At 43.4% G+C, this 144,179-nt stretch overlaps 3 protein-coding genes across 4 annotated transcripts; all 3 read right to left on the bottom strand.

The window, feature by feature from the left end:
* Nucleotides 1-47,093: 47,093 nt before the first annotated feature.
* On the bottom strand, nt 47,094-52,523 carry LOC122941964. Its single transcript, XM_044299459.1, has 4 exons — nt 52,490-52,523; nt 51,608-51,816; nt 48,862-49,186; nt 47,094-47,272 (listed from the first exon to the last, which is right to left on the bottom strand). Exons 1-4 carry the CDS (start codon nt 52,521-52,523, stop codon nt 47,094-47,096), a joined length of 747 nt encoding a protein of 248 aa, XP_044155394.1.
* A 4,766-nt stretch (nt 52,524-57,289) lies between these two features.
* On the bottom strand, nt 57,290-74,167 carry LOC122941963 (monocarboxylate transporter 4-like). Its single transcript, XM_044299458.1, has 5 exons — nt 74,129-74,167; nt 73,223-73,251; nt 72,729-73,108; nt 60,809-61,042; nt 57,290-58,165 (listed from the first exon to the last, which is right to left on the bottom strand). The coding sequence occupies exons 1-5, from the start codon at nt 74,165-74,167 to the stop codon at nt 57,297-57,299; spliced, it is 1,551 nt and encodes a 516-aa protein (XP_044155393.1). The 3' UTR covers nt 57,290-57,296.
* Nucleotides 74,168-83,526: 9,359 nt separating this feature from the next.
* LOC122940754 (monocarboxylate transporter 4-like) lies at nt 83,527-136,230 on the bottom strand. 2 transcript variants are annotated; one of them, XM_044297490.1, is made up of 5 exons: nt 136,127-136,230; nt 106,510-106,751; nt 90,450-90,593; nt 85,437-86,204; nt 83,527-84,193 (listed from the first exon to the last, which is right to left on the bottom strand). In XM_044297490.1, the coding sequence occupies exons 2-5, from the start codon at nt 106,730-106,732 to the stop codon at nt 83,907-83,909; spliced, it is 1,422 nt and encodes a 473-aa protein (XP_044153425.1). In that variant the 5' UTR covers nt 106,733-106,751; nt 136,127-136,230; the 3' UTR covers nt 83,527-83,906. The 2 variants fall into 2 exon arrangements, with proteins under 2 accessions (XP_044153425.1, XP_044153424.1); XM_044297489.1 differs by lacking the exon at nt 136,127-136,230 and adding an exon at nt 123,068-123,222.
* Nucleotides 136,231-144,179: the final 7,949 nt, after the last annotated feature.

Genomic DNA, 144,179 nt, shown 5'->3' with positions numbered 1-144,179 from the left:
GGGTACTGTAGTTGCCCCATTCCAGTTATTACTTTAGATGCCCTTCTCTGGACCTACTCCAGCTCTGCTATGTCTACCTTGTTTACAGGAGCCCAGAACTGTACACAGTACTCCATGTGTGGTCTGACTAGCGATTTGTAAAGTGGTAGGACTATGTTTTTATCACGGGAATCTATGCCCCTTCTGATGCAACCCATTATCTTATTGGCCTTGGCAGCAGTTGCCTGACACAGGTTTTTGCAGCTTAGTTTGCTATTTATTAAAATTCCTAGATCCTTTTCCATGTCAGTGTTACCGAGTGTTTTACCATTTAATATGTACGGGTGACTTACATTTTTCCTTCCCATGTGCATAACTTTACATTTATCAGTGTTAAACCTCATCTGCCACTTATCTGCCCAAGCCTCCAATCTATCCAGATCCCTCTGTAGTAGTATACTGTCCTCATCAGTGTAAATTACTTTACGCAGTTTAGTGTCATCTGCGAAAATGAATACTTTACTATGCAAGCCTTCTACAAGATCATTAATAAATATATTGAAGAGAATAGGGCCCAATACTGACCCCTGAGGTACACCACTAGTGACAGTGACCCAATCTGAGTGTGTACCGTTAATAACCACCCTCTGTTTTCTATCACTGAGCCAGTTACTTACCCACATACAGACGTTTTCTCCCAGTCCGAGCATTCTCATTTTATATACTAACCTTTTATGTGGTACAGTGTTAAATGCTTTGGAGAAGTCCAGATATACGACATCCATTGATTCGCCGCTGTCAAGTCTAGAACTTACCTCCTCATAGAAACTGATTAAATTAGTTTGACATGACCGATACCTCACGAAGCCATGCTCATATGGCGTTATTTGCTTATTTCCGTTGAGATGCTCTAACATAGCATCTCTCAGAAAACCTTCAAACAGTTTACCCACAACAGATGTTAAACTTACCGGCCTATAGTTTCCAGGCTCTGTTCTTGGACCCTTTTTGAATATTGGCACCACATTTGCCATGCGCCAATCCTGTGGGACATTCCCTGTCAGTATAGAGTCTGCAAATATCAGAAATAAGGGTCTGGCTATGACATTACTTAATTCCTTTAGGATACAGGGGTGTATGCCATCCGGTCCTGGCGATTTGTCTATTTGAATCTTTTTAAGTCGCTGATGTACTTCTTCCTTGGTTTAATGGGGAATTTATTTTTACATTCTTCATCTGACAGTTTATTTTCCTCAGTGAATACATTGGAGAAAAAAATATTTAACAGCTTTGCTTTCTCCTCATTGCTCTCTGCGACTTCCCCCTCATTACTCTTTAAAGGGCCGACATCTTCAGATTTATACTTTTTAACATTTATATAATTGAAGAACATTTTAGCGTTAGTTTTACTCTCTTTGGTCTCTAGTTTGGCCGCTTTTATTAGTTTTTTACATGTTCTATTTTTTTCCTTATAGTTTTTTAGTGCTTCCGTGCTACCTTCCTGTTTTAGTGTTTTATATGCTTTCTTTTTGTCATTTATTGCTTTCTTTACAGTTCTATTTATCCACATTGGTTTCTTTTTGTTCCTTAACCTTTTATTCCCATACGGTATGTACCTCTCAAAAATGAGATTTTAGGATGTTTTTAAAGATATCCCATTTTGTGGCTGTATTTTTATTTTTGAGGACTTTGTCCCAGTTAGTTCGGCCTATGGCCTCTCTTAGTTGGCTAAATTTAGCTTTTGTGAAGTTTGGTATTTTTGTTCCTCCCTGTAGAAACGCTCTTTTGAATGATAATTGGAAGGTTATTACTTTATGGTCACTATTTCCCAGGTGTCCCCCAACCTGCACGTCTGTTGTTCTGTCAGGCCTATTGGTTAATACTAAGTCCAGTATGGCCGTCCCTCTAGTCGGGTCCTGACCCAGTTGGGAGAGGTAATTGTCTTTGGTTATTGCCAAGAAGCTATTTCCCTTATGAGATATACAAGTTTCAGTTTCCCAGTCTATATCTAGGTAGTTGAAGTCCCCCATAATAACTACCTCATTATGATTTGCCGCCTCGTCTATCTAGTTTAGTAGCAGATTTTCTGTGGACTCTGGTATATTAGGTGGTTTATAGTAAACTCCTATTGGTAATTTATTGTTGTTTTTAGCTCCATGTATCTCTACCCACAGTGACTCCACATGTTGATGTCCCTCACTTATATCTTCGCGGAGTGTGGGCTTTAGACAAGACTTTACATAAAAAGACAAACCCCTCCCCCTCTCCGGTTTTGACGATCCTTTCTAAACAGACTGTAACCTTGTACATTAACTGCCCAGTCATAGCTATCATCCAGCCATGTCTCAGTTATTCCCACTATGTCATAGTTCTCCTCACACATCAGTAATTCCAACTCCCCAGTTTTATTAGTCAGGCTTCCTGCATTAGTATACATACATTTGTATTGTGGGGTTCCATTCCTAAGGTGGACATGGCTATTGCCAAGTTGTCCAAATGCACTCTGGTCCTAGCAGACGATGGGTCTAGTTTGCAGGATTCTCTTGACAGGAGAGTGGAGTGCACGCTGAGGAGAGGTTATACGGCAGCCGCAGCTTCCGCTTCTACTGCCATTGCTGCTACTGAGGTCTTTACGTTCCTCCGGACTCACCTGAACCAAATTCAGACGGACGTGGATCAAAAGGTGTCTCGTGACGACATTCTGGCTGCTTTCAAGACTATTAACCTGGCGACGAATTTCCTGTGTGATACCGCGCAGCTTCAGTTGAAATTGATGGCCAAATCCATGGCCCTTGTGTCTGTGGCCCGTAGGCCTTTGTGGCTTAAGCTTTGGGTCACTGACAACTCATCTAAATATAAACGATGTGCCCTTCCCTTTGAGCCCAACCGTTTGTTCGGCTTGGAGCTAGATCAAATTATGGAAGGCCTGTCGGATAAGAAGGGGAAGAGTCTTCCTCAGCAGTCCTTTCGAGGACGGGGCAGACAGAACCGTGGTGGTAGGTCTAGCCAGCAGTCACGTGCCCGAAGGCGTTCTTGTGAAGGAGCCAAGGATAAAAGATCCACCTCCTGACTACGGGCCTCCTCGAGGCTCTTGGATGACTCTCGTTACTTCTGCCGCGATGCCAGAAAATTTCCCAACTCCTCATCTTCCCGTCGAGGGTCGCCTCTCCCACTTCAAGGACATTTGGATCCGAAAAATTTCAGATCCCTGGGTCCTGAACGTCATCTCCGAGGGGTATTTCATCAATCTTATCTCTCTTCCTCCGGACAGGTTCATCAAGACCAAGCTTTTACAGGCTGCCAAGCAGTCAGTTCTGGAGGTATACATTCAGGATTACATCTGCAAGGGAGCTCTGGAGGAGGTTATGGCAGGGGAACGGGGCTTAGAGATCTAGTCACCAGTTTTTCTGGTTCCCAGATCTCCGGATGATTATCGATCTGAGATTTTTCAATCAATACATAAGGAAGGTGAAGTTTCGTATGGAAACCATTAGGTCAGTAATTCACGTTCTCAATCCTGGAGACATGATGGCAACCCTGGACATCAAGGATGCATATCTGCACATCCCGATTCATCCTGCTTCCAGGCGATATCTCAGAATCGCGGTCCAAGTTTCGGGGATCATCAGACACCTTCAGTTTGTTGCCCTTTATTTTGGCATTTCTTCTGCCCCTCACACTTTCAAGGTGGTGGTTTCTGTGGTGGCGGCTTTAAGACTTCAAGGACTGACCATCATTCCTTATCTGGATGATTGGCTTTTAAAAGCATCTTTAGCGGTCCTAACCCACCATCTTCATGTAGCAATCTCCTTTCTGTTCCACCTGGGTTGGATCATCAACTGGCAGAAGTCAAACATGAGCCCGTCAACTCCAGTAAGGTATCTAGGCTTCATAGTCGACTCCGTCGGGATGTCTCTCCAGTTGACTCCAGAAAGAAGATCCCAAATACAGAACACAGCAGAGTTCCTATCCGTTCCTCGGCGAGTCCCAATTTGGACCCTCATGAAGATGTTGGGGCTCATGTCAGCATCTGCGGAAGCAGCCTCTTGGGCTCTTTGGCACCTCCGCCCGCTACAGTCGGAGGTCCTCTCCAAATGGAATGGCAGCCCCACCGGGCTAAACTCCCTGTGCTCCCTGTCTTGGCGAACTCTGTATTTCCTCAGGTAGTGGTCCCATCTTTCAGACGGGAAGTCTATGACCCAGCCAACCTGGATCATATTGTCGACAGATGCATCCCAAGTAGGCTGGGGCGCTCACCTAAACGATTCTCCAGGCCGCGGAGTCTGGTCTCCTCAGGAGTGGCTTCTCTCATCCAATCTCCGCAAGATTCGAGCTATCCGGCTAGCCCTCCTTCACTTCACCCCTCAGATCCGGGGCAAAGCAGTGAAAGTCCAGACAGACAGTATGACTGCAGTGCTTTACATCAACAAGCAGGGAGGCACAAGATCACTTACCCTCTTATCAGAGATCGGGGTGATTCTGGATTGGGCAGAGTCAAACCTTTATCGCTATCCACAGTCGAGGCTCCCTCAATATGATAGCGGATCGGCTGAGCCATGGTCTTCCAACAGTGGAGTGATCTTTACATCCGGAGATATTCAAGCAGATATTCCTCAAGTGGGGGATGCCAGAGGTGGATCTTATAGCAACAAGGTTCAACGCCAAGGTAGAGAGTTTTTGCTCCCTTTACAGGGGAAACAACCCCCTGGCCATAGATACTCTGTCAATATCCTGGAGGTTCAGGCTGGCTTACATCTTCCCTCCGTTTTCCATGATTCCGAGGGTATTGATGAAAATCTGTCAGGATCAGGCCTCGGTGATAGCCATCATACCGTTTTGACCGAAGAGATCCTGGTTTACCCAGCTCACCGAGATGAGCCGAGGGCAGTACTGGAGGCTCCCCCCTCAGCAGACCCTGGTGTCGTGGGACACTCACCTCTTCTCAGATCTGCACAGGTTCAACCTGACAGCCTGGAGGTTGATCAGTCCCTTCCCAGAATAAAAGGGCTTTCAGAGTCGGTCCTGAGAACGCTGTCTCATTCAAGAGCGGACTTTACCAAGAGAGCCTACTCACAGATTATGAGGATATTCTTATCCTGGTGTACAGCAAAGGAGGTGGCATCTTCAGATCCGCCCCTCTCCGCTATCCTTCAGTTCCTACAAGACGGCCTTGACAAGGGCCTTGCTCCACCTACTCTGAGGGTTCAAGTTTCAGCCATCTCAGCTTGCCTCAAAAGGTCTTTTTCTCAGGACTTGCTCATCAAATGGTTCCTTAATGATGCTGAAAGGTTAAAGCCTACAGTGCTGAGACCCATTACTCAATGGGATTTATCAGTAGTTCTCAAGGAGTTAGCATCTCCCCCCTTTGAGCCTTTGGAGGAGGTGGATTTCAAGTTCATCACATGGAAACTTGTTTTTTTCCTTGCAGTGATTTCGAGGCAAGAGGGTCTATGAGCTTCAAGCTCTCTCAGCACACAATCCCTATACCAAATACCAGTGACAAAGTGTACTTTTTTCGTAGACTGTGTCTGCTGCGAACAGTTAAATTATCCTCGCCACATCTCTTGTGTAAAGTGTGCGCATCCAAAAAATATCTGTGACATCCAGTTTACACTTTCCGTAGACGTTGTCAGCTTCTGACAGACATTAGCTGCGCCACATCTACAGTGTAAAGTGTGCGCATCCAAGAAATATCTGTGACATACAATGTACTCTTACTAGGGCTACATCTGCAATGTAATGTGTTTGCTTCAAAAATTAATCTGTGACATACAGTGTACTTTGTCAATAGACGGTATCCGCTTCTGACAGTAACCTTACCAGGGCCACATCTGCAGTGTAACGTGTGCGCTTAAAAAAATATTCTGTGACATACACTGTTCTTTTTTGCGTAGATGCTGCGGACAGTGAAATTACCGGTGGTACCTCCTCTTTACAACGTTTGCTCATCCCAAACACCTGTGACAGTCCCTGTAATTTTTCATTAGCCGCTGGTGACAGCATTGACATTATCTGCGGGACATCTCCTGTGTGATGTTTCCACATCCAAAATACCTTTTTAAATTTGTTTGTGTATACACTTCTAAATCCTACGCTACTGTATATGTGACAGACTTTCAATCATATATCACATTTAATATGAAGAAGCCAAGCAGTAAGGGATGGGGCAGTGGCCGTGATGCTGACGATGCAGGTAGAGGCCGTGGCCCTGGGCGCGGTGAGACTGCGTCATTCCTTGATTTGGCCCTCTCGCCAAGCACGCTTGAAGAGGGACAGATCTTGTGCCATCTGACAACGCGGGCCAGCACCCTCACCCTGATGTGCAGCCTAGTATTACAAGGAGGGAAACATTTTGGAAGATAGTGAAGGAGTACATAGCAGACCGTGTCAGCGTCCTCAATGATCCCTCAGTGCCTTAAAACTACTGGGCGTCCAAGCTGGACATGTGGCACGAACTGGCGCTCTGCACCTTGGAGGTGCTGGCCTGCCCTGCCGCCAGCGTTTTCTCTAAGCGGGTATTTAGTGCTGCTGGTGACATTATAACAAATAAGCGTATCTGCCTGTCAACTGAAAATGCTGACAGGTTGACTAAAAATGAACAAGACCATGACTTCTCGACTCCACCAGAGGAAAGCGGCTGAACATAAAGATACTTTAAATGTGTTGTTTATAATGTACTGAATACCCTGTATTCCCATGCACTTCTTCTACCACAAACAAGGGTATATGGCTGAATCTTCCTTTTCTCATCCTCCTCCTCCTCTTCCATCATATCAACATGCTTATTCGTCGCATATAATACCCTCGCACATATGCTTTTTCGCATATAATGTTTTACAGGGCCAGCTCACAAGCAGGCCCTTGCATATAATTTTTTAGAGGGTCAGCTCACCAGCAGGCCCTCACCTACAATGTTTTACAGGGTCAGCTCAGCTGCAGGGCCTCGCATATAATGTTTACAGGGTCAGCTTACCAGCAGGGCCGCACCTAAAATCTTTTACAGGGTCAGCTCACTAGCAGGCCCTCGTATAAAATCTTTTAAAGGGTCAGCTCACCTGCAAGCCATCGCATATAATTTTTTAGAGGGTCAGATCACCAGCAAGCCTTCACCTACAAGTCCAGTCTCACTATCCAAGAGTCTGGTCACCGCCGGGGGTTGCGTAACTAGTTATCATGGAGGAGTTTTGTTCGTTATCAGAATTAACCAGACAAATTATTCCACCAACTAAGAACGTCCATGCACCACCACCCACAGAATCGAGAAAGAGCTATCAATCTGTCAATCCTTTCCGGGCCGGGTGAGGTTTCCCGTGTTAAGTCAATTAAGCTGCAGGCTCCACTCCTGGTGGTGCCCTTCTGCCAATTCCTTAAAGTTTCAGCTTTGCAACCATACTCCCCCCCCCCCCCTCCTCCCCGGAACTCAAAGACTTTGGTTTCCCGGAAGCTGCTCGGTGGCTCAGGGGAATAATGCAGCCGGATTGCAGGTCATCATTGTTTATGGTTGGAACTACGACGGTATCTGATCGTCTTCGAACCTCCGACATTCTTGGCAAATGCTTTTGCTTTGGTTAGTCAAGAATTTCACCTCTAGCTGTGCAATACGGTGCCACCTGCCGTCCCTCTTAATCATGGCCCCAGTTCCAAAAAAACAACAAAATAGAACTGGAGTCCTATTCCATCATTCCTAGCTGAAGTATTCAGGCGACCTGTCAGAACTTTTGGGTATGAATAAAGTCCATAAGTATAAGGCCTATATAAGAGTATGGTCCTTATAGCTAGATTCAGTTTTAAGACTAGAAACAAGGTACAAACTCCTCTGTCATTTTAGAATCTCTCTCAATGTAACACACAAATTAATTATTTCTTTTCCTTGAGGTTTTCCTGCATGGAGAAATGTGGACACAGGTGATCATGAACAAACCCTGTCTTTTACAAGAACAATGATTTAAGATAGTCATGTTTATCTTGATTTAATTAGGTCTGGTCAAAAGATTTAAGGATAAACAAGGTGGTTGACTAAGTATAAAAGTCATTGTCTATTCAAGATCTTCTCTAGGTTTTGTCTGAAACCTTAGATAACATTCATTGCTAGTATATGAATAAGAGAAATAAGTGAGTGGTTTGATTTTTGTATGGAATACTAGTGCCATCTAGTGTTAGGGTAAAATACTAGAGGGAGGTTCTATTGATTATAAAGTGAGGTCACTAGTTAATGATAAAACTTGGCCAAGCCCTTTCTAAGATAGGATAAAAAGAGGGTATGGGCTGACAGAAGGATCGATCTCTAGAGCTCCCTAGCTCTCTCTCTGACCATCTTCAAAAGACCAGATCCAGCCCTGACCACCTGTTCAGTCATTGGAGGCAGCCATCTTAGAACCATTGAAACTGATTTCTGCTAGCTGACATTTTGGTATAGTATAACTTTACCTATATTTTATAGGATAATTAATTAATATAATACATATCTATATATATTCAATTAACCATACTTTGTGTATAGTATCTGTTTTGGAATAAGATTGGGGTGTACCTGCAGCATCATCCTGAAAATTAATCCAATACAGGGAGATTGAAAATATACTAGTAAAAACACGGTATTATCTCCAAGGAATTGAAATCAGTTCTAGACCAGTATGGTTGATTATATATATATATATTCGTATAGATAAAAGATAAACCAGATTTGGGTTTAATCGGACATTTGTCGGCTGAGAGAAATCAAGTATTAAATTGATTTTAAATATAATTGAGGGGTATTATTATAAGAAGGCATAATTGTGTGTATATATATATATATATGTTCTCAATTATTTTTGTCTTTATCAATATTTTGCATATCATTGATAGAATTTTATTATCACCAATTTTATTATATATATTATTTTGCACTATAAATTGTATTAATAAATTACATATATATTTGGTCTGTAACTGGGTTTTGTCTTCAATTCAACGCAGATCACGAGCTTGTTTTAGCTTGATATTTATGATAATAAGTTAGAATCTCCTTTATTACCGATTTTAATTTATTCACATAAATAATATAGACTGTCAATCGGAGACGGCATAAATATTCCGACAGACCTAGCCCGCTTTAAACATTGTAAATGTTTTCAATGGTCAGCTAAGCAGCAGGCACTCTCCCATATTTTTTTAAATGGTAAGCTCAGCAGCAGGCCCTTAACCATAATGTTTTAGAGGGTCAGCTCAGCAGCAGGCCCTTAACCATAATGTTTTAGAGGGTCAGCTCAGCAGCAGGCCCTCGCATATAATTTTTTAGAGGGTCAGATCACCTGCAGGCCCTCACCTACAATATTTTACAGGGTCAGCTCACCTGCAGGCCCTCACCTACAATCTTTTACAGGGTCAGCTCACCTGCAGGCCCTCGCATGTTTTAGAGGGTCAGCTCACCAGCAGGCCCTCACCTACAATCTTTTAGAGTGTCAGCTCACCTGCAGGCCCTCACCTAATTATACCTAATCGATAATTTGCGCTGCCTTGCTTGAAAGTGGTAGCCATAGCTGTTTTTCAGGCTCCCTCTCTGGAATCAAACCCTGATTCCCCGTTACCCGTGGTTGGCGCTAAAAATAACATTGAAAGTTGACAGGACAGACATCCGAATGGATCGTCGCTGTCACGGGGACGTGCGATCGGGCACAGGTTATCTAGAGTCACCAAAGCGGCAGCAGGCCCTCACCACTAATGTTTTAGATGATCAAATCAGCAGGCCGTTGCTCAAAATGTTTTTGAGGGTCACCAGCAGGTCATCAATCATAATTTTTCAAGGCTATATATAATGCCCTCCTTTATGTGTAAAAAAGGGTGTATTGTAGTGCCGATTCCTTGTAATTTTTGGCAGCCCTTTCACTTAGTGCATAGGCTTTATGAGTGTAGGAGTCCCACTACCTGAACAATTGTACCACAATGTGAATGAGGCCCTCCTTTATGTGATCTCTTCCTTGTAATTTTTGGCAGCACTTACACTTTATATACAAGTAAATATACAGGAAAGAATGTTTCCAAACAATTTTTCCTCTAACATCGATTTTATCTTTGGTTCTGTGGCTATTATTGTCAGTCTGTAAAAGTGACGTACTACTCGGACAACATCGTTCCCAGCAGCGACCTAGGAGTCCAAGATGCATCCAGACATCTTCCCCATGTGGTTCCCGAACCATTTTGGTGGTGTTTCCATCTAATTTTTTTTTTTTTTCACATATTATTTATTAGTTTTGTAGTAATAACACAGGTGAGCAACAAAGTAGTGGGCGCAGCCACTGTGAGACATGTCCTACGGCACCCTCATAGGTGCTGCCTACATAGAACAATCAATAATAATGATAAGGTATCAAGAACAAGTAGTAAAATAAAATAACATACACTAGTGAACAATAACAGAAACAAAAAAGCGATATAAAATTTTGATGCTCTGCATTATAGACTGATAGGGTATTATGAGCTAGCATAAACAATAACATTGAGTAGCGGTATATGATAATTGGAGATCTTTTTCCCAATTAAGTAGATGAGCTTTCTTTTCAAGGAGAAGGTCTCCTGTAACGGTTTTGTAAATCATACTGGTGGGTATCTGTGAGTCACCCGGCGAGACTGATAAATAATTATAAAAGGCGACCGGAAGTAATACATCTTTTTTAGGGACTTGTCTCAAAAAATGGACTATTATAATATTTTGAAAATAACACAAGTCAGGGATATCATAAGTTGATTGCAAAGAAGGGAATGTTTTCACTACTTTGTCATCATAAAAATCACTCAGAACTCGCATTCCAGCCCTCCTCCATATTTTTATTGAGATATCTGGAATGTAGTACTGTAATACTTCCAAAGGAACTTGGACCTTTTTCATCGGGGTATTAGGACTAGTGCAATGGAGTAGCCCTTTCCACACCTGAATAGAGGCCTTCAAGGTCAAAAGGGGAGGGCAGTGGTAATCCCGGATCTATAGCATGAACTAGGAGCAGGGCGTACAGTGATTTCCCTTCATTAAGATCTTCCTCTATCATCGGCCAACTAGGGAAGTTGTCTTGCAGGCACCAATAACGCAGTTGTTTTAATATGAAAGATTCATAGTAGCCCCTCAGATACGGAACTCCCATCCCCCCATGTCTCCTATGTGTATATAATATAGAGGCCGTTAATCTATGTGCCCCTTTCTTCCAAATAAATGAGAGCATTTGTGATTTAAGTCAGTACTTTAGTAGGTATAGGAATCGGGAGAGTGCGGAAGAAGTATATAATCTTTGGGAGAATCATCATCTTATACGTCACTATAGGTCCCAGCCAAGTGAGATTTAGCTTATTATATCGATCCAAGTCATTCTGGAGAGAGATAAGTAACCTATCATAGTTGTGGGTGACTAGTTGTGAGAGGGGAAAACATAGTTGTATACCCAGGTAGGTGGTTGAAGAAGTGGCCCATTGAAAGGGGAATTCACTCTCTATTGTTGTACGTAGGGAGGACGTAATCTTAACAGCCAGAATCTGGGACTTAGATTTGTTGATTTTATACTACGAGACTTCTCTAATAATTTGTACTGTAGATCTCAAGGAGGGTAAGGGGTCTGTTAAGGTCAAGATGACATCATCTGCGAACAGACCTAATTTGTGTTGGCGATTACCGGCTGGGATACCTCTAATGCCTTCTAATATTCTTATCTGTTCAGCAAATGGTTCCATCACCATCAAGAAAAGAAAAGGAGACAGGGGGCAACCCTGTCGAGTACCGTTCGTGATTTAAAAAGGTGTGGACAAGGAGCCATTGGCTAGCACTCTAGCAGAAGGTTTAGAATATAATGCTTGAATGGCACTCTTAATTGGACCTTGAAAACCGAATTTATCTAGCACTGCCCATGCAAATCCCCAAATGGATCCGGTCAAATACCTTCTCCGCATCAAGAGTTAGAAGCAGAGAAGGCGTCCCCAGCCTCTCGGCCTTCTGCATAAGTCCCAAGATTCGGTGTGTGCCATCCGGTGCTTCTCTACCCTTTGTAAATCCTACTTGGTCCCTGTGAATCAGCTGCGGTAGGATTTTTGAAAGTCTGCGGGTAATTATTTCTGCGTACAATTTTACATCGCAAAAGAGAAATAGGGCGGAAGTTAGCTGGCGTGTCCATAGGTTTCCCTGGTTTCGGTATAGTAACTATCGTAGCTTGCAGCATTTCTGCAACGAATTGTTCTCTATTTAAAACCTGGTTGAACATCTCTACCAAGTGGGGAAGTAATAGAGGACAGAATATTTGGTAATATTCGTTGGAATATCCATAGAGGGCTGGGGGTTTGCAGTGTTTCAGAGATTTAATAGCCATTTCTACTTCTGTAGAGGATACAGAAATATTAAAATATTAAGATCTGCAATTTGTTGGTTATCTAGGGAAGGGAGTTCGACCTTTTGGAGAAAGGATGTGATTTTGTCTATTGAAGGTTGCAAGGTATTAGAGTCTCTGTTTAGGTTATATAGTTTAGCATAATATTTGCTAAAGGCTTCTGCTATCTTGTCTGGATGAGTGAGTTTGGTAGTACCATCCGGAGCTAGCATGTATGGGATAGCAGTTTTTTGGATTAGTGGTTTTATTTTCTGGGCCATTAGTTTACTAGGTTTGTTGTAAAGTTTATAGTATGACATACGGGTGTTGGTAATCTGTCTGTCATAATACATTTGTAAAGTCGAGTGAATTTCATGTCTAACGGCCATTAAAGTTCTGTGTAGATCTAGTTAAGATTCTTTCCTTAACTGTTCCTCTAGGGCGGCTGCTCTAGATAGGAGGTCTGTCAGTTTAGCCTCCCGAAGTTTTTTATAATGTAAGCTCTGTTTTAATAGTTCACCTCTAATAGTTGCTTTGTGCGCTCGCCATAGAAGGAAAGTGTTAATGCCTTCTGTATTTTTAAGAGAGAAATACTTGGCTATCCGGGCTTCGGTCTGTGGTTTGTATTTTGGATGTCTTAGGAGAAAGATATTATTTCTCCAAGACTTCTGGGAGTTAAAATTCTGGGACGGGGAGATATAACAGATTATAGAAGCATGGTCTGACCATGTTGCAACCCCTATAGATGATTTGGAGATCCTAGTCAGCAATGGCCTATCCGTGAGGAATAGGTCAATATGAGAGAATGATGTGTGTCGTGGGGAATAAAAGCTAAATTCTCTTGAGTTCGCATTTAGGCATCTAAAGGTGTCATACAGATGATTATCCCTCAGCCATTGTCCCAGGGCCGGGGATGGCAGTCTACTACAGCCTGTCGAGTCAAGAGTTCTGTCAGGGACAATGTTGAAGTCTCCACATATCAATAGATTCCCTTTTTGGATTTCATCTGCTCTCTTGAGAACTCTATTTAAAAATCGGATAGGTGATTTATTAGGGGCATAGACATTAATCAAGGTCATTGCCACTGAGTTAATCATTCCCAGTAGGATAATATATCTCCCTCCCCTATCTGTCAGTACTTTCTCTATCTGGAAGCTTAAGGAATCTTTTAACGCTATAGCAACCCCAGCTTTCTTCTTTACAGTTTGCTAGTAAAATGTTGGAGAAGCCTCGCCATGAAAGGGCTGGATGCTTATTATGCATAAAGTGTGTTTCTTGAACACATACTATGTCTACCTGGCAGGAGCAAACGTCCCTCCACAGTAAGGCTCTTTTATAAGGGGAGTTTAGCCTCTTGGCATTGATAGATAGTATTTTAGCCATCATAATTACAATTTATACCAACAAGCTGAAAATATAACAATACCCTACTATTTCGATTCTAGAGTGATGTAGACCCAATAGATGGTCTATCGGAGCAACTAGAAAAGAATAAAGAACATAAAAACCATAAAAGACACAAAAAACAAAATAAGGCGGACATGTCAACCTGTAAAACAAGTCTTAGGCTACTTTCACACTAGCGTTCGGCTGTCCGCTTGTGAGCTCCGTTTGAAGGGGCTCACAAGCGGACCCGAACGCTTCCGTCCAGCCCTAATGCATTCTGAGTAGACGCGGATCTGTTCAGAATGCATCAGTCTGGCGGCGTTCAGCCTCCGCTCCGCTCAGCAGGCGGACACCTGAACGCTGCTTGCAGCGTTCGGGTGTCCGCCTGGCCGTGCGGAGGCGTGTGGATCCGTCCAGACTTACAATGTAAGTCAATGGGGACGGATCCGTTTGAAGATGACACACTATGGCTCAATCTTCAAACGGATCCGTCCACCATTGACTTTCAATGTAAAAGTCTGGACGGATCCGCTCAGGCTACTTTCACACTTAGAAAATGTTATACAATATAATGCAGACGGATCCGTTCTGAACGGAGCCACCGTCTGCATTATATGAGCGGATCCGTTCAGAACGGATCCGCTCTGAACGTTAGTGTGAAAGTAGCCTAAGTAGAACAGAAAGTCACTGGTCACACAGGGGTCTCACTGAACCCAAACCAGTTATATGGGGATCAACAGTTCAGCCTTGCCCCGCCATCCCTCTTGGCGATTGAGAGCTTGGAAAGGTTTTAAATAGCATGTGTTTTCCTATCTTTATGAATCAGAAGCTTCAACGGAAAACCCCACTTATACGGGATTCGTAGGTCTCTCAGTACACTGGTGACTGGGGACAGATGCTTCCTGGCTTGTAATGTAGCTTGAGATACAGTACAGACCAAAAGTTTGGACACACCTTCTCATTAAAAGAGTTTTCTTTATTTTCATGACTATGAAAATTGTAGATTCACACTCAAGGCATCAAAACTATGAATTAACACATGTGGAATTCAGGGCCGTCTTTACCAAGGGGCAAAAGGGGCAGCTGCCCTGGGCCCAGTTGCTCCTGGGGGGCCCAAGGCAGCTGCCTCTTGAGCCCTGCTAGCTACTGCCCCGGGTGTCAGGCTGTCGGCTACACAGGCATCATGATCGTACTGTGTTAATGATCTTAATTCTAGGACCTTAATGAGTTTTGATCTAGGACCTTAATGACATCATTACCATGTGACCAGTAACCTAGCAATTACTGGTCACATGGCTATGAGGTCATCACAGGTCCTACTGAGTGTTGCAGAAGTTAAAGGGGTTATCCCATCATAATGATCACTGTTAAATCTGTTAATGATTTGACAGAGATCATTTTTGTAAATATACTTTATTAACAAATCCCCACCGATTAGGATAAAATTCATACCCACTTACCTGATTGTTGTGACTCGGTCTCCCCTGGTTACGACCACTGCTCTTCTCCAAAAGCCGGAAGGTCGCGCTTGCCCAGAAGACTCCTTCTTTTCTCCCGGCTGGTCCGCTCGCTGTTCTGAACGCGCACGCTGCCGCGCATGCGCGACGGTGACTTCTTCCCGGCCAGAATAGTACAGAGCTGCGAACGCGCACGCCGGCTCTGTAGGAATAAGTCACCATTGTGCATGCGCGGCGGCGTGCACATTCAGTCCAGCGCGCGGCCCGGCCAGGAGAAGACTTCAATCAAGATGAAGCCCGCCCCCAGCCAGAATCCAGGAAGTGAACGCGCGGTGGCAGCAGGTAAGTATAAAAACGCTAAGTGGGATAACCCCTTTAACTGTGGAGCTTTTTTGTGTAAAGATTACATCAGAAAAAGGTGACAGGGGCTGTTATGTTAATATACTGTAAACTACTGTATAGTGGGGTGCTGTATATTGTGTGGTGGGCTGTATATTGTGTGGTGGGCTGTATACTGGGGGGGTGGCCTGTATACTGTGTGGGGGCCTGTATACTGTGTGGTGGGCTGTATACTGTGTGGTGGGCTTTATACTGTGGGGGGCCTGTATAGTGGGGGGGAGTGCTATACTGCTGTACTGTATAGTGTGGGGGGCTGTATACTGTGGGTGCGGTATAGTGTGGAGTGCTATACTGCTGTACTGTATAGTGTGGGGGGCTGTATACTGTGGGTGCGGTATAGTGTGGAGTGCTATACCTCTGTACTGTATAGTGTGGGGGGCTGTATTGTGCATAGTTTGGGGTGCTGTATACCGTGAGGTGTTGTATACCGTGAGGTGCTGTATACTGTGGGCTGCTATACTGCTCTACTATATACTGTGGGGTACTGTATAGTGTGGGGTGCTAAACTGCATACTGTGTGGTGCTGTATACTATAGGGTGCTATACTGCATACTGTGGGGTGCTGGGGTTCACTGTAACAGTAGGGTGAGCCGAGCCCTGGTCTCCTTCCTGCAGAGCGGTGCCCACTTCCAGCCCAGAGCACCGATCCTGAGCCGCTGGAGTCTTCAGAACTGGAAGTATTTACAGTCATTCACTGGACTCTACCAGATGTGTGGATTTTTTGTGTGTGTGTTGTGGTGGAGGGCGTGATTGCCTGCTAAGGTGTGGGAAGGCGGGATCTAGGGGGCCCAAGTAAATTTTTGCCCAGGGTCCAATCAATATTAAAGACGGCCCTGGTGGAATTATATACATAACAAAAAAGTGTGAAACAACTGAAAATATGTCATATTCTAGGTTCTTCAAAGTAGCCACTTTTTGCTTTGATTACTGCTTTACACACTCTTGGCATTCTCTTGATGAGCTTCAAGAGGTAGTCACCTGAAATGGTTTTCACTTCACAAGTGTGCCCTGTCAGGTTTAATAAGTGGGATTTCTTGCCTTATAAATGGGGTTGGGACCATCAGTTGCGTTGTGGAGAAGTCAGGTGGATACACAGATGATAGTCCCACAGAATAGACTGTTAGAATTTGTATTATGGCAAGAAAAAAGCAGCTAAGTAAAGAAAAACGAGTGGCCATCATTACTTTAAGAAATTAAGGTCAGTCAGTCCGAAATATTGGGAAAACTTTGAAAGTGTCCCCAAGTGCAGTCACAAAAACCATCAAGCGCTACAAAGAAACTGGCTCACATGCGGACCGCCCCAGGAAAGGAAGACCAAGAGTCACCTCTGCTGCGGACGATAAGTTCATCCGAGCCACCAGCCTCAGAAATCGCAGGTTAACAGCAGCTACGAATAGAGACCAGGTCAATGCCACACAGAGTTCTAGCAGCAGACACATCTCTAGAACAACTGTTTAGAGGAAACTGTGTGAATCAGGCCTTCATGGTAGAATATTTGCTAGGAAACCACTGCTAAGGACAGGCAACAAGCAGAAGAGACTTGTTTGGGATAAAGATAGAACACAAGGAATGGACATTAGACCAGTGGAAAGCTGTGCTTTGGTCTGATGAGTCCAAATTTGAGATCTTTGGTTCCAACCACGGTGTCTTTGTGCGATGCAGAAAAGGTGAATGGATGGACTCTACATGCCTGGTTCCCACCGTGAAGCATGGAGGAGGAGGTGTGATGGTGTGGGGGTGCTTTGCTGGTGACACTGTTGGGGATTTATTCAAAATTGAAGGCATACTGAACCAGCATGGCTACCACAGCATCTTGCAGCGGCATGCTATTCCATCCGGTTTGCGTTTAGTTGGACCATCATTTATTGGACAATGACCCCAAACACACCTCCAGGCTGTGTAAGGGCTATTTGACCATGAAGGAGAGTGATGGGAAGGAGAGTGATGGGGTGCTGCGCCAGATGACCTGGCCTCCACAGTCACTGGACCTGAACCCAATCGAGATGGTTTGGGGTGCGCTGGACGGCAGAATGAAGGCAAAAGGGCCAACAAGTGCTAAGCATCTCTGGGAACTCCTTCAAGACTGTTGGAAGACCATTTCAGGTGACTACCTCTTGAAGCTCATCAAGAGAATGCCAAGAGTGTGCAAAGCAGTAATCAAAGCAAAAGGTGGCTACTTTGAAGAACCTAGAATATGACATATTTTCAGTTGTTTCACACTTTTTTGTTATGTATATAATTCCACATGTGTTAATTCATAGTTTTGATGCAGTCAGTGTGAATCTACAATTTTCATAGTCATGAAAATAAAGAAAACTCTTTTAATGAGAAGGTGTGTCCAAACTTTTGGTCTGTACTGTAGGTCCGCGTACACTTGAATATCCTGGAATGGATGGGGTAGGTTCCTATTTTCCCTGATATAAGCGACCAGTTCCCCTTTGATACAGTAAAAGTGGAGCCGCGCAATAACATCTTTAGGAAACGAGGCCGGGATATGCTTCGGTTTAGGCAGGTGGTGAGTCCTATCAATCAGAAGTAGTTGAGGGTCTTTATCTGGGAACACCATCTTGAGCATGTCTCCCAAATACTGTGATGGTCCCGAGGGAGGTATAGAGTCCGGGATGCCCCTGAATTTTAGGTTATTACGTCTATTCCTATCCTCCAAGTCAGCCAGTTTGGTTTTGAATACAAAAACTTCATCTTCTAGAGAGTAGTGAGCATCAATAAGCTCATTGTGAGAGCTTGTCAGTTCTCCCATTTTGTTTTCAATATGATTCACCCTCGTGCACAGGTCATCTAATGTAGGCGTGATGGATGATGCTACTTGCTGCAGCTGGGAGATGAGCGAGTGGTGGAAGGCCGACATCATGGCCTTGAGGGTTGTCTCAGACACTACTTGATCTGAGCAAGCAAAACTGCAAAGTGGATCCTCTACTGACCCCACAGGTAATGGTGTCTGGGGTGAGGGGTGAAAGCGTGTCTGAGCTAGGGGACACGAAATGTTTGCAGCGTGTGGCATATCAGAGGCACTCTCCGTTTGTGGAGTAATGGTGAAGTCCTCCTTTAATGGCCTAAAAGGGCTGTGGTGTGCGCCATCTCCCACACTTTCCATGGACCCATTGTCACCACCAGACATCTGAGAAGCTCTGACAGACGCTCTTCAGAACCTCCTCCTTGAGGTTCCTTTTGTTTTGCTTTCGTTTTCTCATCTCGTTAGCCTCTCTCAGCTGTCATGTAGTTGCACTGATTGCATCCCTTTAAATACCTTCCCATACTGCATCACTTTGCGGTTTATACAACTTCCTGGAGTGTGTGCATGCTGGATGCTACTACTGAGTCTTCTACAGATAAGTTTTGTTCATTCATTTGTGTTTTCCTGTTTGCTGGATCCCAGGTGACCCTGACTCCCTCCATATCAAGTGTAGGGAGCCGGTGGTCGTGTCCCCTCACTATTATAGGGTGTTCATGTGTTATACAGTCGAGGAACGAGGATATGTGATCATCTACCATTGAGATTTTTGCATAGGCTGAGCAGTTAGGGAGAGAGCCAGGTCTGTTACAAGGCTCTCCCTTTGGTTCCCTAGTTTTGGATCCAGTCAGTCAGATCTTCATTTTGTGTCTTCTAGTTTTCTGTACACCTTCCGTGACACTATAAACCGCCAAAACCGTCTCAAGCATGGATCCAGTTTCACTTTTGACTGAACACATGCAGGGTCTTTCATTGGAGGTAGCAGATCTCCGTAAAACTGTTTCTCAGTTTCAGGTGACCGGTTCAGCTTGCGTTCATGGAGTTTGTTCTGAGCCTAAGATCTCGCTCCCGGATACGTTCTCCGGGGGTAGTGAGAATTTTGTTCGTTTTAGAGAGGCTTGCGAACTCCATTTTCCTACTTCCCCATTCCTCTGGTGATGAGGAGCAGAGAGTGTGGATCATCATCTCGCTGCTCAGGTATAACGCTCAGTCCTGGGCCTTTTCGCTGCCGGTGGGGGTACGGCCCCTCTGTTCAGTGGATGATTTTTTTTTAGCCCTGGGTCAGATATATGATTATCCAGATCGTATTGCTCTGGCTGAGTCTAGACTACGTCTTTTATGCCAGGGTAAACAGTCCGCAGAGATATACTGTTCAGAATTTCGGAGATGGGCAGCTGATACTGGTTGGAATGATGCTGCACTCCGAAGTCAATTTTGCCATGGTCTTTCAGAGAGATTGAAAGATGCATTTGCCTTTCATGAGAGACCTACCTCCTTGGACTCTGCCATGTCTCGGGCCGTTCGTATTGACAGGCGTCTTAGAGAGAGAGGAGAGATCACTCCTTCCTGTCATACTCAGTCCAAGGACAGTGTGGCGGTCTCATTCAGTGCGCAGGGGTCTCAGTCGCTCTCAATCCCTTCTGAGCAGGGGCCCATGCAGCTGGGTTTGCTTGCCTCTGACAATAGAGGATTCAGCTCTCATAGGAAGGTTTGTTTCTGTTGTGGAGGTATAAATCATTTGGCAAATGTTTGTCCCTCTAGGAGATTCAGGCAGTTTTTTGAGAGTAATAAAGAAACAAAAAGAAAAAAATCCTCTAAAAACGTTCCATCTGTTACTATTGACAAGGTTGATGCGGAAATTGAAGGTTTTCCGTTTGCTTGTAGTTCCCGTTTTGTCCTACCTGCCAGGGTCGCGCTAGAGAGCAAGAACATTTTTTGTGAGATTTTTGTAGATAGTGGAGCAGCTGTCAATCTCATTGATAATCAATTTGCTATAACTCATGGTTTCCAGGTATGCACTTTGGGAAAGGATATACCTGTTTTTGCTATTGATTCCGTTCCACTTTCTCAGAAATCGTTAAAGGGCATAGTTCACAATATCCGTTTGATTGTGAGTGATACTCATGTTGAGGGTGTGTCATGTTTCGTCCTAAGCGGGTTGCCTACTCCTCTAGTGTTGGGGCTACCCTAGCTCACTAAACATAACCCCACCATTGATTGGCAAGCGAGGCAAATAAATGGTTGGAGTGACTTTTGCAGAGAGAATTGCCTCACAACATCTGTTTCAGAGGTTTCTACTAAGACTGTACCATCTTTTCTCTCAGAATTTTCGGATGTGTTTTCTGAGAGTGGTGTTCAGGACTTGGCCCCTCACAGGGAATACGATTGCCCTATTAATCTCACCCCAGGCGCCAAGCTGCCTAAATCTCGTTTATAAAATCTCTCCCAACCTGAAAGGGTCGCTATGCGTGCTTATATCTCTGAGAGTCTGAGAAAGGGACACATACGACCCTCGAAGACACCTGTTGCCGCTGTTTTTTTCTTTGTTAAGAAAAAAGATGGTTCTTTAAGACCATGTCTGGATTTCAGGGAGCTGAAAAGGATCACAATTCGTGACCCTTATCCGCTTCCTCTGATCCCAGACCTGTTTAACCAGATTGTTGGGGCTAAAGTTTTTTCCAAGTTGGATCTAAGGCTACTTTCACACTAGCGTTCGGAGCAGGTCCGTCTGATGTTTCATCAGACGGATCCGCTCCTATAATGCAGACGTTTGCATCCGTTCAGAACGGATCCGTCTGCCTTATAACTTAGAAAAATTTCTAAGTGTGAAAGTAGCCTGAGCGGATCCGTTCAGACTTTACATTGAAAGTCAATGGGGGACGGATCCGCTTGAAGATTGAGCCATATGGTGTCATCTTCAAGCGGATGCGTCCCCATTGACTTCCATTATAAGTCTGGACGGATCCGCTCGCCTCCGCACGGCCAAGCGGACACCCGAACGCTGCTTGCAGCGTTCAGGTGTCCGCTCACTGAGCGGAGCGGAGGCTGAGCGCTGGCAGACGGATGCATTCTCAGTGGATCCGCCTCCACTGAGAATGCATTAGGACCAGACGGCTGCGTTCAGGGCCGCTTGTGAGCCCCTTCAAACGGAGCTCACGAGCGGACACCTGAACGCAGGTGTGAAAAGAGCCTAAGAGGGGCATACAACCTGGTCAGGGTCAGAGAAGGAGACGAATGGAAGACGGCCTTCAATACCCCTGAGGGCCATTTTGAGAATTTGGTTATGCCTTTTGGTTTGATGAATGTTCCAGCTGTCTTTCAGCATTTTGTGAACAGCATTTTTTATCATTTAATGGGGAAATTTGTATTAGTGTATCTTGATGACATTTTGATTTTTTCTCCTGATTTCAAAACTCATAAGGAACACTTACGTCAGGTCTTGCTCATCCTGCGGGAGAATAAATTGTACGCTAAACTGGAAAAATGTGTGTTTGCGGTTCCAGAAATTCAATTTCTGGGGTTTCTTCTCTCCGCTTCTGGTTTTCGCAAGACCCCGAGAAGGTCTGCGCTGTGCTTGAGTGGGAGCTTCCTGAGAATCAGAAGGCGCTGATGCGTTTTTTGGGTTTTGCCAATTATTACAGGAAGTTTATTTTGAATTATTCCTCTGTTGTTAAACCACTCACTGATATGACTAGAAAGGGGGTAGATTTTTCCTCCTGGTCAGTAGAGGCGCGTAAGGCCTTTTTCTAATATCAAGGAGAGTTTTGCTTCCACTCCCATCTTGGTACAACCTGATATTTCTCTACCCTTCATAGTTGAGGTTGATGCTTCTGAGGTGGGTGTGGGTGCGGTCTTGTCTCAGGGTCCCTCTCCTGCCAAATGGCGACCGTGTGCCTTTTTCTCGAAGAAACTCTCCTCCGCAGAGAGAAATTACGATATGGGAGATAGGGAGTTGTTGGCCATCAATTTAGCTTTTGAGGAATGGCGCCATTGGCTAGAGGGAGCCAGACACCCTATTACCGTGTTTACTGACCATAAGAATCTGGCCTACTTCGAGTCAGCCAAGCGTCTGAACCCGAGACAGGCCAGATGGTCTTTGTTCTTTTCAAGGTTTAATTTTGTTGTCACGTTCCGCCCTGGGGTTAAGAATGTGAAGGCGGATGCCCTGTCACGTTGTTTTCCAGGAGGTGGGAATTTTGAAGACCCGGGTCCCATTTTGGCTGAAGGTGTGGTGGTCTCTGCTCTTTATCCTGAATTGGAGGCAGAGGTTCAGGTAGCCCAGTCAGAGGCTCCTGATCTTTGTCCTCCTGGGAGGTTGTTTGTGCCTCTCGCTTTAAGACACAAGATTTTTAAGGATCACCACGATACTGTCCTTGCTGGCCACCCGCGGGCAAGAGCCACAATGGATCTCATCGCTCGGAGATTCTGGTGGCCGGCGCTTCGTAAGTCGGTTGAGGGTTTTGTGGCAGCCTGCGAGACCTGTGCTCGTGCCAAAGTCCCTCATTCACGGCCATCAGGTCCTCTCCTTCCGTTACCCATTCCTTCCCGTCCTTGGACACATCTGTCCATGGACTTCATTATGGACCTGCCTTGTTCCTCGGGGAAGACTGTGATTCTGGTAGTGGTGGACTGTTTTAGCAAAATGGTGCATTTCATTCCTTTTCCTGGCTTGCCCAATGCTAAGACGCTGGCGCAGGCATTTATTGATGGTTCGGTTTGGGGGTTCGGTTGTCATTCTCTTCTGCTTTCCACCCGCAGTCTAATGGCCAGACAGAGCGCGTCAATCAAAATCTGGAGACATATCTGCGCTGCTTTGTGGCGGAGAATCAGGAGGATTGGTGTTCTTTTTTGTCCCTTGCTGAGTTTGCTTTAAATAACCGTCGTCAGGAGTCCTCTGATAAGTCACAATTTTTTGGTGCATATGGGTTTCATCCGCAGTTTGGGACATTCTCTGGAGAGGGGTCTTCTGGTTTACCTGATGAGGACAGATTCTCCTCGTCTTTGTCATCTATTTGGCAAAAGATTCAGGATAATCTAAAGAGCATGAGTGAGAGATATAAGCGTGTGGCGGATAAGAGACGTGTGCCTGGTCCGGACCTGAATGTTGGTGATCTGGTGTGGTTGTTTACTAAGAATATCAAATTGAAGGTTCCCTCCTGGAAGTTGGGTCCTAAGTTTATTGGGCCTTACAAAATCTTGTCCGTCATCAATCCTGTTGCCTACCGTCTTGATCTTCCTTAGACTTGGAAGATCCATAATGTTTTTCATAAGTCCTTATTAAAACCTTATGTCCAACCCATTGTACCCTCGTCTTTGCCTCCTCCTCAGATTGTGGTTGATGGTAATCTTGAATTTCAGGTCTCTAGGATTGTGGATTCTCGTGTTGTCCGCGGTTCTCTCCAGTACCTCGTTCATTGGTTATGGTCCTGAGGAGAGGATGTGGGTCCCAGTGACGGACATTAAGGCCACTCGTCTCATCAGGGCTTTCCATAGGTCCCATCCTGAGAAGGTGGTCTCCGAGTGTCCGGAGTCCACTCGTAGAAGGAGGGGTACTGTCACCACCAGACATCTGAGAAGCTCTGACAGACGCTCTTCAGAACCTCCTCCTTGCGATTCCTTTTGTTTTGCTTTCGTTTTCTCATCTCGTTAGCCTCTCTCAGCTGTCATGTAGTTGCACTGATTGCATCCCTTTAAATCCCTTCCCATACTGCATCACTTTGAGGTTTATACAACTTCCTGGAGTGTGTGCATGCTGGATGCTACTACTGAGTCTTCTACAGATAAGTTTTGTTCATTCATTTGTGTTTTCCTGTTTGCTGGATCCCAGGTGACCCTGACTCCCTCCGTATCAAGTGTAGGGAGCCAGTGGTCGTGTCCCCTTACTATTATAGGGTGTTCAGGTGTTATACAGTCGAGGAACGAGGATATGCGATCATCTACCATTGAGATTTTTGCATAGGCTGAGCAGTTAGGGAGAGAGCCAGGTCTGTTGCAGGGCTCTCCCTTTGGTTCCTTAGTTTTGGATCCAGTCAGTCGGATCTTCATTTTGTGTCTTCTAGTTTTCTGTACACCTTCCGTGACACCCATGCGGCGTGTCTTGATGATCCCCAGAGCCCTCCCGTACTTCGGGCTCCACAGCTGGGGAAGATGAATGAGAGACACCCGGCTGTCTTCTGGGCGCTGGAGGTGATCTTTTGCCTGTAGTCTGCGGCGGAGGCTGGGAGGCCGAGCGCATTGGCGGGAAGCCGCCATCTGAATCTTGCGCCGTGAAAAATTCAGTAAGGCGGTGGAGACCCGGGGCGTGAAGACTTCTTACGAGTCACCATGACTCTTGCTGGGTGGATCGAGGGCTGGAGGGATTCATTCATATTCTCCAAGACGCTGTGATAGTTGCTGTGCAGGGATGTACCGACTGAGCTCTTTCACCGAGCAGCCATCTCGGTCAGCAGCAGGCCACGCCCCCTCTTCGTAGCAGGGGTTGCCTGGTTTAATACTCGAGTTCTCCCATTGACTTCCAATATACTTGGGTACTCGGCAGAGCACCTGAGCATCCCGGTGTTCAGCCCGAGCCACCGAGCACTATGGTGCTCGATCAACACTAGTCCTGAGGAACAATTTTGGGAACCTAGGGAGAACATCAATGCCCCTCTTCTTCTAAAAAAAAAAAAAATTCTCTAGGGCCAGGCCTGAGGAGAGGGGGTGTAAGGGGAGGGGTACTGTTAGCCCAGTGCTCCGTGCCTGCACTGCTTGCCCTACACACGGGCGTCGGGCTCCCTCATTCCCTTCTGCTGCTGTGCGCCATGCTGACAAGCGTGGGCAGCCGGTAGCTTAACTGTTGTATCTGTGCTTACCCCCTAGTCAGCTGACTCAGAGACTGCTCTGGAGTAACACTTGGTAACTCCCCTTATGGCCCAAGCATATCCTTACCATCAGAGACTCTAGTGAAGACCAAGCAGTTACTTAGACACGCCCCTCCAGGGTATAGCCAGTCAGTGGTGCAGTGGGTCCACACCCACTTGCATAACATATCTCTTGTATTACTCTGCCAACGTGGAAAAATCTAGTTCATATGAGATCAACTTGCATTTTCCCAATCCCTAGATTGCAGTTCGCTGCTTGAGATGTGTAAGAAATTGTTGGCAGTATTCACATGGGTGGGACATAATGTTGTTTACAGAAGATACATCATAAAAGTAGAAGACATTAACCAGGTGCCAGGACACAAATCCAAAACATTGAAACATACCCCCTTCACTGCTAATTATTTACCTATTATGATGACCCCAATTTACATACTGTATGTACTCACCTGGACGCCTTACACATATTGTAAGATCTTTTGGAATTGTGATTACTGTATAGCGCTGCTCTTACATTAGTCAGAGTTTGTGACTTCATCAAATCTCAGAGTCCAACACCCGGCAGCCCTGCCAATGAGCTATTTGCTAAAGTTGCTGTGCCAGAACAAGGCATCAGAACAGCACAGCTCCATCCAATGGGTCGTGGCTGTCAGGGCCGTCTTTACCAAGGGGCAAAAGGGGCAGCTGCCCGGGGCCCAGTTGCTCCTGGGGGGCCCAAGGCAGCTGCCTCTTGAGCCCTGCTAGCCACTGACCCGGGTGTCAGGCTGTTAGCTACACATGGGGTGCTACCATGCCATGCCTGCCGGCACTGAGTCCAGGCATCGTACTGTGTTAGAGCTGTGAATGTGATCTAGGACCTAGCAATATTACTGGTCACATGGCTATGAGGTCATCACAGGTCCTACCAGGAGTGTTGCAGGAGAAGTTAACTGTGGAGCTTTTTTGTGTGAAGATTACATCAGAAAAAGGTGACTGGGGCTGTCATGTTAATATACTGTAAACTACTGTATAGTGGGGTGCAGTATACTGTGTGGGGGCCTGTATACTGTGGGGGGGCTGTATAATGTGGGGGGCCTGTATACTGTGTGGGACTGTATACTGTGGGGGGCCTGTATACTGTGTGAAACTGTATACTGTGGGGGGCTGTATACTGTGTGGGGGCCTGTATACTGTGTGGGGGCCTGTATAGTGTGGGGGGGGGCCTGTATAGTGTGGGGGGGCCTGTATAGTGTGGGGGGCTGTATATTGTGGAGTGCTATACTGCTGTACTGTATACTGTGGGGGGTCTGTATACTGTGGGTGCTGTATAGTGTGGAATGCTATACTGCTGTACTGTATAGTGTGGGGGCTGTATCGTGTATAGTTTGGGGTACTGTATACGGTGAGGTGCTATACTGTAAGGTGTTGTATACTGTGGGGTTCTGTATACTGTGGGCTGCTATACTGCTCTACTATATACTGTGGGGTACTGTATAGTGTGGGGTGCTATACTGCATACTGTGTGGTGCTGTATACTATAGGGTGCTGAGCCCCTGCCTCCTTCCTGCAGAGCAGTGCCCACTTCCAGCCTGAGCCCAGAGCACTGATCTTGAGCCGCTGGAGTCTTCAGAACTGGAAGTATTTATATCACTGTACTCTACCAGATGTGTGGATTTTTTGTGTGTGTGTTGTGGTGGAGGGCGTGATTGCCTGCTAAGGTGTGGGAAGGCGGGATCCAAGGGGCCCAAGTACATTTTTGCCCAGGGTCCAATCAATAGTAAAGACGGCCCTGGTGGCTGTGCCTGGTTATTGCAGTGCTGCTCCCATTCAGTTGAGCTTTTAGTTCACTCCATACTTTTTGCAACGGATGTGGCTTGTAGTACAATCCACTACGGCTTTGTCCCAGTCAAATAAGCCTCCTCATTGTACACCTTATCAAAATTAGGCGATCCTTCAGTATTCCATGCTCCTGGATCAAAAACTACTCCAGCCCCTGACTGGAGTCGTTTTTATTCCTCCTTTAGACCGAATGCACACGGCCGTGAGCGGTCCGCGGTATCCCGGCCTGGAATCCTGCTGACAGCAGGAGCGCACGGCGTCATTGGTTGCTATGACACCGTGCGCTTAATGCAGCCGCTGCACTATAGTAATACACTGGTATGATCTATACAAGTGTATTAGGCCCCTTTAACATGGGCGTTGCGGGAAAATGTGCGGTGGCGTTACGGGAACACCCGCGATTTTTCTGCGCGAGTGCAAAGCATTGTAATGCATTTTGCACTCGCGTGAAAAAAATCTGAAGTTCAGGTTTGGGATTGGTGTACTGTAGATTGTATTATTTTCCCTTATAACATGGTTATAAGGGAAAATAATAGCATTCTGAATACAGAATGCATAGTCAAATAGCGCTGGAGGGGTTAAAAAAATAAATAATTATTTAACTCACCTTAGTCCACTTGTTCGCGTAGCCCGGCATCTCCTTCTGTCTCCTTTGCTGAACAGGACCTGGGGTGAGCATTCATTACATGAACAGGACCTGTGATGACGTCACTCCGGTCATCACAAGGTTCGTCACATGATCTTTTACCATAGTGATGGATCATGTGATGGAACAGGTGACGACCGAAGTGACGTCATCACAGGTCCTGTTCATGTAATTAACCGTCTCTGGACCGCCTAACGCAGGATCGCGGTCTCAAGCAGAGTCACGCATTGGCGCGTCATCTCGCGAGATGCGAGATGGCGCTCAAAGCCGGCCTGCGCATGCGCATCGCGGGCCGGCAAAAGTTAGAGGGGGGTTACATCATCAGCCTGCCAGCCAATGATCATCGCTCAAAAAAACGAATCACAAGCCATTTAACACCTTATATTTATAAATATAAGGTGTTAAATGGCTTCTCTGCTTCTCTGCTCCTCTGCTGGTTATTTTGGTCGGTTGGTTCCAGCAGAGGAGCACAGTTCACAGTGAGTACACCAAACACCCCACTTAGCCCCCAGATCACGCCCCATCACCCCAATTAACCCCTTGATCGCCCATGTCAATCAACTAGTGAAAGGGAAAAAAGTGATCAGTGTAAACTGTCCCTTTTTTTTTCACTGGTATTGACTGTTAGGTTTTAGGATAGTTTAGGCCCCTTGGTTAGGCAGTTACCGTCGGTTAGTGCCAAGCCCACCGGAGTCACTGATTTGCTGATTAGCGTATCGCTAATCAGCATTTGTACTTTTATAGTATCTGTAAGTGATCAAAAATGATCACAGTCAGATCTATAATAGTATTAGTGTCACCTTAGCTCACCCTCCACCCAAAACGCAGTGTTTGCCAGATCAGGCCTGATCAGTCGCCCACACATGCGTTCACCCACGCCCGCCCCGCCGCAGTGACAAAAAATTCTTTTTTTTTTGATCACTGCACAATCACTTTACAAGCGCTGCGGCGATAAAAAAAATCAGTTTTGATATTTTTTATCAATCGCAGCGGCATCCGGTACTTCGCTAGCCTCCCATTTGTAAGACAGGCTTGCTTTTTTTCTTGGGTAGTCTCAGGGAATACCCCCTAAATTTAGTAGTCCAAATGTCAAACAAGGGGTATTCTTCTGAAGAGGCCTACAGGCTTCTGACCCAGTCGGATGAGGAATGGGAACCCTCATCTGACGAATCCAGCGGGTCAGAATATCAACCTGTAGAAAGCAGTGGCAGTCTGACCCAAAGTTCGGACGAGGAGGTTTAGGTTCCTGATACCACCAGGCGTACCCGGCCCCGTGTTGCTACACCACAGGTTGCGCAGGATCCGCTTCAAGGGCAGCAGAGTGGGGCTGGCGCTGTCGGATTACGTGGTGAGGCATACACCAGCAGCGCAGCCCACCCTGGGCCTAGTACCAGCACTGCCGTACAACATGGTAAAGTGGCAAGCACCAGAAGGGCAGTTGAAGCTGGTACGGTGGCACGTGCAATAGTTACCCCGTCGCAGCCACCGCACAGACAGGCCCGTAGAGTCCCTAGAGTCCCTGAGGTGCTGGCAAACCCTGATTGGCAGTCCCCAACTTCAGCCGCACCATTAGTTCCCCCTTTCACCGCCCAGTCTGGAGTTCAGGTTGAGACTGCTCAGATCAGTTCGGCACTGGGATTTTTTGAGCTGTTCTTGACTGCGGAGCTCTTGGACATAGTCGTGGCAGAAACAAATCGGTATGCCACTCAATTTATAGCCGCCAAACTGGGGAGCTATTATGCCCAGCGTTTCCAGTGGAAACCCGTCCAAGTTTCCGAATTAAAAAAATGTCTGGGCCTTCTCCTCAACATGGGTCTAACCAAAAAGCATGAATTGCGGTCATACTGGTCCACGAACCCAATTCATCACATGCCCATGTTCTCTGCTGCCATGTCCAGGGCACGATTTGAGGCCATCCTGCGTTTCCTGCACTTTAGCGACAACACCAACTCCCGTCCCAGAGGCCACCCAGCTTTTGACCGGCTCCACAAAATTCGGCCCCTCATAGATCACTTCAACAACAAATTTGCAGATTTGTATACCCCTGAGCAAAACATCTGCATAGACTAGTCCCTTATACATTTTACCGGGCGCCTTGGCTTCAAACAATACATCCCAAGCAAGCGCGCCCGGTATGGGGTCAAATTGTATAAGCTCTGTGAAAGGGCCACAGGCTATACCCACAAATTTTGGATCTATGAGGGTAAAGATCAGACCCTAGAGCCGGTCGGTTGCCCTGACTACCTGGGGAGCAGTGCGAAGACAGTCTGGGACTTGGTGTCACCCTTATTTGGCAAGGGGTACCATCTTTATGTGGACAATTTCTACACAAGTGTGCCCCTCTTCAGGCATTTGTTCCTAGAACAGATTGGCTGCTGTGGCACCGCGCGACCTAGTCGCCGGGGCTTCCTCCAATGGCTCGTTACCACCCGTCTTGCAAGGGGAAAGAGGGCTGCCTTGTGTAATGAAGAACTGCTTGCGGTGAAATGGAGTGACAAGCGTGACGTTTACATGCTCTCCTCCATTCACGCAGACACGACAATACAATTTGAACGAGCAACCAGTGTCATTGAAAAGCCCCTCTGTGTCCACGACTATAATTCGCTCATGGGAGGGGTGGACTTCAATGACCAGATGTTGGCTCTTTATTTAGTTTCCCGACACACCAGACGCTGGTATAAGAAGGTGTCTGTATATTTGATTCAATTGGCTATGTACAATAGTTTTGTTCTCTACAGTAAGGCTGGGAGAACAGGATCCTTCCTCAAATTTCAGGAAGAGATCATCGAGAACCTCCTGTATCCAGGAGGTTCCGTGGCCCCATCCACCAGTGTAGTGAGCCGTCTACACGAGCGACATTTCCCCAATGTCGTTGCTGGTACCTCAACCCAACCGTCACCCCGAAAAAGATGTTGTGTCTTTAGCAGGAGTGGAATAAGGCGTGACACTCGCTATTTCTCTCCTGACTGCCCTGACCACCGTGCCCTATGCTTAGGGGAGTGTTTCCGGAAGTACCACACACAGGTACACTTAGCATAGGGATTGCATCTCACAGGACAGGCACACAGGGCTATTAGGGCCCATTCACACAGAGCTGCTGCAAACCTCTCCTTTTACCTGGGACAAAGTGCATAATGTACTTCGCCGCATCTTTGGGCGATTTGCACTTTGCACATTGTCCCATGGGGAAGGAGAGGTTTGTCCTATAAAAAGGTAAGAAAAAAAAGAAAAAATCACCAGTAAGCAAAAAAGTTAACGTTCTGTTCAAAAAGTTAAATAAAGTTTATATGTTCCGTTCAAATGTTATTCTAAAGTTAATAAATTTATTGCGTTGCGGCCTGGTTTTTTTCATTTTTTTTTTTTTTTACCTTCCAGGTGGACCAACCGATCGACTAGCTGCAGCACTGATGTGCATTCTGACAGAAGCATTGCGCTGCTGTCAGATTACACAAAAGTCGGTGTATGCGGCGCTGCAAGACGAGATTTCTCCTCTGCAGTAAAAGATACGTTTGCCGACGCGTATGAGCTGAGGGGGCGGCGGTGTTCATATGCTTTGGCAAACACTTTGTATATATAAAAAAAAAAATCCCGGCGACGATTTATTCATCCACATCGATTGATGTGAATGGAGAAATCGGGTTTGCCAGGGCATACGAGCTAAGTGGGTATGGATGTTGGGCAGACGCCTTTCCCCTCCTTTTTTTTTTTTGCAGAGATTTTTTCACTCACATTGATCGATGTGAATGAAGAAATCTGTGCCGTTCATTTTTTTCTTTCAGCCCAGAGGCTGAACGGAAAAAAAAAATCTCATTACCTGTATGCTCAATATATGGAGAATAGCAGAAACTCCTAATGCTGGCCATACATGTAATGATTGCGGAGACCCTCAAATGCCAGGGCAGTACAAACACCCCACAAATGACCCCATTTTGGAAAGAAGACACCCCAAGGTATTCGCTGAGGGGCATATTGAGTCCATGAAAGATTGAAATTTTTGTCCCAAGTTAGTGGAAAGGGAGACTTTGTGAGAAAAAACTAAAAAAAAACTATTTCCGCTAACTTGTGCCAAAGTTTCTATGAACTCGCCATGCCCCTTATTGAATACCTTGGGGTGTCTTCTTTCCAAAATGAGGTCACATGTGGGGTATTTATACTGTCCTGGCATTTTAGGGGCCCTAAAGCGTGAGATGAAGTCTGGGATCCAAATGTCTAAAAATGCCCTCCTAAAAGGAATTTGGGCCCCTTTGCGCATCTAGGCTGCAAAAAAGTGTCACACATGTGATATCGCTGTGCTCAGGAGAAGTTGGGCAATGTGTTTTGGGGTGTCATTTTACATATACCCATGCTGGGTGAGATAAATTTCTTGGTCAAATGCCAACTTTGTATAAAAAAATGGGAAAAGTTGTCTTTTGCCAAGATATTTCCCAGCATGGGTATATGTAAAAAGACACCCCAAAACACATTGCCCTACTTCTGAGTATGGAGATACCACATGTGTGACACTTTTTTGCAGCCTAGGTGGGCAAAGGGGCCCACATTCCAAAGAGCAACTTTTGGATTTCACAGGGCATTTTTTACACATTTTGATTTCAAACTACTTCTCACGCATTAGGGCCCCTAAAATGCCAGGGCAGTATAACTACCCCACAAGTGACCTCATTTTGGAAAGAAGACACCCCAAGGTATTCCGTGAGGGGCATGGCGAGTTCCTAGAATTTTTTATTTTTTGTCACAAGTTAGTTATACTGCCCTGGCATTTTAGGGGCCCTAATGTGTGAGAAGTAGTTTGAAATCAAAATGTGTAAAAAATGCCCTGTGAAATCACAAAGGTGCTCTTTGGAATGTGGGCCCCTTTGCCCACCTAGGCTGCAGAAATGTGTCACACATGTGGTATCGCCGTACTCAGGAGAAGTTGGGCAATGTGTTTAGGTGGGCAAAGGGGCCCACATTCCAAAGAGCACCTTTGGGATTTCACAGGGCATTTTTTACACATTTTGATTTCAAACTACTTCTCACACATTAGGGCCCCTAAAATGCCAGGGCAGTATAACTACCCCACAAGTGACCCCATTTTGGAAAGAAGACACCCCAAGGTATTTCGTGATGGGCAAAGTGAGTTCATGGAAATTTTAATTTTTTGTCACAAGTTAGTGGAATATGAAACTTTGTAAGGATAAAAAAAAAAAAAAAAAAAGAAAATCATCATTTTCTGCTAACTTGTGACAAAAAATAAAAAAGTTCCATGAACTCACTATGCCCATCAGCGAATACCTTAGGGTGTCTACTTTCCGAAATGGGGTCATTTGTGGGGTTTTTCTACTGTCTGGGCATTGTAGAACCTCAGGAAACATGACAGGTGCTCAGAAAGTCAGCGCTGCTTCAAAAAGCGGAAATCCTCATTTTTGTACCATAGTTTGTAAATGCTATAACTTTTACCCAAGGCATTTTTTTTATCAAAGACATGTAGAACAATAAAGTTAGCGAAAAATGTATATATAGATGTTGGTTTTTTTGACAAATTTTACAACTGAAAGTGAAAAATGTAATTTTTTAGCAAAAATTTCAGTTAATTTCGATTAATAACAAAAAAAAGTAAAAAATGTCAGCAGCAATGAAATACCACCAAATGAAATCTCTATTAGTGAGAAGAAAAGGAGGTAAAATTCATTTGGGTGGTAAGTTGCATGACCGAGCAATAAACGGTGAAAGTAGTGTAGTGCAGAATTGTAAAAAGTGGTCTGGTCATTAAGGGTGTTTAAGCTAGGGGAGCTGAGGTGGTTAATGCTCACCCCAGGTCCCCAGAAACTTTTTTGAAGTTTCTACTCTAGGGGTGCATCAGGGAGGCTTCAAATGGGAAATGGTGTAAAAAAAACAGTACAGCAAAATCTGCCTTCGAAAAACCGTATGGCATTCCTTTCCTTCTGCGCCCTGCTGTGTGCCCGTACAGCGGTCTATGACCACATATGGGGTGTTTCTGTAAACTACAGAATCAGCCATAAATATTGAGTTTTAATTGGCTGTTAACCCTTGCTTTGTAACTGGAAAAAAATTATTAAAATGGAAAATCTGCCAAAAAAGTAAAATTTTGAAATGTTATCTCTCTTTTCCATTAATTCTTGTGGAACACCTAAAGGGTTACAAAAAGTTTGTAAAATCAGTTTTGAATACCTTGAGGGGTGTAGTTTCTAGAATGGGTCACTTTTTTGGAGTTTCTACTCTAGGGGTGCATCAGGAGGCAGTGGCATTGCGAGGGGGGTGCGGCAGGTGGGTGACACACTGGGTGACACCAGTGATGGGATGACACCAGTCTGATGGCGGCGGCAGGGCACAGGGGGATGAGCGCTTCCATTGTGAAAGCGCTCATCTCCATATAGTCATCTGTATCGCCGTCCTCGGGACAGCGTTACAGATGGCTGTGCTGCGGCGGGGCAGGGGAGGGAGAGGCATGTCCCTTCCCTGTTCCTCTTATAGGCTGCCCCACCCCCCGTTACAGCTTGGGTCGTTCGGCAGGCTCAGTGAAGGACGTGAAGGGACGTCAGCGGCGGCAGGGCGGAGCCTGATGGATGTCCCCTACGTGACTCGTCCGCACAGGTCAGAACACTATGACCACACGAAGAAGCGGTCACCAGAAGAAATTGAACAGCATTTGGTGCCTCGGTCAGCCAGCCAGCGAAAGTGGGGTGCACCTGGCCCAAGTGAGCTGCTGCCAGCAAGGGGGGGAAGGGGGTGCTGGGGCTCTAAGCTTTGAAGGGGGTCTGCTAAGCTAACAGATGCCCCCTATGGCAGTAGCACCCACATATATGGCTGAAAAATTATTGCTTTGGGGGGGTGACACCATTTTCTACCGCACCGGGTGACACCAGCCCTAGCAACGCCACTGTCAGGGGGGCTTCAAATGGGACATGGTGTCAAAAAACCAGTCCAGCAAAATCTGCCTTCCAAAAACCATATGGCATTCCTTTCCTTCTGCACCCTGCTGTGTGCCCGTACAGCGGTTTACGACCACATATGGGGTGTTTCTGTAAACTACAGAATCATAGCCATAAATATTGAGTTTTGTTTGGCTGTTAACCCTTGCTTTGTAACTGGAAAGAAATTATTAAAATGGAAAATCTTCCAAAAAAGTGAAGTTTTGAAATTGTATCTCTATTTTCCATGAATTCTTGTAGAACACCTAAAGGGTTAGCAAAGTTTGTAAAATCAGTTTTGAATACCTTGAGGGGTGTAGTTTATAGAGTGGGGTCATTTGTGGGTGGTTTCTATTATGTAAGCCTCACAAAGTGACTTCAGACCTGAACTGGTCCTTGAAAAGTGGGTTTTTGAAAAGATTTGCTTCTAAACTTCTGAGCCTTGTAACATCCGCAAAAAATAAAATGTCATTCCCAAAATGATCCAAACATGAAGTAGACATATGGGAAATGTAAAGTAATAACTATTTTTGTAGGTATTACTATGTATTATAGAAGTAGAGAAATTGAAACTTGGAAATTTGCAATTTTTTTTACAAATTTCTTGTAAATTTGGTATTTTTTATAAATAAAAATTAAAAATGTTTACTTCATTTTACCAGTGTCATGAAGTACAATATGTGACGAAAAAGTGTCTTAGAATGGCCTGGATAAGTCAAAGCGTTTTAAAGTTATGACCACTTAAAGAGACACTGGTCATATTTGCAAAAAATGGCCTGGTCCCTTAAGGTGAAATAAGGCTGTGTCCTAAAGGGATTAAAAAGTCACCTTCATAGGTGGGCTAATAGACTACCAACCTCTTTAATGACCAGCTACATTCTTTGTCAGGGAGAAATGAAAAGAAGTGTCTCTCAATGTGTTTAAGGGTACTTATCGGCGCTGCAAGTCCACCACGTGACATGGGTCAAGTTCACATAAAGTTCAAGCGAAAAATAAATGATGATCGCGCTGCCCAATTCACAGGAGTCCGTCCAACCAGAGATATATCGTGTTGTCAAGCTTCTTACAATGCAGCCACACAATGAATCCAGGGATCGATACACCAATTGGCATCCAAAATCCGCTGTAATTAAATTGTGGCGCACAATAGTGAAGTTCCGACAAAATTGGTTTCCCAAAAGTATTTATTATACTTACAAAACGCTATATGTTAAAAGGCATAAAACACATAATAGTTCCTCGTATAGCACCCGACCTAGGTTTCGCCAGTCAGTTCCATCAGGGGCTGTAATACCATTCCCTTCAGGTGTGGTATTTAAGGAAAGCACGCCCCCTTCTCGCGGTTACACCTTATTCTTTTAAAACAATCACATTCTTAAAAAAAAATTTAAACAACCATAACACATCAAGTCTTATTCAATAAAACTACAAAATCTTCTCACTAAAATTACAAAAATCGAGTCATTCCTACTTTTCATTCTAAACAGCCAACCTTTCCATTAATAAAATAGTAATATGGTTCTTACTCCGATCACCTGACCACCTTCATCCACTAAAATTCTACAACTCCTAGTAGTTGAATCCCATGATATCAAATTACACTCCTCCTTTCATTCATACGAAGATCCTTGTTCAATTCGATCATATATCAATTTTCCTCCGACTTAGTGATTAGGCTTCATGCACATGACAGTATTTTTTCACGGTCCACAAAACGTGATCCGTGTCCGTTTTTTCTTCCGTGATTTTTGGAGGATTACCAGACATGAAGGAAAGTAAAAAAAAAAAGTCGTTTTGGTGTCCGCCTGGCCGTGCGGAGCCAAATGGATCCTTTCTGACTTACAATGCAAGTCAATGGGGACGGATCCGTTTGACGTTGACACAATATTGTGCAATTGCAAACGGATCCGTACCCCATTGACTTTCAATGTAAAGTCAGGAGTCCTTATCAGAGTTTTCTCCAATCCAATGGTATATTTTAACTTGAAGCGTCCCCATCACCATGGGAACGCCTCTATGTTCGAATATACCATCAGATTTGAGTTACATCGTGAAAACTCAGATCCGACAGTATATTCTAATACAGAGGCGTTCCCATGGTGTTGGGGATGCTTCAAGTTAGAATATACTAAGAATTGTGTACATGACTGCCCCCTGCTGCCTGGCAGCACCCGATCTTTTACAGGGGGCTGTGATCCACACAATTAACCCCTCAGGTGCCGCATCTGAGGGGTTAATTGTGCATATCATAGCTTTTAAATTCATTGGTAGCCAGTGCGCCCCCCCCCTCCCTCCCCAGTATTAAATTCATTGGTGGCCAGTGCGGCCCCCTTCCCTCCCTCCCCAGTTTTAAATTCATTGGTGGTCAGTGCATCTTCCCCTTCCCTCCCTTCCCTGTATTAAATTCATTGGTGGACAGTGCGCCCCACCCCCTTCCCTGTATAAAATTAATTCCCTGTATTAAATTCATTGGTGCAGCACCTGAGGGGTTAATTGTGCGGATCACAGCCCCCTGTAAGAGATCGGATGCTGCCAGGCAGCAGTTATGTACACAGTTCTTAGTATATTCTAACTTGAAGTGTCCCCATCACTATGGGATTGCCTCTGTGTTAGAATATACTGTCGGATCTGAGTTTTCACGATGTGAAAACTCAGCTCTGAAAAAGCTGTATGCAAACGGATCTGCGGATCCGTCTGTGCTAAAGTAGCCTACGGACACGGATCAAGAACGCGGATGGCAATCTTGTGTGCCTCCGTGTTTTTTCACGGACCCATTGACTTGAATGGGTCCGTGACCATTGTCTGTCAAAAAAATAGGACAGGTCCTATTTTTTGGATGGACAGGAAACACGGATCACGGACGTGGATGACAAACGGTGCATTTTCCGAGTTTTCAACGAACCCATTGAAAGTCAATGGGTCCGCAGAAAATCACGGAAAATGGAACAACAGACACGGATGCACACAACGGTCGTGTGCATGAGGCCTAAATCCTACACTTATCCTGAAAAATAGCATATTTATTGCTGTTTCGTTGCACTGCATAAGTATTAGTTCTATCTTTGACAGAGCGAATATACAGGAGATGGTCCATAAATCACACTTATTCAACCAAGCAGGTCTTAAGATCGAAGTCGATATTCAGTCCCCTCGGTTTTAAGGTGTCCATTTTATATATCCACTCCACTTCTTTGTGATTATTTATTTTGTCCATTAATCACAAAAAAGTGGAGTTTCCATAGAAGTGGAGTTTCCATTTTTTTCCATAGGAATGTATAGTTCAAAATATCGGAGACCTTTAAAAATGAGAAAAAAATAAATACCGGATCCGTTTTGCCTGATGACACCAGAAAAACGGATCCGGTATTGCAATGCATTTTTCTGACTGACATGCACATGCAACGGAACTGCCTACCGGAATCAAACAACGCAAGTGTGAATGTACCCTAAGTGATTGAAGCGCGAATCTTCGTAAATGTGAATTTGCGCTGCTGCGAATATCGGCACTTTTCCCAGAAGAGAGAGGAAAAGAGCTTAGCATTCATATAGCACCATATTCGCAAATATGTAGAACTTAGAAATATTCGATTTATGAATATTCATATATTTTTTTTTACAGTACACATTACAATGATCTGTACTGTGTAAAGTAATGTCATCCCCCCAGTTTATCGATTGTGTCCAAAAAGTCCAAAGGCTCCAATCTTACTCACATTGACGAGTAAGTGATTGAAGCGCGAATCTTCGTAATTCGAATTTATTTGCGCTGCTGCGAATATCGGCACTTCCTGAGGACACTAATCCCTCCCTTATTTTAGCTTGTGGGCCAATGAGAAGGAATCAAACAGGTTAGCAACATCTCTAGCAACCAATCAGAAAGTTGCCCACCCCTTACTATATAAGATTTTTTCATGGCAGCCGATTTGTGCAGTTTCATGTGGTGGTGATTGAGAGAGGACCTTGAAACTGTGCAGTGCTGTTCTTTGTCAAAAGCAAACTACAAATCGATTAGTTAGTGAATCTGATAGCGTTAGATAGGGTAGGTTAGTGTAGCTGATAGTTAAGCAAATAATGTGGAGATAGGCGCTAAAACAAAATAATAATGTCTTTATTAAATGTACGGTTAAAAAAGAGGATATCACCCGTCAGTGTAGCAATCAACACTGACTATTACTAGATATGTGAGAAAGTAATGATATCTACCAAACAGCGCCACCATCTGGGATACCAGAACAGTCTCATAAACTAACCAACACGTAAGAGGGCTCAATACACCACAGGGTTCAAGGTGTGTAACCCAGGGTGAGGACTATATCCAGGGGATGTCTGGTATGGGGGATTCACCAAACACCACTCCAAACAGCGAGAGCCGGCGCGCAGACTCTCACTGCACTGATAATTGCAGGTGCAGGACTATGGCAGAGCATGTACCATCACTCCAAAGTTGATTTGCGGAGCAAGGATTGCCCTGACATACCCCTAAGTGGTAACAGCTCAACGCGTTTCCATGCATTGGGGATGCATTTCGTCAGGAGCTATGTGCACCAAACTTAGAGCGGAGCCCAAAGCCTCAGTTATGTTTTATTGACCGAGGTGGTGGACGGACAGACAGCAATAGAAGTACCTGCCTAGCGCCGCATTCCTCTAGTATGAGGTACGGAGCTGTAACAAAAAAGCTACTATCCTGCCTGAGCTAGCAGCCTCTAGGTTGAGGTGCTGCGTGCTAGTATGCATGTGAATCGGCACTGTGATGGCCGCAAAGCGGCCCACAGAACGCCGAACTTTACAGTGTGAAGACCCGCCCTGCTAGACACGCCTCCGTCACACAGCCAATCCGGCCAGGAGGCACGGTGCAAGGTAAACCAATGGCTGACAGAAGGAGGAACTCAGTGGGTCTCAGGGAAAGCGCAGAAGCGCCGCATTTATACATCAGGGAATTAACAAGGCGGCTTTAAATACAGTTACCACAGCATGGACACCTTTCTATTGGTATACAGTGGAACAGGATCACAACAGAGAGATATATATGAACGAGCAGCCGCATATGCTCATATACACACAGGGACCCATACGAATCTTTTATTTCAAATCGTGCAATGTATAAGGCTGACCTTTTTAAACACACCGCACCCTATGCCCCCGGGGACCGAAATGTGCGTTCACTCAATGGGATCCTGGAGAGGGTTATCACCCAATATCTGCTGCCCTTAAATCTTGTGGACAGCAATCCATTCCGGCAGATGTTGGAGCAGGCACAACCTAGATGGCGTGTCCCCAGCCGCCATTTCTTTGCCAGGACTGGCGTCCCTGCCCTACACCAGCACATTGTGCAGAATGTATCCCTGTCGCTGGATCACGCTGTCAGCGACAGGTTACATCTCACAATGGATGCTTGGACCAGCAGGCATAGGCAGGGACTCTATATCAGCTTTACTGCCCATTGGGTTTCCCTCCTAGGCGCCGGGGAGGGATCAGCGGCATCTGACTTTGTGGTGCCGCACTGGGGTGTCCATGGGAGAACTGCTGCTCTCCCCCTACAAGCCACTGTCTCCACGCCAGCTGAGCCCCCCAGGAAGCGTCCCCGTAGCTACGCAAGTGTGGGGAACGTACACTGTCAGGCCGTGCTCCAGCTTGTGAGCTTAGGGGAACAGAGACACACTGGACCTGATGTTCTGGCCGTACTACAGGCTCAGATCCAGAAGTGTCCGACACCCCGCAGGCTAGAGGCAAGTATGGTTATCTGTGACAACGGCAGCAAGCTACTCGCCGCCCTCCATGCTGGCAGTCTAACACACGTGCCCTGCATGGCACATGTCCTCAATCTTGTTGTACAGAAATTCCTCCGAACATACCAAGGATTGAGGGACATTGTGCCAAGGGTACGGAGGATTGCCAGACACTTCCGACGCTCCCCAACTGCTGCTGCATCCCTGTCCAAACTGCAGCAGGACAACAGCCTGCCACCTCACAGGCTGATTGTGGAGTGTGACGCGGTGGAACTCCACCCTCCACATGCTGGAGAGGTTGTGGGAGCAGCGAAGGGCGGTGAGGGAATACCTGCTGAACTAAGGCACTCCAGGGCCAGCACACCCACTCCCCTACATGACTAATGTGGAGTAGGGGCAGATACAGCAGGTCTGCCACATGTTGGCCCCATTTGAGCAGGCGACCAAGATGGTCAGCAGGGAGCATGTCGGTCTCAATGACGTGCTCCCCATAGTGTTCCTGCTGGACAGGACACTAGATCGCCTGCTCGAGGCTGGGGAGAGTGCCTTGTTGGAGCAAGAGGAGGCAGCAATGCTCCAACAGGGCCAGGGCCAGGACGAGAAGGAAGAATTTGTAGACGTCCAAGAGTCTGGGCCTTGTCAGGAGGGAGAGCCGGTGCTGGAGGCACCGTTAGTCCGGGGGTGGGGCAGCTCCCATCGGGAGCAGCAGCAACAGCAGCAGGAGGACCAAGAGGTCATGGTCCTGGGCAGCCATGAACAGTCACAGCGTGCTGTCCTCTTCCCTATGGCTGCCCAAATGCCGCAATGCCTCAGGAGGGACCCCCGGATCAAAAAAATCAAGGAGAGGGTAGATTATTAGTTGGCCTCATGCTCCAGTTCTCCCCGCCCATCTCACCCAGCAGGTGACTGGCTCCAGCCGAGCAGGTGACCTTATGGGTGAGATGAGGTCATTCTACCAGTCTGCACGACCCAGTAGCTGCAGTCACCACCAGTGGCTGGCCCGCATGGTGGCAGACTACATGGGGTCCGTTGGTGCTTCCGACAGCATGAGCACCGACGACCCTATGGAGTACTGGGTTGCCAGGCTGGACACCTGCCGTGAGCTTGCTTAGTATGCGCTGGAGTTACTATCTTGCCCCCCTTCCAGCATACGGTCTGAGCGGACATTTAGCACGGCAGGTGGGGTGGTCACGGACAAGCAGACCCCACTGTCTACTGACGCAGTGGACAGACTTACATTCATTAAAATGAACAAGTCCTGGATCGGCAGTGACTTCTTGGCCCCCGCTATCGGTTCAGGCCGTTGAAGGGTCCCTTGTCCATCCCTCTCCTTGTCTCTCCTTCCTAAACTCCGTTGTTTTTTTAAAATGTTTAATTAGTTATTGATCTATTTAATTATGTATATATTAGAAATTTTAAATTATGAAATTTGTTTGATTTTTATTTATTGTCTACGAATTATGAATTATTTAATTATTGATGAATTCTTAAATGTATTTATTGATGTATATATTTGTTTTTAAAGCTGTTATTTTAAATGTATGTTTTAATGTTTTTATATATTTTTATATTTATTTACTTAATGTAATTCAACATAAATTGATTGCTACCACACCAAAAATTATTGATAAATTAAGTATACACGCCGCATGCATCGCTAGTCAGTATCAGAACACTGCGGCTACACAGCCAGCCTAACTGTGTGATGATTTCTACAAGCCAGAGGGCACTAGTAGTGGTGGTGTTTATCAGCGGCTATCTTATCCTCCTTTTGTCTGTGAGGAGTAATTGGTACCGCCGCTGTTTACCACTGTCGTGTGTGCCCCATTTGCCATATTGCAGACCGCATTTGCGGAACCACAATACACGGCTGCCGTTCAGTGGGCATTCCACATCACGGATGCGGACCCATTAACTTCCATGGGTCCGCTAATCCGGAGATACGGAACGGAACCCTATGAAAGCACTATAGTGTTTTTCCGTGTGGTTTCGTTCCGTACTTCCATTCTGTACTTCCAATGGAAGTAATTCCGTACTTCCATTCATGTGCTATCTTTTTGCGTAACGGCCGGACTGCGTACCGATTTAAGTGAATGGGTGTGCGATCCACTGGGGCTGCCCCACATACTGAGCTAGTGTACTGCGGACCGCATTTTGCGGGCCGCAGCACGACAAGGGGCGCACACGCCTGTGGGAAAGATGCCTTTAAGGTGATAACAGGGAAAGTGGGTCACCTTCTCTCTCATTCTGCAGAGTGCATTTTTGATTGTCATTAGAAGGAACAATTTTTAATAGAGTAACATAAAACTGCCGTACGAATGAAGCTGTGCATAATTTTTTTTTTACTTTTATAATCAATTATTATTTCTTTAAGTTCAAGATAAACATACATTAATCAGGTCCTATACAATTTTGATGTATGGAGGAGTAGAATGATGCAGAGCTTCCCGGGAGAGATGGGGTAGATAGAGATATACCGGTCGTCTGTCCTTCTATAATATATTTATCTAACCCATCTCTCAATGGAAGCCATCAAACTTTCTCCCCCTTGAGACATCATCATTGTAGAGGACAAAATGAATGTATGTTTTTTCTTGAACTGAAAAGGAATAATAATTTAAATCAAGAGTACAAAAAAAATTAAGCACAGCTGCATTCGTAATGTAGTGAAAGTTTAATTGTGGTTCTATTTTACTCCATTAAACATAGTGCCTTTGCAAGAGACTCCAAAATGAACGCTAAATGAAAGAGAAGGTGCTCCACTTTGCCTGTCATCCCCTCAACTGTGAAGTCTGCCACTAGCTGTTAGAACTCCACGAAAATGTTACAATAATATAAATAATAAATAATGCAAAATATTTCAATTATTATGCATGTCATCACATTCCTTCAGCAAACTGAATACCTGCTGCTGTCAGAGGTGCATTTTATTAAGTCATGGTGTTGCCCTGGTCTGGTGGGTTCCCATTCAGGGGTACACATTCCTGCTGCCAACTTTGAATGTGCTGCTGTATGACATGTCTTATTTTATTTATGGTGTTTCCATGTTCTGGTGGGTACCCCATTCCTGGGTACACATTTCTGCTGCCCACTTTGAACCTGCTGGTGAACCTGCTGCTGCCTGTACTGATGAATTATTCAGAGCTATGTTTAGGCCTTATAGTAGACATCTTCCATCCTGTTGATGCTGCTATTGAATTTGCTGATCATGCTGATTTTTGTTTAGTCCTTACACTGCATCATTAGCTTTAAATGTTGATGATGCATTTCCTACTGAATTATGCCAAGTTATGTGTAGACCTTATGCTCAACCATTTCCAACTTCCATCCTGTTGATGCTGCAGCTGTCTGTCCTGAACAGTTATGATTACTCTTTATACTACAATTTTAACATTCAATTATGAGGCTGCCTTTCCTACAGGGTTAGGCAAACTTGGTGTAGACCTTTTACTATGGTGTTACCATTAACCTGCTTTTGTCTGCCCTGATCCTGCAGAGTTTAGTTGAGCTATGTGTGGCCCTTAGACTACAGATTTTCCATTTACATGGTACTTTCTGTCGTTATCCTTCATTGTTTGGGCCTTTGATTTGTATGCCTTCTACTGTTGCGTTACTATTCAACTGCTACTGTCTGGCCTAATGCTGCCAAGTAATGTGTCTGAAATATAGTAAAGTATTAAAATGTAACTTTTGAATTTTTGTGTCCAGATCATGCAAAGGACAACCAGCATGAACCACTTATTAGCCCTTGTAATATGACAAGTATTGAGTATTATATTTCTCGTAAAATGGTGTTCATGTTTAATATTTGCGCATGTGCACTATTTATCTTATATTGTCAAGAATTAGATTTTTATATATATTTAATAAAAACTTTTTTGCAACATACATTCATGCGATGTTACACTTCATTCACGAAAATAATTTATTTTGTTTTAATTTAGAAGTTTTAATTTTGCTTCAATTGGGTTTTTGGCGTCCATGTTGTGGTTCTTACTGTAGCAATGTGGGGACCGCATGTGGGCTTCCATCGTCAAAAGGTTTTGTGCACTTAACATTGTACAGGACTGATTGATAAACCTAATAAAAGTTATTTTATTTATTATTTTAATATGGACTTAGGTTCTAACATGTTTTGTCTGTTGTCCTGGAAAGGATGCCTGGCTTCCATGTTGACCTCTCTACATGGTTGGGTTGGTGTGACTGGCGTTATACTCATCCGTGTGGTAATCCGGTTTGGGTAATGGAGCATTATTGGCACATGTATATATAGATATATATACACATTTATATGTAATCTTACTGCTTGACAATTATATAATGATTATTTTCACATGCTAGTGTAATATAAACCCAGGTTTAAATCTTTCAGAATAAAATGATGACAGTATAATAATCTTGAAGCCATGTCACCATTTTGTGAGTGATTCTACTCATTGCATCACATGTTAATGTCTTTATTGAGGAAGCTATGCTCCGACATGCCCAGTTTAACAAACTGGACACTATATCTAATTCATGCTAGTTAGTTCTTTGCCCACTTATCAATTGTTTTAAAAAAAAATTAAATACTTATATTTTTCAGACACATTTGATGTTTACCATATTTGTTAAAACGGTCACTAATATAACAAGCCAATTTTACTATACAAGATAGTCTTATTGAGGTTGAGATTTTGATCACAGTATGAATAGTTAAATCAATTATTTTTTTTATATAAGCTATTTTTTTTTAAGTATTACTTTATTTTATGTTAAAATTTGGTTGATAATCTATATATATTTTTTGTTTATTACACATTTGGAATTTAGATTTGTAGTTCGTAATATAAAGGTTTGGTCGATAATACATTAGAATGGTAATAGTGTGTTCACAAAAAGGTTAATTAATGTGCGTTAAACAATTATTTTCTAATATAACTTACAGGCCTTTTTTTATTTTATTTTTTAAGATAAATAATATATTGCTCAATGTTATATTGGCCTTTTCAATAAAAAAAACTAATGAACTGTTATTTTTTTTAAATATAAATGGTTTATTTTAAATGGTACAACAGTGTTTATGTAAGTGATAAATAAACATGCTGTAGTTGGGGGTTGTATAATTTTTTTTATAGTTATTTAATTGGTCTTCCGCAGCCCCATTCGTGACAAAATTTTGTCTGCTACAAAATAATAACATGCCACTCTCTATTACTGCTTGGTTATGCCAAACTTTGTGTAGGCATTAGAATACAACTTTAACTTACCAACTGCATGCTGATCTTGTCCTGATACTTCAGAGTTCTGTGTAGTCATTATACTCCACCGTTACTAATGACTGTTGCTATTATCCTGATCATTGAGAGTTATGTGTAGGCCATATAATCAACTGTTAATATCTACCTGATGCTGATTCTGCTGCTGTCTGTCCTGATCATGGAGAGTTATCATTCGGCCTTTTGACAATTCACATTACCTGCTGCTGCCTGTCCTGCTGAGTTAGGACGAGATATGTTTAGGTCTTATACTCGACCGTTAATATCTACCTGCTGCAGATGCTGTCTGTCATGATCATGCAGAGTTAGGTCAAGCTAGTTGTTGGTCCTTTGTAGCTATGTGAAGTCCTTATACAACACCGTCAGCTGTCCTGATAAAGTTGATTTGTTAATTTAGTCATCAAACTACAATGTTAACTTTAACTACTGCTGCTGTTCATATCAAGCTGACTTATAGGCCTCAGAATACACCGTTAGCTCTACCTGCTGCTGCTGTCCTGATCAAGTTAATTTGTTATGTATATGCCTCAGAATACACCATTAGCTTTAACTGCTGCTGCTGTCCTTAAATAAAGCTTTTCAGCAAATGGAATCATGAAGTGCTCCAAAATCTCCTGATGGCTAGCTGCATTGACCCTGCCCTTGATAAAACACAGTGGACCAACACCAGCAGCTGACATGGCACCCCAGACCATCACTGACTGTGGGTACTTGACACTGGACTTCAGGCATTTTGGCATTTCCCTCTCCCCAGTCTTCCTCCAGACTCTGGCACCTTGATTTCCGAATGACATGCAAAATTTGCTTTAATCCGAAAAAAGTACTTTGGACCACTGAGCAACAGTCCAGTGCTGCTTCTCTGTAGCCAAGGTCAGGCGCTTCTGCCGCTGTTTCTGGTTCAAAAGTGGCTTGACCTGGGGAATGCTGGCACCTGTAGCTCTGGATGTTTCTACTCCAGACTCCGTCCACTGCTTCCGCAGGTCCCCCGAGGTCTCCACAATCTTCCTCAGGGTCCGGTCACCTCTTCTCGTTGTGCAGCGTTTTCTGCCACACTTTTTCTTCCCACAGACTTCCCACTGAGGTGCCTTGATACAGCACTCTGGGAACAGCCTATTCGTTCAGAAATTTCTTTCTGTGTCTTACCCTCTTGCTTGAGGGTGTCAATGATGGCCTTCTGGACAGCAGTCAGGTCGTCAGTCTTACCCACGATTGCGGTTTTGAGTAATGAACCAGGCTGGGAGTTTTTAAAAGCCTCAGGAATATTTTGCAGGTGTTTAGAGTTAATTCGTTGATTCAGATGATTAGGTTAATAGCTCGTTTAGAGAACCTTTTCATGATATGCTAATTTTTTTAGATAGGAATGTTGGGTTTTCATGAGCTGTATGCCAAAATCAATATTAAAACAATAAAATGCTTGAACTACTTCAGTTGGTGTGTAATGAATCTAAAATATATGAAAGTCTAATGTTTATCAGTACATTACAGAAAATAATGAACTTTATCACAATATGCTAATTTTTTTAGAAGGACCTGTATAACTGAAAATGATTTTTTTTCAACAAAAAAAAAAAAAGTTAAATAACTTTAAGGCAAATTTTGCTGTTGTTCCTGCAAGCCTGATAATTCTTGGAGGTCCTCTGCGTATTTCTCATTAAACTCCTTCAGCATCGCTTGTGACTTCCGAATGTGGGCTCGGAATTCTTTGATGGTTTTGCGATGCCTCTCTTTCATGCTAATGATTTTATTAGGAATTTTCTTGATTACTGTTATGAAAACACAAAAAATTAATAAATCAATTAACAATAAGAGGCAATTATTGAATTTTGTGTAGTATGTGGTTAAGTGCATAGAATGTAAGTGTCATTTTTAAAGTATAGCATATTTAATGTAGTTATATATTCGATTATTTTGTTTAGTAGTGTAGAATTAAATTTGTTGTGTTATATAATATTAGTTTATGTAGATTAAAGAGTTATTGTGCATGGCTGTGGTTTTTGTTGTCCCATTATTGTTGTTACTTTTATATTCTTCATCACCTGCTATATAATTGTAGGCTGCAGCGTTTCCTGACTTTCGGAACTGCACTGTGTTCCCTTGCAAGCGCCGATATTGGCTGTTACAACTCTACAGCCAATAGCAGCGCTATAGCTGCACAGGGAGAGGCATAAAGTCACATATGGGGTGGTGTTCAGGTGTATTATAGGCAACAAGTGGAACTAAATGTGGGGTGCATTTAGTCCTGTTAGCACTTGTTAAATAATTTTAAAAAAAAGTGTATAATCCTTTATTTTATTTTTATTCAATTTCAACAGTTTTTTTTAAAGACAATCGTTGCATAATTATGTTAAATGGCAGATTGATCTAATTGCTTAGTATATTCATTGAGGGGCGTAATTGAGTCAATTTTTTTGTTTTCAACTCTAGGGTCACATAAGGGTGTCTTCTCTTAACTTGCGACATAGCTCCCAATTACCATTAATCTAAATCCTCTAGCCTAAAGCCATATTGTGCTCCTTGCAGTCTGAAGCCTGCTATGCGACCAAAGATCAGTTTTTGTGCACAACTTTGTTCTTTTTGTAAAATACATATAATAATACATATAATAATACGTTTAAGATTTTTTATGATCATAACACTTGAATGTTTTCAAATAAAATATATTGAAATGTATAATTTGCTAAAATTATTTAAATTTTTTAACTTTTCATTAGATTAGCGTTGGACATTTAAAATCGTTAAAAGAGTTCATAGAATCAATTTTGATTAGCTAGAGGGTGTGTAGTTTCTGAAATGGGGTTATTTATTTGTTATTTACACTATGTAAGGCACAAAAAGTGACTACATAACCGAACCTTTATTGTAAAAATAAAAATAAAATTTTAAACAGTATTTAATGATAAAATTGTTTTCTTCTCAATTTCTAAGCCTTCTAATGTCACAAAAAAATTATATTTAATTTAATAAATGATCTAAACATTATATATGCATATGGCGATTGTAAAGTAATAAATTTACTTTATCTCTATTATATAGCACAAAGAGAAATTTAAATTTTCATTCTATATTTTTTTATTTATATTTTTTTTAATTTGTTAATTTTTGTAAGAATAAGCCATTAAAAATTGGATGAAATTTTACCACTGTCATGAAGTACAATGTGTGACGATTAAATAGAACTATGCCCATGAAAAGCAAACTTGTTTTAAAGTTATTAGCACAAAAATAGATACCTTTCACATTTAAGAAAAAATTAAATGAGCATTAAGGTAAAAACGGGCATGGGGTACAGAGGGTTAATGTTTCTAAAATATGTGATGTATACATAATTAGAATGATGTGTGCACATATTTACCCTCCTGGTGTGGGGTGGTAATTAAGTCCTCCACTTTGGCAGGAGCTGGGGTCGGGATATCCTCCTCAGCAGGAGCTGGGGCGCTGGTTTTCTGCCCTTCGGAGGGTCCAGGCTCTTCCGCTGCCACCTCCACATCATTGCCCACATCAGGTGGGTTGGTGGCACCAATTATACTGTGGGAGGGGCCCGCCTGCTCATCCTCCTCCTCCTCTGCGGAGACCTCCACTACATCCAAATCGGCCGTGGCGATTACGTCCGTAATGTGTTTTTGAGATCCATGGATAAAAAATAAAATAAAAAAAGAAGGACACCGGCATTTTGAAGACTGCACATCGCCGGCAATAATAGAATATTACTATTCTTGGCCGCAACTGAGGACAACAAATCTGACATTTTCTAATTTTTTTTTTTATGAACTGAAATGTGGACCTAGAAGTGCGGGTCCGCTTTTCCGAAGACGGGACACACATCGTGCAGCCCCCTTAGAGATAAATGGGTCCTCAATTCAGTTCAGAAAAATAAATAATGAAATTGCGCACGTGTGAATGGGCCCTTAGAGAAACAACTGAGAACTAATAAGAAATGCTAATTAAGGCTATTTTCACACTAGCGGCAGAGACCTCTGGAACCTCCAAAACAGCTGGTCGGATCCGTCCTGCCGCTAGTGTACGTGTGGCTCCGGAATACCTCTCCGGACCCATTGAATGTAGAGGGAAAAGGGCGTCATACCAGGGCTGCAACGATAAACCATGCCGAGAGGTGCACAGAATAAAACTACAACATGTCGTCATGGTTTGCGGAGTTCCTGCCCAGAAACTCTGCCACGATCCCTTGATAGTCAATGGTGCTGGAGCTGTAGTCTGGGGCCACACATACACTAGCGGCAGGACAGATCTGACAAGCTGTTCGCCTGAGGGTCGTCCATGCCAGTATTGTGATACTAGACTAAAGGGGGTGATGTATGTAAACTAATCATGGCCTTTTACCGTAATACAGATTGATTATTGCTGTTTATCTAGATATACACACACATACTGTATTATTATTTGTGTGTGCAAAGTACGAAATCAGCCAGTTAAATCATACATCACTACCGCGCTATGTGGATAAATATATACAGTCAGGTCCATAAATATTGGGACATAGGCACAATTCTACCATTTTTGGCTCTATACACCAACACAATGGATTTGAAATGAAAGTAACAAGATGTGCTTTAACTGCAGACTGTTAGCGTTAATTTGAGGGTATTTAATCAGGTGAATGGTGTAGGAATTACGACAGTTTGCATCTGTGCCTCCCACTTGTTCAGGGACTAAAAGTAATGGGACAGAATAATCATCATAAATCAAACTTTTACTTTTTAAATACTTGGATGCTAATCCTTTGCAGTCAGTCAATTACAGCCTGAAGTCTGGAACGCATAGACATCACCAGACGCTGGTTTTCATCCCTGGTGATGCTCTGCCAGGCCTCTACTGCAACTGTTTGTTCTTGGGGCATTTTCCCTTCAGTTTTGTCTTCAGCAAGTGAAATGCATGCTCAAATCGGATTCAGGTCAGGTGATTGACTTGACCGTTGCATAACATTCCACTTCTTTCCCTTAAAAAACTATTTGGTTGCTTTTGCAGTATGATTTAGGTCATTGTCCATCTGCACTGTGAAGCGCCGTCCAATGAGTTCTGAAGGATTTGGCTGAATATGAGCAGATAATATTGCCCAAAATACTTCAGAATTCATCCTGCTGCTTTTGTCAGCAGTCACATCATCAAATACAAGAGAAACAGTTCCATTGGCAGCCATACATGCCCACGCCATGACACTACCACCACCATGCTTCACTGATGAGGTGGTATGCTTAGGATCATGAGCAGTTCCTTTCCTTCTCCATACTCTTCTCTTCCCATCACTCTGGTACAAGTTGATCTTGATCCCATCTGTCCATAGGATGTTGTTCCAGAACTGTGAAGGCTTTTTTAGATGTCGTTTGTCAACCTCTAATCTGGCCTTCCTGTTTTTGAGGCTCACCAATTGCTTACATCTTGTGGTGAACCCTCTGTATTCACTGTGGTGAAGTCTTCTCTTGATTGTTGACTTTGACACACATACACCTACCTCTTGGAGAGTGTTCTTGATCTGGCCAACTGTCATGAAGGGTGTTTTCTTCACCAGGGAAAGAATTTTTTCGGTCATCCACCACAGTTGTTTACCGTGGTCTTCTGGGTCTTTTGGTGTTGCTGAGCTCACCGGTGCGTTCCTTCTTTTTAAGGATGTTCCATACAGTTGTTTTTTGCTATCTTTCTGATGGGTTTGTTTAGTTTTTTCAGCTTAATGATGGCTTGCTTCACTAATCGTGACAGCTCTTTGGATCTCATCTTGAGAGTTGACAGCAACAGATTCCAAATGCAAATAGCACACTTGAAATGAACTCTGGGCCTTTTATCTGCTCATTGTAATTGGGATAATAAGGGAATAACACACACCTGGCCATGGAATAGCTGAGAAGCCAATTGTCCCATTACTTTTGATCCCTTAACAAGTGGGAGGCACATATGCAAACTGTTGTAATTCCTACACCGTTCACCTGATTTTGATGTTAATACCCTCACATTAAAGCTGACAGTCTGCAGTTAAAGCACATCTTGTTTGTTTCATTTCAAATCCATTGTGGTGGTGTATAGAGCCAAAAATGTTAGAATTGTGTCGATGTCCCAATATTTATGGACCCGACTGTATATACACTTACAGCGAGGGAGAGATATATGAGGTAAACGGATGATTTGATATGGGTCACACCAGGTAATAAGTAATAATTTGTAACGGATTTCTTCACAATGGCGATTTCTTCGTGGCTGCGGTCAAATTTTTCCTCTAGGAGCTTCTGGACCCCCAAGACTAAATCGCCTTCTTCTCGGCCTGCTTCTGAGTACAGTCGTACCCCTTCTTCAACATGCGCTGCAGGATAAATATGCAAACATATAATCCCAAATTTATGAAATACAAGGATTATTAATAAATATCAAAAACACAGCAAAAAGTATTTAATTGTTAGAAGGTCGAAATATTAGATTTAATGTTCACGTTATAAGATCAAATTGTTTTCCTGTTGTAAGTGTATGGGGTCTGAGCAATCGGATATTGGCCAGCTGAGATGTACCCGTCTAGTGAAGTGATGGTACGTTATGGGGTGTACAGCTGGATCGCCTCCACATGGTGCACCCTTGGTAACACTAAATTAACCAGCAAATACTGGCGTGAAGAAAATTTTTCATTTTTCTCCAGACCAACAAGACATAAACTCTAATATATAGACTATGTGTTTGTGTGTGGTATACAGTGTGTGGCAGGAAACTTTATATGCAATGTGCATGTGCTTGATATTTCTTTGTCTATACATACATACTTGCTACAGACAAAGTGCTGTGATGTCAAAACAATACTTATTACAACAATGATAAATATCTAATCAGACTTGATAAAAGATGAAGTTATATTTAGTGCGCAAATATATTCGCATATTTGCACATTCGCGAATATTTAAATACACTATTGCTTACTAATTAGTTACTATACAGATATGGTTCGAACATTCATTCAAAATGTAATCACATAAAAGTGTTGTACTTACAGTTAGCAGGAGTTCTGAATTTGCTGCCCACCATTTTCTCTGTCCAAATTTGCAGGCTCTGAAAAAGGAACTAACGTGCGTGCACACGCTAAACCACGCCTACATTCGCATCACACTATTATTAACTTAGGTGGTGTAGCAAATAAGCGAATTTTCGAATACGCAAATTATCGAACAGCGATGAGGCGAATATTTGAAAAATATTATTAACCTTGCCGCAGTAGTTAGAATATACCGTCGGATCTGAGTTTTCACGAACGCATGGAAAACTCAGATCCGATAGTATATTCTAACCACACAGTGACGTAACGCTTGTCGGGGAGGAAGGAGTATGTTAAAAACTGTAAAAGATAAATAAATAAAAAAATTTAATATTCTAAATAAAGAATATATTCACTTTATTGCGATTTATTGGTTTTTTAGAATATTCATAATATTCTAAAACAAGAATATATAGTAGGTATTATAGAGAATATTCGCCAAATGAAAAAAAAAAAAAAATTTCATTTAACTAATATAGTGGTAGAATCTTTTTTTGATAGTCTATTCACTATATTGGTCTATATTAAGGTTTTATAATATGACGAATATTCTTCGAAATTTAATGCTATATTTTCTTTCTTGAAGAAAGTCGCATTATGCGATTTTTTTTTAAATTACGATTTATCGCATATGCGAAATATCAAAAATCGCATATGGGACATGCCGCTCAACACTAGTTAAGACGACAGAATGTGACGGGGCCCTTTGCAAAACAATAATCCATGTATGTACTCAGTGACCATCATAAATTTGCCTAAAAGGGTTGTCCAGTATTAGAAAAACATGGCGGCTTTCTTCTAAAAACAGCACAACACCTGTCCATGGGTAGTCTCTTGTATTTCAGCTTCATCAGTCTCATGCCGTATATAACTGAGACAGTGAATGGCTGTTTGCAGTTTCAATCCTCCAGGCCACTGCCGCACTAGCAGCGTCAGGGGATTAAATGTGCATATATGCATTCTTTTATTACAATTGCTGGTTTAGGGCTCATGCACACGAGCGTGTACAGCCTGTGCCCACGCTGTGGACTGCAATGCACTGGCTACAGACGTGTGCCTGCCATTTGTGCAGATGTATACCCATTCACTTGAATGGGTTCGCAATAGACAGTCCTCACTGCAAAAAATAAAATAAAAATCCATCATGTTCTATTTTTTGCAGACCAAATTCCCATGGAAAAGCGGTGTAGCGCTTCTGCTCCGCTTGCATATTGCAGACCCATTCAATTGAACGTAATATGGAGTGCACACGGCCATTGCGTGTATATTGGAAACTTCCTGTTCTGCGGCCCGTAATACAGTCACAGGCTGCACAGCCATAGGGTAAACCCTTTTGAAGAGGATCTGTCACCAGGTTTCACAATCTGCATGCAATATCAGAGATACCTTACACCCGATGAGGCTTGTGTACTTACTATGAAATCCCATATCAGAATGGCTATAGTTTCTGGTGGCACAGTACCTTGCAGATAAAAAAAAGCAATACAATTTTTTCTCTGTAATATAATTGCAGTTGCCTACCAGTGTGGGTCAGGCCCACAGAGTGTACTGTGCCCACTGCCAGTGGCCACCACTCATATCTGGTGTCGTTTTACAAAAGCCGGAGAGCCGCAAGTAGGCCATGCATTCCTTTTTGAAAGTTTACCCACCTGATATTAAAATGAGCATTTTTGTTTTTAAGGGTAAATGTACAGTCGTGGCCAAAAGTTTTGAGAATTACATAAATATTGGAAATTGGAAAAGTTGCTGCTTAAGTTTTTATAATCGCAATTTGCATATACTCCAGAATGTTATGAAGAGTGATCAGATGAATTGCATAGTCCTTCTTTGCCATGAAAATTAAACTTAATCCCAAAAAATCCTTTCCACTGCATTTCATTGCTGTCATTAAAGGATCTGCTGAGATCATTTCAGTAATCATCTTGTTAACTCAGGTGAGAATGTTGACGAGCACAAGGCTGGAGATCATTATGTTAGGCTGATTGGGTTAAAATGGCAGACTTGACCATGCTTGAAATCATTGTTCTTCCATTGTTAACCATGGTGACCTGCAAAGAAACGCGTGCAGCCATCATTGCGTTGCATAAAAATGGCTTCACAGGCAAGGATATTGTGGCTACTAAGATTGCACCTTAATCAACAATTTATCAAGAACTTTAAGGAAAGAGGTTCAATTCTTGTTAAGAAGGCTTCAGGGTGTCCAAGAAAGTCCAGCAAGCGCCAGGATCGTCTCCTAAAGAGGATTCAGCTGTGGGATCGGAGTGCCACCAGTGCAGAGCTTGCTCAGGAATGGCAGCAGGCAGGTGTGAGTGCATCTGCACGCACAGTGAGGCGAAAACTTTTGGAAGATGGCCTGGTGTCAAGAAGGGCAGCAAAGAAGCCACTTCTCTCCAAAAAAAACATCAGGGACAGATTGATCTTCTGCAGAAAATATGGTGAATGGACTGCTGAGGACTGGGGCAAAGTCATATTCTCCGATGAAGCCACTTTCCGATTGTTTGGGGCATCAGGAAAAAGGCTTGTCCGGAGAAGAAAAGGTGAGCGCTACCATCAGTCCTGTGTGATGCTAACAGTAAAGCATCCTGAGACCATTCATGTGTGGGGTTGCTTCTCATCCAAGGGAGTGGGCTCACTCACAATTTTGCCCAAAAACACAGCCATGAATAAAGAATGGTACCAAAACACCCTCCAACATCAACTTCTTCCAACAATAGTTTGGTGAAGAACAATGCATTTTCCAGCACGATGGAGCACCGTGCCATAAGGCAAAAGTGATAACTAAGTGGCTCGGGGACCAAAACTTTGACATTGTGGGCCCATGGCCTGGAAACTTCACAGATCTTAATCCCATTGAGAACTTGTGGTCAATCCTCAAGAGGCGGGTGGACAAACAAAAACCCACTAATTCTGACAAACTCCAAGAAGTGATCATAAAAGAATGGGTTGCTATCAGTCAGGAAGTTGATTGAGAGCACGCCCAGTCGAATTGCAGAGGTCCAGAAAAAGAAGGGCCAACACTGCAAATACTGACTCTTTGCATAAATGTCATGTAATTGTCGATAAAAGCCTTTGAAACGTATGAAGTGCGTGTAATTATATTTCACTACATCACAGAAACAACTGTAACAAAGATCTAAAAGCAGTTTAGCAGCAAACCTTGTGAAAACTAATATTTGTGTCTCTCAAAACTTTTGGCCACGACTGTAGACTAAGAGCTCATGTATTCATAAGCTTAAATAAAATATCTGTCCACCCAGCCAATTTTGAATCTGATGACCTTTTCTCTTAAAAGTGTTTACCCCAAGCCAGAAAGTGTCAAAGTAATAAAACAATGTAGACTCCCCCATTTCATTCCACACTTCTCCAATTCCAATCCTCCCTGCTGTTGCAACCATGACATCAGCCATTCACTGCTCTCAGTGGTATAAGGCATGAGACTGATGAGGCCACGTGGAGTAAACTGACACATCGTCAATGCAGCCAAGCAAACAATACCTGGCTAGGAAGAGCAGAGGGGCAGGGCATGAAATGGGTGCATGTACCTACTTTCAAAGTAAATGGGACAATCTGGAGGTCCACTTTAATTAGATGGTCATGTGGATTTTAACAAGCAAATTACACCTGAAATTCCAGGGTCTAATGATCCAAAAAATAAATAAAATTAGGAGGAGTAAAAGGGAAAAGAAGGCAGAGCAGCCTGGGCACCTACACACTGAACGCCGCCCCTGGGCACTAGCAAGTGCTCATTTGCATATGAATTAAACTTAGTTTTTCCTGCTGGCGCAAGTCTAAAGACAAAGGTACCGTTACAATCCTGTATAGGTGTGCTACAGAGCCATGTAAGCATTGTATATGGCCATATGGAGGTGACAGACTCCCTTTAAGTAATCAATGTGATAAACACAGGAGAGCGTTTCAGAAAAATTTTAGACATGTTTAGATCCTCTAGGGCAGTGTTCCTTAGGCTACTTTCACACTCGCGCTTCGTGCGGATCCGTCATGGATCTGCACAAACGCATCCGTTCAGATAATACAACCGCAAGCATCCGTTCAGAACGGATCCGTTTGTATTATCTTGAACATAGCCAAAACAGATCCGTCTTGAACACCATTGAAAGTCCATGGGGGACGGATCAGTTTTCTATTGTGCCATATTGTGTCAGTGAAAACTCAGTTTCGTCAGATGGACACCAAAGCGGAATGGAGCCAAACTGATGCATTATGAGCGGATCCTTATCCATTCAGAATGCATTAAGGGCAAAATTGATCCATTTTGGACCGCTTATGAGATCCTTGAACAGATCTCACAAACGGAAACCAAAATGCCAGTGTGAAAGTAGCCTAAGCAAGAACTTCTACTTCTCCTTCTTGCTGGATCCATGTCTGCCTTTGCACCCCAAAAAAACAACAACAAAAAAAAAACGTGACCGCATGTATTTTGCAGTCCGCAAAAAAATATATGGATGACATCTGCACGCATTCCGTATTTTGCAGAACGGAACACCGGGCCCCTAATAGAACAGTACTATCCTTGTTCATAATAATGCGGACAATAGGACAGCTTCAATTTTTTTGCAAAACGGAAATATGGACATGGAGTAACTTCCGTTTTTTTGTTGATCCATTGAAATTAATGGTCCCACATACGGTACACAAAAAAAACTAACAAAAAACAAACAAACGAATAGACACAAAGAAAATACGTTCATGTGCATGAGCCCTTAAATGGATTTTTCTCATCAGGATGACCCCTTTTTCATATTCTATTATAGGTCCCGGTGGATTATTAACTCTCGGGCAATATAACATTGATGTTGCTTACATTTCCTAAGAGATGGAATAGGAAACACCAAGAAATGTCCCTTCCTATGCTTACCTGCTGATGGTGGTCCAATAAGGACAGCTATTGCTTCTGCCAGAAGAACTAATCCAATAGCACTGGAGAACTTGTGTGTGCCAACAATTGCCATGAGGACCTCAAACTGTAAGGCACCGACCATCCCATATGAAATTCCAAAAAAGATGCAGAACACCACCAGGCCTGCGTAGGTGTCCGCCATGGATCCCATCAGATCAGTGAATCCATTAAAGATCATGGCGAAGCCGAGCAGGTAGACGCAGCGTGGTCGAACCCATTTCAGCCCAGCGATGATACCACAGGTGGGCCGTGCAAAGATGTCAATAAACCCTAGAATGGAGAGAAGGAAAGAGGCTTTTGTATCTTCATTCCCAAGGTCTTTTGCATAGCTCACCACAAATACCGGAGGTACAAAAAGCCCTAGAACCATAATAGAAGCAGCTATAGTGTAGATAACAAATCCACGGTCCTTGAACACAGAGAAGTCAAGCAGTTTTTTAGGTTTGGGCTTTACTACTTCTTTGGTCTCTTCTTTTTGTTTATTTGGTGGCCTCATCAGGGCACCACATGCACAGCAGTTAAGGAGCAGGCCTCCTAATATAAGAAAGCCTCCTCGCCAGCCAAACTCATGCTGGAGAATCTGCCCTAAAGGAGACAGGGCACAAAGGAACACCGGGCTTCCAGCAGCCGCCAATCCATTGGCCAGTGGACGGCGTTTGTCAAAGTATCGATTTAACATGATGAGTGAAGGCTGGAAATTCAATGCCAGTCCGAGGCCTGTCAGAGACACAATAACAAAAATAAGTCACAAGGAACATAAAGCTCAAAAATAGTTAAAAACAGTTGACCATTAATAGCACTAATTCAGCTTTGGCTACTTTCACATCAGCGTTTCTGCTGGATCCATCATGGATCATCAAAAATGCTTAGGAGAATACAACTGGCAGAATCCGTTATGAACGGATCCGATTGTATCATCTCAAAAATAGCCATGACTGTAAGTTAATGGGGGTCGGATCAGTTTTATTTTGTAGCCGAGAAAACGGATCCGGCACCATTGACTTACATTGCGTTTCATGCCGGATCAGTCTTGCTCCGCATTCCCGTGATGCACTCTTGCAGCGCTTTTCTGTCCGGGATGGGAACGCAACACATTCTGGTGCACTCTGTTCCATTCAGTTTTGTCCCCACTGACAATGAATGTGGACAAAACTGAAGCGTTTTCCTCCGGTATTCAGATCCTCTGACGGATCTCAATACCAGAAAGGAACAGTGCATATGTGATAGTAGCCTAAGCTAGAGGTGTCAGAATTCTGGTTTAGGGCTTTTTCACACAAGCGTGACCTTTGCGGAGAGCATTTAGAAAAAAAAAAATAAGATATTTTTTTAGGCCATTTTCTTTGTTTTTTTTGTTGTTTTTTTTAAGGGTCCCTTTTTTTAAGGGTCCCGAAACGCGTTTGGTAACGTAAAGGGTCCATCCCATATGACAGCTAAAGACATCCCAAGTTATCACTAAAGGATAACAAGAAAAGGACTTCTACAACATCTATTATCTAACTCCTTCTTTGGCCACACTGAGACCTTGGGTCATGTGTTCGGAGCTTCCAGTCACGTGGACATCCACGTCACCATACCCGGAAACACACGCTACCAGCAAGCACGAGGAACGCAAACCGGTGCAACTAAACCCAACGCAGCAGTCACCAAGAAGCCGGACACCACCGCATCAATATAGGGGACTCTGCAAAGGGGAAGGCCAAAAGTAGAGGTAAGACTAGCCATTATTATAAGGCTACTATCACAATAGCATTAAGGTTTTTCCCGGTATTGAGTTCTGTCATAGGTAGTGATGAGCGAACTTGTGTTTTAAGTTCGGCGTCTAAAGTTCGGCTTCCGGTTAGCGGAGAATCCCGATATGGTTCCCGATATGGATTCCGACTTCCGTTGTGGTCCGTGGTAGCGGAATCAATAATCGGCCATTATTGATTCCGCTACCAGGGACCACAACTGTATTCGGAATCCATATCGGGATTCTCCGCTAACCGGAAACCGAACTTTAGACGCCGAACATAAAACACAAGTTCGCTCATCTCTAGTCATAGGGTCTCAATACCAGAAAAAAACGCTTCAGGTTTTTCCCCCATTCATTGTCAATGGGGATAAAATTGAACTGAACAGAACGGAATCCTCCAAAAATGCATTCCATTCCGTTTAGTTGCGTTCCCAGACCGGAGAGCAAACCGCAACATGCTGTATTTTACTTTCCATCCTGGGACGTGGAGCAAGACGGATCTGACACAATAGAAAACTGTTCCGTCCCCCATTGACTTTGTCTTGGCTATGTTACAGATAATACAACCGGATCGGTTCATAACGGATGCAGATGGTTGTATTATCAGTAACGGAAGTGTTTTTTGCTGAACCCTGCCGGATGCAGCAAAAACGCTAGTGTAAAAGTAGCCTAATTTATGCATTTTAAATTTGGCAACTAAAAATTTTATTTGGCTCCTGGGTATTTTTGCAGTCCTATGTAACACTACAGATAACATAAGGTAAAAGGGTTCTCTGGGATTTACATATTGATATAGGTGATGTGGGCGGTGTGATATGTGGGTGTGGCTTGGGGGTGGACAGGGACCCCATAATCTCCTATTGCCCGGGGCCCCATGAGTTGTCAGTGCGCCCCTGCCAGTGTTATCCAATACATTCAAGAACTGTAAGGGTTACATAGCATCATAAATTAATATAATTCTATGTGACCCCTGGCAGCACTGGGAGGTCAGACCGGGAGCTGCGTTGCGGACTCGCTGCGGGAGGAACGCGCGTCTGCAAGGGGCCTAAATGTAGTGTAAACAGGGCCTTAGTAAGTCTGCCCCAGTATGTAGCATAAACCCAATCTGCATAGTCTGATCCATTGTGATTTTCCAAGGACTTAAAGGGGTTGTCCTATCTAGACAATTATGAGATATCAATAGTATATGCCATAAATGTCCAATAGGTATGGGTCCAACCTCTGGGACCCGCTCCCATTACAAGAATGAGGCACCGACACACAGGCACATAGCATGCTGTGGCACATGCTATGAATGTGGCACATAGCATGCTGTGCATGAGCAGCAAGAACTCTCTATTCACAACTAAAGGACTTCTTAAAACAGTCGGGCCAGCACTCGGCTATTTTCAGAAGTCCCGTAGTGGTGCCCAGCATACACAGCTTGCTCTCCTTTCACAGCCTGACCCTTATCTAGTAACAGGAGTGGGTCCCAGAGGTAGGAATCACCCCCATTGGATACTTATGACATATTGATAGGATATGTCAAAAGTGCCCAGATGGGAATACCCTTTTAAATTTCCTGGCCTTTAGCAGTTGTTCCTAAGACTACCATTGCCCATAATTTTTTGAATGATGAGGTAACCTACCTGTGACGACTCCGGCTGTGAAGTAGATTGCTATGATGTTTGTACAAAACGATGCACACACCATCCCAAATGAGGCAAATAGACCACCAACCATCATTACTGGCCGGCACCCAAACCGGTTCACACAGATACTACAGAGAGGACCTAGAAGACAAAATATAATCATAGTCAGATATGTAGTATGCCATACTTTATACCTGTCATCAGTATACAGTGGGAGGTTATAGAAATCAACTGTGGATCAGGGAAGATTAGTAAGACCTAATAAATGCAACAATAGCAAGAGAAATATGAATTTTTATTATTTCTTTTTCTTTCCTGTATAACATAATATTCAGTCACATGTATGCCGTTTTAAATGCTCACCTGCCATCTTGAGGGACATTAGTAAAGTACTTAACAAAAAGGTGGTTGTGAAACAGCACTAATGCCACAAGCTCAGGTTGATGTCTTGCTATTCCTTCGAAAATGCACCCCTCTCTGGTCCACTGTTAAGCCTGTTAAAGGGCTTCTTTGGTTTCAAAATGAATTTTGCTCCGAGTACTCCAAACACTGCATATTTTTGCCCCATATCGCTGTTTTTGATGTCAGATCTTTCCTTCCCCTGTTCTCAGAATCAATATATCCTGGTAGGATGTTTACATGCAGAACTTCCGGTTGTCATCGGCTTACTGCTGGGGTTTCTAACCAATGCCATCATTCTCTGCTCTGTAATGTTTCACAGTCACACACTTTACACCTTCTTTTACCATGTTTGCTATGCGGAACAAGCACTGAGAGACACTACAAAGCAGAGCATGCAGCGTTTGGTTAGAAACCCAGCAGGAAGCCGTTGACAACAGGAAGTTCTGCATGTAAACATCCTACCAGGATGCATTGATTCTGAGAACAGAGGAAGGAAAGAGCCGACATGGAAAACAGGGATATGGGGCAAATAAAAGCAGTGTTTGGGGTACTCTGGGCAGATAAAAAAGTTATGGGACCGGAGAATCACTTTAAAAGACATCACTGTGATCCGATGTAGTACAGAAGAGAGTTTATTTCACCAACAACTATAACATAATGCCTTTTTAGCCCATGTGCTTAGCTTGAAAAAGGAACAGATTATGCATGTGGGCCAAAATGTCGGCATATCATAGGCACAGTTTATGTAGGAACTTCTCTATAAACTGGGCTTCCCAAGGAAAAGATCAACCAACTGCCAGCCCCGACCTCCCTATAACCATGCACACTAAGCCGACCATCTATTTCCATAGAGTTGCTGGGGAGCTAAATATTCAGCAGCTTGAAATCTAACAGTAGGGTTGTCTTCACACTCAGCCTGTTGGTGACAAATTATATGGGATTAGCCGCCATTCATTTTCTTTATGGCCAGTTTACATGTGTTAGGATACTTTCACACTAGAGATAATATTTTCCGGTATTGAGGTCATAGGGTGTCAATACTGGAAAAAAAACGCTTCAGTTTTGTCCCCATTGTCAATGAGGACAAAATGTAACTGAACAGAATGGAATGCTCCAAAAATTAATTCCGTTCTGTTCTCATACTGGAGAGCAAACCGCAGTATGCTACGGTTTGCTTTCCGTCCTGGGATGCGGAGTAAGACTCACAATGAAAGTCAATGGGGACAGATCCGTTTTCTCTGACACAATAAAAAAAAACGTATCCGTCCCCCATGACTTTCAATTGAGTTCATGGCGGACCCGTCTTGGGTATCTTAAAGATAATACAACCGGATCAGTAATGGAAGAGTTTTTGCGGAACCCTGCCAGATCTAGCAAAAACGCTAGTGTGAAAGTAGCCTCATACATATAAAAACAGATATCCGATTATATTCTACAGTTAATCCTACAATTTGATAAGATGGCTGCCGCAAGCCATTTTACCGATGCCAGCTGTATCACTCTTGTTAACATTGCAGCCAGGGAATGAAGATAAATTATCCTTGTGTCCTACTGGACAGGCCAACAGGCTAATCGATCACTAAACGACGGATTACATCTCATTAGCGAGGGAGATGGGAGGAAGCCGATTTAGAGTCAACCATCCACACCAGATAATGTGCTAGCGAGTACACACCTGCACGTAGAGGTGCTTAACGCCAGACATGAAAATAACAATGAAACCATCTATCAATCACAGTGGAGCCAATTCTAACAATATAAGAGGTCATTCAGACCTGAACTATTATAGCTGTGATCACTGGTGCCTGTAACAGCGCAAACTGATAAAAAAAAATATAATAATCCATTGTGAAGATCAATCAGGATGTATGGAGTTAGAAGGAAAGGTTAGAAGGGAGGGGAGGATTATTAAAGCTGCAGTGGTCTCGCATTAGACTCAAGAAGAATTATGCAGGAATAAGACGTGGCATAGGTATTAAGGGGTTGTTGCCTGGCCTTGAACCCCTGGGGTCCTAAACTACGCCCCTGAACATAACAAACCCCTCTCACTTTTGCTCCATTCTTACAGGACTAGAAGGCTGTTTGGCCAATCCCAGGCCTCAGCAGCTTGAACGCTATGCTACAGCAGAGATGTACAGTTGAATCAGCTATGACTACTGAGGCCTATAATCGGTCGCAGCAGTCACAGGACCAAGCCACTTTCCGGTCCTGCAGGGACCAGAAGCAGCAACAGGACCATGGACAATGGGGTTTGTTATGTTCAGGAGCACAGGTTAAGTCTCCAGGGGTTATCATCTAAGACAACCCCTGTGAGAGGCGAAGCATTTGGTGCATCTTCTGTGGCAAAAAAGCTAATTCTGGGGTAAAATATAGTAAGGCCCCTTTCACACGAGCGAGTTTTCCGCGTGAGTGCAATGTGCGAGGTGAACGCATTGCATCCGCACTGAATCCGGACCCATTCATTTCTATGGGGCTATGCACATGAGCTGTGATTTTCACGCATCACTTGTGCGTTGCGTGAAAAATCGCAGCAAGCTCTATATTGTGCGTTTTTTTCACGCAACTCAGGCCCCATAGAAGTGAATGGGGCTGCGTGAAAATCGCAAGCATCCGCAAGCAAGTGCGGATGCAGAGCGATTTTCAAGCATGTTTGCTAGGAGACAATCGGGATGGGGACCCGATCTTTATTATTTTCCCTTATAACATGGTTATAAAGGAAAATAATAGCATTCTTAATACAAAATGCTAAGTAAATTAGAGATGGAGGGGTTAAAAAATAAAATAAAAAATTAAACTCACCTGATCCACTTGTTCGCGCAGCCCGGCTTGCCTTCTTCTTTGATGACCTGGGAGGAAAAGGACCTTTGGTGACGGACCATGTGATGAGCGCAGTGACGTCACCAAAGGTCCTTTTCCTCCCAGGTCAAAGAAGAAGAAAGAAGGCAAGCCGGGCTGTGCGAACAAGTGGATGAGGCGAGTTTTTTAACCCCTCCATCCCTATTTTACTAAGCATTCTGTATTAAAGGGAACCTGTCACCTGGATTTTGGGTAGAGAGCTGAGGACATGGGTTGCTAGAACGCCGCTAGCACATCTGCAATATCCATTCCCCATAGCTCTGTGTGCTTTTATTGTGTAAAAAAAAAAACAAAAAAAAAACAACGATTTGATACATATGCAAATTAACCTGAGATGAGTCAATTTACATATGTATCAAATCGTTTTTTTGACACAATAAAAGCACACAGAGCTATGGGGACTGGGTATTGCGCATGTGCTAGCGGCCATCTAGCAACCCATGTCCTCAGCTCTATACACAAAATCCCAGTGACAGGTTCCCTTTAAGAATGCTATCATTTTCCCTTATAAGCAATTCTTTAAGTTTTTCAGAAATTTTCAAAAGCCCACTTTAAGGATCAGTTCAGGTCTGAAGTCACTTTGTGAGGCGTACATGAATAGAAACCACCCAAAAATGACCCCATTCTAGAAACTACACCCCTCAAGGTATTCAAAACGGATTTTACAAACGTCGTTAGCCCTTTAGGTGCTCCACAAGAATTAATGGAAAATAGAGATACAATTTCAAAAAAATTTCCAGTTATGAAGCAAGGGTTAACAGCCAAACAAAACTCAATATTTATGGCCCTGATTCTGTAGTTTACAGAAACACCCCATTTGTGGTCGTAAACTGCTGTACAGGCACACGGCACGGCACAGAAGGAAAGGAATGCCATACGGTTTTTGGAAGGCAGATTTGGCTGGACTGTTGTTTTGACACCATGTCCCATTTGAAGCCCTTGATGCCCCCCTAGAGTAGAAACTCCCAAAAAATTACCCCATTTTAGAAACTACGGGATAGGGTGTCAATTTTGTTGGTACTAGTTTAGGGTACATATGATTTTTGGTTGCTCTATATTACACTTTTTGTGAGGCAAGGTAACAAGAAATAGCTGTTTTGGCACAGTTTTTATTTTTTTGTTATTTACAACATTCATCTGACAGGATAGATCATGTGGTATTTTTATAGAGCATGTTATTACGGATGCGGCGATACCCAATACGTATCCTTTTTTTTTCTGCAAATTTTACAATAATATATATATATTTTTTTTTATAAAAAAAAAAATATATATATATCTATCATGTTTTAGTGTCTCCATAGTCTGAGAGCCATAGTTTTTTCAGTTTTTGGGCGATTATCTTAGGTAGGGTCTCATTTTTTGCGGGATGAGATGACAATTTGATTGGCACTATTTTGGGGTGCATATGACTGATCGCTTGCTATTACACTTTTTGTGATGTAAGGTGACAAAAAATAGCTTTTTTTTACACCGTTTTTGTTATATTTTTTTACGGTGTTCATCTGAGGGGTTAGGTCATGTGATATTTTTATAGAGCAGGTTATTATGGATGCGGCGATACCTAATATGTATACTTTTTTAAATTTACTTACGTTTTACACAATAACAGCTTTTTTCAAACAAAAAAAAAAAAATGATGTTTTAGTGTTTCCATATTCTGAGCCATATTTTTTTTTTATTTTTTGGGCGACTGTGTTAGATAGGGGCTCATTTTTTGCGGGATGAGGTGACTGCTAGATTGGTACTATTTTGGTGGGCACACGCCTTTTTGATCGCTTACTGTTGTACTTTTTGTGATGTAAGGTGACAAAAAAAAAAAATAATGGTTTCTTTAGCACAGTTTTTTTTTTTTTACGGTATTCATCTGAGGGGTTAGGTCTCGTGATATGTTTATGGAGCCGGTCGATATGGACACGGCGATAGCCAATATGTCAAATTTTGTTTTTCCCTATTTTTTACAATTTTTTTAACTTTGGGGGAAATGACGTTTTTGTTTAGTTTTTTTACTTGAAACTTGTAATTTTTGGGGGGGGAAAACTTTATTTTTTCAACTTTTTTTTTCACTTTATTTTTTGTCCCACTTTGGGACTTCAACTTTTGGGGTCTGATCCCCTTTACAATGCATTCCAATACTTCTGTATTGGAATGCATTGGCTATATGAGTAATACTGTGTGTATTACTCATACAGCTTCCGGCCTGCGAGATCCAGGGGGCTGGAACTCACAGGATCTTCACCAGAAGGCAGCGCCAATGCCTAAGGAAGGTGCATGGGGACCCGATGGCACTGCCGCCCGCCGCCGCAACCTCCAGTTAAAGCCGCGAACCGCAGGTCTGAATTGACCTGCGGTTTGCGGCGACCACCGACACGGGAGAGGGTCACAGGACCCCCCCCCCCCCCCCTGCGCATTGACCCAAGGTGCCTGCTCAATATACTACGCCCTATCACCGGGTTAAACAAGTTGAACCTGAATTTTTTTTTAAATGGCCAAAAGCAGGTATGTTATACACACACGCCTCACTTGGTCCCTTCTAGTATCGCTTCACACAGCTTTGAAGACCCTCCTTTAGGCCTCTTGCACACGAACGTGTGCCGGCCTTGGCCATGCTGCGGACCACAAATTGCGTTCCGCAATGCACGGGCATCGACTGTGGGCCAGCCGCATGCGGATCAGGTTCCGCAATCAGTCCGTTCCGCAAAAAGATAGGACAAGTTCTATCTTTCTGTGGAACGGAAGCATGGAATGGAACCCCACGAAAGCACTCCATAGTGCTTCAGTAGGGTTCTGTATCTCCGGATTTGTGGACCCATTCAAGTAAATGGGCCCGCATCCGTGATGCGGAATACACACAGCCGGTGCCCCGTGTATTGCGGACCCGCTGTATACGGGCCGCAATATGGCCACGGGGGAGGGGGGGGGGAAACACGGTCCTGTGCAAGAGGCCTTATTCTGTACAGATGACGCAATAAGTATGGAGGTTGTCTGAATCAAGCTTGAGACATTAAAAGGGCTGTCCAGGACTTTTATATTAATGTCCTGTCTTTAGGATATCCCATCACCATCAGATAAGCGGCGGCCAACACCCCGCACCCCCAATCAACTATTCTGTTGTAGCTCCGGCACCAAAACAACACAGCTGCATCCGTGTAGTGGACAGAGCTGGTTACCATTCACTTCAATGGAAGCTGCAACGCTCTTTTTTCAGCTCTGTTCACAGCACAATGGACGGAGCTACAAGGTAACAGCTGATCAATGAGAGTGCGGGGTGTCAAAAGCATAGCCATAAATATAAACGTACTGGACAGCCCCTCTAAAAGGATATAGAATTCAAGCAGGAGCTAAAAAGGAGACCATCCTAGAAAACTGAAATATAGCCGACTCCGTGTAGATAACTGACAGGCTGCCAGTCCTCGGCTATCATCTGTCTTTACTCAGCAACCAGACACTACACGAGGCTGGATTACACCGTCCTTACCCTGGTTCGGCTTATCCGGCTCTGCAAGAGAAATAACATACAGGCTTCTGCAACTAAGACGGCGACTGCGTTCCTGGCAGAGACACAAAAAACAAACACAAGAAGGCAAGATTTATCAAAACACCAGTTTTGAAATCTCCTGCACTGCTGAACGATGCGCCCAATTTACGCCCAGTTCCAAATTATTACCCAAATAATTCAGCATAATTCTCATGTTATCAACTGTTAAGAGTGCAATTCAAACTTTATTGAACAAACCTCCTAATGATAACAGATTTTTTTAAAACAAAAACTTACAATGCACTGGTCCAAATTATTACGCACAGTAAGTTTCATAACACTTTATAGGATGTAAAGAACTGAAAATTGTCCTTTGTTGTGTCTGCAGCATATTTACTGAAATCAAAAGCTATTTCAAATCAAACTTTAACAGGTCACGTTACATTTTAACATAGGACCCCTGATTTGATAGCAGCTTCACAAGTCTTGCATCCATTGAACGTGTGAGTTTTTGGACAGTTTCTGCTTGAATTTGTTTGCAAGATGTCAGGATAGCCTCCCAGAGCTGCTGTTTGGATGTAAACTGCATCCCACCCTCATAGATCTCTTGCTTGAGGATGCTCCAAAAAGGTTCTCAAATTGAGGTCAGGGGAGGATGGAGGCCACACCATGACTTTCTCTCCTTTTATCCCCATAGCAGCCATTGATGCAGAGGTATTCTTTGCAGCACGAGATGGTGCATTGTCATGTTCTTGTCATGCCTTGTTCTTCCTTCTGTACCAGGGAAGCAAGCGGTCAGTCAGAAACTCCACTTACTTTGCAGAGGTCATCTTTACACCTTCGGGGGACCCTAAAGGGGCCGACCAGCTCTCTTCTCATGGTTCTGGCCCAAAACATGACTCCACCACCGCCTTGCTGACGTCTCAGCCTTGTTGGAACAGGGTGGCCGCTCACCAACCATCCACTACTCCCTCCAGGGTTGCACGGCACTCATCAGTGGACAGGACTGTTTGAAAATTAGTCTTCATGTATTTTTCTGCCCAATGCAGCCGTTTCTGCTTGTGAGCATTCGTTCGTGGTGGCCGAATAGAAGGTTTGTGCACAGTTGCAAGACTCTGGAGGACTCTACACCTTGATGTCCGTGGGACTCCAGAGGCACCAGCAGCTTCATATATCTGTTTGCTGCTATGTAATGGTATTTTTGCAGCTGCTTTCTTGATCCGATGCACGGATCTGGCAGAAATCTTCCTCAATGTGCTTTTATCTGCACGAACCCGTCTGTGCTCTGAATCAGCCACAAATCTCTTAATAGTGCAATGATGACGCTTACGTTTTCGTGAAATATATAATGCTTTCATACCTCGAAGGCATTGAACTATTTGACTCTTTTCTGCAGCAAAGAGATCCTTTTTCTTCCCCATATTGCTTGAAAATGGTGCTCTGCTTAATAATGTGGAACACCCTCCTTTAGTAGTTTTTCCTTAAATTGGGCTCACCTGCCAATCCAATGATCACAGGTGTCCGAGATTGTTTTCAGGGATCACAAGAGCCCTGAGACACAATGCCATCCATGAGTTAAACGGAAAAACTAAATATTTAATCTTTGTGACACTTAAATGTAATTTTCATAATCATTTGGAACAGGGTGTATATCTTAAGCACACTGTCCGGCCGGCCGTGCAGCAGAATTTAATCTACGACAACTCAGAGATGCTGTAGATTTCTGGCTTCATTTGTGCCTGAAAACGGGTGCAAATGAAGATAAATGTGTCAGGTGCTGCTCAGAAAATTGCACCCGCACTGAATCCGGACCCATTCACTTCTATGGGGCTGTGCACATGAGCTGCGATTTTCACGCATCACTTATGCGTTGCGTGAAAATCGCAGCATGCTCTATATTGTGCGTTTATCACGTAGGAGTGAATGGGGCCGAGTGAAAATCGCAAGCATCCGCAATCAAGTGCGGATGCGATGCTATTTTCCCGCATGGTTGCTAAGATGACAGTCTATTCACTGTATTATTTTCCCTTATAACATGGTTATAAGGGAAAATAATAGCATTCTTAATACAGAATGCTTAGTAGGTGGTCAATTGAGGGTTAAAAAATTATTAACTTACCTTCTCCTCTTGATCGCGTAGCTGCCGGTCTCTTCCTACTTCTTTAATCATGAGCTGCCACCTAAAGGACCTGTGGTGACGTCATATCACATGGTCCAATCACATGATTAAGACGAGTTAATAATTTTTTATTTTTTAACCCTCAAATTGACCACCTACTAAGCATTCTGTATTAAAAGAATGCTATTATTTTTCCTTATAACCATGTTATAAGGGGAAATAATTACAGCTACACAACCTTGAACCCAAACCTGAACTTCAGTGAAGAAGTTCGGGTCTGGGTACCAGAGTCCGTTTTTTAACAAAAAACTGAATGGAACACAATCGCAGTCAAAACTGACTGCAATTGGGCATCTACTCGCGCGGGTTTGCTGCAACGCATTCGGACACGCTCGTGTGAACTCAGCCTAAACCGCAGAATCTGGGTAAGAAATACACTACGTGCAGAATTATTAGGCAAATGAGTATTTTGACCACATTATCCTCTTTATGCATGTTGTCTTACTCCAAGCTGTATAGGCTCGAAAGCCTACTACCAATTAAGCATATTAGGTGATGTGCATCTCTGTAATGAGAAGGGGTGTGGTCTAATGACATCAACACCCTATATCAGGTGTGCATAATTATTAGGCAACTTCCTTTCCTTTGGCAAAATGGGTCAAAAGAAGGACTTGACAGGCTCAGAAAAGTCAAAAATAGTGAGATATCTTGCAGAGGGATGCAGCACTCTTAAAATTGCAAAGCTTCTGAAGCGTGATCATCGAACAATCAAGCGTTTCATTCAAAATAGTCAACAGGGTCGCAAGAAGCGTGTGGAAAAACCAAGGCGCAAAATAACTGCCCATGAACTGAGAAAAGTCAAGCGTGCAGCTGCCAAGATGCCACTTGCCACCAGTTTGGCCATATTTCAGAGCTGCAACATCACTGGAGTGCCCAAAAGCACAAGGTGAGCAATACTCAGAGACATGGCCAAGGTAAGAAAGGCTGAAAGACGACCACCACTGAACAAGACACACAAGCTGAAACGTCAAGACTGGGCCAAGAAATATCTCAAGACTGATTTTTCTAAGGTTTTATGGACTGATGAAATGAGAGTGAGTCTTTATGGGCCAGATGGCTGGATTGGTAAAGGGCAGAGAGCTCCAGTCCGACTCAGACGCCAGCAAGGTGGAGGTGGAGTACTGGTTTGGGCTGGTATCATCAAAGATGAGCTTGTGGGGCCTTTTTGGGTTGAGGATGGAGTCAAGCTCAACTCCCAGTCCTACTGCCAGTTTCTGGAAGACACCTTCTTCAAGCAGTGGTACAGGAAGAAGTCTGCAAGGTAAGAAAAACATGATTTTCATGCAGGACAATGCTCCATCACACGCGTCCAAGTACTCCACAACGTGGCTGGCAAGAAAGGGTATAAAAGAAGAAAATCTAATGACATGGCCTCCTTGTTCACCTGATCTGAACCCCATTGAGAACCTGTGGTCCATCATCAAATGTGAGATTTACAAGGAGGGAAAACAGTACACCTCTCTGGACAGTGTCTGGGAGGCTGTGGTTGCTGCTGCACGCAATGTTGATGGTGAACAGATCAAAACACTGACAGAATCCATGGATGGCAGGCTTTTGAGTGTCCTTGCAAAGAAAGGTGGCTATATTGGTCACTGATTTGTTTTTGTTTTGTTTTTGAATGTCAGAAATGTATATTTGTGAATGTTGAGATGTTATATTGGTTTCACTGGTAAAAATAAATAATTGAAATGGGTATATATTTGTTTTTTGTTAAGTTGCCTAATAATTATGTACAGTAATAGTCACCTGCACACACACAGATATCCCCCTAAAATAGCTAAAACTAAAAACAAACTAAAAACTACTTCCAAAAATATTCAGCTTTGATATTAATGAGTTTTTTGGGTTCATTGAGAACATGGTTGTTGTTCAATAATAAAATTAATCCTCAAAAATACAACTTGCCTAATAATTCTGCACTCCCTGTATTGAGTTTTGTTTGGCTGTTAACCATTGATGTGTTAAAGAAAAAAATTGGATTAAAATGGAAATTTAAAAATTTGATCTCCATTTTCCTTTAATTCTTGTGGAACACCTAAAGGGTTAACAAAGTTTGTAAAATCCATTTTAAGTAACTTGAGGGGTGTAGTTTCTACAATGGGGTCATTTATAGGGGTATCCACTATGTAGGCCCCACAAAGTGACTCCAGACCTGAACTGGTCCTTAAAAAGTGGGTTTTTTAGAATTGCTTCTAAACTTCTAACGCCCTAAAAAAATAAAATGACATTTCCAAAATTATGCCAACATAAAGTAGACATATGGGGAATGTTAAGTAATAAATATTTTATGAGGTATCACTTTCCGTTTTAAAAGCAGAGAAATAGAAATTTTGAAAATTGCAAATTTTTCTAAATTTTTGGTAAATTTGCAATTTTTTCATAAATAAAAGGTGAAATATATTGACTCAAATTTATGACTATCATGAAGTACAATGTGTCACGAGAAAACATTCTCTGAATGACTTGGATAACTAAAGGCGTTCCAAAGTTATTACCACATAAAGTTAGGCCTGGTCAGGAAGGGGGCAAATGGCCCAGATGGGAAGTGGTTAATTAAATAAAAAACATGCTGGCGCAAGTCAGAAAAAGTTGATGCCACCGTCATAAAGTGGTAAGCCATGTCACTTTCATGCAGCAGATCTGGTGCATTTAATAATGTGCCCACTGATCTTTGGCAGGATCATACTAAAAATCAATGCTGCTTCTATACAAATAAACATGGTCATCAGGGAGCGGCGAGAAAGAAAAAGCACCCCAAAACCCAGTCTCTTCTCTTTCCCAGCTCTATTAAAGGGGTTATCCAACAAACAGTAAGTGAAATCTGTGGAATAGACTTCCTCAGGACGTGTCATTAATGTCATTTAACTCTTGAAAGTAAATTACATTAAATGCTGTCCACATCCGTTGCTCCGTTCCGTGTTCCACAAAAAAGAAAAAAAAAAAAAAAAAAAAGTAAACACAGTTGGTCAGGATGGTCTCTATAGCACAGCGATAGAAGTTACCCAGTAGGTCAGCAGACGGGTGGTTTTTCTTCAGTGTCCTGAAGAAAAACAGGCGCTGATGTGCCTTCTTGACCAGGCTGGAGATGTTGGTTGACCAGGACAGATTCTCACAGATGTGGGTCCCCGGGAACTTGAAGCTGGAAACCCATTCAACAGCCGTGCCAATTATGTGGATAGATTCATGGGTGGGGTTCTCCTTCCTGAAGTCCACAATGAGCTCTTTTGTCTTGCTGGTATTCAGGAGCAGGTTATTGTCAGCGCACCATACAGCTAGGTGCTTTACCTGTTCCCTATAGTCAGACTCATCGTTGTCACTGATGAGACCGATCACCGTGGAGTCATCTGCAAACTTGATGATGGAGTTGGATCCATACCTAGACCTGCAGTCATAGGTGAAAAGGGAGTAGAGGAACGGGCTCAGCGCACAGCCCTGTGGAGTGCCAGTGTTGAGTGTGATGGTGGAGGAACAGTTATTTCGTGATCTAAAGGCTCACCTGCCATCTTGAGGGACATTAGTAAAGTACTTAACAAAAAGGTGGTTGTGAAACAGCACTAATGCCACAAGCTCAGGTTGATGTCTTGCTATTCCTTCGAAAATGCACCCCTCTCTGGTCCACTGTAAAGCCAGTTAAAGGGCTTCTTTGGTTTCAAAATGAATTTTGCTCCGAGTACTCCAAACACTGCATATTTTTGCCCCATATCGCTGTTTTTGATGTCAGATCTTTCCTTCCCCTGTTCTCAGAATCAATACATCCTGGTAGGATGTTTACATGCAGAACTTCCTGTTGTCATCGGCTTACTGCTGGGGTTTCTAACCAATGCCATCATTCTCTGCTCTGTAATGTTTCACAGTCACACACTTTACACCTTCTTTTACCATGTTTGCTATGCGGAACAAGCACTGAGAGACACTACAAAGAAGAGCATGCAGAGTTTGGTTAAAACTCCAGCAAGAAGCCGATGACAACAGGAAGTTCTGCATGTAAACATCCTACCAGGATGCATTGATTCTGAGAACAGAGGAAGGAAAGAGCTGACATGGAAAACAGGGATATGGGGCAAAAAAAAAAAAAAAGTTATGGGACCGGAGAATCACTTTAAAAGACATATGTGATCCGAAGTAGTACAGAAGAGAGTTTATTTCACCAACAACTATAACATAATGCCTTTTTAGCCCATGTGCTTAGCTTGAAAAAGGAACAGATTATGCATGTCATAGGCACAGTTGATGTAGGAACTTCTCCATAAACTGGGCTTCCCATGGAAAAGATCAACCAACTGCCAGCCCCGACCTCCCTATAACCATGCACGCTAAGCCGACCATCTATTTCCATAGAGTTGCTGGGTAGCTAAATATTCAGCAGCTTGAAATCTAACAGTAGGGTTGTCTTCACACTCACCAGCCTGTTGGTGACAATTTCTATGGGATTAGCCGCCATTCATCTTCTTTATGGCCAGTTTAGATGCGTTAGGATACTGTCACACTAGCGATAATATTTTCCGGTATTGAAGTCACAGGGCGTCAATACTGGAAAAAAAAACGCTTCCGTTTTGTCCCCATTCATTGTCAATGGGGACAAAACGCAACTGAACAGAATGGAATACTGAAAAAATTCATTCCGTTCTGTTCTCATACTGGAGAGCAAACCGCAGTATGCTACGGTTTGCTTTCCGTCCTGGGATGCGGAGCAAGACTCACAATGAAAGTCAATGGGGACGGATCCGTTTTCTCTGACAATAAAAAAACTGATCCGTCCCCCATTGACTTTCAGTTGAGTTCATGGCGGACCCGTCTTGGGTATCTTAAAGATAATACAACCGAATCAGTTCATAATGGATGCAGGTTGTATTATCAGTAATGGAAGAGTTTGTGCGGAACCCTGCCAGATCTAGCAAAAACGCTAGTGTGAAAGTAGCCTCATACATATAAAAACAGATATCCGATTATATTCTACAGTTAATCCTACAATTTGATAAGATGGCTGCCGCAAGCCATTTTACCGATGCCAGCTGTATCACTCTTGTTAACATTGCAGCCAGGGAATGAAGATAAATTATCCTTGTGTCCTACTGGACAGGCCAACAGGCTAATCGATCACTAAACGACGGATTACATCTCATTAGCGAGGGAGATGGGAGGAAGCCGATTTAGAGTCAACCATCCACACCAGATAATGTGCTAGCGAGTACACACCTGCACGTAGAGGAGCTTAACGCCAGACATGAAAATTTTGGGAATAACAATGAAACCATCTATCAATCACAGTGGAGCCAATTCTAACAATATAAGAGGTCATTCAGACCTGAACTATTATAGCTGTGATCACTGGTGCCTGTAACAGCGCAAACTGTTTTAAAAAATATAACAATAATCCATTGTGAAGATCAATCAGGATGTATGGAGTTAGAAGGAAAGGTTAGAAGGAAGGGGAGGGTTATTAAAACTGCAGTGGTCTCGCATTAGTCTCAAGAAGAATTATGCTGAAATAAGACGTGGCATAGGTATTAAGGGGTTGTTGCCTGACCTTGAACCCCTGGGGGTCTAAACTACGCCCCTGAACATAACAAACCCCTCTCACTTGTGCTCCATTCTTACAGGACTAGAAGGCTGTTTGGCCAATCCCAGGCCTCAGCAGCTTGAACGCTATGCTACAGCAGAGATGTAGAGCTGAATCAGCTATGACTACTGAGGCCTATAATCGGTCGCAGCAGTCACAGGACCAAGCCACTTTCCAGTCCTGCAGGCACCAGAAGCAGCAACAGGACCATGGACAATGGGGTTTGTTATGTTCAGGAGCACAGGTTAAGTCTCCAGGGGGTTATCATCCAAGACAACCCCTGTGAGAGGCGAAGCATTTGGTGCATCTTCTGTGGCAAAAAAAGCTAATTCTGGGGTAAAATATAGTAAGGCCCCTTTCACATGAGCGAGTTTTCCGCGTGAGTGCAATGTGCGAGGTGAACGCATTGCATCCGCACTGAATCCGGACCCATTCATTTCTATGGGGCTATGCACATGAGCTGTGATTTTCACGCATCACTTGTGCGATGCATGAAAAATCGCAGCAAGCTCTATATTGTGCGTTTTTTTCACGCAACGCAGGCCCCATAGAAGTGAATGGGGCTGCGTGAAAATTGCAAGCATCCGCTAGCAAGTGCGGATGCGGAGCGATTTTCAAGCATGTTTGCTAGGAGACAATCGGGATGGGGACCCGATCTTTATTATTTTCCCTTAGAACATGGTTATAAAAGGAAAATAATAGCATTCTTAATACAAAATGCTAAGTAAATTAGAGATGGAGGGGTTAAAAAAAAATAAAAAATTAAACTCATCTGATCCACTTGTTCGCACAGCCCGGCTTGCCTTCTTCTTTGATGACCTGGGAGGATACATTTACATATGTATCAAATCGTTTTGTTGACACAATAAAAGCACACAGAGCTATGGGGACTGGGTATTGCGCATGTGCTAGCGGCCATCTAGCAACCCATGTCCTCAGCTCTATACACAAAATCCCAGTGACAGGTTCCCTTTAAGAATGCTATCGTTTTCCTTTAAAAGCAATTCTTTAAGTTTTTCAGAAATTTTCAAAAGCCCACTTTAAGGATCAGTTTTGGTCTGAAGTGACTTTGTGAGGCGTACATAAATAGAAACCACCCAAAAATGACCCCATTCTAGAAACTACACCCCTCAAGGTATTCAAAACTGATTTTACAAGGGTTAACAGCCAAACAAAACTCAATATTTATGGCCCTGATTCTGTAGTTTACAGAAACACCCCATTTGTGGTCGTAAACTGCTGTACGGGCACACGGCACGGCACGGCACGGCACAGAAGGAAAGGAATGCCATACGGTTTTTGGAAGGCAGATTTGGCTGGACTGTTGTTTTGACACCATGTCCCATTTGAAGTCCCTGATGCACCCCTAGAGTAGAAACTCCCAAAAAATTACCCCATTTTAGAAACTACGGGATAGGGTGTCAGTTTTGTTGGTACTAGTTTAGGGTACATATGATTTTTGGTTGCTCTATATTACACTTTTTGTGAGGCAAGGTAACAAAAAATAGCTGTTTTGGCACAGTTTTTATTTTTTTTATTTACAACATTCATCTGACAGGATAGATCATGTGGTATTTTTATAGAGCATGTTATTACGGACGTGGCGATACCTAATATGTATCCTTTTTTTCCTGTAAGTTTTATAATTATATATATATATATATATATATATATAAAAAAAAAATCATGTTTTAGTGTCTCCATAGTCTGAGAGCCATAGTTTTTTCAGTTTTGGGGCGATTATCTTAGGTAGGGTCTCATTTTTTGCGGGATGAGATGACGGTTTGATTGGCACTATTTTGGGGTGCATATGACTGATCGCTTGCTATTACACTTTTTGTGATGTAAGGTGACAAAAAAATTGCTTGCTTTTTTTTTACACCGTTTTTGTTATATTTTTTTACGGTGTTCATCTGAGGGGTTAGGTCATGTGATATTTTTATAGAGCAGGTTATTATGGATGCGGCGATACCCAATATGTATACTTTTTTAAATTTACTTACCTTTTACACAATAACAGCTTTTTAAAAAAAAAAAAAAATGATGTTTTAGTGTTTCCATATTCTGAGCCATATTTTTTTATTTTTTTGGGCGACTGTTAGATAGGGGCTCATTTTTTGCGGGATGAGGTGACTGCTAGATTGGTACTATTTTGGTGGGCACAAGCCTTTTTGATCGCTTACTGTTGTACTTTTTGTGATGTAAGGTGACAAAAATAAAAAATGGTTTATTTAGCACAGTTTTTATTTGTTTACGGTATTCATCTGAGGGGTTAGGTCTCGTGATATGTTTATAAAGCCGGTCGATATGGACATGGCGATAGCCAATATGTCAACTTTTGTTTTTCCCTATTTTTTACAATTTTTTTAACTTTGGGGGAAATGACGTTTTTGTTTTTTTACTTGAAACTTGTAATTTTTTGGGGGGAAAACTTTATTTTTTCAACTTTTATTTTCACTTTATTTTTTGTCCCACTTTGGGACTTCAACTTTTGGGGTCTGATCCCCTTTACAATGAATTCCAATACTTCTGTATTGGAATGCATTGGCTATATGAGTAATACTGTGTGCATTACTCATACAGCTTCCGGCCTGCGAGATCCAGGGGGCTGGAACTCACAGGATCTTCACCAGAAGGCAGCGCCAATGCCTAAGGAAGGTGCATGGGGACATTTCCTTCTCCATACTCTTCTCTTCCCATCACTCTGGTACAAGTTGATCTTGATCTCATCTGTCCATAGGATGTTGTTCCAGAACAGTGAAGGCTTTTTTAGATGTCGTTTGTCAACCTCTAATCTGGCCTTCCTGTTTTTGAGGCTCACCAATTGTTTACATCTTGTGGTGAACCCTCTGTATTCACTCTGGTGAAGTCTTCTCTTGATTGTTGACTTTGACACACATACACCTACCTCTTGGAGAGTGTTCTTGATCTGGCCAACTGTTATGAAGGGCGTTTTCTTCACCAGGGAAATAATTCTTCGGTCATCCACCACAGTTGTTTACCGTGGTCTTCTGGGTCTTTTGGTGTTGCTGAGCTCACCGATGCGTTCCTTCTTTTTAAGGATGTTCCATACAGTTGTTTTGGCCACGCCTAAGGTTTTTGCTATCTTTCTGATGGGTTTGTTTAGTTTTTTCAGCCTAATGATGGCTTGCTTCACTAATCGTGACAGCTCTTTGGATCTCATCTTGAGAGTTGACAGCAACAGATTCCAAATGCAAATAGCACACTTGAAACAAACTCTGGACCTTTAATCTGCTCATTGTAATTGGGATAATAAGGGAATAACACACACACCTGGCCATGGAATAGCTGAGAAGCCAATTGTCCCATTACTTTTGATCCCTTAACAAGTGGGAGGCACATATGCAAACTGTTGTAATTCCTACACCGTTCACCTGATTTTAATGTAAATACCCTCACATTAAAGCTGACAGTCTGCAGTTAAAGCACATCTTGTTTGTTTCATTTCAAATCCATTGTGGTGGTGTATAGAGCCCAAAATGTTAGGATTGTGTCGATGTCCCAATATTTATGGAACCGACTGTATATACACTTACAGCGAGGGAGAGATATATGAGGTAAACGGATGATTTGATATGGGTCACACCAGGTAATAAGTAATAATTTGTAACTGATTTCTTCACAATGGCGATTTCTTCGTGGCTGTGGTCAAATTTTTCCTCTAGGAGCTTCTGGACCCCCAAGACTAATCGCCTTCTTCTGGGCCTGCTTCTGAGTACGGTCGTACCCCTTCTTCAACATGCGCTGCAGGATAAATATGCAAACATATAATCCCAAATTTATGAAATACAAGGATTATTAATAAATATCAAAAACACAGCAAAAAGTATTTAATTGTTAGAAGGTCGAAATATTAGATTTAATGTTCACGTTATAAGATCAAATTGTTTTCCTGTTGTAAGTGTATGGGGTCTGAGCAATCGGATATTGGCCAACTGAGCTGAGATGTACCTGTCTAATGAAGTGATGGTACGTTATGGGGTGTACAGCTGGATCGCCTCCACATGGTGCACCCTTGGTAACACTAAATTAACCAGCAAATACTGGCGTGAAGAAAATTTTTCATTTTTCTCCAGACCAACAAGACATAAACTCTAATATATAGACTATGTGTTTGTGTGTGGTATACAGTGTGTGGCAGGAAACTTTATATGCAATGTGCATGTGCTTGATATTTCTTTGTCTATACATACATACTTGCTACAGACAAAGTGCTGTGATGTCAAAACAATACTTATTACAACAATGATGAATATCTAATCAGACTTGATAAAAGATGAAGTTATATTTAGTGCGCAAATATATTCGCATATTTGCACATTCGCAAATATTTAAATACACTATTGCTTACTAATTAGTTACTATACAGATATGGTTCGAACATTCATTCAAAATGTAATCACATAAAAGTGTTGTACTTACAGTTAGCAGGAGTTCTGAATTTGCTGCCCACCATTTTCTCTGTCCAAATTTGCAGGCTCTGAAAAAGGAACTAACGTGCGTGCACACGCTAAATCACGCCTACATTCGCATCACACTATTATTAACTTAGGTGGTGTAGCAAATAAGCGAATTTTCGAATACTCAAATTATCGAACAGCGATGAGGCGAATATTTGAAAAATATTATTAACCCTGCCGCAGTAGTTAGAATATACCGTCGGATCTGAGTTTTCACGAACGCATGGAAAACTCAGATCCGATAGTATATTCTAACCACACAGTGACGTAACGCTTGTCGGGGAGGAAGGAGTATGTTAAAAACTGTAAAAGATAAATAAATAAAAAATTGAATATTCTAAATAAAGAATATATTCACTTTATTGCGATTTATTGGTTTTTTAGAATATTCATAATATTCTAAAACAAGAATATATAGTAGGTATTATAGAGAATATTCGCCAAATGAAAAGAAAAAAGGTCATTTAACTAATATAGTGGTAGAATCTTTTTTTTAAAGTCTATTCACTATATTGGTCTATATTAAGGTTTTATAATATGACGAATATTCTTCGAAATTTAATGCTATATTTTCTTTCTTGAAGAAAGTCGCATTATGCGAAATCGCATATGGGACATGCCGCTCAACACTAGTTAAGACGACAGAATGTGACGGGGCCCTTTGCAAAACAATAATCCATGTATGTACTCAGTGACCATCATAAATTTGCCTAAAAGGGTTGTCCAGTATTAGAAAAACATGGCGGCTTTCTTCTAAAAACAGCACAACACCTGTCCATGGGTAGTCTCTTGTATTTCAGCTTCATCAGTCTCATGCCGTATATAACAGACAGTGAATGGCTGTTGGCAGTGGCCTGGAGGATTGAAACTGCAGCACTAGCAGCGTCAGGGGATTAAATGTGCATATATGCATTCTTTTATTACAATTGCTGGTTTAGGTTCTCATGCACACGAGCGTGTACAGCCTGTGCCCGCGCTGTGGACTGCAATGCACTGGCTACAGACGTGTGCCTGACATTTGTGCAGATGTATACCCATTCACTTGAATGGGTTCGCAATAGACAGTCCTCACTGCAAAAAATAAAATAAAAATCCATCATCATGTTCTATTTTTTGCAGACCAAATTCCCATGGAAAAGCGGTGTAGCGCTTCTGCTCCGCTTGCATATTGCAGACCCATTCAATTGAACGTAATATGGAGTGCACACGGCCAGTGCGTGTATATTGGAAACTTCCTGTTCTGCGGCCCGTAATACAGTCACAGGCTGCACAGCCATAGGGTAAACCCTTTTGAAGAGGATCTGTCACCAGGTTTCACAATCTGCATACAATATCAGAGATACCTTAGACCCGACGAGGCTCATGTACTTACTATGAAATCCCATATCAGAATGGCTATAGTTTCTGGTGGCACAGTACCTTGCAGATAAAAAAAAAGCAATACAATTTTTACTCTGTAATATAATTGCAGTTGCCTACCAGTGTGGGTCAGGCCCACAGAGTGTACTGTGCCCACTACTCATATCTGGTGTAGTTTTACAAAAGCTGGAGAGCCGCAGGTAGGCCATGCATTCCTTTTTGAAAGTTTACCCACCTGATATTAAAATGAGCATTTTTGTTTTTAAGGGTAAATGTACAGTCGTGGCCAAAAGTTTTGAGAATTACATAAATATTGGAAATTGGAAAAGTTGCTGCTTAAGTTTTTATAATAGCAATTTGCATATACTCCAGAATGTTATGAAGAGTGATCAGATGAATTGCATAGTCCTTTGCCATGAAAATTAAACTTAATCCCAAAAAAACCTTTCCACTGCATTTCATTGCTGTCATTAAAGGATCTGCTGAGATCATTTCAGTAATCATCTTGTTAACTCAGGTGAGAATGTTGACGAGCACAAGGCTGGAGATCATTATGTTAGGCTGATTGGGTTAAAATGGCAGACTTGACCATGCTTGAAATCATTGTTAACCATGATGACCTGCAAAGAAGCGTGTGCAGCCATCATTGCGTTGCATAAAAATGGCTTCACAGGCAAGGATATTGTGGCTACTAAGATTGCACCTTAATCAACAATTTATCAAGAACTTTAAGGAAAGAGGTTCAATTCTTGTTAAGAAGGCTTCAGGGTGTCCAAGAAAGTCCAGCAAGCGCCAGGATCGTCTCCTAAAGAGGATTCAGCTGTGGGATCGGAGTGCCACCAGTGCAGAGCTTGCTCAGGAATGGCAGCAGGCAGGTGTGAGTGCATCTGCACGCACAGTGAGGCGAAAACTTTTGGAAGATGGCCTGGTGTCAAGAAGGGCAGCAAAGAAGCCACTTCTCTCCAAAAAAAACATCAGGGACAGATTGATCTTCTGCAGAAAATATGGTGAATGGACTGCTGAGGACTGGGGCAAAGTCATATTCTCCGATGAAGCCACTTTCCGATTGTTTGGGGCATCAGGAAAAAGGCTTGTCCGGAGAAGAAAAGGTGAGCGCTACCATCAGTCCTGTGTGATGCTAACAGTAAAGCATCCTGAGACCATTCATGTGTGGGGTTGCTTCTCATCCAAGGGAGTGGGCTCACTCACAATTTTGCCCAAAAACACAGCCATGAATAAAGAATGGTACCAAAACACCCTCCAACAGCAACTTCTTCCAACAATAGTTTGGTGAAGAACAATGCATTTTCCAGCACGATGGAGCACCGTGCCATAAGGCAAAAGTGATAACTAAGTGGCTCGGGGACCAAAACTTTGACATTTTGGGTCCATGGCCTGGAAACTTCACAGATCTTAATCCCATTGAGAACTTGTGGTCAATCCTCAAGAGGCGGGTGGACAAACAAAAACCCACTAATTCTGACAAACTCCAAGAAGTCATTATAAAAGAATGGGTTGCTATCAGTCAGGAATTGGCCCAGAAGTTGATTGAGAGCATGCCCAGTCGAATTGCAGAGGTCCAGAAAAAGAAGGGCCAACACTGCAAATACTGACTCTTTGCATAAATGTCATGTAATTGTCGATAAAAGCCTTTGAAACGTATGAAGTGCGTGTAATTATATTTCACTACATCACAGAAACAACTGAAACAAAAGATCTAAAAGCAGTTTAGCAGCAAACTTTGTGAAAACTAATATTTGTGTCTCTCAAAACTTTTGGCCACGACTGTAGACTAAGAGCTCATGTATTCATAAGCTAAAATCAAATATCTGTCCACCCAGCCAATTTTGAATCTGATGACCTTTTCTCTTAAAAGTGTTTACCCCAAGCCAGAAAGTGTCAAAGTAATAAAACAATGTAGACTCCCCTCTTTCATTCCACACTTCTCCAATTCCAATCCTCCCTGCTGTTGCAACCATGACATCAGCCATTCACTGCTCTCAGTGGTATGAGGCACGAGACTGATGAGGCCGGCAGTTGGCTGCAGAGGTCACGTGGAGTAGACTGACACATCGTCAATGCAGCCAAGCAAACAATACCTGGCTAGGAAGAGCAGAGGGGCAGGGCATGAAATGGGTGCATGTACCTACTTTCAAAGTAAATGGGACAATCTGGAGGTCCACTTTAATTAGATGGTCATGTGGATTTTAACAAGCAAATTACACCCGAAATTCCAGGGTCTAATGATCCAAAAACAGCATCATAGAGCCCATGACCATCTTATGGTCAGCAGGGGGACCTAATCCAATTTCGTGATATACATTGAGAATTTTGGACTATTACTCAAACCCATCCTTGTCGATATTTTACTCGAAAGAAAGAAAGAAAGAAAAAAGAAACTCCAGAACATTTCTTTTATTAAAAAGTTATATGTTTAAATGTACGTATAATTTACTCATTTCTCAGTGCAATACCAAATACAGCAAAAATGCAAATGTCAAATAAAAGTTTATAAAGAGACGTCATAAATAAAATGATAAATATAAAACAATAAATGTACAGTGGACAAAAAAAAAAAAAAACACTTTAAAATCTAAACTGTGTGACGCCAAATCTAAGCGTGATGGGTCGATACAACAGTTCACAATAATATATAACAGTTTCAGCTGTCAGGTGACTTTTTGCTCTGACTTATGCATGTGTGGTTTGGTTTGGAGTGATCAATAATTGGCACAGCCCTGATGCTAATCCTATAAATAAAATCTGCGTCCAGTCATCCTTCACACACTGGTTTCTGGATTAGTTAAGTCACCATTTTTGTCAGTCTCTGCTTCTTTCATGAACTGTTCCACCTCGGCAGGTTCTGCCTTCTCACCCTGGGGCGATTTATCTTTTAGTTTTTCGATCTCCCCAATTTCTGCAGACTCCTCTATACAATGAGGTTCTTCAGGCTTTTTCTTAATGCAGAAGAAATTGCCACAGGTTAAAACTAAGGCAGACGTGACCACTTCTACCCCGGCGATAAGGAACACGAACATGTATCTTCCAGTTGCATCCAAAAGTTTACCTGTGAATGATAAAAAATAAATAAAATTAGGAGGAGTAAAAGGGAAAAGAAGGCAGAGCAGCCTGGGCACCTACACACTGAACGCCGCCCCTGGGCACCAGCGAGTGCTCATTTGCATATGAATTAAACTTAGTTTTTCCTGCTGGCGCAAGTCTAAAGACAAAGGTACCGTTACAATCCTGTATAGGTGTGCTACAGAGCCATGTAAGCATTGTATATGGCCATATGGAGGTGACAGACTCCCTTTAAGTAATCAATGTGATAAACACAGGAGAGCGTTTCAGAAAAATTTTAGACATGTCTAGATCCTCTAGGGCAGTGTTCCTTAGGCTACTTTCACACTCGCGCTTCGTGCGGATCCGTCATGGATCTGCACAAACGCATCCGTTCAGATAATACAACCGCAAGCATCCGTTCAGAACGGATCCGTTTGTATTATCTTGAACATAGCCAAAACAGATCCGTCTTGAACACCATTGAAAGTCCATGGGGGACGGATCCGTTTTCTATTGTGCCATATTGTGTCAGTGAAAACTCAGTTTCGTCAGACGGACACCAAAGCGGAATGGAGCCAAACTGATGCATTATGAGCGGATCCTTATCCATTCAGAATGCATTAAGGGCAAAATTGATCCATTTTGGACCGCTTGTGAGATCCTTGAACAGATCTCACAAACGGAAACCAAAATGCCAGTGTGAAAGTAGCCTAAGCAAGAACTTCTACTTCTCCTTCTTGCTGGATCCATGTCTGCCTTTGCACCCCAAAAAAACAACAACAACAAAAAAACGTGACCGCATGTATTTTGCGGTCCGCAAAAATAATATGGATGACATCTGCATGCATTCCGTATTTTGCAGAACGGAACACCGGGCCCCTAATAGAACAGTACTATCCTTGTTCATAATAATACGGACAATAGGACAGCTTCAATTTTTTTGCAAAACGGAAATATGGACATGGAGTAACTTCCGTTTTTTTGTTGATCCATTGAAATTAATGGTCCCACATATGGTACACAAAAAAAACTAACAAAAAACAAAACAAACGAATAGACACAAAAAGAAAATACGTTCATGTGCATGAGCCCTTGAATGGATTTTTCTCATCAGGATGACCCCTTTTTCATATTCTATTATAGGTCCCGGTGGATTATTAACTCTCGGGCAATATAACATTGATGTTGCTTACATTTCCTAAGAGATGGAATAGGAAACACCAAGAAATGTCCCTTCCTATGCTTACCTGCTGATGGTGGTCCAATAAGGACAGCTATTGCTTCTGCCAGAAGAACTAATCCAATAGCACTGGAGAACTTGTGTGTGCCAACAATTGCCATGAGGACCTCAAACTGTAAGGCACCGACCATCCCATATGAAATTCCAAAAAAGATGCAGAACACCACCAGGCCTGCGTATGTGTCCGCCATGGATCCCATCAGATCAGTGAATCCGTTAAAGATCATGGCGAAGCCGAGCAGGTAGACGCAGCGTGGTCGAACCCATTTCAGCCCAGCGATGATACCACAGGTGGGCCGTGCAAAGATGTCAACAAACCCAAGAATGGAGAGAAGGAAAGAGGCTTTTGTATCTTCATTCCCAAGGTCTTTTGCATAGCTCACCACAAATACCGGAGGTACAAAAAGCCCTAGAACCATAATAGAAGCAGCTATAGTGTAGATAACAAATCCACGGTCCTTGAACACAGAGAAGTCAAGCAGTTTTTTAGGTTTGGGCTTTACTACTTCTTTGGTCTCTTCTTTTTGTTTATTTGGTGGTTCTAGTGGCCTCATCAGGGCACCACATGCACAGCAGTTAAGGAGCAGGCCTCCTAATATAAGAAAGCCTCCTCGCCAGCCAAACTCATGCTGGAGAATCTGCCCTAAAGGAGACAGGGCACAAAGGAACACCGGGCTTCCAGCAGCCGCCAATCCATTGGCCAGTGGACGGCGTTTGTCAAAGTATCGATTTAACATGATGAGTGAAGGCTGGAAATTCAATGCCAGTCCGAGGCCTGTCAGAGACACAATAACAAAAATAAGTCACAAGGAACATAAAGCTCAAAAATAGTTAAAAACAGTTGACCATTAATAGCACTAATTCAGCTTTGGCTACTTTCACATCAGCGTTTCTGCTGGATCCATCATGGATCATCAAAAATGCTTAGGAGAATACAACTGGCAGAATCCGTTATGAACGGATCCGATTGTATCATCTCAAAAATAGCCATGACTGATCCGGCACTAAAACCATTGTAAGTTAATGGGGGTCGGATCAGTTTAATTTTGTAGCCGAGAAAACGGATCCGGCACCATTGACTTACATTGCGTTTCATGCCGGATCAGTCTTGCTCCGCATTCCCGTGATGCACTCTTGCAGCGCTTTTCTGTCCGGGATGGGAACGCAACACATTCTGGTGCACTCTGTTCCATTCAGTTTTGTCCCCACTGACAATGAATGTGGACAAAACTGAAGCGTTTTCCTCCGGTATTGAGATCCTCTGACGGATCTCAATACCGGAAAGGAACAGTGCATATGTGATAGTAGCCTAAGCTAGAGGTGTCAGAATTCTGGTTTAGGGCTTTTTCACACAAGCGTGACCTTTGCGGAGAGCATTTAGAAAAAATAAAAAATAAGATGTTTTTTTTTAGGCCATTTTCTTTGTTTTTTTTTGTTGTTTTTTTTACAGGTTTCTGGCAATTACACATGCACGCATATATATTTATTTCTTTTTGGCATGATTTTTATTTATTTTTTACAGCGTTCACCAGAGGGGCTAGATCATGTTCTTTAAAAAAAAAAAAATTTACAATTTTTTAATTACTTCTTAAGGGGAAGGGCTTTTTTTGATAGCTAAATAAAAATGAAGTTTTGGGTATTTTACACTTTGTGTCCCCCATAAGGTCATACAAGACCTTTGGGGACATTTAACTTTTTTTTGTTTAATTGCGGATTTCTCCGGTAACTGGGGCTGACATAGCAGCCCCAGTTACAGGGGAATTACAGGGCTGATAATGACTTCACAATGAGACTAAGCGTATCATTACTTACAGCCTCTTCATGCGAGTTGAACTGCTCATGTACGAGCTCGGTCTTACCCCTCTTCACTGCTTCACCGCAGCGCTGTTCCCAGGTGGCCGAACACCCGCGGCGTCCCACGTGACCTGGTTGTCTAGGGGACCGGATAAACGCTCCACTGACGTCACTATCTAGCGACTGCTTTCCCAGTCTTTGGATTCGAGCGGATCTTTTTTGCCATGTCCTTTAGTTACAGTCTTTCGCTTGTTTCCTATTTCTTCTTAAGATGATGCCACGCTCACTCTGTAATTCCAGACGTGTTTCTGGGTCTTACACCCCTTCCTCAGTGGCCAACCTGAGGAAGGGACGTAAGACCCTGAAACGCGTCTGGGGCATGGAATCATCTTAAGAAGAAATAGGAAACAAGCGAAAGACTAACTAAAAGACATAGCAAAAAAGATCCGCTCGAATCCAAAGACTGGGAAAGCAGTCGCTCGATAGTGACGTCAGCGGAGCGTTTATCCGGTCCCCTAGACAACCAGGTCACGTGGGACGCCACGTACAGGCCTAGCACACCACATGGGATGCCGCGGGTGTTCGGCCACCTGGGAACAGCGCTGCGGTGAAGCAGTGAAGAGGGGCAAGACCGTGCTCATATATGAGCAGTTCAACTCACATGAAGAGGCTGTAAGTAACGATACGCTTAGTCTCATTGTGACGTCATTATCATTGGTTCCTATTTGATTCCTCCCGATATCAGTCAGTGAGCGTACAGGATTTTGCTGCCAGACATTGGAACTTTGTTGCAACTCTGTCACATTATAATTAGTGCTCAGCCTGGCTTCGGCTATAGGGCTAAAGATACAGAGGCAAGTTCTACGCCTAATGGGAACGGTATTCTGAGTGGAACATTGCCGTCACGTTGTCATAGGTTCCATTAACATCCACAGTGACTGTTTCATGCTATTCTACTGAGTGTTTGTGGACGTAGGGATCCATAATATTACAATACAGTACCTATGAGTGGGTACCCCATTTGCTATCGACTATTCATATGTTATATGCATGTTTTATGTATTTTTTAGGGGTATGATTTTAGAATATTAAAGTATATTATTACTATCACCATTTGTAGTTCCCTTTTGAGAGTGCCCCTTTATATTTGCTTACACCTCTTTGCATGAGCCTAGACATAAATCACCCTGTCTGAATAATAGACAGGATTAGGCTCGCTTCACACTGCGTTTAGTCCCTGCACATCCCCTTCCCCTGTTTGACTTTTCAGTGGGGGTATTCATTTGAATACCAAAACAACTGCATTTAAACGTACACCACGACGGGAACATTCACTTTAATGAGGCAAATGGAGTTCAAAGGTAAAAGAAGGAGTTAGATAATAGATGTTGTAGAAGTCCTTTTCTTGTTATCCTTTAGTGATCACTTGGGATGTCTTTAGCTGTCATATGGGATGGACCCTTTACTTTAACAAACGCGTTTCGGGACCCTTAGTCCCTTCATCAGCGAGTCCCTTCATCACTAACTGATGAAGGGACTAAGGGTCCCGAAACGCGTTTGTTAAAGTAAAGGGTCCATCCCATATGACAGCTAAAGACATCCCAAGTTATCACTAAAGGATAACAAGAAAAGGACTTCTACAACATCTATTATCTAACTCCTTCTTTGGCCACACTGAGACCTTGGGTCATGTGTTCGGAGCTTCCAGTCACGTGGACATCCACGTCACCATACCCAGAAACACACGCTACCAGCAAGCACGAGGAACGCCAACCGGTGCAACTAAACCCAACGCAGCAGTCACCAACAAGCCGGACACCACCGCATCAATATAGGGGACTTTGCAAAGGGGAAGGCCAAAAGTAGAGGTAAGACTAGCCATTATTATAAGGCTACTATCACAATAGCATTAAGGTTTTTCCCGGTATTGAGTTCTGTCATAGGGTCTCAATACCAGAAAAAAACGCTTCAGTTTTTCCCCCATTCATTGTCAATGGGGATAAAATTGAACTGAACAGAACGGAATCCTCCAAAAATGCATTCCATTCCGTTTAGTTGCGTTCCCAGACCGGAGAGCAAACCGCAACATGTTGTATTTTGCTTTCCATCCTGGGACGTGGAGCAAGACGGATCTGACACAATAGAAAACGGTTCCGTCCCCCATTGACTTTGTCTTGGCTATGTTACAGATAATACAACCGGATCGGTTCATAATGGATGCAGATGGTTGTATTATCAGTAACGGAAGTGTTTTTCGCTGAACGCTGCCGGATCCAGCAAAAACGCTAGTGTAAAAGTAGCCTAATTTATGCATTTTAAATTTGGCAACTAAAAATTTTATTTGGCTCCTGGGTATTTTTGCAGTCCTATGTAACACTACAAATAACATAAGGTAAGAGGGTTCTCTGGGATTTACATATTGATATAGGTGATGTGGGCGGTGTGATATGTGGGTGTGGCTTGGGGGTGGACAGGGGCCCCATAATCTCCTATTGCCCGGGGCCCCATGAGTTGTCAGTCCGCCCCTGCCAGTGTTATCCAATACATTCAAGAACTGTAAGGGTTACATAGCATCATAAATTAATATAATTCTATGTGACCCCTGGCAGCACTGGGAGGTCAGACCGGGAGCTGCGTTGCGGACTCGCTGCGGGAGGAACGCTCGTCTGCAAGGGGCCTAAATGTAGTGTGAACAGGGCCTTAGTAAGTCTGCCCCAGTATGTATCATAAACCCAATCTGCATAGTCTGATCCATTGTGATTTTCCAAGGACTTAAAAGGGGTTGTCCTATCTAGACAATTATGAGATATCAATAGTATATGCCATAAATGTCCAATAGGTATGGGTCCAACCTCTGGGACCCGCTCCCATTTCAAGAATGAGGCACCGACACACAGGCACATAGCATGCTGTGCATGAGCAGCAAGAACTCTCTATTCACAACTAAAGGACTTCTTAAAACAGTCGGGCCAGCACTCGGCTATTTTCAGAAGTCCCGTAGTGGTGCCCAGCATACACAGCTTGCTCTCCTTTCACAGCCTGACCCTTATCTAGTAACAGGAGTGGGTCCCAGAGGTAGGAATCACCCCCATTGGATACTTATGACATATTGATAGGATATGTCAAAAGTGCCCAGATGGGAATACCCTTTTAAATTTCCTGGCCTTTAGCAGTTGTTCTTAAGACTACCGTTGCCCATAATTTTTTGAATGATGAGGTAACCTACCTGTGACGACTCCGGCTGTGAAGTAGATTGCTATGATGTTTGTACAAAACGATGCACACACCATCCCAAATGAGGCAAATAGACCACCAACCATCATTACTGGCCGGCACCCAAACCGGTTCACACAGATACTACAGAGAGGACCTAGAAGACAAAATATAAATCATAGTCAGATATGTAGTATGCCATACTTTATACCTGTCATCAGTATTCAGTGGGAGGTTATAGAAATCAACTGTGGATCAGGGAAGATTAGTAAGACCTAATAAATGCAACAATAGCAAGAGAAATATGGATTTTTATTATTTATTTTTCTTGCCTGTATAACATAATATTCAGTCACATGTATGCCGTTTTAAATGCTCACCTGCCATCTTGAGGGACATTAGTAAAGTACTTAACAAAAAGGTGGTTGTGAAACAGCACTAATGCCACAAGCTCAGGTTGACGTCTTGCTATTCCTTCGAAAAATGCACCCCTCTCTGGTCCACTGTAAAGCCTGTTAAAGGGCTTCTTTGGTTTCAAAATGAATTTTGCTCCGAGTACTCCAAACACTGCATATTTTTGCCCCATATCGCTGTTTTTGATGTCAGATCTTTCCTTCCCCTGTTCTCAGAATCAATACATCCTGGTAGGATGTTTACATGCAGAACTTCCGGTTGTCATCGGCTTACTGCTGGGGTTTCTAACCAATGCCATCATTCTCTGCTCTGTAATGTTTCACAGTCACACACTTTACACCTTCTTTTACCATGTTTGCTATGCGGAACAGGCACCGAGAGACACTACAAAGCAGAGCATGCAGCGTTTGGTTAGAAACCCAGCAGTAAGCCGATGACAACAGGAAGTTCTGCATGTAAACATCCTACCAGGATGCATTGATTCTGAGAACAGAGGAAGGAAAGAGCCGACATGGAAAACAGGGATATGGGGTAAAAAAAGCAGTGTTTGGGGTACTCTGGGCAGATAAAAAAAAAAAAAAAGGTATGGGACCGGAGAATCACTTTAAAAGACATCACTGTGATCCGATGTAGTACAGAAGAGAGTTTATTTCACCAACAACTATAACATAATGCCTTTTTAGCCCATGTGCTTAGCTTGAAAAAGGAACAGATTATGCATGTGGGCCAAAATGTCGGCATGTCATAGGCACAGTTTATGTAGGAACTTCTCCATAAACTGGGCTTCCCATGGAAAAGATCAACCAACTGCCAGCCCCGACCTCCCTATAACCATGCACGCTAAGCCGACCATCTATTTCTATAGAGTTGCTGGGGAGCTAAATATTCAGCAGCTTGAAATCTAACAGTAGGGTTGTCTTCACACTCAGCCTGTTGGTGACAAATTCTATGGGATTAGCCGCCATTCATCTTCTTTATGGCCAGTTTACATGTGTTAGGATACTTTCACACTAGAGATAATATTTTCCGGTATTGAGGTCATAGGGTGTCAATACTGGAAAAAAACCGCTTCCGTTTTGTCCCCATTCATTGTCAATGGGGACAAAATGTAACTGAACAGAATGGAATGCTCCAAAAATTAATTCCGTTCTGTTCTCATACTGGAGAGCAAACCGCAGTATGCTACGTTTTGCTTTCCGTCCTGGGATGCGGAGTAAGACTCACAATGAAAGTCAATGGGGACAGATCCGTTTTCTCTGACACAATAAAAAAAAAACGTATCCGTCCCCCATGACTTTCAATTGAGTTCATGGCGGACCCGTCTTGGGTATCTTAAAGATAATACAACCGGATCAGTAATGGAAGAGTTTTTGCGGAACCCTGCCAGATCTAGCAAAAACGCTAGTGTGAAAGTAGCCTCATACATATAAAAACAGATATCCGATTATATTCTACAGTTAATCCTACAATTTGATAAGATGGCTGCCGCAAGCCATTTTACCGATGCCAGCTGTATCACTCTTGTTAACATTGCAGCCAGGGAATGAAGATAAATTATCCTTGTGTCCTACTGGACAGGCTAACAGGCTAATCTATCACTAAACGACGGATTACATCTCATTAGCGAGGGAGATGGGAGGAAGCCGATTTAGAGTCAACCATCCACACCAGATAATGTGCTAGCGAGTACACACCTGCACGTAGAGGTGCTTAACGCCAGACATGAAAATAACAATGAAACCATCGATCAATCACAGTGGAGCCAATTCTAACAATATAAGAGGTCATTCAGACCTGAACTATTATAGCTGTGATCACTGGTGCCTGTAACAGCGCAAACTGATAAAAAAAAATATAATAATCCATTGTGAAGATCAATCAGGATGTATGGAGTTAGAAGGAAAGGTTAGAAGGGAGGGGAGGATTATTAAAACTGCAGTGGTCTCGCATTAGTCTCAAGAAGAATTATGCTGAAATAAGACGTGCCATAGGTATTAAGGGGTTGTTGCCTGGCCTTGAACCCCTGGGGTCCTAAACTACGCCCCTGAACATAACAAACCCCTCTCACTTTTGCTCCATTCTTACAGGACTAGAAGGCTGTTTGGCCAATCCCAGTCCTCAGCAGCTTGAACGCTATGCTACAGCAGAGATGTACAGTTGAATCAGCTATGACTACTGAGGCCTATAATCGGTCGCAGCAGTCACAGGACCAAGCCACTTTCCGGTCCTGCAGGGACCAGAAGCAGCAACAGGACCATGGACAATGGGGTTTGTTATGTTCAGGAGCACAGGTTAAGTCTCCAGGGGTTATCATCTAAGACAACCCCTGTGAGAGGCGAAGCATTTGGTGCATCTTCTGTGGCAAAAAAGCTAATTCTGGGGTAAAATATAGTAAGGCCCCTTTCACACGAGAGAGTTTTCCGCGTGAGTGCAATGCGCAAGGTGAACGCATTGCACCCGCACTGAATCCGGACCCGTTCATTTCTATAGGGCTATGCACATGAGCTGTGATTATCACTCATCACTTGTGCGTTGCGTGAAAAATCGCAGCAAGCTCTATATTGTGCGTTTTTTTCACGCAACGCAGGCCCCATAGAAGTGAATGGGGCTGCGTGAAAATCGCAAGCATCCGCAAGCAAGTGCGGATGCGGAGCGATTTTCAAGCATGTTTGCTAGGAGACAATCGGGATGGGGACCCGATCTTTATTATTTTCCCTTATAACATGGTTATAAAGGAAAATAATAGCATTCTTAATACAAAATGCTAAGTAAATTAGAGATGGAGGGGTTAAAAAAAAAATTAAAAAATTAAACTCACCTGATCCACTTGTTCGCGCAGCCCGGCTTGCCTTCTTTGATGACCTGGGAGGAAAAGGACCTTTGGTGACGTCACTGCGCTCATCACATGGTCCATCACCATGTGATGAGCGCAGTGACGTCACCAAAGGTCCTTTTCCTCCCAGGTCATCAAAGAAGAAGAAGAAAGAAGGCAAGCCGGGCTGTGCGAACAAGTGGATGAGGCGAGTTTTTTAACCCCTCCATCCCTATTTTACTAAGCATTCTGTATTAAAGGGAACCTGTCACCTGGATTTTGGGTAGAGAGCTGAGGACATGGGTTGCTAGAACGCCGCTAGCACATCTGCAATATCCATTCCCCATAGCTCTGTGTGCTATTGTGTAAAAAAATAAAATAAAAATTAACCTGAGATGAGTCAATTTACATATGTATCAAATCGTTTTTTGACACAATAAAAGCACACAGAGCTATGGGGACTGGGTATTGCGCATGTGCTAGCGGCCATCTAGCAACCCATGTCCTCCGCTCTATACACAAAATCCCAGTGACAGGTTCCCTTTAAGAATGCTATCATTTTCCCTTATAAGCAATTCTTAAGTTTTTCAGAAATTTTCAAAAGCCCACTTTAAGGATCAGTTCAGGTCTGAAGTCACTTTGTGAGGCGTACATAAATAGAAACCACCCAAAAATGACCCCATTCTAGAAACTACACCCCTCAAGGTATTCAAAACTGATTTTACAAACGTCGTTAGCCCTTTAGGTGCTCCACAAGAATTAATGGAAAATAGAGATACAATTTCAAAAAAAAATTCAGTTACGAAGCAAGGGTTAACAGCTAAACAAAACTCAATATTTATGGCCCTGATTCTGTAGTTTACAGAAACACCCCATTTGTGGTCGTAAACTGCTGTACGGGCACACGGCACTGCACAGAAGGAAAGGAATGCCATACGGTTTTTGGAAGGCAGATTTGGCTAGACTGTTGTTTTGACACCATGTCCCATTTGAAGCCCCTGATGCACCCCTAGAGTAGAAACTCCAAAAAAATTACCCCATTTTAGAAACTACGGGATAGGGTGTCAATTTTGTTGGTACTAGTTTAGGGTACATATGATTTTTGGTTGCTCTATATTACACTTTTTATGAGGCAAGGTAACAAGAAATAGCTGTTTTGGCACAGTTTTTATTTTTTTGTTATTTACAACATTCATCTGACAAGATAGATCATGTGGTATTTTTATAGAGCATGTTATTACGGACGCGGCGATACCTAATATGTATCCTTTTTTTCTGCAAGTTTTACAAATATACATACATATACATACATTATATATATATATATATATATATATATATATATATATATATATATATATATATATATATTTTTTTTTTTTTTATTTTTTTTTATTTTTTTTTTATAAAAAAAAAATATATATATCATGTTTTAGTGTCTCCATAGTCTGAGAGCCATAGGTTTTTCAGTTTTTGGGCAATTATCTTAGGTAGGGTCTCATTTTTTGCGGGATGAGATGACGGTTTGATTGGCACTATTTTGGGGTGCATATGACTGATCGCTTGCTATTACACTTTTTGTGATGTAAGGTGACAAAAAAAAAATTGCTTTTTTTACACCGTTTGTTATATTTTTTTACGGTGATCATCTGAGGGGTTAGGTCATGTGATATTTTTATAGAGCAGGTTATTATGGATGCGGCGATGCCTAATATGTATACTTTTTTAAATTTACTTACGTTTTACACAATAACAGCTTTTTTCAAAAATAAAAATAAAAATGATGTTTTAGTGTTTCCATATTCTGAGCCATATTTTTTTTTATTTTTTGGGCGACTGTGTTAGATAGGGGCTCATTTTTTGCGGGATGAGGTGACTGCTAGATTGGTACTATTTTGGTGGGCACACGCCTTTTTGATCGCTTACTGTGGTACTTTTTGTGATGTAAGGTGACAAAAAAAATGGTTTATTTAGCACAGTTTTTATTTTTTTTACGGTATTCATCTGAGGGGTTAGGTCTCGTGATATGTTTATAGAGCCGGTCGATATGGACACGGCGATAGCCAATATGTCAACTTTTGTTTTTCCCTATTTTTTAAAAAAATTTAACTTTGGGGGAAATGACGTTTTTATTTTGTTTTTTTACTTGAAACTTGTAAGTTTTTTTGGGGGGGAAAACTTTATTTTTTCAACTTTTATTTTCACTTTATTTTTTGTCCCACTTTGGGACTTCAACTTTTGGGGTCTGATCCCCTTTACAATGCATTCCAATACTTCTGTATTGGAATGCATTGGCTATATGAGTAATACTGTGTGTATTACTCATACAGCTTCCGGCCTGCGAGATCCAGGGGGCTGGAACTCACAAGATCTTCACCAGAAGGCAGCGCCAATGCCTAAGGAAGGTGCATGGGGACCCGATGGCACTGCCGCCCGCCGCCGCAACCTCCAGTTAAAGCCGCGAACCGCAGGTCTGAATTGACCTGCGGTTTGCGGCGACCACCGACACGGGGGAGGGTCACAGGACCCCCCCCCCCCCCTGCGCATTGACCCAAGGTGCCTGCTCAATGATTTGAGCAAGCACCTTGTTCCGATCACCGCCTGCCGGTGATAGGGCGTAGTACGCCCTATCACAGGGTTAAACAAGTTGAACCTGAATTTTTTTTTTTAAATGCCCAAAAGCAGGTATGTTATACACACACGCCTCACTTGGTCCCTTCTAGTATCGCTTCACACAGCTTTGAAGACCCTCCTTTAGGCCTCTTGCACACGAACGTGTGCCGGCCTTGCCCATGCTGCGGACCACAAGTTGCGTTCCGCAATGCACGGGCACGACTGTGGGCCAGCCGCATGTGGATCAGGTTCCGCAATCAGTCCGTTCCGCAAAAAGATAGGACAAGTTCTATCTTTCTGTGGAATGGAAGCATGGAATGGAACCCCACGAAAGCACTCCATAGTGCTTCAGTAGGGTTCTGTATCTCCAGATTTGTGGACCCATTCAAGTGAATGGGCCCGAATCCGTGATGCGGAATGCACACAGCCGGTGCCCCGTGTATTGCGGACCCGCTGTATACGGGCCGCAATATGGCCACGGGGGAGGGGGGGGGGGGGGGAGAACACGGTCCTGTGCAAGAGGCCTTATTCTGTACAGATGACGCAATAAGTATGGAGGTTGTCTGAATCAAGCTTGAGACATTAAAAGGGCTGTCCAGGACTTTTATATTAATGTCCTGTCTTTAGGATATCCCATCACCATCAGATAAGCGGCGGCCAACACCCGCACCCCCAATCAACTATTCTGTTGTAGCCCTGGCACCAAAACAACACAGCTGCATCCACCGTGTAGTGGACAGAGCGGGTTACCATTCACTTCAATGGAAGCTGCAACGCTCTTTTTTTTTTCAGCTCTGTTCATGGCACAATGGACGGAGCTACAAGGTAACAGCTGATCAATGAGAGTGCGGGGTGTCAAAAGCATAGCCATAAATATAAACGTACTGGACAGCCCCTCTAAAGGATATAGAATTCAAGCAGGAGCTAAAAAGGAGACCATCCTAGAAAACTGAAATATAGCCGACTCCGTGTAGATAACTGACAGGCTGCCAGTCCTCGGCTATCATCTGTCTTTACTCAGCAACCAGACACTACACGAGGCTGGATTACACCGTCCTTACCCTGGTTCGGCTTATCCGGCTCTGCAAGAGAAATAACATACAGGCTTCTGCAACTAAGACGGCGACTGCGTTCCTGGCAGAGACACAAAAAACAAACACAAGAAGGCGAGATTTATCAAAACACCAGTTTTTGAAATCTCCTGCACTGCTGAACGATGCGCCCAATTTACACCCAGTTCCAAATTATTACCCAAATAATTCAGCATAATTCTGATGTTATCAACTGTTAAGAGTACAATTCAAACTTTATTGAACAAACCTCCTAATGATAACAGAATTTTTTTAAACAAAAACTTACAATGCACTGGTCCAAATTATTACGCACAGTAAGTTTAATTATTACGCACAGTAAGTTTCATAACACTTTATAGGACGTAAAGAACTGAAAATTGTCCTTTGTTGTGTCTGCAGCATATTTACTGAAATCAAAAGCTATTTCAATCAAACTTTAACCATTTTAACAGGTCACGTTACATTTTAACATAGGACCCCTTATTTGATTGCAGCTTCACAAGTCTTGCATCCATTGAACTTGTGAGTTTTTGGACAGTTTCTGCTTGAATTTGTTTGCAAGATGTCAGAATAGCCTCCCAGAGCTGCTGTTTGGATGTAAACTGCATCCCACCCTCATAGATCTTTTGCTTGAGGATGCTCCAAAAAGGTTCTCAAATTGAGGTCAGGGGAGGAAGGAGGCCACACCATGACTTTCTCTCCTTTTATCCCCATAGCAGCCATTGATGCAGAGGTATTCTTTGCAGCACGAGATGGTGCATTGTCATGCATGAAGCATAGTTCTTCCTTCTGTACCAGGGAAGCAAGTGGTCAGTCAGAAACTCCACATACTTTGCAGAGGTCATCTTTACACCTTCGGGGACCCTAAAGGGGCCGACCAGCTCTCTTCCCATGGTTCTGGCACAAAACATGACTCCACCACCGCCTTGCTGACGTCTCAGCCTTGTTGGAACAGGGTGGTCGCTCACCAACCATCCACTACTCCCTCCAGGGTCGTATGGCACTCAGTGGACAGGACTGTTTGAAAATGAGTCTTCATGTATTTTTCTGCCCAATGCAGCCGTTTCTGCTTGTGAGCATTGGTTAGTGGTGGCCGAATAGAAGGTTTGTGCACAGTTGCAAGACTCTGGAGGACTCTACACCTTGATGTCCGTGGGACTCCAGAGGCACCAGCAGCTTCAAATATCTGTTTTCTGCTATCTAATGGTACTTTAGCAGCTGCTCTCTTGATCCGATGCATGGATCTGGCAGAAATCTTCCTCAATGTGCTTTTATCTGCACGAACCCGTCTGTGCTCTGAATCAGCCACAAATCTCTTAATAGTGCAATGATGACGCTTACGTTTTCGTGAAATATATAATGCTTTCATACCTCGAAGGCATTGAACTATTTGACTCTTTTCTGCAGCAAAGAGATCCTTTTTCTTCCCCATATTGCTTGAAAATGGTGCTCTGCTTAATAATGTGGAACACCCTCCTTTAGTAGTTTTTCCTTAAATTGGGCCCACCCGCCAATCCAATGATCACAGGTGTCCGAGATTGTTTTCAGGGATCACAAGAGCCCTGAGACACAATGCCATCCATGAGTTAAACGGAAAAACAAAATATTTAATCTTTGTGACACTTAAATTGAATTTTCATAATCATTTGGAACAGGGTGTATATCTTAAGCACACTGTCCGGCCGTGCAGCAGAATTTAATCTACGACAACTCAGAGATGCTATAGATTTCTGGCTTCATTTGTGCCTGAAAACGGGTGCAAATGAAGATAAATGTGTCAGGTGCTGCTCAGAAAATTGCACCCGCACTGAATCTGGACCCATTCACTTCTATGGGGCTGTGCACATGAGCGGTGATTTTCACGCATCACTTATGCGTTGCGTGAAAATCGCAGAATGCTCTATATTGTGCGTTTATCACGCAACGCAGGCCCCATAGAAGTGAATGGAGCTGAGTGAAAATCACAAGCACTGTATTATTTTCCCTTATAACATGGTTATGAGGGAAAATAATAGCATTCTTTAATACAGAATGCTTAGTAGGTGGTCAATTGTGGGTTAAAAAATTATTAACTTACCTTCTCCTCTTGATCGCGTAGCTGCCGGTCTCTTCTTACTTCTTTAATCATGAGCTGCCGCCTAAAGGACCTGTGGTGACGTCATATCACATGGTCCAATCACATGATTAAGGAGAGTTAATTATTTTTTAACCCTCAATTGACCACCTACTAAGCATTCTGTATTAAAGAATGCTATTATTTTCCCTTATAACCATGTTATAAGGGAAAATAATTACAGCTACACAACCTTGAACCCAAACCTGAACTTCAGTGAAGAAGTTCGGATCTGGGTACCAGAGTCCGTTTGTTATCACGCGTGTGCAAAACACATTGTACCCGCGCGATAAAAACTGAATGGAACGCAATCGCAGTCAAAACTGACTGCAATTGGGTACCTACTCGCGCGGGTTTGCTGCAACGCATTCGGACACGCTCGTGTGAACTCAGCCTAAACCGCAGAATCTGGGTAATAAATATTGAGTTTTGTTTGGCTGTTAACCATTGAGGTGTTAAAGAAAAAAAATTGGATTAAAATGGAAATTTAAAAATGTGATCTCCATTTTCCTTTAATTCTTGTGGAACACCTAAAAGGGTTAACAAAATTTGTAAAATCCGTTTTAAGGAACTTGAGGGGTGTAGTTTCTACAATGGGGTCATTTATAGGGGTATCCACTATGTAGGCCCCACAAAGTGACTTCAGTTCTTAACTGGTCCTTAAAAAGTGGGTTTTTGGCAATTTTAAAAAAAATTTGAAGAATTGCTTCTAAACTTCTAACGCCCTAAAAAATAAATAAAAAACATTTCCAAAATTATGCCAACATAAAGTAGACATATGGGGAATGTTAAGTAATAAATATTTTATGAGGTATCACTTTCTGTTTTAAAAGCAGAGAAATTGAAATTTAGAAAATTGAGAATTTTTCAAAATTTTTGGTAAATTTGGGATTTTTTCATAAATAAAAGGTGAAATATATTGACTCAAATTTATGACTATCATGAAGTACAATGTGTCACGAGAAAACATTCTCTGAATGACTTTGATAAGTAAAGGCGTTCCAAAGTTATTACCACATAAAGTTAGGCCTGGTCAGGAAGGGGGCAAATGGCCCAGATGGGAAGTGGTTAATTAAATAAAAAACATGCTGGCGCAAGTCAGAAAAAGTTGATGCCACCGTCATAAAGTGGTAAGCCATGTCACTTTCATGCAGCAGATCTGGTGCATTTAATAGTGTGCCCACTGACCTTTGGCAGGATCATACTAAAAATCAATGCTGCTTCTATACAAATAAACATGGTCATCAGGGAGCGGCGAGAAAGAAAAAGCACCCCAAAACCCAGTCTCTTCTCTTTCCCGGCTCTATTAAAGGGGTTATCCAACAAACAGCAAGTGAAATCTGTGGAATAGACTTCCTCAGAACGTTTCAATGTCATTTACCTCTTGAAAGTAAATGACATTAAGTGTGCTGTCCACATCCGTTGCTCCGTTCCGTGTTCCACAAAAAAAAACTGTAACACAGTTGGTCAGGATGGTCTCTATAGCACAGCGATAGAAGTTACCCAGTATGTCAGCAGACAGGTGGTTTTTCTTCAGTGTCCTCAAGAAAAAAGAGGCGCTGATGTGCCTTCTTGACCAGGCTGGAGATGTTGGTTGACCAGGACAGATTCTCAGAGATGTGGATCCCCGGGAACTTGAAGCTGGAAACCCATTCAACAGCAGTGCCATTTATGTGGATAGATTCATGGGTGGGGTTCTCCTTCCTGAAGTCCACAATGAGCTCTTTTGTCTTGCTGGTATTCAGGAGCAGGTTATTGTCAGCGCACCATACAGCTAGGTGCTTTACCTGTTCCCTATAGTCAGACTCATCGTTGTCACTGATGAGACCGATCACGTGGAGTCATCTGCAAACTTGATGATGGAGTTGGATCCATACCTAGACCTGCAGTCATAGGTGAAAAGGGAGTAGAGAAACGGGCTCAGCACACAGCCCTGTGGAGTGCCAGTGTTGAGTGTGATGGTGGAGGAACAGTTATTTTGTGATCTAACATGCTGGGGTCTGTTGGTCAAAAAGTCCATGATCCAGTTACAGTTAGGGTTGCTGATTCCAAGATCTACAAGTTTAGTGATAAACTTGGAGGGAATGACTGTATTGAATGCTGAGCTGAAGTAAAAAAAACTGCATTCTTGCATAAGAATTCTTGTTGTCCAGGTGTGAGAGTACACAGTGAAGCGCTGTAGATACAGCATTCTCTGTACTCCTATTGCTTCGCAAATTGGTGAGGATCCAGTGTGGGGGGCAAGCATAACTTTGTGTGCCAGGACCAGTTGCGCAAAGCACTTCATAACTATAGGCGCGAGTGTTACAGGGCGGTAGTCGTTCAGGCACGTTGGTGATGAGTGTTTCGGCACTGGCACAATGGAGGTGGTCCTGAAGCACGCTGGTACTACTGCCTGGGCAAGCGACAGGTTGAAGAGGTCAGTGAAGACCCCTGCAAGCTGCTCAGCACATGCTCGAAGCACACGTCCAGGAATGCCGTCAGGGCCAGCAGCCATGCGAATGTTGATGCTGCTCAGTGCTTTATGGACATCTGTAATAGTGAGAGTGAAGGTATGGCAGTCATAGGGTAGGGCTTTGACAAACTTTTCCTTGTTGTCCTTGTCAAAACTAGCGTAGAAGTCATTTAGCTCATTGAGGGAGGACACATTCATGGCTGTCAGTGTGGAATTGCTGGGCTTATAGTCAGAGATGGCCTGAATGCCTAGCTACATGCATCTTGGGTGAGAGTTACCCCAGTGTGTTCCTCCACCTTGTAGCTGTGCTTGGCCTTCTTGATGCCCCTTTAATTTAATTTGTCACAAAGAAAAATGTTGGCAAGCAGCCGAATCGAATTTTCAGATACTTCGCTCATCACTAGTGTTGATGTCATTAAAGTATAAAGCTACATGTCTCAAACAGTGGAGAAGGAAATGACATACCATAGCGCTGCTGCCCACCCACAGAAAGGTATACTAGAGCTGCAATCGAGTAAGTAAAGAACCCAAGAAAGGGAAAAGGGACACTAGAGAGCATTTTTGTTTTGTTTTGTAGTGATACAGTTGAAATAATTGTGTGCGTTGCTCTACGTATTTTTTATTTATTCTTTTTTTTTATCCCTTTAAATTCTATTCTTCCCCTGCAAGGCGATGATACGGCAACCAGTGGTGAAGAGGACTCATAAAACAATTACATTTCACTTCTCTAGGCACAAAAAGCCTCCTTCAATCAATCCATTTAGCCTTCTCTTATCAACTCACCCAAAGAGTCGCCCTACTCACTCCAGTGGCAGATCTGGGGGGGGTGCTGCAACGGGGCAATTGCCGGCCCCTGAGCTGTTCAGAGGTGGGGGCGGCGGCGGCGCACAGGGAGATGAGCGCTCATAGTCATCTGTATCGCCGTCCTCAGGACAGCGATACAGAAGGCTGTGCGGAGGAGCAGGGGAGAGGCGTGTCCCTTCCCTGTTCCTCTGATAGTTGCTGGCAGCCTATCAGAGGCCGGCGCGATGACGTCATAGCGCCGCCTGGGCCGTACAGCGCAGGACACAGGCCTGCATCGCATCGCTGACATGGAGGTAAGTATAAGTGTAATATATATATATATATATATATATATATATATATATATATATATATATATATATATATATATACATACAGACGTGGACAAAATTGTTGGTACCCTTTGGTCAATGAAAGAAAAAGTCACAATGGTCACAGAAATAACTTTAATCTGACAAAAGTAATAATAAATTAAAATTCTATAAATGTTAACCAATGAAAGTCAGACATTGTTTTTCAACCATGCTTCAACAGAATTATGTAAAAAAATAAACTCATGAAACAGGCATGGACAAAAATGATGGTACCCCTAGAAAACACAGAACATAATGTGACCAAAGGGACATGTTAATTCAAGGTGTGTCCACTAATTAGCATCACAGGTGTCTACAACCTTGTAATCAGCCATTGGGCCTATATATATGGCTCCAGGTAATCACTGTGTTGTTTGGTGATATGGTGTGTACCACACTCGACATGGACCAGAGGAAGCAAAGGAAAGAGCTGTCTCAAGAGATCAGAAAGAAAATTATAGACAAGCATGTTAAAGGTAAAGGCTATAAGACCATCTCCAAGCAACTAGATGTTCCTGTGAGTACAGTTGCACATATTATTCATAAGTTTAAGATCCATGGGACTGTAGCCAACCTCCCTGGACGTGGCCGCAGGAGGAAAATTGATGACAAATCTAAGAGACGGATAATCCGAATGGTAACAAAAGAGCCTAGAAAGACTTCTAAAGAGATTCAAGGTGAACTTCATGCTCAAGGAACATCAGTGTCAGATTGCACCATCCGTCGTTGTTTGAGCCAAAGTGGACTACATGGGAGACGACCAAGGAGGACACCATTGTTGAAAACGAATCATAAAAAAGCAAGACTGGAATATGCCAAACTACATGTTGACAAGCCACAAAGCTTCTGGGAGAATGTCCTGTGGACAGATGAGACAAAAATCGAAGTTTTTGCCAAGGCACATCAGCTGTATGTTCACAGACGAAAAAATGAAGCATATCAAGAAAAGAACACTGTCCCTACTGTGAAACATGGAGGAGGCTCTGTTATGTTCTGGGGCTGCTTTGCTGCGTCTGGCACAGGGTGTCTTGAATCTGTGCAGGGTACAATGAAATCTCAAGACTATCAAGGAATTCTAGAGAGAAATGTACTAGCCAGTGTCAGAAAGCTTGGTCTCAGTCGCAGGTCATGGGTCTTGCAACAGGACAATGACCCAAAACACACCGCTAAAAACACCCAAGAATGGCTAAGAGGAAAAAATTGGACTATTCTAAAGTGGCCTTCTATGAGCCCTGACCTCAATCCTATTGAGCATCTTTGGAAGGAGCTGAAACATGCAGTCTGGAAAAGGCACCCTTCAAACCGGACACAACTGGAGCAGTTTGCTCATGAGGAGTGGGCCAAAATACCTGCTGAGAGGTGCAGATGTCTCATTGACAGTTACAGGAAGCGTTTGATTGCAGTGATTGCCTCAAAAGGTTGCGCAACAAAATATTAAGTTAGGGGTACCATCATTTTTGTCCATGCCTGTTTCATGAGTTTATTTTTTTACATAATTCTGTTGAAGCATGGTTGAAAAACAATGTCTGACTTTCATTGGTTAACATTTATAGAATTTTAATTTATTATTACTTTTGTCAGATTAAAGTTATTTCTGTGACCATTGTGACTTTTTCTTTCATTGACCAAAGGGTACCAACAATTTTGTCCACGTCTGTATATATATATATATATATATATATATATATATATATATATATATATATATATATATATATATATATATATATACATATACATATACACACACACAATACTTTTACTGGCACATGGGGGGGGCTGTTATTACTGGCACATGATTGGGGGGGGGCTGTTATTACTGGCACAAAGAAGGGGTATTATATAGGGGGCTCTGTACAGTAGAATTTTATACTGGGACACATTATGGTGGGTACTATGGGGAAGGGGGGAGAGTAGTACTATGGGGTCATCTACGGGGGGCACTAAGAAGAGGTATTTTATACTTGCAAATTATTGGGGACACTGAGGGCATCTACTGGGGCATTTTATACTGGCACATTATGGGGGCACTATGGGGACATTAGCTCAACTGGGGGCATTACAAGGGGGTCTTTTTTGCACTGTCACATTATAAAGGAGAATTATTTCTACTGGGGGGGGGGCTTTATTACTCCCCCATGGTATGACCCCCTAGTAGCAGCACCAGCCTCTCCCTGCTCTGCTATCCCTCTGCCCATTCTCCAAATCCTTATTATGAAATCTTTCTCATTAGGATAAAACACATCAGCTCCGCCGAGCCCCCGGCCAAGTATTGAAGTGGCGTCCGAGATCCCCAAGGGTCAAGCCAAGTAATTGTAATTTTCAGGTGAAATATGTCTGTTATAGACATATAGCCTACACTGTGCCACACAATGTACAGTACACCTCAACACTGTGTAGTCTGTTCTATAAGCACCATTGTTTTGTGGCAGAGGACAGAAAATAATCAGGAAGTGCCCCTCCCGAGACCAGGCTCTGGATCCGCCACTGAATCATTCAGATGCAAATGATTTTATCATTGTGTCGTAGTCTCCATTCCATCTTATTATAGCTGTAATTTAGAGAATTTTGGATTTCGTGAACCTTAAAAGGTGTGTGTGTGTGTGTGTGTGTTAAGATTATATGGCACTTATTTATTTTCTATATTTCATAAGGCTGGCCCCCTTTTTTTTCACAAAGTCTTTAGCAAGTGCCATATAGACACCTTACAAACACATTGCTGGAGATTTATCAAACTGGTGTAAAGTAGAACTGGTATAGTTGCCCATAGCAATCAGATTCCACCTTTCATTTTTCACAGCCTCTTTTGGCAAATGAAAGGTGGAATCTGATGGCAACTAAGCCAGTTCTACCTTCCACCAGTCTGATAAATCTCCTTCAATGTTTCTGGTTACCGTTGACCAATCCAACTGTAACCTCCATCTGCAGCATAGGGGGTAAGTATCTGATCCTGGAGTCCCTGCCGCTAGTACCACCACTGAGTAGAAGACCAGGTGAATTATGTGCGCTGCTGCTCCATTCACTTTTTATGGGACTGCTGGAAACAGTGGTGTGTGGTACTACATTTAAGGGTTTACAACAATTGTATGGCCTCTATAGCCAGTGGACAAGTCACGGAGACATGCACTACTTTGGTCCATGATACGGACCAAACACACCCATTGAAGTCTACGGGTTCATTAAGCACCAGTGACATAAAACGGATGGCATATGTGTTTTGCAAGGGTTTCACTGACCAGTGGTAGGAGATGCTCTGGAAGCCAGTTTTCAGATGAGCAGTGTCCGTGGAGTATGGAGGACACACGGAAGGCAAAAAAAAAAAGGACAAATGGATTCTCCTTGTACATCTCCACAGATAAAACAAAGATGGATTTTCCACGTATATCAGATGGACACCTAAATGTGAAATGAGGCCTAAAGCTGAGAGAGCACTTACCTGTTCCATAGAGCATAGCCAGTAGGATAGAGGATATCCATGCCGTGTCACTGTAACCAATGCCAAACTCTCTGATGAGCTCCTTGAAGAATACACTGACTGCTTTCGGGAAAGCGTAGGAGAATCCGGTGATGACAAAACAGCCAAAGAGAACGGCCCATCCCCAACCACCATCCGGAGCCTTGACTGTGGACGGATTGTCATCTATAACCACCGCTCCCATGGTGCACTATTCTGTCCACCTGCAATGAAGAGGAGAGAAGGGTCAGGCATTATACTCAGAATGGTCATTGACCTTAATAGCTGCACTCCACAGTGGCCCGGTATTCCTGCAACACGCTGAATGTATCTTTGTATACGTCAGCAATATCAGATCAGTGGGGGTCTGACTTCTGGGACCTCCGCTGATCAGCTGTTTGAAGAGGCCACCTCGCTTACTAGAGCTGTGGTTTCTTCATAGCTTTCCAAGCACAGTGCTGCACATTGTATAGTGGCGGTGCTTGGTATTGCACCCCAGCCCCATTCACTTGAACGGGACAGAGTTGCACCTAGGCCATGTGAGTAGTGACCAATATAGGATGACAAGAACAAGAAAGGAACTGTTTAATTCATAATTACGGTTTAGACCCATAGGTTCTGAGCCTATGGATCCAATAGATCTATCTTTTTCTCAATAAGGGAGTTCCTATCTCCTCCCCTCCTAGGCTGTTTAACACTTTCGATGATCTGAAAACGCAACTGCGATATATTATGTCTCGCTTGATTGAAATGGTGCGGTATTGGTAATAACAGGTTCTCCTTCCTGATCGTGGATTTGTGCTTACTAAAGCGATCTTTCATTCGTGTAGACGTTTCCCCTACATATAAAAGACCACATGGACACTTTAGAATATATATGACATAATTACTGTCACAAACAAAAAACAAAAAAAAAAAAAAAAACATTTTATAGGGATGTGTTCTCCCGATCTTGGATGAGTGATATAGGGGCTTTTAATGACACTCGAACAGTGTACACACCCGAGGCAGGGAAAAGTTCCCTGTCTCGAAGACGACCGCGTTTTTTGTTTTAAATCACTTCTGTCGCTGCCAATATCTGCTCTCATGATTTTATCACTAATATTCTTAGTTCTCTTCTAGCATACCATAGGTCGTTGTTGAAATTCTTCGATCAAAGGGTAAGATTCACTAATAATGTGCCAGTGTTTGTTCACTATTGTTCGAACTTTATGTACCCAAGGGTAATATTTTACCACTAGGGGAATAATAGTTTTTTTTTTTTTTTACTTTTTTCTCAATGGTCTGTGGAATTCTCTCTCTCTGTTCCTTAAGTAAATGTAAAGGGTATCCTCTATCCTCATGTAATTTAGTCTAATTTCCCATTATTCAGGATCCCCCACAATGCGTCTCACTCGTTGATATTGTGAATATGGTAATGCCCTTTTTGTGTTGGTAGGATGATTACTAGTATAAAATAGTATGCCGTTTCGGTCAGTGTCTTTTATATATAGATCAGTCACGATCCTATTATTCGTACTTTTAAATCACCCACGTATCAAGGAAGGAGATCTGACATCTATTGAAATGTAAAGTGAACTGAAGCTCGGGCCACACTGAATTACCGAACTCAGAAAAACGCAATAGGGTCGGAATGTCACACCGCCCTACGCAGAACACGTCATCGATAAATAGACGCCAAAAAATACAGTACTATATATACAGTGGATTTGAATAAATGAAATAGTGTTCAAAGCATGCTATATAACAATTTGCATATGGCGGTGCGAAATTCGACCCCATCGCGGTCCCGCATTGCTGTTGATAGAAAAAATTTCTGCTCCAATACAATAGTTAAAGGTGAAATGAAAAAAAAAAAAAAAAAAATCTTTTTTCCTCCCTTTTGTATGTACTTCCCTCCAGCAAACCTCTCACTGCCTCTAGACCCTTTGTGTGTGTAATAGAAGTATAGAGGCTGCAAACATGGAATGTTGCTAAGATGCAATCCGCATCGAGCTGCACCAAGTTAACCTCAGATAGAAAATGTTGGGTGTCCCGCAAATACAACGGTGCTGTTTTGATAAGTGGAGTTAATACCTTATCCAAAAGTATCGCTGGGGGAGAGAGAATAGAATCGGTAGCCGCCAATTATGGGGCGGCCTGGTGGAGGAGTCATAGATTTGTGGATCTTAGGCAAAGTGTAAAACACTAGTATAATCGGGTGTTCATTAATTAAAAACTCGCCCAGCTTAGCGTCTATCGTTCGACTCTCTATATCGTTCGACAACATTTAATCTGACTACAAAACACTGTATGTAACCCCGCTTTGCAGTTGATCCATAATCTCTGAGACATATTGTGATTTATCAAGAATCACTAATGCACCCCCCTTATCAGCAGGTTTGAATATATGGGACTTGTCTTCCACCAACTGGGACAGGGCATTTCTCTCATCTTTCGGAATATTGTGTTTGAATCTCCCAAGCAGTGTAGCCAAGTCCCGCTGTACTACATTGACAAATGTTTCAACAGGATGATGTATTTTCAGAGGTACAAACTTGCTTTATTCTCAGATCAAATTGTCTCAAGGTGAGGATATCACCTTGTCTATGTGTTACAATACTTGTTTGGATTGTGTGTCTACACCTGTTTTTTAGGAGGTGTGTCTTATGACATCACAATCATGTGATGCGCACACCTTGATGAGGGGTTTGTAATGTGTGTATTGCTGTTTGATAAAGACACCTGCGAGTATCGAAACGCGTCACAGGATTATGTTCTTGTTCCAATTTCGTGGGATGCCAATCCTCGGACGCGAGCACCACAAATTATTTACCTGCAGTGCCGACCTATTGGACTTACTACAATATATGATGACGCCACTGGCCTAGGCACTGCGAATAGCGGATCGGCCCAGGACCCCTGCCAATCTGATATTGGCTGTCTAGCCTGGCATTTTCTAGTCCTAAAGTGAAACCTATGGGAAAAGCATCCTTCCATCAGAAAAGGAGTATTTTTTTAAACTCAATATTCATAGAAAACCCATTTTTTGTTCTTTCATTTCAGCAGTACTACACTATTGAAAATTACATATAAAATACTGTCCTTCTGCGGCAGTCAACACAATTGATATAACCTCCTATATAGAGGGGGAACCAACTGTCAGTTTACTGCTGCTGTGATGGGAATATTTTATCTGTAGGATAATCCTCATGATAACAGTATGACAGCTCTATTGTGGTCTTGATAGGCCTAGATACAGATGCCCACAGAAGAGTATTACATTGATTTGTCACTACAGGGGACGCTCTCTCTGGACACAGTGATGGTCTGACAGAACATTAAATCTCTGCCGTGTTTAAAAGTCCAAACAAAGAGATAGATATATATATATATATATCTCGAGAGAGAGAGAGAGAGAGAGAAAACCATCCACCTGTTTTGTAAAAAAAGATAAATAAATAGAATATGTACATCTAGGTTGTAATGTGTGATGGAAAATGTGACAGGAGTGTCCCTTTAAAGAGCATAAAGGTCACAAGAATGCCACATGCTTTGTGTGTAGTGTGTTTTAAAACACTCCAAAATACTGTATGTGAATCTAGCCAACTTTTTTAAAAGAGCATAGAAGGTAGCCCATAAATTAAGCCTTAAGGGGTCACCAAGTTCTCAATAAACTTTCAGTACATCTTAGAGACATAAAAAGTTTAGATCGTTGGAGGTCTGAATGCCGAGTCCCCCACAATCTCGAGAACAAGGAGAGAGAAGCGATCGCATATCGTGCTCTCTCTTCACTGCAAGAGAAGTTCAATAGAAATCTATGGGCCCATCTCATTCTGACTCCTGCAGTGAGGAGCAATATATGTGAGCTCTCCTCGCTCTAGCGACTCGCAGGGGTCTCAGCGCTCAGACCCCTACCGATCCCAACTTTTTATATATGTCTCCATAACATAAGAATTCTCAGTGACCCTTTAAAAGGTTTGTGTCATCTCTAACATTAGTGGCATATCGCTAGGATATGCCACCAATATCAGATAGCTGCGGGTCCCAGATTTTATAGCCAGGTAATTACTCCGACAACAATATAAAATACATATTACATAAGATATAATATAAAATACTAAACTGTAGGCGCCGGCAGCACAGTTCTGGGCCCTTTGGCTACCTGCAAGCTGCCTGTGCAATGGGTGGCCTCCCCCTTGGGCCCTCTAAGTCGCGTGTCCCAGGTGTAGGAAATGCCGAGTGGTATGTCTTTTTGTGTGTCAGTGTTCCTACATGGATACCGCTGGGCCCCAGGGTTTGGCTCCGAACAATAAATAGGGGGAATTATTGAGAGATAAAAGAATAACTGGAGTCCAGATCTTGAGATGAAGTTCAATGGCAGCTTTACTTTTAATAAACGTTCTCCAAAACAGTTTACAGGCTTTGTCTTGGTTCCAGCAGACTTTAGCATGAAATTGGCAGGCAAACTTAACTCTTCTATAACTGTTTCTCTCTGGCTCTGCTGTACTGACAGACTGGCTGTAACTCAACTTCTTCTGTATGTTGCACTTCACTTTGTAGTCTGGCTCTAGGTTATGCCAGGGAACTTTCCTCCTGGCTCCTGAGGGTATAAGCTTTGGCCTCCATGGCCAGCAGAGCTTAGGGTGATCTGGCTGGCGTGGGCACGTCCAGCAGAGACGTGCCCTTGGACACCCTTCCCCTAGCTGGGGGTAAGCTAGACTGCTCCTGAAACTGGTCCCCACCCTTCCTGCAGGGAGTAGGACAAGCCCACTTCTCTCCGGGGGGGGGTTAGAATGGAATGACAAGTTCCATTCGCTCTAAGATAGCTCTGTTGTGTTTGCTGCCACCTGCTGGTGAACCAGGTACATTACATGAACATAACAGTTGCAAACAGATTAGGAATGTACAGTGTGGAGGACCTGGAATAAATGCATAAGATGACATGAGGGTTGACCAATGAAGACAGTAGTAAGGTGCAGAAGTGGTAACACTCTGGGGTGTTGCACCTGGAGCTGCCATCAATTATAGAAAACCTCTCGCTAGAAGCTGCTGCTACCCGCCAATCAGTCTGGACGAGAAGCTGCAGTGTTTTACTTGGCGCTGCCAAAACGTTTAATATAACCCAGATCACTGCTGCCAAGCACATCTCACACATAATACCGTCCTAAGGAATGTTCAAGGAGCTTTTCTTTCACACAGTAACCCGTCACATTGTATACCGAGTCCTGCTTGAGGGGCAGCAGGTTATAGTGCAGGGGAAACTGAGCAGATATGCAGCTTTGTGGGAAACAATCAGATTTAGAGCTGGCCATACACGGTAGATGCAGGTCGGCCAACCATCTAATGTTTATGGTCCCTGACACTGTCACAATACATGCATGCTCAGCCAAATTGAACGGAAAGGGGGGGGGGCCAAAGACGCAGCAACAAACTGCTGCCCTAACCTTTATTTCAATTCTTACTCATTCTTTGCTTAGGATTCCAGGGGGTGGTCCTACTACTGGTTAACCAATTTCACGTCTGTCGAGAGAGACCATATGACCACCCTGCAAATTACACTATAGTAAAAAGCGCTGGCCTCTCTGGTGGCTGGGACTATAGGAGTGCACAAAGGGTGGCTCTTTTCTATAGTGTGCAGGCACGACCACCGCTGCTGGATTAACCATGAAAACGAGCAGTGTATAATGTGATAGAAAAATGAATGAAGCCAGCAATATGGACAATCACAATACATTAGTCAGTGGCTTGTATTAACTTTCTCTACATGATAAATGTCCACAACTACTTTAATGTGCGATTTACTACCCCCCCCCCCCCTTTGTGTCATTTAATCTACCCTATAATGCTCCATCTGTGCTGGAATACAGGGGACCGTTACTGGTATTAGGGTTCAGTGGTGACCACCATGAGCCATTGGGATTTATTTTATAGCCCCAACAACAAATACAATTATTTAAAAAATAAATAAATAAATAAAAAAAAAAAAAAAAAAAAAAAAAGTTGACGTCTGCAAACTACAGATCTGCAAAATATGGATACCGTCCGTGTGCATGCGGCAGTTATCTTATTCCCTTCACTAGCAGAACGGCCCCATAGGTGCCTATCCTGTCCTCCTGTATACAGGGAAACCCTTCACATGCTGGGTATGAGCAGGAGCAAACAAAGGCAGTAGAGGGGGGTCCTTGCTAAATTATTCAAAAGTGAGGGTCTCCTCATGGTGCTCCTTGTCCATCCTTCATCTAATGGATGAGAAGAAAGTAACGATGGTGCCCCATGTATAGTGGTATAGGCAAGAGTGGCAGTTGTACAGGCTACACCAATGGCATATCCGCCCCAGTACATCAGATCTATGGTATGTCAGACGTACTGGAACCCAACATTTCCACTACGTGCAACAAGCGAGTAAAAGTTTTCAGGAAGGATACAAGTGTTTATATTCTACTTGTCCAATACAAACATTATAAAATACACAATACTTCCAGTATCTACGGGCAGCATGCACATGGCATGGCCCGTGCCCAGTATTTATTCATGTGCCAACTCTACAGCCCTATTGCCTATTCTGGCAGAAGCTCTCCAGATTAGATTTTCATAGCTTCCTCTGGGGTCCAAGGAGGGACAGAAGTCTCACCATCCACCTCTTCGGCTAAATGCACACGGAAAGGATTGCGTGCGGTAAATCCGCACCGTAGGTCATGTACCTTGTATTCTATGAGAATTTGAAGTTCTCAATGCACACAATGCAGATTTTGACTGGGATTTTAAAATCCGCAGCATGTCAAATTTACTTTATTTTTCCTGACCAGATTTTCTCCATTCATCCGCATGCAAATCTGCACCAATTGATGCGGATCGACTGCACGGATTTACCTGCAAACACCTGCAGATTTCAGTGCATTCTCCGTACATGAATCCTGAAGGGGGGCATGTACCCTCAACTAGTTTGTATCAGGAATACCACATAGACCCTTAAAAGGGGTTTTCCGGAATTTTCTTATTGATGGCCCATCCTCAGCATAGGTCATCAATATGAGATGGGTGGGGGTCCGACCCTGCACCCCCACCAACCAACTGTGAGGAAGCCATGGTGCTTACCAGTGCTCCGATCAACACTGTGGCCTCCCAGCAGCTTACCAAGCACAACAGTGGCCGTGCTTGGTATCATAGCTCAGCCCAATTCACTTGAATGGGACTGAGCAGGTCCTAGGCCATGTGACTGATGAACGTGATGTCACATTGTATTGCCCCAGAGGTGTATTACCACCTTTTACACTTCCCCACTATCTTCTATGGTTTCTCTAGTGTCATCATATATATTAATTTCCAGGTCCTGTATTGGATTGTGGTGATTAATATCTCCTTGGTGGCCCTATTTCTACTTTTCACTGTGTACTCAATTACCCTTTAATTCCACAGTTTTGTTCCCTCTACTGCCTATTTTTACCTGTGCTTAAAATCAGGTTGCTAGGCAGGGTCCGTCTATGTGTTGAAGGACAGAGGACGCAGAAGCAGGCTGCCTGCAAGGTCAGATTACTGACAGCCAGGGACTGTAAGTGAATGACTAAAGCCAGGTCCTCCCCAGCAGCTGATAACAGTGCCTGGGCTGTGTGCACTTCTCCCTGTCCCTGCGCTTGGCAGATGCTCCCTCACTCAGCAGAGCTGGAGAATGCAGAGTTGGAGCAGCGCAGACCAGGGAAGGGAGATCTGCCATCTGCTCAGTGTATAAAGGAAAGCAACATGTGGTAAGAGGACCCCTTTGTGCTGCAGGAGATTAATGCTTTAGGGGGGAGGGCTCTGGTTACTGACACTTTTGGGGGGCTATTGTTACTGGCTAGTGAGGGCAGGCGGGATTAGCCTCAGGGTTAGGGCAGTGGCCGCCACCTTAACTGAATAGTGAAACTGCAGCTTTATGCAGACTGGTTGCTAAGGGCTGAATCTTATTAAATATGGGGTAAGTCAGTCTAATAGTAACTGATTCAGGAATATCATGTTATTAGTAACTACATATATAAAAATTGAAATTAGGGTGTGACAGTTATCCTTTAAGTTCAAGTGTAACATACCTGGTTCACCAGCAGAGCTACCTTTCCTAGAATGAAACTTTTTTTTTTTTTTGCCCCATTCTAGCCCTCTCTAGAGAGGAAGGAGTTTAGTTAGTGAAAGTCAGTCTAGCTTACCCCCTTAGGGAGGAAGCAGGCCCTCATCCCTGCTGGACGGGCCCTGCCAAAGTCAGTTCAGAGTGCCCCTCTTAGGGCAGGGATCAGAAACCTCCGGCACTCCAGCTGTTCTGAAACTACAACTCCCAGAATCCTCCTTTCACTTCTATGGGAGTTACAAGAATAGCCGAGTCAGTGTGCATGCTGGGAGTTGTAGTTTCACAGCAGCTGGAGTGCCGAAGGTTGCTGATCCCTGTCCTAGGGGAAGGCGGTGTTCCAGCCAGCAGTGCGCCATCAGCTCTGCTGGATCAGGAGACCAAAGCAAAAGAGCCAAGAGGAGAAGTTCCCTGGAAAGGAAAGGATTCCTATTTAAGTCTGTTAGCATAGCAGAGCCAGAGAGTAACAGATGTAGGAGAGCCAAGTGTGTTTGCCTGCCAGAATTTATGTCAAGATAAAGTTGGAAGATTGTTTCCTGATGAAAGTTTATTAAAGTAAAGCTGTTATCAACTACAATATAAGGTCATCATCCCCTTCATCAAACTACCCCTTGATTTGCTTCGCATGACCATGCCTGGGATTCCAGGGTATCCAGGTAGGAGCACCATGACATGTGCACAGCCACATCTAAAAGGGACATTTTAGGCCGCCCTACACCACTCTGGCATTCCCACACTGGGTACCACCATATCACTAAAACCCTGTGCCCTTGTTGCTGCAATGCAACTGGTGTCACGACAAACACTTATAACATCCTAAAGGGATCCCATGGACGTTCCCTCCCGTGTGTTCCAACATGACAGCGGATCACAGGAGCTGAGGACAGGCCATCAATATGAAAATCCTAGAGAACCCCTTTACCGATTCCCCTCAACCATCCCAGGAAAGAATGGTCTTCTTACGACTCATGAAGCAACCTTGTTTCTCTTGGAAGCACCAAGAAGATATGGGGTACTTCTAATCAGGCATGTAACAAGGACCCATGAGCCCCACAGCACCATAACCCCTTTGGTAGCACAAATATGAGACTCTTATGATTATGTGGGTTTTCGTAAAGATTTTTTTTTTTTTTTTTTTTTTTTTATATTGATGACCTATCCTCAGGATAGGTCATCAATATCAGATTGGTGGGGGTCCAACTCCCACGATCAGCTGTTAAAAGAGGTTGGGCGCTCAAGAAACAGTGCTGCCTCTTCCTAGACCATGTGATATCGCCATACATCGGTCACATGGCCTAGTTGCAGCTCAGTCTCATTGAAGTGAATGGAGCTGAGCTGCAATACCAAGCACAGCCACTATACAATGTACGGCGCTGTGCTTGGAAAGTGCTCTCCAGACCTGAGAGGAGCATGCCAGCTCCCTGAAACAGCTGATCGGAGGGGGTGTCGGGACTCGGACCCCAGCTGATCTGATAATGATGAGCTAGCCGGAGGATAGTTCATAATTATTTCACGGATGACCCCTTTAATGAGCCTGGTGATGTCACAATGGTGGGATAATGTGCACAGTGACGTCACAGTACAGCAATAGGGCTCACAGTAATATCACAATAGTATGAAAATATGCACAGTGATGTACGGAAATATCAGTGATGTCACAGCACAAACATAATGCAAAAATGTATGCACTCTTCCATCTACTAACCGTACATATGTCTTAGTGGAGATGGGTCCCCTTAGTTACTGGGGCCCCATAGCAGCTGCCACCTTGGTAGTTACGCCCATGCTATTAATGCAGACCGGCTTGTTTAGGCCTTACTTATATACTATGGTTTCACAACAGTGAAGCAGACCTGTCAAGCTATGTAATGTTTGCACTGTACACCCATAGGTGGGGTATGGCTGGCAATAGGGATGGAACTCAACATTCTATTCCTCCCCTCCTGGTGGGAGTGGGCTGGTCCTACTTCCTGTCAAGAGAGGGCAGAGCTAGACTAGCAAGTGAGAGAGCACAACCAACTGTTTCTGCTCCATAGGGCTCAGGGACTAGAGATTCAGATCGGTCTGTGATAGGGCTGCCGCTAGCGACTATTTTTGTAATTGAGTATTCTACCGATTTATCAAGTACTCTAATAACAAAACAAAAACAACTAATTAAAAGAACGTTTTCCTTTCTAAAAACTCAGCTGCCCCCCTCCCCAGTGCCATCAGCTATATAAAATACTTACCTCTCCTGTAGGGGCGCCAAGTCACAGCTCATACAGCGTCAGTTCATAGTGCAAGTGCGCATTATGTCCTGACGATAGGTACCGGGGGGGACCGGCAAGGGACCACGGAACGTAACAGCAAGCGCTTCACTCACGTTCCGTGGTCACATGACAAACAAATCAAGGATTTTTTTGTGTCAAGTTACTCGATTCAATTGAGTAATCGTTTCATCCCTAGTCTGTGAGGAACACTACTCCAGGAAGACTGCAAGGTCCAAGGGTACATATATTCTTCAAAGCTACAGCATTTACAGTTACCACAGTGATCAGCAGCCGTAGCTATACAAACCCTGCTGCAAATGAGGGGAAATGTGTTAAGACACCCATCACCATAGTTCATTTCAGGCAAACTCTAAAAGCTTAGATTACAAATTGGACACCTACACCCACAAGTGCCAGCTTTCAGCCGTTAGCCAGTTCAGGAGAGAGACATCAGCATACCAGAGGTGCAGTTTTTAGCTACTTTGCCAGCCACCTTACCTCATTATCTGGGGAGACAAATTGCACTGCTGGATGTACTACAACTCCTATTTTGCACTTTTATTTCTGGCCTGATTCCTTAAACCACCATATCACTGCACTGATCCCCAGGGAGCACACCATGACACATGACCTCATCAGGGCCACTACCATTCCCATCCTGTGCACCGGCTCCTCGGGGTCTCGTTGCAGCAGTGAAAAAGAACATGCTATTTTCTGGGGGCGGCTTATTTCCCTAGAGAATAGGATCAGGCATGTTGAAATTCTTTCCTCCAAACATCTGCTGCCAGGGACAACCCCCATACACAATAGACAGTTGGTTAGTCGTGCAAAAATCCGTAAGCTCGGCAACATTAATGTATTGTGTATGGCCACAAATGCAGAAAAGCCTTTGACTTGTTTCTACAGGCTGCACCTGTTTGCGACATTATATATGACATTCATATATAGTCTGATTCACTACTAGTTATATCACATATTGTGTAATAAAAAAAATATAATAATACATATATTCCAAACGGAAACTAAAACCTGGCCTAAACAGTGTGTGTCCAGCCTAAGGCCCGGTGCCTGCACTTCATATTCGTTACAGAATATCCTCCCTGGTTTGTGTTCGCCCAGCATCAGTCAGACGCCTGATAATTGTCCCTGGTATCATCTCTTCCCCTTACATCACATCATGCCGGTATTAATAATTCAGTGTTTGGCGCTTTGTCATTCCTGGGTTTTACATCTAATCGGCCATCATTTGTGTCAGGAGACATTTAACCGCGATTCCAAAAAGGAGAGGATTACGGACAAGAGGAGGACGGTGCGCAGGACTTTCTGGCAGTGAACACTGACACCAGACTGGTTTTACAGAAAGCAGACGGTGACTTCCAGTAAACAGATATTCATGGGATTGGCCTCAGGATAGTGGGGGTGCTGAATTTTGCACCCCCACCAATCTGCAATTGATTACCTATCCTGATGATAGGCAAACAAAAAGTACCAGAAAAACCTGTAGGACAGGACATTTATTTCCCCCCCAATCTGAATTTTCTCACCATTAAGGACACTGAAAGGGACCATCAGAAAATGAAATATTGTTTAGATAACGATTTTGCGTTAAACATTTAGGGGAAGATTTATCAAACTGGTGTAAAGTAGAACTGGCTTAGTTACCCATAGCAACCAATCAGATTCCACCTTTCATATTCCAAAGGAGTGCTGAAAAATGAAAGGTAGAATCTGATTGGTTGCTATAGGTAACTAAGCCAGTTCTACTTTACACCACTTTGATAAATCTCTCCCTCTGAGCACAGACTGAGGTTACCCATGGCCTCAGATATATTAGTTTTGATAAATCTCCCCTATATCTGAGGCCATGGGTAACCTCGGTCTGTGCTCAGAGGGGGAGATTTATCAAAGTGGTGTAAAGTAGAACTGGCTTAGTTACCCATAGCAACCAATCAGATTCTACCTTTTATTTTTCACAGCTCCTCTGGAAAATAAAAGGTGGAATCTAATTGGTTGCTATGGGCAATTAGGGGCTCTTTCACACTTGCGTTCTTTTCTTCCGGCATAGAGTTCAGTCGTCGGGGCTCTATGCCGGAAGAATCCTGATCAGGATTATCCCCATGCATTCTGAATGGAGAGAAATCCGTTCAGGATGCATCAGGATGTCTTCAGTTCCGGAACAGAACGTTTTTTCGGCCGGAGAAAATACAGCAGCATGCTGCGCTTTTTGCTCCGGCCAAAAAAACTGAAGACTTGCCGCAAGGCCGGATCCGGAATGAATGCCCATTGAAAGGCATCGATCCGGCCTTAAGCTAAACGTCGTTTCGGCGCATTGCCGGATACGACGTTTAGCTTTTTTAGAGTGGTTACCATGGCTGCCGGGACGCTAAAGTCCTGGCAGCCATGGTGAAGTGTAGTGGGGAGCGGGGAGCAGCATACTTACCGTCCGTGCGGCTCCCGGGGCGCTCCAGAGTGACGTCAGAGCGCCCCAGGCGCATGGATGACGTGATCGCATGGCATGTCATCCATGCGCATGGGGCGCTCTGACGTCATTCTGGAGCGCCCCGGGAGCCGCACGGATGGTAAGTATACCGCTCCCCACTACTACTATGGCAACCAGGACTTTAATAGCGTCCTGGCTGCCATAGTAACACTGAAAGCATTTTGAAGACGGATCCGTCTTCAAATCCTTTCAGTACACTTGCATTTTTCCGAATCCGGCGTGTAATTCCGGCAAGTGGAGTACACGCCGGATCCAGACAACGCAAGTGTGAAAGAGGCCTAAGCCAGTTCTACTTTACACTAGTTTGATAAATTTCCCCCATTATTTTTAAAACATAATAATAATAATAATAATAATAATAATAATAATAATAATAATAATAATAGAAAACTATTTTCTATTGGGGTTTTTTTGGGCTGTTTTTCATTTTGGCAGTATTATAACTGAGAATATAATAGAAAATATTGTCCCTCTGTAGCAGTCAGCATATGACTGGTATACAGATAAGTGACCTACTGTTAGTTTACTGCTGCTGTGAGGGGGAGGTGCTATCTGCTAGTATAATAGTAAATGTAGAATTGGGATAACGGTATGACAGCTCTACTGTCCTCTTGAGAGGCCTAGAAACAGGTGCCCACAGAAGAGCCATACACACATCCAGACAAGGACCCAAAGTTGGAGCCATTACAGGCAGCCTTGTAGTACAGAGTAGAAAGTAGCCGATTCTAATAAATATGATGGTGCCTTAAAGGGGTTTTATAACTTGACATAGAAAGGGTGCAAGTAGTGATTCTAATACACAGTGGAGGGGGGTCATCCAAAGGGGAAATGGAGCAGTTACCCATAGCAACCAATCAGATTCCACCTTTCATTTTTCACAGCTACTTTGCAAAATGAGAGGTGGAATCTGATTGGTTGCTATGGGCAACTAAGCCAGTTCTACTTTACACCAGTTTGATAAATCTCCCTCTTTGTTTTTAGAAATTTTTGGTGTTTTTCCTTTTCTTTTCATTTTCCACCAGCTTAGGCCTCATTCACATGACTGTTTTCGGTCCACATCCGCAAAAACTCTGTGGTGCGTCATTCTAGTCTTACCATAACCATGCACACATATGGATCGGAGCTGCAGACGTCTGGCTCTGGGATAGTTCCCAAATTTCCATACTTCACATATGTTGGACCCACTCACCCCACCTGCTATTCTTAACCCACGTTCTCACTGGCCCTCCAGGAATGTTCCCTGTCCGCAGCCGGGGTGACTTCTGGGTCGTGGAGGGTGCCCTTTCAGTGACATTTACACCTCAGGAGATCTCATTCTCGCACGTACACCAGAAATAACCTGAACCCTGTACCGCCAGCAGCTGCCCTATTTTTGGGTGCTTGCTCTTTAGGCTGGAGGTCTGCCTGGCTCTTTGTAATATTCACACTTTATGTTGCGGCTGATCAGTCCGTGCAGCGTCTGCCAAGACACAGCTTCAAAGTACGGCCACGCGTGGCTCAACTGCGTGCAGAAAATCGGCGCCATTTTACACCAGCAGCAGAAAAGTGTCAAAAATCTGCAGTGGTCATTGACCTGCGGTGGGGGATCTTAAATCCACGGCACGCCAATTTATGATGTGGAAACTGAGTGGTTGCGCGGCCGTACACTACAGGTCATGTCCACTCATTTCCGCCAACGGCTGCACAAGATATTGGCGAGTGTGGCCTGCATCATACGGTCACACCCACTTCAAGGATGGAAACTGGGCCCCCCCCCCCCCCCCCCCCGAAGTGAAGGAGAACACTCTTCCATTCAGGGTTATGGGCCTGCCAGAAAAAGCCATGCCAGCGCTCGGCTATTTACGGACCACTCATAATGGTGAAATGGTGGGTGGCCGAGCTTGCGCAGTGCATTCTCCTTCACTTCGGGGAGGATGTTCTGGAGATAGGAGCCGGTATCAGAGCTTTAAAGAGGACCTGTCCCCTCTCCTGATATGTCTGTTTTAGCAACCACTTTCCTTCTCCATATAATAACAATTATGGAACATCTAGTCTTAGGACTCTAAACTGGGTCATTCCTCTATTATTCCTACTAGATGTTTATAGGTGAATTGCTAGCAGTTTGCAATGAAGGTCCAGATGAGTTTTACCAGTTAGCAGCACTGATTGGATAATGCAGGGACACCCCAAAAAATAAACAAATATAAAAAAATAAAAAAAAGTAACACCCGTCTGGACCTTCACTGGAAACTGCTAGCAATTCATTTATAAATTCGAGCAGGAATAATAGAAGAACTGCCCAACATGTTGTCATAAGAATAGATGCTCCAGAATGGTTATTACATGGGAAGCGCAAGTGGGTGGGGGGTGTCCTCTATAAATTTGCCTGATTATATAGTGATGTAGGAGAGGGAAGGACGGATCACAGCAGGATAGATCTGTCTCTCCGGTCTATAGGAAAGCTGGGTGGCACCCATAATGGGAGAGATAGTTAATACAGCAATGCACTAACACTCAATAGTGATGCGCTGAGATTCAGATCTCAATTTAATTATATTTAAACCCTTAAAGCAACCGCCATGTATTAATCCTCTCCACAGCAGTCGCCGCCCGGGGAGATGAGAGGAAGATAACGGCGCAGGACAACAGATGTCTTCTCCATGGCAGCTGCTAATAAGTTTTATGCAAATGGTCAGACCTGCATCAGCTTGTGGCCACCTGTTTGGTTGGGGGAGGGGCGACGGCTGGGGGGGGATCTGCGGAGGACCATTCATCCGTAGGGGAAAGATCAGGCCTTGGACAATTGTATCTGAAGAAGATCAATTACTTATATAGCAGGGGGTTTAAAAAAAAAAAAAAAAAAAAAAAAAAAAAAAACACCCCACACAACAACAACCTGAAGTAAAAAAGCTAGCAAAAAACTATTTTACAACATGTTATGTAAAAGAAAAAAAAAAAAAAAAAACGCACACCAACACACACAACAAACTGCACTTATTATGTATCCAGACGACCTAAATAACCCGTACAACTCATAGAACAGGTTATTCAGTGTGAAATATGTACAATATAAACAATAAAGTGAAAAAAAAAGCAGTGTCAAAAAAAATCACTTTTTCTAGATATTACAAAAGTAGTTCATCTGAGCACTAAGTTCTCTTGCCTAACACTGGGCCTTAGAAAGCCATGACGATGGAAAAACTAAAAAAAAGTTATGGCTGCCTAAACATGGAGGCACAAACTAAAAACACAGCAGGTGACTACGGGGTTCACATTATTAATCAGTCGCCACCATGACAGAGATCACAGGCAATCCGCAGCAGTGGTGCGTACATACTGAGGGCGCCCCGTACATGGTGCGGTCCACCTGTACTGCAGGTAGAGCCAGGCGGCAATCCGCACAGTGATGTGAACGGCGTCCTATACGATGATCCGTTCCTAACACTGGAGGGAACGCCCCCCCTCACAGAGACCACTTTAGACCAGCTGATCCAACCAAACATTGAGCCGACTGGTTAAGCGGAGCCCGATGGAGTCCCCCCCACCCCAAGACATGACCGTACGCCAATCATTCATTCGTTATTTAAAAGGGCTAAAATAATTCATATGTGCAAATAGAGTCCATCTACCCCCCATAGAGCCCTATAAGACCAGCCGCTCCTATGGACACTGGTGATGTCATATGGAGCTCCGCTGCAATGAAAGAGTTAACGGCGTCAGTCAGCCGGCCGGCAGTACCTGGTGCAGAAGGCGCCGCTCGTCTCCCCGCTGCTCCGCCGCCTCTGGGAGCTTTAACTCCGCACGTCCTCCCGTGACGTCACCGCCTGTCACCTACACCGGAGGCTGAAGGTCACTGATGATGTGAGCATCTCCCGGCCGGTGGGATATGGAGCATCCCCCCTCCCCCACATTAAGGGGGAGGGGAGGATTACGAGCTGCCCCCACCCTGTGCTGCTGATGAGGATGGGTGTGCGTGATGTGGACCATGCACTGGACAGTGGACAGGTCTCTAAGGGGCTCCAGAACTATTGATCAAAGCACAATGACAACCCCATGGCAGGCACTTAGGAATAATAGAAGCTCCAATGCCTTACTGTTTTCAGGATCTCTGCTTGCTGTCAGTTAGGACATCCGTTATGTAGGTGTATCTTCAGTAGAATCGCTTCAGCGCCGCAGGTGTATCTCAGCTGTGGGCTCAGACTACGTTCACACCTTCAGGATTTTTGATGCAGTTTTTTTTTTTAAAGAGTGGATTAAAAAAAATTAGAAAGTAGTGACATTCATGTGTTTTCTATGATTACTTGGCTAAAAAATTGAAAAAGTTTAATAAAAACTATTGTCCTTTATACTTTCTCTTTTTTAGGATCCACTCATCATTTTTGGCTTAAAAAAAAAAAAAAAAAAGCGGAATGTCTGGCCGTCCCCTTAGGCTACCTGCACACATTGCAGATTTGCGTCCGTTTTTTTTCTCCAAGCGTAGTACAGTACCAGCGAAGTGAATGAGATCTGCCGAATCTCATGTACACATTGTGCAATGGACCTGCTGTGTGGATTCCCAAATCCTCAGCGCGTCAATTAGGGCTCATGCACACGACCGCATGTATTCTGCAGTCTGCAAAACACCGATCCAACGCCTGTCCCTGTCTGAAAAACGGACATGTTCTGTTTTTTTTGGAGGAACAGACATATGGACACAGAACGCACACGTAGTCATTTCAGTTTTTTTTTTTTTTTGTGGCCCCTTTAAAATGATTGGTTCCGCATACGAGACGCCAAAAAACCCCCGGAATATACACGGACAAAAAATCCACCTCAGGCTAGGGGGGATAGCTATACTGGAGTGGGGTGGAATGGAAGGCCCCTCTACCAATCCTACCTATCATAAAAGAAATCCAGCCTATAAATAAAGTCAGAATAAACCAGTTCCAGAAAATTATACTTTCCTGAAACTATACAGCCTTTTGGATTCCTTTTATCTCATCTCATCCCATCTGAGCAATCAGGGCAATATATTAACCTCCTCCAGTACTTTACCAAAGACACTGTTACAATAGATAGTAAATGCTTGTGCTGGGGTGGCCCTTTAATACAAAATATAATGCCATTTTGTAGAACTTTTCATTTGTAATGTATTTATTGCAGTACTGTAAGGCCAAGTCAACACTTCAGTTATTTCCATCAGTTACAAAACCAGTAGTGAAGCCTCCTCAGATATAAGGTATAATGGAAAGATCTGTTCTGTGGTTTTGACCCATTTAGGAGCAGGAGAACGGAAAGGACAGAGAAGGCACATAGCGGAGCCAAACGGAGCCTAAGGACCCCATAGACTATAATGGGGTCCGTTATGTTTCCACTCAGAAGATGATTTTGAACTGGAGACAAAAGTCCTGCATGCACAACTTTTGTCTCTGCTCCAAAATCATCTTCCGAGCGGAAACATAATGGACCCCATAATGTGTCATATGAGCAATAACTTTAACTATAATTGATTAACTTTAAATTCACTTATCTAAAAATAAATACCAACTAAATTGTGGTGCAAAATGGCCGTGGTCATTAAGGGTTACATAATACAATAATAATAAAAATAATAATAAAAATAATAATAAAAACCATGAATAATAAAAACCCCCCCTCTAACTCAGGACCACAACTTCTTTAAGGGAGGGCGGGTGGGACTACGTCTTCTTCTTCCAGGCTCCACGGCGCACAAGCTCCGTACCTGCTGAGACAGTCTATAAATACTTGAATTTCCCGCCACTGGAACTCTGCTCTCCAATCAAATGCTGGCAGAATTCAGGTGCCTCAGCAACAGGTAAGTAACCAGGAACCAATCAGAATCATTTATTTAATCACCTCAGAATACTGTCAAATAGCTGAAAAAAAGAATACAAGTCAAGGGAAAAAAAGGGGGGAATAAAAGCACTACCACTCCCATTATGCTCAATGACACCATGGTGGGGCCTCCGTGCCCACTATCATTATAGTCTATGGGATCCTTAGGCTCTGTTTGGGTCAGTTATGTGCCTTCTCCGTCATTTCCGTTCTCTTGCTCCTAAACGAAGCAGGAAAACGGAAAGACTGAATGGTGATGTGAACGAAGCCTAAGAATATTCTCATTCAATTGTTAAGAATTACAAATGTAGAGACAGTAATTATCACTGAAAATAATGTGGCAGCGTGTCAAACATAACAGCGCGGGAGGCTGCAGCTGCTGCTGCCTCATGAAGTAAGGGAACTTTCATGCTGTTGTAGAGATGGTTTTGTACATTGCAGTCTTCAGATTGGGTTTTCTGTATTGTGAGGGCAGGACAATCTCCCCAGTTGTGTTTCCAGTCATTTTTGCCATAGTCTTCATTATCTAGGTGTATCTCCACTGTTTTGGTGTTGTCATGAAGTCTATCAAGTCCAGTGGTTTGGTGACCCAGTCTTTCATTTCTAGTGGTTTGGTGACCCGATCTCTCATGTCCAGTGATATGGAGACCCAGTCTCTCATGTCCAGTGGTTTGGTGACCCAGTCTTTCATTTCTAGTGGTTTGGTGACCCGATCTCTCATGTCCAGTGATATGGAGACCCAGTCTCTCATGTCCAGTGGTTTGGTGACCCAGTCTTTCATTTCTAGTGGTTTGGTGACCCGATCTCTCATGTCCAGTGATATGGAGACCCAGTCTCTCATGTCCAGTTGTTTGGTGACCCAGGCTCTCATGTCCGGTGGTTTGGTGACCCAGCCTTTCATGTCCAGTGGGTTACTGACCCAGTCTCTTATGTTCACTGGTTTGGTGACCCAGTCTCTCATCTCCAGTGGTTTGGTGACCCAGTCTTTCATGTCCAGTGGTTTTGTGACCCAGTCTCTCATGTCCAGTGGTGTGGGGACCCAGTCTCTCATATCCAGTGGTTTGGTGACCCAGTGTCTTATTACAGTGGTTTGATGTCTCATGCCTAGTGGTTTGATGATCCAGTTTCTCATGTCCAGTGGGTTGGTAACTTAGTCTCTCATGCCTATTGGTTTGGTGTCCCAGTTTTAAATGCCCATTTTTTGGGGGACCCGATATGTCATGTTCTATGGTTTGATGATCCAGTACCTCATGTTATTGTTTTGGGAACCCAGTCTCTCATGCCTAGTGGTTTGGTGACACAGTCTGTCATGTCTAGTAGTTTAGTGACCCTAATTTCTCATTTTCATTGTTTTGGTGAACAAGGCTCTCGTGTTCAGTGGTTTCTTGACTCATTTTTCTCATGGGAAAAGTTATGCAAATCGGATATCTTTCCAAAAGGAAAAGAAAGCTAAGCCTCTAATGCCACCAGATGTAAGGTAGCTATTCTATATTTTTGTAACAGGCCTTGAAGTATAACTTTGATAATAGCTAAGCCAGTACCTTATCTGCAGACATCTGTTTAAGGGTGATTGTTCCTTAATCATTGCAGAGCAGAGAGAACTGGCTTAAATGGGTATGTGGTCTTGGTCTTGGATTCTGGGGCACTGTTTCTCCTTATGGACGGCGCCTAGTAGGTGTAAGGAGTCTTATAGGCCAGGCACTGCTCCTAGGCCTTTTAACTAGGATCAAGTATAGTATATGTTCTTAGCAGTAGGTTTGTGAGAGGGACCACTGAAATTAAGTGAATCAACACATGGAGGAGAAAAGCACAGGTGGATGCCAGTGGCTGAAAGATTGCCTTCTGAAGGTGACCTGGGGCCTCCAGATTGAAACTGTGGGCTGAGTTGTTTCTCACATTTGACCACACTCACCTCTCTTTTCCTGGGCCTTCTGGCCAGGCAAGATGAGGAATTTTTATAATTCCCACCAAATGTCTGGGACATAATGGCACACATTCACTTATTTTAAGATATCTACTAATTAGGTTAGTTGTTTTTTTAATCTTCTTTTAAGGTTTTTATATATATTGTAATATCTCAGCTTTTGAACCTTCTGGATAAAAAACAAACCTCTTAAAACTGGTTAGAGCAGTTTAGGTTTATCACAGGTAGTCCATCTGGCCAAACAGCATTAGCATCTCAAAAGAAATAAACAGTTGTTAACTGAAACAAAAGCCACAGTAGTAGTAGTAGTCCAGGAGTCAAGGAGATCATGAAATTGAGGAGATCATCAGCTTGTTAAGGAAGTACTAGACACTCCCAGACACACCAAGTTTAGACAGCCCGATTTTGCAGGCGATTGTCAGGAAGGAAGCGTTCCTTCCCAGCAATCGCCTACTCACTATTACATGCAGCAATCTCATCCACAGCAAGGAGAGGAGCAATCGTTATGCTATCTCTCGCCCTAGTGGTTTGCCGGCGGCAGAACGTGATTACACAGCAAGATCTGCCGCAGGAAAATTATGATTTTTAAGCGTGCTCAAAAATCACAAATACCCAATGAACGTGAAAGAGCCCCCCCACAGAGACTTGGGTGGCTAAAGAGCTGTGATTCGGCCCTAACACAGAGTTCCCAAAAGAACACAACTTTTATTTAGATGCAAGGAACAGAATTATAGTTATTGAAATACAATACACAAAACAATAGTAAATGATACTAACACTTATAGGCCCTGAATTGTAAGTGCGTGTGAACACGACTATAGTCACATTGTAGTTCACTCACAGTTTGGGGTACCAACTCCTTCCCAATAAGGGTGCTGATCTCCAATGGAAGCAACGGTTCTCCAGATGTTATGGCTGATTCAAAGGTTCAGCTGCTGTACTGAGGTTGAGCAGTAAGATGGTGTAGAAGGAAATTTTTGCCTTTACCACGGTACATACCCAGAGAATTAAGCTGATAAAAACAGCTCTATAAACACATTTGGGTTTTCGTCACCAGCAGGAAAGGTTTCTAAATAGGGTAACTCAGGTTCGGCTTCCTCTTTCACTCTAGTCTGTATTTCAGATTCGTGCACATGGATTTTCAGAGATCTTACTGTGCTACTTCTACTCTGTCCTGAAGTACTTTTGAATACTTTTACAGTTCCTCCAGATACTTTATCCAGTAACTGACAGCAGAGGGGTACGAGGCTACCGTGGTCTTTGACTACAGACTGACGCTAGGCAGGGTAAGGGCAAAAATAGATGGCAAAACTAAGACAGCAGCCCAGCAGCTGTGTACCTTTCAAAGCAGGTGTCTCATGGTAATCGCTGGGGCCTGTCTGTCCAGCTGTCACTGATGCAGACCCTCAACTAATGTACCTGACACTGCAAGTCCCTGGTAACCTGTCCCTAAAACGAGTGGCATCGGTGGCAGTCTAAGGCTACTTTCACACTAGCGTTCGTCGGTCCGCTCGTGAGCTCCGTTTGAAGGAGCTCACGAGCGGACCCGAACGCCTCCGTCCAGCCCTGATGCAGTCTGAATGGATGCGGATCCGCTCAGACTGCATCAGTCTGGCGGTGTTCAGCCTCCGCTCCGCTCACCTCCGCACGGCCAGGCGGACAGCTGAACGCTGCTTGCAGTGTTCAGCTGTCCGCCTGGCCGTGCGGAGGCGAGCGGATCCGTTCAGACTTACAATGTAAGTCAATGGGAACGGATCCGCTTGAAGATGACACCATATGGCTCAATCTTCAAGCGGATCCGTCCCCCATTGACTTTACATTGAAAGTCTGAACGGATCCGCTCAGGCATCTTGCGCACTTAGAAATTTTTCTAAGTTATTAATGCAGACGGATCCGTACTGAACGGAGCCTCCGTCTGCATTAATATGATCGGATCCGTTCAGAACGGATCCGATCAAGCGCTAGTGTGAAAGTAGCCTTAATCTGTATCATCGGGTAAACGGCGGCAGTATTAGGGTGGGTTCACATAAATTTTCTATGCCTGTTTGATGTACACATTAGAAAAAAAAGGATACAAAAATGCATCACACCACTTTTTGTATCCTGCACAGTCCGGTAAAAAAAAAAGTATCTTGTGAACGCTCGTTAATGATGAACTGCCCAAGAATCAGCCAGTCTAATACATCCTTTAGGAACTACCTGGAACTTGCTTGAAACCCAACATGAGACACCAATGAGAATTAGCCAAGTGTTTTTATGGTACACTCTATAGCCCAGGACAGGTAGGACAGGAGCAGAAGAGGGAACCACCAGGTGGATGCCAGAAGGAACATCACCCATAATCCAGGCACCCAAGAGACTTTCTGCCACTCACCATTGTGCTTCATCCAGGCTCTATAATACATGAAGGAGAGGTATACTATTTATCTTTGTCCACTATGGACAACGGCTGCAGATAAGGGGTGTGTTACATTGTTCTTAACGTGTACTGTATACCAAGTAACCTTAATTTTATGTTATTTATCATTAGCCTTTATGGGCTACCCACTGAGGTCTAGGGTAAGTGGGTGAGGCCATCAGGTTCCTCACCCCTGCAATCCCCTTAGGTGGAGCCAGACCTCGACTAAGGGTCTTCGCCAAATGCTTTGGTGGACGCAAAAGCGAGATGGGATTTTCCCCTGCTTCTGGTCCCTAATCCTTGCAGGACCTTCTGAGAGTTGGGGAATCATTTTTTTTAAGGAGGTGGCCTGTGATAGACATTTTATTACATGGAGTGAAGAAAGTCATGTTCCAGGGCTTCCAGACTCTGTAGATGGGGTACTGGCTTAGCTATCATCCAAGTTATGCTTGAAGGTCTATAAAAAAAAGGTTGAGCATTGACTTATAGGATAGTTATTATACATCTGGTGGTATAAAAGGCTCAGCTTTCTTTTCCTTTTAGAAATAGAATTGATTTGCATAACTTTTTCCCAGAAATCCAGAGGAGCATTGCCTGGTCAATATATAACTCCTCACACCTACTAGGTACTATCCATGAGGAGAAATAGTACTTCCCCGAATCCAGTCTGTAATGTTCTTTGCTTTGAGGACCTAGTATCTCATGTCCAGAAGTTTAAAGTTCTTCTCTGTGATACCTACTTGCTTGCTCGCTGGTGTCAGGACACTCCATTAACTGAGCCAAGAAAATAAAAGTCAAACTGACTGTTATGTGACTCCAGTGGTGATGCCAAAAGTGTTTGGCAGTCCCAACATTGACTATTCACTCACTGACAGCTACAAACCAACTGCGTCCTGTAGCAATACCACTGTAGTTATTGGTTTCAGCTTTCAAACATGACATGACATTTTACCTTCTTGGCTATCTTGAATATTTTCTAGGCTCCGATTTAGCTTATTCTTAGGAATTCATTGTGTAAAATATTAACTGTATAGTTTGCAGTCAGTATGGAATTTTTTTATTATTTTTTGGGGGTCAGTGTGTTTTTTTGAATGCATTTTCCCTCAGACTTCTGTGTAGGGCTGAAAAAATATATGTAAAAACATGTTATGTGTATGAATGAAAAAAGCCACCCAAAAGTTGATTGTAAAATAAAGCCAAAAATGCCACAAAAAACAATGTGTGAATGAAGCCTAAAACAGTTTTTAATGAAAAAATACATATGTTGATTGAATTCTTCATTTTCTATTGGTAGCGGAAGGGGGGGGGGGGGTTGGGAGCTGTATACTATACTTCTACATGAGAAATGCTCCTGTGAGGCTTCCCAGAGAGTCCAAGGGTGGACTTTTACTAAGTGTAACAGCACCCTGCACTCCAAAGACAGTTCATGGGGCTCCAAGTGCTGGACCTCCAGGAGCAACCTGACAGCGGAGAAGAAAGACTGTTCCTGTATTTTGCAGAAAGCTCTGATCTATATGTTGACACATGGACAATGATTTGCTATTTTATTTTGGCATTGAATAGCAGTATTCTGTAGGCCAGGGATCAGAAACCTTCGACATTCCAGCTGCTCCGAAAGAACAACACCCAGAATGCGCACTTACCGTACTCAACTGTTCTTGAAACTCCCATAGAAGTTAAAGGAGGATTGTGCAAGAAAATGTGTTACAGATGTTAACATAGCCTTATGGGGGCGCAATAGTATCTGGATTCTATAAGGCGGTATTATCTCTGGGACTGGGACAAGCTGCTCCATTTATTTTAGGGGTTCCTTTGGTGTACAAGACTCCTGTTCTCGTGGTGGTGGTTCCAGTGATCGGACTCACACTGATTTCATAGTTAACTTGATAGAATCAGAATATCCCTTTAACTGCATTTTAAAGATGTTTTCTCATACTGTCTGTAGGACATGCCATCAGTTTATGGTCTGACTTCTTGGACCTCCAATCCTGAGTATGCAGGGTCCACAGTATTGGTGAAGCGCTGTGTCCCCTTCACTGTTTGTTCCCTGCCCAGCCGTACCCCTGCCATTCAAGTGAAGCCAAGTGGCTTAAGAGCAGAGGTCGGACCACCACCGATCATAAAGGGATGGCATATCCTAGCATCACTTTATAAGATGGGTATACCCCTTTAAGCATAGAATAAAAGAACACTAGACAGTGAAGAGGAAAATGTCTTGCCAAACACCAGGAAAAAGTACTAGATATTTTTGGGGTCAGATGAATGTCACTTGTCCGGCTGCACCAGGAAGGAGAATGTCGGGCGGTAGGTTTGTAGAAAGTAACTGAGGAACTGCGTTGGGCAGGGCTCCTTCTGGTTCAAGGTGTGCCCTGTGGTTGGAGAATTGTTCAGAGATATGTGGTAAATGTGTTGCATGTAACACGGTCAGATCCAGCGCTGATAATCTGACACTAAGTCACTGTCTAGAGTCATTGACAGCTTTCTTGCAGGTGGCCAGGAGGAGTACCGAACCCAGCGTGTTTATTCTTCTGACTTCATTCCAGCCAAGGTATCTCACCCTCCGCAATGAACCCTTTCATCGTATCATACCATACCTCACCCACAGCGTGACTTAGATTGTACCTTACTGTAGAGCAAAAGACACAGATTGCACATCCACAAGCCATGGATAAACGAATTCTCATTGTGTCTGCAAAATGGATGTCCCATCTTTGTCTGTGCCAAGACCTTGACCCCTTGTCCTGGGATTGGCCCAGATGTATCTGCTTTTTACAAAGTTGGGTGACAAGCAATATGGCTGCCGTGACAGGGGTTGTCATACAGCTTTCCCAGAACCCTAAATGGAAAATCGGCTTATTTCTCCATTAACCACTGTAAGGGTATATTCACACCTTGTGGTTGAGGTGTGGTTGTGATCTGGTTTTGCCATGTGGTTTTAGACTGGGCAGCAAATCACAGTAGATATACCCTGTGTAATGGATCTCCTGGCGCCCCGACTGGGTACGTCCGTTGAGAGATGCTCCTAGTGCTTCCCAAGGGCTCCAAGCACTCCCCTTGACATTGTAACCACCGCAAACCCCACAAACCGCCACAGCTTGGTTTGGGGTTTCGCCATACTCCACCCACCCTGGACCCAAGGCCGGGCTCCAGCTTCCAGTGGGTAAACCTCTCCTTAGTCCAAAGAGCGAAACAGGAACAGCTCTTACAAGAGCTAGGGATTATACTCTGGAGAGTATAATGAATATAGCAATCCCCAGAGTGTAGTTCTCCAATCCAACAAACATGAGCCCAGACTTCATGAAGGGTAGAACAGGACACTTTAATGAGGCTACATGCGAGCCTTTTATGCAGGTTTTCCAGCAAGGGACATTCCCCATGGGGACCTTGTGGAAGACTGAGACAGTTTTTACATAAACCAATCACATGCAGAAAACACACACATGTGATACAATTAATCAACACAATGGGATACCGTAATCACTCACAGGCAGAAACTAGCCATTTTTCCCTTTGTAGAATACTGAGACGGGGAGGGGGGGTCTCCATAGTTCTGGGTCCATAGTCCATAGGAAGAATGCTAGCCCTCAGGCCTCTCCAGCAGCCCCAATGACGGTTCAGTCTGTAGCTGGCCAGTTAAGACCTGTTCTAGGTTGCTAATATAGCTTATATGTTTATACCGCTAAGCCAATAACCTTAATACAGTTCCTATGTTTGTGTGTTATAGACAAAAGCAGAGTTATTTACAGTGACTTCATGTTTGGATGTCATAAAACTGTTATATATTGTGTTCACAGAAGCAGAAAAGATAATATGCCTTTATATAAGGTAAGCTCAATGACACAGCAGAAACAGAAAGAATAGAGTTAAACTGTTGTTGCTGGACAGGAGTCTTGACCAATCACAGCCAGCCTCACACACAGCAAGAGTTTTGAACAATCACAGCCAGCCTCACACTCAGCCTGTATGGGAAATTCCCCTAGCAGGAGCTGCTACAATCATTACACCAGAGGAGAGAAGCTGAACAGACATTCACTCCACTAAGAGCCGTGTTTTATGGAAGCAGAGAGGCCAAAATAGGTATTTAAAACAGTCATATAATGTTCCTACTGTTAATATAGTGATTAGAACTGTATACTGAACCAGTTATATGTGTGTTTACTTACAGTTCCACCAAACTATAAAGTTCACATACAAATTCAAATTCCATCTTGCAATACAAATTGCATACAACCATACCAGATCATACTCAACCAATCTGCAAATAGTTACTGCTAACTGCATATTGCAAATTGCGACCAAATTCAACAAGTAGAGCTATTAGTTAGACCTCAGATATACCTCTCAGAGAGATCATAAAGTGCTTAAATAACTTAAAGTGAGAGTACAGATACTGAAGAGAGAAATATATCCACCATTTTATTTTGAATGACAAGATTGAACCGTTGAATCACCATCTTATGCATACCGCCATTTTATAAATCTTTATGCAACACGTGTTTTGTACACGGACTGTCTGCTGCGGAGGCTGCAGTGTTATATGAAGAAAAGTTGACGTTAATAAAGAAGTTATTTCAAGCATTTGGTGTGCTCTTTAAATCTACTGTTTCCATAGAACATAGCTAGAGGAATTACAGAGTAACAGACCGTCTGGGTAAACTAAAAGTCAGAGAAATTAGAATTCTTCTAATGCCACAGCGCAAAAGGCACTTCATAGTGCTGCGCCTGCCACACAGTCCATCACACCCTGTCTCAGGGTGGGATATATTAGGGGCTGTGATGTGGCCATGGGACATGAACGGTGACTTCCTAGATAAGGTAAATGGGAAGTGTAAGGATCTGGGCAGCCTCCACGAGGATGACTGGGTCAGCGCTTCTCCAAAAATGCCAGGTTTGGTGGAGTGTTCCCAGTAGTCAGTGGTTAGTACAAATACAGTGGTCCTTCAAGTTACAAAATTAATAGATTCCAGGGCGACCATTGTAAGTTGAGTAATCGGTTCCAAAGCCCCAAAATGTCACCCAAGATAAAAGAAAATGAAGATTTAAGACAAACATGCAGATAACTAAAACAGATAACATATGACATATGACAATCAGGAATAGCTTCTAACTAGCAACTAATACATCTATTTTACCAGAGCAGCGGTTGGATCCGAGTATGAGACATTGTATGTTGAGTCTGGTTTCGACTTACCATTGCCCAGAACAGACCATTGTATGTTGAAAATATTGTATCCTGAAGCCATTGTATCGTGAGGGAGCACTGTACAGAGACCGCTCCCATCATCTATTTATCCCCAGGACTGTGTCGAGGGGACATGCTCTGCGTCTGGAGGAAAGAAGGTTTGTACACAAACATAGAAGAGGATTCTTTACGGTAAGAGCAGTGAGACTATGGAACTCTCTGCCTGAGGAGGTGGTGATGGTGAGTACAATAAAGGAATTCAAGAGGGGCCTGGATGTATTTCTGGAGCGTAATAATATTACAGGCTATAGCTACTAGAGCGATATCGTTGATCCAGGGATTTATTCTGATTGCCTGATTGGAGTCGGGAAGGAATTTTTTATTCCCCTAAAGTGGGGAAAATTGGCTTCTACCTCACAGTTTTTTTTTTTGCCTTCCTCTGGATCAACTTGCAGGATGACAGGCCGAACTGGATGGACAAATGTCTCTTTTCAGTCTTACAAACTATGGGGGATATTCATCAAACCAGATATATCAAGTGGTCTAAGAATGTCGCACAATGTGCCAATTGCAACTTTTTTGCGACATTTAGAAGACAAGCCACTTTTTAATGTGGTCTATGCTTAAAGGGGTTGTCCGGGTTCAGAACCCGGACAACCCCAGGCAGGCTCCCCTTTTCCCTGCGCTGAATCGCGCAGGGCAAAGGCATTTTGTGGAGTTCCGGTGATAAACCAGGCTCTCCTTTGGGCTGCCAGGCGGAGGCCCTGTAAAACGGCTAGGGCAGCGCTAAAGCCTGCCCATCATAGTCGGTGATGTCACTGAACACATTGCTGGGCGGAAGCCTCCGCCCGGAAGTGTGGTATAGTAAATAAAAGAGCCATTGCAAGGGAGAGCATCAGAGCCTGAACTGCTCTGATGCTCAAGCCAGGGGGGCTGCCTGGGTGAAATTATGGGTATGTCCAGGTTCCGCTCTGAACCCCTTTAAGGCAGAAAAGTGAGATTAGACCTGAATTATGGCACATTGACTGTCTGCAACACTCGAAATGTCGCATAAGCCGCAACCTACACCTGACAGCCCCCTGGTATATTTTTTAGGACTAAGTCATACAACACAATGCAGTTGCACCAAATACATGAAAACCGTGCACCATTTCATAAATTTGGTACAACCACACAATGGAAAACCAGCCTTTAAAGTGCCATAAAAACAATCTCAAATAATGAATGACCCCCTATGTTACTCTGTTACCTGCCAAAAGTGGTCCAACTGTTGGACCAGTAACATCAAGAGCAAGCACATCTGGTTTGATCCCACAAAAGAGGTTCCATTGTCATATAGTTTTCCAAAACTCCTGAAAGACAAATCTAGTAATACATTCCTCACTCCTTCGTAGTGGCATTTTTTTTTTTATATATACAGGAGTCTAAAATATTACCAGGAAGAGTAAAAGGACTCACCTGCCACCAGCACTACAGTCCCAGCACCGAGCTCCCTTCTCCTCCTCTTTCAGTCGCCACTGGATAAAGGTGTGACGGGCCATCACATGCATGTCACCACTCCAAGCTTAGAAGACTCAGCAGTCACGTTGTGCAAACATCACCATCGAGGGCGCCAATTGCCTGGCAGCAGTGATGTGAGTGTGGATGGCACGCCACACTTCCTTGTGGGGAGCGGAAGCGGAGGAGAAGGGAGATTGGCGCTGGAACCAGAGAGTTGGTGACAGACGAAGTAAGAAACACATTGATGAGCAGTGTGGTGTATCGCACATAGTGACTGGTAAATGCAGTTCCAGGGTCTCGCCCTCAGTCCCTATTGTTTTCTGTTAGGAAGTGGAAGCTGGATTGACATCATGCATTTCCGGCATTAGACTCCTACAACTTTTGCATCTGAATTGTATGGACCCTGTGCCTCCAAACTGTCTACAACTCAAATACACATGGGGCTAATTTATTAAGACTGGCATATAGATGCTGCGCGGACGTAAGATGAGCCAAAGTTACTAACAGGCATTATACTGACACATTGGGGTTTCCATGTGTTAAAAACTGAAAACTACGCCAGCCGTGAGCTGGCATACATTTCAGGTGTAATATTTACCAGTTTTTAGAAAAGTGCCAAGTGTGGTTTAAAGGGACACTGACAGGCCCAATAATCATATTTAGGTATATATATGACAGTACAGGTCTTCTAAAGTGTATTAAAATCATATAAGTATCCCCCCTGTCCACCTTATAAATACAGTAAACTGAAGTTTTATAACCTGGGTGAAGCGTCTTCCTTCTGCCCAAGGGGCGGCGTTTCATCTCCACTTGCGCCCAGCCGGCCGCCCCCAACTGCCGTTTTGAACGGCCGCCCAGCCCATCAATATTCACTTCGCTGGGCGGCTACTACTGTCCCCGACTGCACAAGATCCGGTGCATGCCCAATACCATCCTATGGGCATCGGCCTCTAGTATTAACCCATTCTGAGGTGTAAGAGAGCAGCGCTCTGAAGCGCTGCTCTGAACAGTGCCCGGCGCATGCGCATACCGAAGAGGCTGAAGCGGCCTCGAAGATGCTGACTGAACGCAGGCGCGATGTGATCCCGGCCAGTGAGGGTGCCGGGCGCTTGCGCTGAAGATGAGACGGAGGCCGATGCCCATAGGATTGTATTGGGCATGCGCCAGATCTTGTGCAGTCGGGGACAGTAGTAGCCGCCCAGCGAAGTGAATATTGATGAGCTGGGCGGCGCTTCAAAACGGCAGTTGGGGGCGGCTGGCTGGGCGCAAGTGGAGATGAAACGCCGCGCCTTGAGTAGAATGAAGACGCTTTACCCAGGTTATAAAACTTCAGTTTACTGTATTTATAAGGCGGACAGGTGGGATACTTATATGATTTTAATACACTTTAGAAGACCTGTACTGTCATATATATACCTAAATATGATTATTGGGCCTGTCAGTGTCCCTTTAAGGGTGGGTTCACACTAGCGTTATGGAGTCTGTTATGGCTTTCAGTTATAACGGAACACAACGGAATCCATAGGATGGAATGCAAAACGGAAGCCTTTAAGAGGCATTCCGTTTTGCTCCATCGTAATTGAAGTCTATGGGAAAACATAATGGATCTGTCTGGGTCCCATTATGCAAGACGGAAAAGAAAGTCCTGTCGACAGGACTTTGTTTTCCGTCTTGCATAACGGGAACCAGACGGATCCGTTTTGATTCCCATAGACTTCTAGAAGGACGTAGAGCAAACAGAATGCCTTTAAAAAGGATCCGTCCTTGCGTCTTATGGATTCCCTTATGTTCCGTTATAACCATGTTATAACGGAAAGCCATAACGGACTCCATAACGCTAGTGTGAACCCACCCTTAAAAGAGCAAAAGTCAAATTTTTTGTGCTAATGGGAGCTTAAATATCCTACAGTTTTCAAATCAGCACCTGCATCTGAATACTTTTGTAATTGCATGTAATTCAAAATTTTGCATAGCTACTGACTTATTCAATAAAATGTATCTCTATAGCGCCACCTGCTGTTTGTTTTTTCTTATTTCTTTGACCTGATCTCACTGAGATGGCAGCACATGCTCAGTTTTATCCTTTGGCTGCCTCCTGAGCTGTAGCAGAAAGGACACTCCCCTTGAGCTATCAGCTTAATATAAATCTAGCAGAGGAATGAATGTGGAAATCTCTGGATCCATGTGAGGTACAGGGCTGGTTCTAGTGGTGGTACTATATGATGGCTGGTTTCAATTTTTTACATTATTCATTGTATTACCCCCTTTAAGAAAAAAATTGGGATTTTTTTTAAACCAAAAGATTGGCGTATAAGCTTGTGATGTGCTGCTTGCTGGTGTCACAGCTAACAGGAGCTTGATGGACAAACTGGCATTGAAAATTTTTGAAGAGCCTCAGGAAGAGCCAAATATATTCCTATAGTAATATCCTGCAGCTGCAGAAGAGATAAATAGAAGTGGCATGCTTAGCAAAGTCATTGTGTATTACCACAAGTTTCCATAGCAATCCAGTCAGTCACCATTTAAATGCACATAATCATCAGTTGCTTGCATTTATTTTACTAATATATTTTTTGTAAATGTTTATTAGAAATTATTGATGAAGTATTGCAGTTTTAATATTGACCACTAGGGGTCAGCGCAGAAAAGAAAAAGATCACACTCCAGGAAAACCATTTCTTTTTACAGCCTGCTGTAAAACTGACTGCTAACGTTCCTATATGGTCACTGTTAGGTAGGGGGATAAAGAGGTTGTACAGGAGTAGAAATACATGGTTTTCGTATAAACCGCAATGTCAGACATGTTTTTTCTAACCCTGGACAACCCTTCTAAGTAGAGAATGGCAGGCTCTATCTATCAGATGACAAGCACAGCATAAGAACAATAAACCTCCTGTAAGGATCACGTCAACACACACACACACACACAGGAGGGAGGATAGTGACCACTGCGCTCCACCCTCACCCCTGGCCATTAGCCACACGAGTCCTGATGACAGGGGACAACTGGACGGCAGTCCCTAACTTAGGATATGTGCGGGAAGGACAAACAAGACAAATAACGAATAGTGAACGGACCGGGTCAAAACCAAGAGGGCAACGCAGCACAGAGGGATAAGCAAAGAATGGTCAGGAGAAGCCGGGGTCATAAATACCAGGAGAGTCGAGAAGTACCAAAGGAGTCCGCAAAGAATAGTCAGGTGGAAGTCGAGGTCAAAATACCAGGAGGGATGCGCAGTACAGGAGGAGCAGGCAAAGGATCGCCAGGGAACAGGATCAGGTAAGTATACAGCTATCCAACAAATCGCCAGGAACCTAAATTAAAAGGCAACCTGTGGCCGGCAGGCTGCCTGTTAAATACTAGTTAGCTGGGGTCATGTGATGTGGCCAGCGTCACATGACCCGCACCAGGAAGTACAGCTGAGCACCTAGTGCCCAGCTCCCTGCTCAGACCTCACCTGGTTGCTGGGGGAACTGGGGACGCCAGCCGCGGGGAGGAGACATGCGCGGCCGGTCCGTCCCGCCGACTATCACCAAGGAGACGAGACGCCGGCGGCACTGAGGAGAGCGAGCGCCCGGCGTCTCGTGACACCTCCCTATTTGGATGTGGCCCTCAGAGGCGTCATGGTGGTCATCAAATTCCTGTCATCGCAATACACAGAGTTAGGGTCCATTCACACATCCGTAGTGTATTGCGGATCCGCAATACACTCGGCCTGCACCCCCATAGAACTGCCTATTCTTGTCTGCAATTGCGGACAAGAATAGGACATGTTCTATTTTTTTCCAGAGCCGCGGACCGGAAGATCGGGGGTGCGCTCTGGAAATGCCCCATAGAGAATGAATGGGTCCGCAAATTGCAGAACGGATGCGGACCCATTATACGGACGTATGAATGGACCCTTACTCTTTATTATTCTGTATTACATGTTATATATGTTGCTCTTAGGCTTGGAATAACCACAGGTGCTATACCACAGATCATCTCAAGTGTTATATGGTAAATGGCCATATCCATAGGCCGTATTTACCTAATAGAGGCCAAAAGAGTGGGCCTCAGGACTTTGTTGGACCTGTGTACTTCAATATACAAGGTGCGCCATTTATATGGATACACCTTAATAAAATGGGAATGGTTGGTGATATTAACTTCCTGTTTGTGGCACATTAGTATATGTGAGGGGGGAAACTTTTCAAGATGGGTGGTGACCATGGCGGCCATTTTGAAGTCAGTGTATCCATATAAATGGCCCAACCTGTACTTTGAGGTATGGAATAGGGCAGAAGACTGGGCTACTATCCAGTAAAAAATGTATACTGTATGGTAAGTTTTTGTTATAATGAGAGTCTATAGGCAACAGATGCCACTGTATGCCTATACAGTGCCATCTGTCACAGGTATATGTCGGGAATGCTGTAGTACTGTGCAAAAGTTTTAGGCAGGGGTGGAGAAAATGCTGTAAAAAAATACGGAGGTTGGGTTTATCTCTGAATGGACGTTCTGGAATGTCCTTTCAGAGATTGCAGCTGCACAATAATCGTGCAGCTGCCGAGCGGGGGGCCCGCTGTCGGTGATAGCAGGGCACCCCAGAGATAAGGTGTCCCTGCCTTCTAGATCGCTGTATACACAGCGCTCAACGAGCCCTGTGTATAAAGCTGAGGAAGCGATCTGCTGCTTCCTGTCCCGACCTGGTGGTCATGTGACCGCCGGGGTCGGGAGAGTGCAGGAACGGTAAGGTCGCTCAGACCACAATGAGCCCTACACTGAGCTGTACAGCTCTGTATTCTGCTGTACAGCCCCTCTGGGGAGGGGGGGTATTTTCCCTGTAATGGGGGCTACTATGTCAGCCCCAGTTACAGGAGAAATCAATAGTAAAAAAAAAAAAAAAAAATGAAGTTAAATGTCCCCCAGAGGTCTTGTATGACCTTATGGGACACACAGTTTAAAATAAAAATAAATAAATAAAGTGTGTTGAAAAAAAATAAAGTTTCACATAAAAAAAATAAAAAAATTCCCCCCAAATCCGTTATTTAATAAAATTTTAAAGGTAGAAGAAAAAAAATAAAAGAGACAGATATTTGGCATCACCGCGTACGTTGCGTACGCGGTGATGCCAAATATCTGTCTCTTTTATTTTTTTTCTTCTACCTTTAAAATTTAATTAAATAACGGATTTGGGGGGAATTTTTTTTTTTTTTTTATGTGAAACTTTTTTTTTTTCAACGGCCGTCTCTAAAATAATATCACATGATCTACCCCATCAAGTGAACACCGTATAAAAAGAAATAAATAAACATTGCTCCAAAACAGATTTTTTTGTGAGCTCACCTCCCAAAAAACATAATGTTAATCAATCAAAAAGTCATACATGCCCAAAAATGGAAGCAATAAAAATGTCACCGCACCCCGCACGAAAAGACCATAGCCAGAAAAAAAAATTGCTTCTATGAGAATTGCTTTTTGTGCCAAACTTTGTGGCTATCTGCCTTTTTATGCTGTAGATAGGGTTCCCAGCCCCGTTATCATCAAAATCATAAATCACAGCAGTAGGTTTCTTTCATTCATTTCATTTGCAATGGATTTGCGGCAAAACGTTTTCGGCCGTGTCTGGCCTTCGTCAGGCACTATGAAAGTTACAATAGAGCATTTTCAGTAAAACTTTCATTTCAGATCAATTACTTCATTGATTCTCGGTACATATTCATGATATACATATATATAACAAACAATTGCCGTCCTTTGATTATGCAGTCGATTTCATATCAATTACAATGGTAATAAAAATTGCAACACAAAAACGTGATATTTTTTTCAAAAAATGCTCTTATTGTGTAAAATGTTAATAAATAGACATATTTGGTATTGCCGAGTCTGTAACAATTGGCTCTACAAAAATATCACATGATCTACCCCATCAAGTAAACGATGTAAAAAAAATTATGCCAAAACAGCTTTTTTGAGTCACTTCACAAAAAACATAATATCAATTAAAGCAATAAAAACGTCACCTTGTCCCGCAAAAAACAAGCCCTCACACAAGACTATAGCCAGAAAAAGGAAAAAAAACATATGGCTCTAAGAAAATGGCAACACAAAAACATGATTTTTTTTTTCTAAGAATGTTTTTATTGTGTAAAACATAAAAATAATAAAAAAAAGACATATTTGGTATTGTTACATCCGAGCAGAGCCTGCTCCATACGCGACAGATGCTGGCTGTGTAATACATCTGAAACCAATGATGGGGATCAAAGACAGACTCCAAACACAGTCATTGTACCCAAGTTATGACTCTTACAAGCCATGACAGAAAATTCCATGTTAGAAAATGTAGATGCCGCTCCTTCCCCTCTTACCCTCCAGGAGTACCATGCCGTGTACAGAGTGTTACTCCTGTCTTTCAGTGCGCTGTGGTGTCTCCCCTTCATGTGCACAAAAGGGGAATCTGGAAGGAAAATTGGCTGTTCTCCCGAACTTGCCACACTGCTGCTTCTGCTGCTTTTTTCCCTCCATGATGGCTGTCCGGCATCCTCTTTTAACAGGCCGCGCACCACCCACCATGTTTCCTTGGCCCCTCCCCTTCCCTGTCCAGTGTGCACGCCGTAAATAGGGCCTGCAAGAACACGCCACACTGGCGAACCAGGAGAGGATGCACCCCCCCTTCCCCACCGGAACTTCATCCAGCCACAGGTATGAAAGGAACGAGGTGGCCGTCAGGGATCCCCCCATGGCAAAAGGGGGCAAAAAAACGGACAGTGGCTCCTAGTGGAGTCTTACGCCACACCACTTGGAACCGAACCCGAGTTCGGGAAAAGGCTTTTAACAGTAGAAATGGATTTTTGAAGTTGTTACCATTCGCAAAGTAATAACTTTGGCTCATCGGAGACAATACATTCTAATACTGTACGGAGCTCACCACATACAGTATTCAAACAGTTTTGTTTCATCTGAAGTCGATTCGCTCATCCCTAGAAGACAGGCTTAAAATCTGCATTTACTTTGGTACAGCTCTGTCCTGGCTCACTGAGCAGAAATATTCTAATTTAAGTTTTTGCCTATGTCTATACCCTTTCCACTGAAACTGACATTCCAACGCTTGAGCCATTTCTGGCATCTTTCTCAACTTGTTATTATTTTTTTGGCAGCTGCCCCCCAAGCAGAACTAAATAGCACAGTGCAGCACAAAATACTGTCTCCTTCACCACAGTATTCAACAGTATCACCATCCTGAGGTATCACCGCCCCGGAAGATGGTGATACAGTTGAGTTTAGGAGGACAAAAAAATCGCATCCGCAAGCAAGTGCAGATGCAATGCCTTTTTCACGGATGGTTGCTAGGAGATGTTGTTTGTATACCTTCAGTTTTTTATCACGAGCTTGCACAACGCATTAAATCGCATTGCACCCACGCGATAAAAACTCAACTGAACGCGATCGCAGACAAAACTGAATGAACTTGCTTGCGAAATCGCACATTGTTCACTGAACGCATCTGGACCTAATCCGCTCAGGCTCGTCTGCAAGGGGCCTTAGGGAGTGGGGGGGGGGGGGGGGTGGAGCAATCAATTTTTGGGAGAACCTCTTTAACCTTTTTTTGGAAATACCCAAAGAAGTCGTTCGTCATGTTCTCGAGTATGCTATACCCCATATTTACTAACACTGCTGTTGGTAAATTCGGTAAATTGGGAATAATCAAGCCTGCCAAGGACTGCCCACTTATGGGCGAGACTTACACTCCTTTTCAGCCCTAAATAGACAAAATTTGTCAGGACTATCTCTGAAAATTAGGGACAGTCCTTGCAAATTCAAGACTGCTGGTAAACATGCACATCGTTGAAGCAGTCAGAGCTTTCTGAGACGGGTCTTGTTCACTATGCTAAATTTAGTTTTACAAGGCAATTCATTATTCAGGCCTTCCCTGTCATCCCAGCTAAATGCCACAATGAATTCTTTATATCTGAATGTAAGGGTACTTTCACACTAGAGTTTTTGTTTTCCGGTATTGAGTTC

Source organism: Bufo gargarizans, chromosome 6 (genome assembly GCF_014858855.1).
Source record: "Bufo gargarizans isolate SCDJY-AF-19 chromosome 6, ASM1485885v1, whole genome shotgun sequence".
Classification (NCBI taxonomy): Eukaryota; Metazoa; Chordata; class Amphibia; order Anura; family Bufonidae; genus Bufo; species Bufo gargarizans.
This window is presented reverse-complemented; position numbering and strand designations above follow the sequence as displayed.

Excerpts from the sequence above, each read along its gene's own strand:
- LOC122941964 (XM_044299459.1), bottom strand. The coding sequence starts at position 52,523 with ATGGTGGGCAGCAAATTCAGAACTCCTGCTAACT. Across the intron at positions 51,817-52,489 it reads ATTCAGAACTCCTGCTAACT|CGCATGTTGAAGAAGGGGTA; the intron begins GTAAGTACAACA and ends TTTATCCTGCAG. Across the intron at positions 47,273-48,861 it reads TACCACCCCACACCAGGAGG|TAATCAAGAAAATTCCTAAT; the intron begins GTAAATATGTGC and ends TTTTCATAACAG.
- LOC122941963 (XM_044299458.1), bottom strand. The coding sequence starts at position 74,167 with ATGGCGGCTAATCCCATAGAAATTGTCACCAACAGGCTG. Across the intron at positions 73,252-74,128 it reads AAATTGTCACCAACAGGCTG|TACTTTACTAATGTCCCTCA; the intron begins GTGAGTGTGAAG and ends CTTTTTGTTAAG. Across the intron at positions 61,043-72,728 it reads CCCGTCTGCTGACCTACTGG|TTGATTTCTATAACCTCCCA; the intron begins GTAACTTCTATC and ends CCTGATCCACAG.
- LOC122940754 (XM_044297490.1), bottom strand. The coding sequence starts at position 106,732 with ATGGGAGCGGTGGTTATAGATGACAATCCGTCCACAGTCAAGGCTCCG. Across the intron at positions 86,205-90,449 it reads CACAGCCGGAGTCGTCACAG|GCCTCGGACTGGCATTGAAT; the intron begins GTAGGTTACCTC and ends TGTCTCTGACAG. Across the intron at positions 84,194-85,436 it reads TATTGGACCACCATCAGCAG|GTAAACTTTTGGATGCAACT; the intron begins GTAAGCATAGGA and ends TATCATTCACAG.